The following is a 113,182-nucleotide window of genomic DNA, read 5'->3' as shown; positions in this document are numbered from 1 at the left end:
TGTGTGTGTGTGTGTGTGTGTGTGTGTGTGTGTGTGTGTGTGTGTGTGTGTGTGTGTGTGTGTGTGTGTGTGTGTGTGTGTGTGTGTGTGTGTGTAACTCTTATTTATTTGTCTCTAAGGTCTGCTCACCATGGTGTTTCTACGGTAACCAGAGGAGGAGACGATGTTTCCATGGAGATTCAGACCAAGATGCCCCCCCCCCCCCATGGCCATTCCTCAGACCAAGCTGATATGTTCTAGGGATCAACATGTTCTGGGGACCGACAGGGCTGATATGTTCTGGGGACCGACAGGGCTGATATGTTCTGGGGACCGACAGAGCTGATATGTTCTGGGGACCGACAGGGTTGACATGTTCTGGGGACCGACAGGGCTGATATGTTCTGGGGACCGACAGGGCTGATATGTTCTAGGGACCGACAGGGCTGATATGTTCTGGGGACCGACAGGGTTGACATGTTCTGGGGACCGACAGGGCTGATATGTTCTGGGGACCGACAGGGCTGATATGTTCTGGGGACCGACAGGGCTGATATGTTCTAGGGACCGACAGGGCTGATATGTTCTGGGGACCGACAGGGCTGATATGTTCTGGGGACCGACAGGGTTGACATGTTCTGGGGACCGACAGGGCTGATATGTTCTGGGGACCGACAGGGCTGATATGTTCTGGGGACCGACAGGGCTGATATGTTCTAGGGACCGACAGGGCTGATATGTTCTAGGGACCGACAGGGCTGATATGTTCTAGGGACCGACAGGGCTGATATGTTCTGGGGACCGACAGGGCTGATATGTTCTGGGGACCGACAGGGTTGACATGTTCTGGGGACCGACAGGGCTGATATGTTCTAGGGACCGACAGGGCTGATATGTTCTAGGGACCGACAGGGCTGATATGTTCTAGGGACCGACAGGGCTGATATGTTCTAGGGACCGACAGGGCTGATATGTTCTAGGGACCGACAGGGCTGATATGTTCTAGGGACCGACAGGGCTGATATGTTCTAGGGACCGACAGGGCTGATATGTTCTAGGGACCGACAGGGCTGATATGTTCTGGGGACCGACAGGGCTGATATGTTCTGGGGACCGACAGGGCTGATATGTTCTGGGGACCGACAGGGCTGATATGTTCTGGGGACCGACAGGGCTGATATGTTCTGGGGACCGACAGGGCTGATATGTTCTAGGGACCGACAGGGCTGATATGTTCTGGGGACCGACAGGGCTGATATGTTCTGGGGACCGACAGGGCTGATATGTTCTGGGGACCGACAGGGCTGATATGTTCTGGGGACCGACAGGGCTGATATGTTCTGGGGACCGACAGGGCTGATATGTTCTAGGGACCGACAGGGCTGATATGTGGAACTGTATGTATGGAAATATCACATTTACATAAGTTTTCAGACCCTTTACTCAGTACTTTGTTGGAGCACCTTTTTGCAGCGATTACAGCCTCAAGTCTTCTTGGGTTTGACGCTACAGCCTTGGCACATCTTTATTTGGGGAGTATCTCCCATTCTTCTCTGCAGATCCTCTCAAGCTCTGTCAGGTTGGATGGGGAGCGTTGCTGCACAGATATTTTCAGGTCTCTCCAGAGATGTTCGATCGGGTTCAAGTCCAGGCCTCTGGCGGGGCCACTCAAGGCCATTCAGAGACTTGTCCCGAAGCCACTCCTGCGTTGTCTTGGCTGTGTGCTTAGGGTTGTTGTCCTGTTGGAAGGTGAACCTTCGCCCCAGTCTGAGGTCCTGAGCGCTCTGGAGCAGGTTTTCATCAAGGATCTCTCTCTACTTTGCTCCGTTCATCTTTCCCTCGATCCTGACTAGGCTCCCAGTCCCTGCAGCTGAAAAACATCCCCACAGCATGATGCTGCCACCCCCATGCTTCACTGTAGGGATGCTGCCACCCCCATGCTTCACTGTAGGGATGCTGCCACCCCCATGCTTCACTGTAGGGATGCTGCCACCCCCATGCTTCACTGTAGGGATGCTGCCACCCCCATGCTTCACTGTAGGGAAGGTGCCTTGTTTCCTCCAGACGTGACGCTTGGCATTCAGGTCAAACAGTTCAATCTTGGTTTCATCAGACCAGAACATCTTGTTTCTCATGGTCTGTCCTTTAGGTGACTTTTGGCAAACTCCAAGCGGGCCATCATGTGCTTTTTACTGAGGAGTGGCTTCTGTCTGGCCACTCTACCATAAAGGCCTGATTGGTGGAGTGCTGCAGAGATGGTTGTCTTTCTGAAAGGTTCTCCCATCTCCACAGAGGAACTCTAGAGCTCTGTCAGAGTGAGCATCGGGTTCTTGGTTACCTCCCTGACCAAGGCCCTTCTCCTCCGATTGCTCAGTTTGGCCGGGCGGCCAGCTCTAGGAAGAGTCTTGGTGGTTCCAAACTTCCATTTAAGAATGATGGAGGCCACTGTGTTCTTGGGGACCTTCAATGCTGCAGAAATGTTTTCGTACCCTTCCCCAGATCTGTGCCTCGACACAATCCTCTCGGAGCTCTATGGACAATTCCTTCAACCTCATGGCTTGGTTTAAAATCTGACATGCACTGTCAACTGTGGGACCTTATAAATACAGGTGTGTGCCTTTCTAAATCATGTCCAATCAATTGAATTTACCACAGGTCGACTCAAATCAAGTTGTAGAAACATCAAGGATGATCAATGGAAACAGAATGCACCTGAGCTCAATTTCGAGTCTCATAGCAAAGGGTCTGAATACTTATGTAAATAAGGTACTTCTGTTTTTATTTTTTATAAAAATAAAAATGTTTTCACTTCGTCATTATGGGGTATTGTTTGTAGATTGCTGAGGATTGTTATTTATGTAATCCATTTTAGAATAAGGCTGTAACGTAACAAAATGTGGAAAAAGTCAAGGGGTCTGAATACTTTCCAAATGCACTGTATGTAGGTTAGAGTTATAGATATGTAGGGTTAGAGTTGACTGCATTCAAAACCATGTCTGAGGATTTCACAATTTTCCAAACAACACTTGACAAGCACTCATCCAAAGGAGACCGCCTCGAAAACCACTCGAGGTGCAATAACATTTTAATCGATGGACTTGAGGACGTAAAGACTGAAACTTGGTATGACACAGAACTCAAGGCCAAGAAACTCCTGGCAGAACAACTCAAACTAGACGCTAAACTCATCGAAATGTTAGAGGGCGCTTAGAAATGGGTTTTTCTTCCCCGACGGAAAGATTTAGTTCTCTCTTGTGATGTGTGTTTTGTCCTACATTTTTATTTAGAATCCCGGCCCCCGTCCCTGCGGAGGCCTTTTGGAAGGTCGTCATTGTAAATAAGAATTTGATCTTAACTGACTTGCCTCGTTAAATAAATAAAATAAAGATCTATAGTGATGAAACTCGTTCAAAGATGATTCTCAGGAGAGCCAAGTGCCTGAAGGGAACTCAAATCTCCATCAAAAAGAAAGGAACTGCTGCCATGACTAATTGGAGAAGTGTGTTTCTGTGTTTCACCTCATGACCATTACCACACATTGCTAACTGTCATAACCCTCTGAAGTCTTCAGTGGTGTTAGGTGGACTGTGTCAATGTGCAGTCCACAGGAAGTGCACCCCTACTGATGAAACTAACACCAATGTATGGTTGTATTGGACATGTGAGGCATACACAGTCTGAGAGTGGAACAGAAACAAGTGTATCTCTTTAAGTTGGGCAAGATATCAACCCTGATAACATGGTCTTTAACCCATTAGATATTAATGAAGCCAATTATAAATATAATGATTGTGTTGATCTAGATTTAAAAAATCTATGACTTGTGATTACTATAATGTGAAACAGATGAGCAGCCTGTACAGCAGTGTATCTAATTCCAAGACGAGCTTATTTTCTACCTTTCATTTGGATGTTCACAGTCTTCCTAAAAATCATGACCACCTTTAATATCTGTCTTCTCTCAGTTATGAATGTTCCATTGTTGCCCTTTCAGAAACCTGGTTGACTGAAGAGTCATGCTTTAACATGTCTCCTTATAATGCTGCTCACCACTGGAGAACATCAAGAGTGGGAGAACGAGGGTCCATTTTTGTTCATAAATGTTTTCAATTCTTTGTGAGAGAGGACCTCGCACTTACGCTTGATAACGTTGATGTTAAATCTTTTCATAGAAATTCCCTCCTGTTCATTTGTTGGTGGTAAAAAAATAGTGGTAATTGGATGCATCTATCGGCCACCCGATGCTGACATGGGTATTTTCATTGATATCCTTGCATTAACCTTGGATTTGATTAATAATGAAGATAAAATGTGTTTTATATTGGGTGATTACAGCATAAATGTATTTGAAAGTGAGAACATCTCACTGACATCTGATGTTTTAAATACTTTATCCCATCATCTATCTGTGTCCCCTGACCTATAATCCCACAAGACTGACCAGTTCACCTGCCACCCTTGTTGGTCATATTTTTACTAATTATATTAATAATGTGGCTAATACAGGTATACTTTATAGTGATCTCTTTCCAATTTCCCACTTCTCTTTGGCAGCTGGAAATGAATAGACGGGATGATTAGCAGCATTAAATAAGTAATTGTGAGCGCTGTAAAATGTCGATTGATATTTCATGGTGAATTGTTTATAATCAGGCCGATGTGGCGTCTGCTTACCAGAGTTTTCTCACATCTTTCAATTCTATATTTCACCACTGCTTTCCCCTTAGTTAAACCATGTAAGAGCAGCAGAAGGTTCTGGAAACCTCAAATTGTATAAAAAGTTTCTCACAAATCCCTCTCCCTTGAACTCTGCAAATTACCAAAAGTACAAGAACAATCCACAAAAGTATATTTTACAAACAAATTCCAAGAATCCTTAAATAATATAAAGTCAACTTGGAAAATCATCAATCAACTGTTGACTAAGAAAAAAGCATCTACAACTATAGATCTCAATGTCTTGTTGGAAATAAGACCTATAGTGATCCTGATGTTATTCCATCTCAATGTCTTGTTGGAAATAAGACCTATAGTGATCCTGATGTTATTCCATCTCAATGTCTTGTTGGAAATAAGACCTATAGTGATCCTGATGTTATTCCATCTCAATGTCTTGTTGGAAATAAGACCCATAGTGATCCTGATGTTATTCCATCTCAATGTCTTGTTGGAAATAAGACCTATAGTGATCCTGATGCTATTCCATCTCAATGTCTTGTTGGAAATAAGACCCATAGTGATCCTGATGCTATTCCATCTCAATGTCTTGTTGGAAATAAGACCCATAGTGATCCTGATGCTATTCCATCTCAATGTCTTGTTGGAAATAAGACCCATAGTGATCCTGATGTTATTCCATCTCAATGTCTTGTTGGAAATAAGACCTATAGTGATCCTGATGCTATTCCATCTCAATGTCTTGTTGGAAATAAGACCTATAGTGATCCTGATGTTATTCCATCTCAATGTCTTGTTGGAAATAAGACCCATAGTGATCCTGATGTTATTCCATCTCAATGTCTTGTTGGAAATAAGACCCATAGTGATCCTGATGTTATTCCATCTCAATGTCTTGTTGGAAATAAGACCCATAGTGATCCTGATGTTATTCCATCTCAATGTCTTGTTGGAAATAAGACCCATAGTGATCCTGATGTTATTCCATCTCAATGTCTTGTTGGAAATAAGACCTATAGTGATCCTGATGCTATTCCATCTCAATGTCTTGTTGGAAATAAGACCTATAGTGACACTGATGTTATTCCATCTCAATGTCTTGTTGGAAATAAGACCTATAGTGATCCTGATGCTATTCCATCTCAATGTTTTGTTGGAAATAAGACCCATAAGACCCAAATAAGACCCATAGTGATCCTGATGCTATTCCATCTCAATGTCTTGTTGGAAATAAGACCTATAGTGATCCTGATGCTATTCCATCTCAATGTCTTGTTGGAAATAAGACCTATAGTGATCCTGATGCTATTCCATCTCAATGTCTTGTTGGAAATAAGACCTATAGTGATCCTGATGTTATTCCATCTCAATGTCTTGTTGGAAATAAGACCCATAGTGATCCTGATGTTATTCCATCTCAATGTCTTGTTGGAAATAAGCCCTATAGTGACACTGATGCTATTCCATCTCAATGTCTTGTTGGAAATAAGACCTATAGTGACACTGATGCTATTCCATCTCAATGTCTTGTTGGAAATAAGACCCATAGTGATCCTGATGTTATTCCATCTCAATGTCTTGTTGGAAATAAGCCCTATAGTGACACTGATGCTATTTCATGTCAATTTAATACCCTTTTTGTAAATGTGGGTTTCCCTCTGTCAAAGAAATGAGAGAAAACTGACGGAAATCCCTTGGATTACATTAAAGGACATTTCCCTTCTCTGCTTCAGTTTGATCCTCCTGATGTGATGGAGGTGATGGAGGTAATGGAGGTGATGGAGGTAATTTAGAGATATCAGCAGCAGGTCATGGTGAGATTGGTGCCTCTGGTGAAATCAGTGTCTTCCTCGATCACTGAACCTCTAATTTATATCTTCACCAAATCTATGCAAACTGGTATTGTTCCTAAAGATTTGAAAATTGCCAAAGTTATCCCCCTCTGTAAATCTGGGGATCCAAGATCCTTTATAAACTATCGCCCAATATCTGTACTACCATGTTTTTCTAAAAGTTGGTGTGTAAGAGAATGTTAAAACATTTAAATCAACATGGTATTCTATATGAGCACCAATGTGGTTTTCATAAAAACTACTCCACAGATATGTCTCTTTTGCAACTTGTAGATAAAATCTTTACAGCCCTTAACAATTAATACGCTCTTGGCACCTTTTTAGATTTATCCAAAGCGTTTTAAACGGTTAATCATTAAATATTACTTTCTAAATTGCATTATTACGTTTTTCATGATTAAACAAATAATTGGTTATAGTTATGTTTATGAGAGAGAACAATTTGTTTATACAAATGGCTTGGCATCTACCAGGGCCAAGACAACTGGACCGTTGTTATTCCTAATCTATATCAATAACCTGACTGCTGGGTCTTCTACCATACTAATCTATATCAATAACCTGACTGCTGGGTCTTCTACCATACTAATCTATATCAATAACCTGACTGCTGGGTCTTCTACCATACTAATCTATATCAATAACCTGACTGCTGGGTCTTCTACCATACTAATCTATATCAATAACCTGACTGCTGGGTCTTCTACCATACTAATCTATATCAATAACCTTACTGCTGGGTCTTCTACCATACTAATCTATATCAATAACCTTACTGCTGGGTCTTCTACCATACTAATCTATATCAATAACCTGACTGCTGTGTCTTCTACCATACTAATCTATATCAATAACCTTACTGCTGGGTCTTCTACCATACTAATCTATATCATTAACCTGACTGCTGGGTCTTCTACCATACTAATCTATATCAATAACCTTACTGCTGGGTCTTCTACCATACTAATCTATATCAATAACCTTACTGCTGGGTCTTCTACCATACTAATCTATATCAATAACCTTACTGCTGGGTCTTCTACCATACTAATCTATATCAATAACCTTACTGCTGGGTCTTCTACCATACTAATCTATATCAATAACCTTACTGCTGGGTCTTCTACCATACTAATCTATATCAATAACCTGACTGCTGGGTCTTCTACCATACTAATCTATATCATTAACCTGACTGCTGGGTCTTCTACCATACTAATCTATATCAATAACCTTACTGCTGGGTCTTCTACCATACTAATCTATATCAATAACCTGACTGCTGTGTCTTCTACCATACTAATCTATATCAATAACCTGACTGCTGGGTCTACTACCATACTAATCTATATCAATAACCTTACTGCTGGGTCTTCTACCATACTAATCTATATCAATAACCTTACTGCTGGGTCTTCTACCATACTAATCTATATCAATAACCTTACTGCTGGGTCTTCTACCATACTAATCTATATCAATGACCTTACTGCTGGGTCTTCTACCATACTAATCTATATCAATAACCTGACTGCTGGGTCTTCTACCATACTAATCTATATCAATGACCTTACTGCTGGGTCTTCTACCATACTTTTTTTTTTTTTTTTTTTTTTTTTTTTTGGGGGGGTGGATCAGCTTAATATTGCGGAAAGAATGTTGCTTCCAATGTAATTGTCTGCATCATTTCCAATCCCCCATATTTTTTGGGGTAAATATATATATCCATTCACGTATGCATACATATACACATATATACATACACATACCTACATAGACATACATACTTTTTTAAAGAGTATACCTTTATTATTATTCCCCGCAAACCCTACCACCGATCCCCCAATTGGAGTAAACTGATAAACATTTCTGTTTTTACCTTCAATTTATACATCTTATACACATTTTACAGACACAGTCTACTTTATAATAGTTCTCTCTTGTTTGTTCTTAGTCCTTCCTCTATTTCTGTTGTCCATCCAGTTTGATTTCCACTTGTAACTGTGCTATTTCACAATAGCTCCGCACCTATACACATTTCACAGATCCCGTATGCCCTACATTGTTTATCTTGTTATTAGTCCCACCCTTCAGCTCCACTCAACCTTTCCCATCTATCTTCCAACATCATCCATTTCGGATTTTTATTTGCCATATATTTTTCAACTGTGCTGTGATGCTTCACAAAAGATTTGAATCTTCCTATTCTCATAGCTTCCACGGATTGTAAATTAAAAATAAACATTTTTGCTAAAATAATTATTATATTATTGATTGATTGACTATGGCTTTTCAAATCCCCCAGTATTGCTATCTGTAGCGTTAGTTCTACGCAAATGTTGCAATTCTTCAACCATTCCTGGACCTGTGACCAAAAACGAGCTACATGCGGACAATACCAAAATAAATGGTCTAATGACTCTGCCTCCTCACAGCAGAATCTACAGAGCTGGGAAGATTGTATCCCCCATATATATAACATTCTATTAGTTGCAAGAATTTTGTACAATAATTTAAATTGAAAAATTCGAAGTTTTGAATCCGGCGTTGTTTTGCGTATCAATTCATACACCATGTGCCATGGAATGGGTACATCGAAAATCTCTTCCCAACTATTTTGCAATTTATATGGCACAGCTGTAAGTTTTTTGGTCCTTAAATGAAATTGGTATATGTTTTTATTTATCACACTTTTCTTTAACCATTTATGTTCTTTAATATAAGGCCGACATACAAGTTACTACTACCATACTAATATATATCAATAACCTTACTGCTGGGTCTTCTACCATACTAATCTATATCAATAACCTTACTGCTGGGTCTTCTACCATACTAATCTATATCAATAACCTTACTGCTGGGTCTTCTACCATACTAATCTATATCAATAACCTGACTGCTGTGTCTTCTACTATACTAATCTATATCAATAACCTTACTGCTGGGTCTTCTACCATACTAATCTATATCAATAACCTGACTGCTGGGTCTTCTACCATACTAATCTATATCAATAACCTGACTGCTGGGTCTTCTACCATACTAATCTATATCATTAACCTGACTGCTGGGTCTTCTACCATACTAATCTATATCAATAACCTTACTGCTGGGTCTTCTACCATACTAATCTATATCAATAACCTTACTGCTGGGTCTTCTACCATACTAATCTATATCAATAACCTTTCTGCTGGGTCTTCTACCATACTAATATATATCAATAACCTTACTGCTGGGTCTTCTACCATACTAATCTATATCAATAACCTTACTGCTGGGTCTACTACCATACTAATATATATCAATAACCTTACTGCTGGGTCTTCTACCATACTAATCTATATCAATAACCTGACTGCTGGGTCTTCTACCATACTAATCTATATCAATAACCTTACTGCTGGGTCTACTACCATACTAATCTATATCAATAACCTTACTGCTGGGTCTTCTACCATACTAATCTATATCAATAACCTGACTGCTGGGTCTACTACCATACTAATCTATATCAATAACCTGACTGCTGGGTCTACTACCATACTAATCTATATCAATAACCTTACTACTGGGTCTTCTAATGCGCTTCCTTTTCTCTTTACTGATGATACCAATTCGATTTTTATCACGCAAAAATCTTGATTCACTAATTAATGAAACCAACTCAGGTATGGCCACAGTTTCTGAATGGTTACAGATAAACAAATGATCTTTAAATGTACAAAAATGCTACTTTATTATATTCACTAGTAAGAATAAAAAGAGAGCGAGAATCTCAATTGGTTTGAATGAAATGGAACAAATCACATCCACTAGATTCCCCATTGAGTTCTAATTGATGAAATGTTATCCTGGAAAGATTATATTAAATTTGTCTGCAGCAAAGTGATGAAATCTGTTGGTGTCATCAGACAGATTAGGGGTTTGGTTCATCAGGCTTCCTTCCTAACTCTATACTATAACTCAATATCTTGTCTTTTTACGACATTAATGTGCACCAATTATGCACTTTCATCTACATATACTCATACCTCCCAGACAGTTTACCTAAACCCTTCAATAGATTCTTCCAGGTCCCAGACAGTTTACCTAAACCCTTCAATGGATTTTTCCAGATCCCAGACCGTTTACCTAAACCCTTCAATGGATTCTTCCAGACCCCAGACCGTTTACCTAAACCCTTCAATGGATTCTTCCAGGTCCCAGACAGTTTACCTAAATCCTTCAATGGATTCTTCCAGATCCCAGATAGTTTACCTAAACCCTCCAATGGATTCTTCCAGGTCCCAGACAGTTTACCTAAACCCTCCAATGGATTCTTCCAGGTCCCAGACAGTTTACCTAAATCCTTCAATGGATTCTTCCAGGTCCCAGACAGTTTACCTAAACCCTTCAATGGATTCTTCCAGGTCCCAGACCGTTTACCTAAACCCTTCAATGGATTCTTCCAGACCCCAGACCGTTTACCTAAACCCTTCAATGGATTCTTCCAGGTCCCAGACAGTTTACCTAAATCCTTCAATGGATTCTTCCAGATCCCAGACAGTTTACCTAAACCCTCCAATGGATTCTTCCAGGTCCCAGACAGTTTACCTAAACCCTCCAATGGATTCTTCCAGGTCCCAGACAGTTTACCTAAATCCTTCAATGGATTCTTCCAGGTCCCAGACCGTTTACCTAAATCCTTCAATGGATTCTTCCAGATCCCAGACAGTTTACCTAAACCCTTCAATGGATTCTTCCAGGTTAATCCTGAAATCCATCTATATAACACAAGACACTGTGATAACCTTCACCCTCCCCACTGCCGCACCTCACATAGTCAATTCTTTCTACCATACTCTGGAATTCTTGTCTTCACATTGCAAAAAAACCTCATCATCCCTCAATAACTTCAAGCAAAGACGGGGTCAGCCTGAACCGAACTACCCGATAATCCCCCCCATGAAGACTGGGGGTCAGCCTGAACCGAACTACCCGATAATCCCCCCCATGAAGACTGGGGGTCAGCCTGAACCGAACTACCCGATAATCCCCCCCATGAAGACTGGGGGTCAGCCTGAACCGAACTACCCGATAATCCCCCCCCATGAAGACTGGGGGTCAGCCTGATGAATCAAACTACCCGATAATCCCCCCATGAAGACTGGGGGTCAGCCTGATGAACCAAACTACCCGATAATCCCCCCATGAAGACTGGGGGTCAGCCTGATGAATCAAACTACCCGATAATCCCCCCCATGAAGACTGGGGGTCAGCCTGATGAACCAAACTACCCAATAATCCCCTCATGTATCCTAGCACACACACACACACGTGCACACACACATGCACACACATGCACACAGAGACACACACACGCACACAGACACACACACGCACACACACACACAGACACACACACACAGACAGACACACACACACACACACACACACACACACACACACACACACACACACACACACAGACACACACACACAGACAGACAGACAGACAGACACACACACACAGACAGACACACACACAGACAGACACACACACACACAGACACACACACACACACACACACACACAGACAGACAGACAGACAGACAACTCATTGATGTTTTTCTGGTTTACTGAGTCAGGTACAGTCACAATGAACATACCTTGTTCAGGGCTTCCCACCTACACACCGTGTTTAACCGTTTCTACTGTTCTGTCTTTCACTTCTTTTCTTTGGAATAAATAAAACCTGAAAAATATATATGTAGGGTTAGAGTTATAGATATGTAGGGTTAGAGTTATAGAGAGGATAGAGTTATAGATATGTAGGGTTAGAGTTATAGATATGTAGGGTTAGAGTTATAGATATGTAGGGTTAGAGTTATAGATATGTAGGGTTAGAGTTATAGATATGTAGGGTTAGAGTTATAGATATGTAGGGTTAGAGTTATAGATATGTAGGGTTAGAGTTATAGATATGTAGGGTTAGAGTTATAGATATGTAGGGTTAGAGTTATAGATATGTAGGGTTAGAGTTATAGATATGTAGGGTTAGAGTTATAGATGTGTAGGGTTAGAGTTATAGATGTGTAGGGTTAGAGTTATAGATATGTAGGGTTAGAGTTATAGATATGTAGGGTTAGAGTTATAGATATGTAGGGTTAGAGTTATAGATATGTAGGGTTAGAGTTATAGATATGTAGGGTTAGAGTTATAGATATGTAGGGTTAGAGTTATAGATGTGTAGGGTTAGAGTTATAGATGTGTAGGGTTCGAGTTATAGATATGTAGGGTTCGAGTTATAGATATGTAGGGTTAGAGTTATAGATATGTAGGGTTCGAGTTATAGATATGTAGGGTTAGAGTTTTAGATATGTAGGGTTAGAGTTATAGATATGTAGGGTTAGAGTTATAGATATGTAGGGTTAGAGTTATAGATATGTAGGGTTAGAGTTATAGATATGTAGGGTTAGAGTTATAGATATGTAGGGTTAGAGTTATAGATATGTAGGGTTAGAGTTATAGATATGTAGGGTTCGAGTTATAGATATGTAGGGTTCGAGTTATAGATATGTAGGGTTAGAGTTATAGATATGTAGGGTTAGAGTTATAGATATGTAGGGTTAGAGTTATAGATATGTAGGGTTAGAGTTATAGATGTGTAGGGTTAGAGTTATAGATATGTAGGGTTCGAGTTATAGATATGTAGGGTTAGAGTTATAGAGAGGATAGAGTTATAGATATGTAGGGTTAGAGTTATAGATATGTAGGGTTAGAGTTATAGATATGTAGGGTTAGAGTTATAGATATGTAGGGTTAGAGTTATAGATATGTAGGGTTAGAGTTATAGATATGTAGGGTTCGAGTTATAGATATGTAGGGTTAGAGTTATAGAGAGGATAGAGTTATAGATATGTAGGGTTAGAGTTATAGATATGTAGGGTTAGAGTTATAGATATGTAGGGTTAGAGTTATAGATATGTAGGGTTAGAGTTATAGATATGTAGGGTTAGAGTTATAGAGAGGATAGAGTTATAGATATGTAGGGTTAGAGTTATAGATATGTAGGGTTAGAGTTATAGATATGTAGGGTTAGAGTTATAGAGAGGTTAGAGTTATAGATATGTAGGGTTAGAGTTATAGATATGTAGGGTTAGAGTTATAGATATGTAGGGTTAGAGTTATAGATGTGTAGGATTAGAGTTATAGATATGTAGGGTTAGAGTTATAGATATGTAGGGTTAGAGTTATAGATATGTAGGGTTAGAGTTATAGAGAGGATAGAGTTATAGATATGTAGGGTTAGAGTTATAGATATGTAGGGTTAGAGTTATAGAGAGGTTAGAGTTATATCAGGGTTGGAGGTACAGATTTGTCGGGTCAGGACTACAGTTCTGCAGCCATGCGCCATCCCATCTGGTTTGCGCTTTAATTTTTTTTCAACAGTACAATGTCCCAACACACCTCCAGGCTATGTTAGGGCTATTTGACCAAGAATGAGAGTGATTTAGTGCTGCATCAGATGACCTGGCCACAATCACACGACCTCAACCCAATTGTGATGGTTTGGGATGAGTTGTAGTGCAGAGTGAAGGAAAAGCAGCCAACCAGTGGGTTACAGATACAGCATGTACGTTTACGAGGACAGTGCACTTCTCTAGTCTATATGACAGTAGTGTTTGTATAGCTCCCTCCATAGATGGACTCTGTCTACACACACAGAGGTAGTCTGGTCCTCTACTGTCCTTTCTTCTTCTCTCCCCCTGAACAGACCATAAGTACAGAGCCTTGGCCACAGTCTGTGTGCCTTTGGGGGGGTGGAGGGTCTTGGAGGTGAGGTCCGGGGATAGTCTTTGTGGCAGACGGCTGCTGCTTCCTCTTCTATCTGCTCCTTTTGTCTCAGTGTTCACCCGACACCCTCCAGTGTGTCTTAAAGGGATGACCACAGTGTGTCTTAAAGGGATGACCACAGTGTGTATTAAAGGGATGAGCACAGTGTCTTAAAGGGATGAGCACAGTGTGTATTAAAGGGATGAGCACAGTGTGTATTAAAGGGATGACCACAGTGTGTATTAAAGGGATGACCACAGTGTGTATTAAAGGGATGACCACAGTGTGTATTAAAGGGATGACCACAGTGTGTATTAAAGGGATGAGCACAGTGTGTATTAAAGGGATGACCACAGTGTGTCTTAAAGGGATGAGCACAGTGTGTATTAAAGGGATGAGCACAGTGTGTATTAAAGGGATGAGCACAGTGTCTTAAAGGGATGAGCACAGTGTGTATTAAAGGGATGAGCACAGTGTGTCTTAAAGGGATGAGCACAGTGTGTCTTAAAGGGACGAGCACAGTGTGTATTAAAGGGACGAGCACAGTGTGTATTAAAGGGATGAGCACAGTGTGTATTAAAGGGATGACCACAGTGTGTATTAAAGGGATGAGCACAGTGTGTATTAAAGGGACGCGCACAGTGTGTATTAAAGGGATGACCACAGTGTGTATTAAAGGGATGAGCACAGTGTGTATTAAAGGGATGAGCACAGTGTCTTAAAGGGATGAGCACAGTGTGTATTAAAGGGATGAGCACAGTGTGTCTTAAAGGGATGAGCACAGTGTGTCTTAAAGGGATGAGCACAGTGTGTATTAAAGGGACGAGCACAGTGTGTATTAAAGGGATGAGCACAGTGTGTATTAAAGGGATGACCACAGTGTGTATTAAAGGGATGAGCACAGTGTGTATTAAAGGGACGCGCACAGTGTGTATTAAAGGGATGACCACAGTGTGTATTAAAGGGATGAGCACAGTGTCTTAAAGGGATGAGCACAGTGTGTCTTAAAGGGATGAGCACAGTGTGTATTAAAGGGATGAGCACAGTGTGTATTAAAGGGATGAGCACAGTGTCTTAACGGTGGTTTGCAGTAGAACAATACACTCTTAGAAATAAGGGTACGTATTGTTCCCTGGGGTAAAAAAATATCAGAATAGAGGTACACATATTGATCTCACATTTTGCTACCTTTTAAGGTACACGTGCAGATAAAGAGTATAATGGTACATTTTCAGGTACATGTGCAGATAAAGAGTATAATGGTACCGTTTAAGGTACACATGCAGATAAAGAGTATAATGGTACCTTTTAGGGTACACGTGCAGATAAAGAGTATAATGGTACCTTTTAAGGGTACAAGTGCAGATAAAGAGTATAATGGTACATTTTCAGGTACAAGTGCAGATAAAGACTATAATGGTACATTTTCAGGTACAAGTGCAGATAAAGACTATAATGGTACATTTTCAGGTACAAGTGCAGATAAAGACTATAATGGTACATTTTCAGGTACAAGTGCAGATAAAGACTATAATGGTACATTTTCAGGTACAAGTGCAGATAAAGACTATAATGGTACATTTTCAGGTACATGTGCAGATAAAGACTATAATGGTACATTTTCAGGTACAAGTGCAGATAAAGACTATAATGGTACATTTTCAGGTACATGTGCAGATAAAGACTATAATGGTACATTTTCAGGTACATGTGCAGATAAAGAGTATACTTGCACCTTTTAAGGGTATAAGTGCAGAAAAAATTCTAAAATCCTGTTTTCGCTTTGTCATAATGGGGTATTGTGATGTCATTATGGGGTATTGTGATGTCATTATGGGGTATTGTGTGTAGATTGATTAGGAAAACTTTAACTTAATCCATTTTAGAATAATGCTGCAATGTAACAAAATGTGGAACGAGTCAAGGGGTCTGAATACTTCCCGAATGCACTGTGCATTTCTGTTACCCAGGGTACGAACGTATTTTTGGTACCCTCAATAAGGTACAATGACACCCTAAAAGGAACTAAGGGATGTGTCACTGGGGTGCCACCCTAAAAGGGTCATTTGTACCATAATTATTTTCATCATCATATTTCCCAGCATGCTCTGCTGCAGGTTTATAGATTTAAAAAAATGTATCTGTGTTATACTACACAAAGATCAATAACATACATTTTTCTAAACTAATCCAATCAGTTAGTTCGATTTTTTTGCACCCGTTACTGAAATGGTTGTTCCAGTTGAAATGGTTTAGGTCGTGTCCTCACACTGTTCCTAACCTTGACAGTCAAGGCACACTGGGAAAGCATATTGGAGGCATGGTTTACTGGGGGCGTTGCTTTCAGATAGTTATTTTTGGCCACCCATGAGTGAAAGTGTTTTACCAGTTTTCGTGATCTATGCTAAAGGTAATGTTTTGCCACCTTTAACAAATGGCTTTGTCACTGTGGTAGTACTATTTAAAGGAAAAAAGCATGCATTTGTACCTGTGTAAAAAGGTACTCTCTGAGGTATGACCTGGGATACAATTATGTACCCCGAACCAAAAGTACAAAGGAGGACCCCAGTGACAACCAGTTGTACCCTTTTAGGAACACATCTAAACCTTTATTTCTGAGTGTACTTCACTTCAGATTCTCCTTCTACATAGTATTATCTGTTTGTTTGTCCTTCCTCTCCTCCTTTTCACTCCTCTGCTTTTCGTCTCCTTTTCCCCCATTCTCTCTCTCTCTCTTCATCTCTTGTTCCCTTTAGATTTCTCTCCATCTCTCTTCATGCGAGAGCCTCCTTCTTGGGTCGGGGTTTGTTTCCCAGGAGAGCGTCCATCTCTGCTACGGTCTGAGGGGAAAGCTGGGTGAGGACCTGAAGGAGACCAGGGTGGATGGGGGAACGGGGAAGAGAGAGCAGGGGGAAGGAGAGAGAGAGTGTGGATGAGGTGATCTTCATAAATAATAACATCAGATCAACTCTACTGGACTATACATCACATCTATACATCTATATATCTATACAGCACATCTATACATCACATCTATACATCTATATATCTATACATCACATCTATATATCTGTACAGCACGTCTATACATCACATCTATTCATCACATCTATTCATCACTTCTATACATCACATCTATACATCACATCTATACATCTATATATCTATACAGCACATCTATACATCACATCTATACATCTATATATCTATACAGCACATCTATACATCACATCTATACATCTATTCATCACATCTATTCATCACATCTATACAACACATCTATACATCTATATAGCACATCTATACATCTATTCATCACATCTATACATCACATCTATACATCACATCTATACATCTATATATCTATACAGCACATCTATACATCACATCTATACATCTATTCATCACATCTATACATCACATCTAGACATCACATCTATAAATACTGTATATACATCACATCTATACATATATACATCACATCTATACATCTATATATCTATACAGCACATCTATACATCACATCTATACATCTATTAATCACATCTATTCATCACTTCTATACATCACATCTATTAATCACATCTAGACATCCCATATATACATCACATCTATACATACTGTATATACATCACATCTATACATATATACATCACATCTATAGATATATACATCACATCTATACATATATACAGCACATCTATACATCTATTCATCACATCTATACATCACATCTAAACATATATTCATCACATATATACATCACATCTATACATCACATCTATACATCACATCTATACATTTATACATCACATATATACATCACATCTATACATTTATACATCACATCTATACATCACATCTATACATCTATTCATCACATCTATACATCACATCTATACATCTATTCATCACATCTATACATCACATCTAAACATATATTCATCACATCTATACATCTATACATCACATCTATACATCACATCTATACATCTATACATCACATCTATACATCACATCTATACAGCACATCTATACATATATACATCACATCTATACAGCACATCTATTCATCACATCTATACAGCACATCTATTCATCACATCTATACATATATACATCACATCTATACATCACATCTATACATCACATCTAAACATATATACATCACATCTATTCATCACATCTATACATCACATCCATACATCTATTCATCACATCTATACATCACATCTATACATATATACATCACATCTATACAGCACATCTATTCATCACATCTATACATATATACATCACATCTATACATCACATCTATACATCACATCTAAACATCTATACATCACATCTATACATCACATATATACATCACATATATACATCTATAAAGCACATCTATGCAGCACAGATATACATCACATCTATACATCACGTCTATATAACTATATATCTACACATCACATATATACATCACATCTATACATACTGTATATACATCACATCTATAGATATATACATCACATCTATACATATATACAGCACATCTATACATCTATTCATCACATCTATACATCACATCTAAACATATATTCATCACATATATACATATATACATCACATCTATACATCACATCTATACATTTATACATCACATCTATACATCTATTCATCACATCTATACATATATACATCACATCTATACATCACATCTATACATTTATACATCACATCTATACATCACATCTATACATCTATTCATCACATCTATACATATATACATCACATCTATACATCACATCCATACATCTATTCATCACATCTATACATCTATACATCACATTTAAACATATATTCATCACATCTACACATCACATATATTCATCACATCTACACATCACATATATACAGCACATCTATACCTCTATACATCACTTCTATACATCACATATACACATCACATCTACACATCACATCAATACATCACATCTGTACATCACATCTGCACAGCACATCTATACATCACATCTATACATCACATCTACACATCACATCTATACATCACATCTACACATCACATCTATACATCACATCTACACATCACATCAATACATCACATCTATACATCACATCTGCACAGCACATCTGCACAGCACATCTACACATCACATCTATACATCACATATATACATCACATATATACATCACATCTATACCTCTATACAGCAATACATCACATCTATACATCACATATACACATCACATCTACACATCACATATATACATACCAACTATACATCACATCTATACATCACATCTATACATCACATCTACACATCACATCTATACATCACATCAATACATCACATCTATATATCTATACATCACATATACACATCACATCTATACATCACATCAATACATCACATCTGTATATCTATACATCACATCTACACATCACATATATACATCACATCTACACATCACATCTATACATCACATCTATACATCACATCTATACAGTAAATATATGCATCACATATATACATAACAACTATACATCACATCTATACATCTAGACATCACATCTATACCTCCAGACATCACATCTATACATCACATCTATACAGATATACAAAACATCTATACATAACATCTATACATAACAACTATACAGATATACATCACATCTATACATAACAACTATACATCTATACATAAAATCTATACATAACATATATACATCACATCTATTCATCACATCTATACAGTAAATATATACATCACATCTATACATCACATCTATACATAACAACTATACAGATATACATCACATCTATACATCACATCTATACATCACATCTATACATCACATCTATACATCACATCTATACATAACAACTATACAGATATACATCACATCTATACATCACATCTATACATCACATCTATACATAACAACTATACAGATATACATCACATCTATACATCACATCTATACAGTAAATATATACATCACATCTATTCATCACATCTATACAGTAAATATATACATCACATCTATACATCACATCTATACATCACATCTATACATAACAACTATACAGATATACATCACATCTATACATCACATCTATACATCACATCTATACATCACATCTATTCATCACATCTATACAGTAAATATATACATCACATCTATACATCACATCTATACATAACAACTATACAGATATACATCACATCTATACATCACATCTATACATCACATCTATACATCACATCTAAACATCACATCTATAAATACTGTATATACATCTATCTCAGTGATACTGGACTATACATCACATCTATACATCACATCTATACATAACAACTATACAGATATACATCACATCTATACATCACATCTATATATCACATCTATCTCAGTGATACTGGACTTTACATCACATTATATCAGTAATACTGGACTATACATCACATCTATCTCAGTGATACTGGACTATACATCACATCTATCTCAGTGATACTGGACTATACATCACATTATATCAGTGATACTGGACTATACATCACATTATATCAGTAATACTGGACTATACATCACATTATATCAGTAATACTGGACTATACATCACATTATATCAGTAATACTGGACTATACATCACTTTATATCAGTAATACTGGACTATACATCACATTATATCAGTAATACTGGACTATACATCACATTATATCAGTAATACTGGACTATACATCACATTATATCAGTAATACTGGACAATACATAACATTATATCACATTATATCAGTGATACTGGACTATACATCACATTATATCAGTAATACTGGACTATACATCACATTATATCAGTAATACTGGACTATATATCACATTATATCAGTAATACTGGACTATACATCACATTATATCAGTAATACTGGACTATACATCACATTATATCAGTAATACTGGACTATACATCACATTATATCAGTGATACTGGACTATACATCACATTATATCAGTAATACTGGACTATACATCACATTATATCAGTAATACTGGACTATACATCACATTATATCAGTAATACTGGACTATACATCACATTATATCAGTAATACTGGAATATACATCACATTATATCAGTAATACTGGACTATACATCACATTATATCAGTAATACTGGACTATACATCACATTATATCAGTAATACTGGACTGTACATCACATTATATCAGTAATACTGGACTATACATCACATTATATCAGTAATACTGGACTATACATCACATTATATCAGTAATACTGGACTATACATCACATTATATCAGTAATACTGGACTATACATCACATTATATCAGTGATACTGGACTATACATCACATTATATCACATTATATCAGTAATACTGGACTATACATCACATTATATCAGTAATACTGGACTATACATCACATTATATCAGTAATACTGGACTATACATCACATTATATCAGTAATACTGGACTATACATCACATTATATCAGTAATACTGGACTATACATCACATTATATCAGTAATACTGGACTATACATCACATTATATCAGTAATACTGGACTATACATCACATTATATCAGTAATACTGGACTATACATCACATTATATCAGTAATACTGGACTATACATCACATTATATCAGTAATACTGGACTATACATCACATTATATCAGTAATACTGGACTATACATCACATTATATCAGTAATACTGGACTATACATCACATTATATCAGTAATACTGGACTATACATCACATTATATCAGTAATACTGGACTATACATCACATTATATCAGTAATACTGGACTATACATCACATTATATCACATTATATCAGTGATACTGGACTATACATCACATTATATCAGTAATACTGGACTATACATCACATTATATCACATTATATCAGTAATACTGGACTATACATCACATTATATCAGTGATACTGGACTATACATCACATTATATCAGTGATACTGGACTATACATCACATTATATCAGTAATACTGGACTATACATCACATTATATCAGTAATACTGGACTATACATCACATTATATCAGTAATACTGGACTATACATCACTTTATATCAGTAATACTGGACTATACATCACATTATATCAGTAATACTGGACTATACATCACATTATATCAGTAATACTGGACTATACATCACATTATATCAGTAATACTGGACTATACATCACATTATATCAGTAATACTGGACTATATATCACATTATATCAGTAATACTGGACTATACATCACATTATATCAGTAATACTGGACTATACATCACATTATATCAGTAATACTGGACTATACATCACATTATATCAGTGATACTGGACTATACATCACATTATATCAGTAATACTGGACTATACATCACATTATATCAGTAATACTGGACTATACATCACATTATATCAGTAATACTGGACTATACATCACATTATATCAGTAATACTGGACTGTACATCACATTATATCAGTAATACTGGACTATACATCACATTATATCAGTAATACTGGACTATACATCACATTATATCAGTAATACTGGACTATACATCACATTATATCAGTAATACTGGACTATACATCACATTATATCAGTAATACTGGACTATACATCACATTATATCAGTGATACTGGACTATACATCACATTATATCACATTATATCAGTAATACTGGACTATACATCACATTATATCAGTAATACTGGACTATACATCACATTATATCAGTAATACTGGACTATACATCACATTATATCAGTAATACTGGACTATACATCACATTATATCAGTAATACTGGACTATACATCACATTATATCAGTAATACTGGACTATACATCACATTATATCAGTAATACTGGACTATACATCACATTATATCAGTAATACTGGACTATACATCACATTATATCAGTAATACTGGACTATACATCACATTATATCAGTAATACTGGACTATACATCACATTATATCAGTAATACTGGACTATACATCACATTATATCAGTAATACTGGACTATACATCACATTATATCAGTAATACTGGACTATACATCACATTATATCAGTAATACTGGACTATACATCACATTATATCAGTAATACTGGACTATACATCACATTATATCAGTAATACTGGACTATACATCACATTATATCACATTATATCAGTGATACTGGACTATACATCACATTATATCAGTAATACTGGACTATACATCACATTATATCACATTATATCAGTAATACTGGACTATACATCACATTATATCAGTGATACTGGACTATACATCACATTATATCACATTATATCAGTAATACTGGACTATACATCACATTATATCAGTAATACTGGACTATACATCACATTATATCAGTAATACTGGACTATACATCACATTATATCAGTAATACTGGACTATACATCACATTATATCAGTAATACTGGACTATACATCACATTATATCAGTAATACTGGACTATACATCACATTATATCAGTAATACTGGACTATACATCACATTATATCAGTAATACTGGACTATACATCACATTATATCAGTAATACTGGACTATACATCACATTATATCAGTAATACTGGACTATACATCACATTATATCAGTAATACTGGACTATACATCACATTATATCAGTAATACTGGACTATACATCACATTATATCAGTAATACTGGACTATACATCACATTATATCAGTAATACTGGACTATACATCACATTATATCACATTATATCAGTGATACTGGACTATACATCACATTATATCAGTAATACTGGACTATACATCACATTATATCACATTATATCAGTAATACTGGACTATACATCACATTATATCAGTGATACTGGACTATACATCACATTATATCAGTGATACTGGACTATACATCACATTATATCAGTAATACTGGACTATACATCACATTATATCAGTAATACTGGACTATACATCACATTATATCAGTAATACTGGACTATACATCACATTATATCAGTAATACTGGACTATACATCACATTATATCAGTAATACTGGACTATACATCACATTATATCAGTAATACTGGACTATACATCACATTATATCAGTAATACTGGACAATACATCACATTATATCAGTGATACTGGACTATACATCACGTTATATCAGTGATATTGGACTATACATCACATTATATCAGTAATACACATCACATTATATCAGTAATACTGGACTATACATCACATTATATCAGTAATACTGGACTATACATCACATTATATCACATTATATCAGTAATACTGGACTATACATCACATTATATCAGTAATACTGGACTATACATCACATTATATCAGTAATACTGGACTATACATCACATTATATCAGTAATACTGGACTATACATCACATTATATCAGTAATACTGGACTATACATCACATTATATCAGTAGTACTGGACTATACATCACATTATATCAGTAATACTGGACTATACATCACATTATATCAGTAGTACTGGACTATACATACCGGAGCGCCAAGTCTAGGACCAAAAGGCTCCTTAACAGCTTCTACCCCCAAGCCATAAACCTGCTGAACAATCAATCAAATGGCCACCGGACTATATACATTGACACCCCCCCCCCTCCCTTTGTTTGTACACTGCTGCTGCTCGCTGTTTATTATCTATGCATAGTCTCTTTTTCCTCACTACATGTACAAATTACCTCGACTAATCTGTACCCCCGCACATTGACTAGGTACCGGTACCCCCTGTATATAGCCTCGTTATTGTTATTTGATTGTGTTACATTTAATTTATTTTGTATTTTTTAGGTTAGTTAGTTCTTGAACTGCAGTGTTGCTTAAGGGCTTGTGAGTAAGCATTTCACGGTACGGTCTACACCTTGAGTGGTGTGTGTTACCCTGATACAGCCGAGGTTCTCTTGCAGCTGGTCTGTGTTGGTGATCCCCAGGAGAACACAGCTGACCCTCTCACTACGCAGACACCAGGCTGGGGAGTGAGAGGGGGGGGAAGAGACAGACAGACAGACAGACAGACAGACAGACAGACAGACAGACAGACAGACAGACAGACAGACAGACAGACAGACAGACAGACACAGAGAGAGAGACAGATGAGACAGAGAGAAAGACAGGCAGAGACAGAGAGACAGAATACAAAGAGACAGACAGAGAGACAAACAGAGAGACAGACAGACAGACAGACAGAGAGAGAGATAGGCAAACAGGCAGACAGACAGAGAGACAAACAGAGAGACAGACAGACAGACAGACAGAGAGAGAGATAGGCAAACAGGCAGACAGACAGAGAGACAAACAGAGAGACAGGCAGAGAGAGAGACAGATGAGACAGAGAGAAAGACAGACAGAGACAGAGAGACAGACATACAAAGAGACAGACAGAGAGACAAACAGAGAGAAAGGAGAAGAGAGACAGACAGACAGACAGACAGACAGACAGACAGACAGACAGACAGACAGACAGACAGACAGACAGACAGACAGACAGACAGACAGACAGACAGACAGACAGACAGACAGACAGACAGACACAGAGAGACAGGCAGAGAGAGAGACAGAGAGAAAGACAGGCAGAGAGAGAGAGACAGAGAGAAAGACAGACAGAATGATGAATGTACAAACTGAATACAGTTTACACACACAGTTCACCCAGACACACATACACAAGTGCAGGGAGGAGGTCAGAGACCTGGCCGGGTGGTGCCAGAATAACAACCTATCCCTCAATGTAACCAAGACTAAGGAGATGATTGTGGACTACAGGAAAAGGAGGACTGAGCACGCCCCCATTCTCATCGACGGGGCTGTAGTGGAGCAGGTCGAGAGCTTCAAGTTCCTTGTGTCCACATCAACAACAAACTAGAATGGTCCAAACACACCAAGACAGTCATGAAGAGGGCACGACAAAGCCTATTCCCCCTCAGGAAACTAAAAAGGTTTGGCATGGGTCCTGAGATCCTCAAAAGGTTCTACAGCTGCAACATCGAGAGCATCCTGACTGGTTGCATCACTGCCTGGTACGGCAACTGCTCGGCCTCCGACCACAAGGCACTACAGAGGGTAGTGCGAACGGCCCAGTACATCACTGGGGCCAAGCTTCCTGCCATCCAGGACCTCTACACCAGGCGATGTCAGAGGTAGGCCTTAAAAATTGTCAAAGACCCCAGCCACCCCAGTCATAGACTGTTCTCTCTACTACCGCATGGCAAGCGGTACCGGAGTGCCAAGTCTAGGACAAAAAGGCTTCTCAACAGTTTTTACCCCAAAGCCATAAGACTCCTGAACAGGTAATCAAATGGCTACCAGGACTATTTGCATTGTGTGCCCCCGCCCAACCCCTCTTTTATGCTGCTGCTACTCTCTGTTTATCTTATATGCATAGTCACTTTAACTATACATTCATGTACATACTACCTAAATTGGCCCGACCAACCAGTGCTCCCGCACATTGGCTAACCGGGCTATCTGCATTGTGTCCCGCCACCCGCCAACCCCTCTTTTACGCTACTGCTAATCTCTGTTCATCATATATCACTTTAACGATACCTACATGTACATACTACCTCAATCAGCCTGACTAACAGGTGTCTGTATATAGCCCTGCTACTCTTTTTTCAAATGTCTTTGTACTGTTGTTTTATTTCTTTACTTACCCACACACACACACACACACACACACACACACACACACACACACACACACATACCTTATTTTTCTCTCGCACCATTGGTTAGAGCCTGTAAGTAAGCATTTCACTGTTGTACCTGTTGTATTCGGCGCACGTGACAAATAAACTTTGATTTGAGCGATTTGTACGATTGTAAAAAATATGTTAGGCTCAATAATGTTTCTTTTTTTACAACCTGTTGAGGATAGAGGGCGCTATTTACACTTTGGGGGAAAATCGTGCCCAATTTAAACGGCCTCGTACTCTATTCTTGCTCGTACAATATGCATATTATTATTACTACTGGATAGAAAACACTCTCTAGTTTCTAAAACCGTTTGAATTATATCTGTGAGTAAAACAGAACTCATTTTGCAGCAAACTTCCTGACAGGAAGTGGAAAATCTGAAATCGATGCTCTGTTCTAGGGCCTGCCTATAAATGTGCTTGATATTTATTAGTATACATGCACTTCATATGCCTTCCACTAGATGTCAACAGGCAGTGAGAGAAGAAATGGAGTGTATAACATGATCTGAGGTCGAATAAAAGCTCTTGGCGTGACCCCAATTTCCTGTTTTCTGGAACGCGCGAGAAGGGACCTGGTATTGCCTTCTGTAAAGCTGTCGTTATAGACAACTAATATCTCCGGCTTTGATTTTATTTGATACATGTGACAATATCATCGTAAAGTATGTTTTTTCAATATAGTTTTATTAGATTATTGAATTTTTTTCGGGACGTTAGGCGTGTTGCTTTGTCTGCGTTTGTTCAGGAAGGAGAGCTTCACGCCATTTTGCTAGCTTTCCGTGCTAATTGACTGGAGAAGAGGACATTCTAAATCCAAACAACGATTGTTCTGGACAAAGGACCCCTTGTACAACATTCTGATGGAAGATCATCAAAAGTAGGACCCATTTTATGATGCTATTTCATATATCTGTCGAACATGTGAACTAGTAGTTTGCGCCCAGATTTTGGGCACGCTCTCGCCATAACGTAAACTGCATGTCGTAATGAAGTTATTTTTAGAATTCTAACACGGCGATTGCATTAAGAACTAGTGTATCTATCATTTCCTATACAACATGTATTTTTTAGTAATGTTTATGAATAGTTATTTGGTCAGAATATGTGGGTGTCAGAAAAATATCTGAAGCTTATCAAGGTTAGTCAAAAATTATATGTCTTTTGCTGGTTTGTTACGATCGCTAACTTTTGCTGCTGGTAAATGACTTGTGTTTCTGGCTATTGTGGTAAGCTAATATAATGCTATATTGTGTTTTCGCTGTAAAACACTTAAGAAATCGGAAATATTGGCTGGATTCACAAGATGCCTGTCTTTCATTTGCTGTACACCATGTATTTTTCAGAAATGTTTTATGATGAGTATTTAGGTATTTCATGTTGGTGTCTGTAATTACTCTGGCTGCTTCGGTGCTATTTCTGACGGTAGCTGTGATGGTAGCTGCAATGTAAAACTGATTTATACCTCAAATATGCACATTTTTCAAACAAAACATAGATTTATTGTATAACATGTTATAAGACTGTCATCTGATGAAGTTGTTTCTTGGTTAGTTTGGTTGGTTCTTGGTTAGTTAGGTTGGCTTTGTGCATGCTACCTGTGCTGTGAAAAATGTCTGTCCTTTTTTGTATTTGGTGGTGAGCTAACATAAATATATGTGGTGTTTTCGCTGTAAAACATTTTAAAAATCGGACATGTTGACTGGATTCACAAGATGTGTATCTTTCATTTGCTGTATTGGACTTGTTAATGTGTGAAAGTTAAATATTTCTAAAAAATATATTTTGAATTTCGCGCTCTGCCTTTTCAGTGGAATGTGGGAGGAGTTCCGCTAGCGGAACGCTGGGGCTAGACAGGTTAAATGCACTATGCATTATGTGGGTTGAATGCTGTAACACAGAATAAAACAATGAACCCCCTAGAGTCTATTGACGCACTGCTGCATCAATCTAACATAATAAAATATTCCCAGTCTAAATCTGTCAGTTAAACGAGAGATATCTGTTGATTTGCATGGGCTGTGTCTCAATCCACAGCGTCCGCCTGTCGCACTTCTGGATCTCCTGTGAAAAGCGACAGAGCGACAGAACGGTTTGTCAGACCAGGAAACATCCCGAAAATACGAATGGTTTGGGCTTACGACCCCCACAAGTGTCACGGGACTCGTCTAAAGGTAACCCATACAAATTAATGGAAGTATGGAGGCTGTTTGGTGCCAACAAAAATAAGGGGTTAAAATGTGTTAAATATATATATATATATATTTCCTGTGCTTTCTTTGATCTCCTAGATACAGGACAGACACTTCAAAACCTTATTCCTTATGGTTTATTTTTTGACTGTCTTTTTTCCAATCATGAATTGTTATTCAATGCGTTCCCTGGGTACTTGGAGGGCAAGCTGGTTAGGATGATATCTATGAGGGTGCCCGTGATTACGGATTTGGGGTTGTACCTTGTGGGTTCATTGATAACTTGTGTGAGATTGAGGGCATCAAGCTGAGATTGTAGGATGGCCGGGGTGTTAAGCATGTCCCAGTTTAGGTCACCTAGCAGCACGAGCTCTGAAGATAGATGGGGGACAATCAGTTCACATATGGTGTCCAGGGCACAGCTGGGGGCAGAGGGTGGTCTATAGCAAGCGGCAACAGTGAGAGACTTGTTTCTGGAAAGGTGGATTTTTAAAAGTAGAAGCTTGAATTGTTTGGGTACAGACCTGGATAGTAAGACACAACTCTGCAGGCTATCTCTGCAGTAGATTGCAACTCCGCTCCCTTTGGCAGTTCTATCTTGTCGGAAGATGTTCATGTTAGGCATGGACATTTTAGGGTTTTTGGTGGCCTTCCTAAACCAGGTTTCAGACACGGCTAGGGCATCCGGGTTGGCAGAGTGTGCTAAAGCAGTGAATAAAACAAACTTAGGGAGGAGGCTTCTAATGTTAACATGCATGAAACCAATGCTTTTACGGTTACAGAAGTCAACAAATGAGAGCACCTGGGGAGTTGGATAACTACATCACCAGAGGAACAGAGGAGGAGTAGGATAAGGGTACGGCTAAAGGCTATAAGAACTGGTCGTCTAGTACGTTCGGAACAGAGAATAAAGGGGCAGATTTCTGGGCGCGATAGAATAGATTCAAGGCATAATGTACAGACAAAGGTATGGTAGGATGTGAGTACATTGGAGGTAAACCTAGGCATTGAGTAATGATGAGAGATATTGTCTCTAGAGACGTTTAAACCAGGTGATGTCACTGCATATGTGGGAGGTGGAACTAAATGGTTGGTTAAGGCATATTGAGCAGGGCTAGAGGCTCTACAGTGCAATAAGACAGTAATCACTAACCAGGACAGTAATGGACAAGGCATATTGATATTAGGGAGAGGCATGCGTAGCCGGGTGATCGTAGGGGTCCAGTGAGTGGTTGGGCTGGCTGGAGACCATGGCATGTGAGTAAGACGTTTAAGCGTGTTAACCCTCGCAAGGCTGTCAGCCCAGACGGCATCCCTAGCCGCGTCCTCAGAGTATGCACAGTCCAGCTGGCTGGTGTGGTTACGGACATATTCAATCTCTCCCTATCTCAGCCTGCTGTCCCCAAATGCTTCAAGATGGCCACCATTGTTCCTGTACACAAGAAAGCAAAGGTATCTGAACGAAATGACTGTCGCCCCATAGCACTCACTTCTGTCATCATGAAGTTCTTTGAGAGACTAGTCAAGGATCATATCACCTCTACCTTACCTGTCACCCTAGACCCACTTCAATTTGCTTACTGCCCCAATAGGTCCACTCCACACTGCCCTATCCCATCTAGACAAGAGGAATACATTTGTAAGAATGCCTTTTATTGACTATAGCTCAGCATTCAACACCATAGTGTTCAACACCACCTCCAAGCTCATCATTAAGCTCGAGGTCCTGGGACTGAACCCCGCCCTGTGCAACTGGGTCTTGGACTTCCTGACGTGCCGCCTCCAGGTGGTGAAGGTAGGAAACACCACTTCGCTGATCCTCAACAAGGGTGCTACAGCGCCTCAGGAGGCTGAAGAAATTTGACTTGTCACCTAAAACCCTCACAAACTTTTACAGATGCACAATCAAAAGCATCCTGTATCACTGCTTGGTACGGCAACTGCACCGCATACAACCGCATGGCTCTCCAGAGGGTGGTGCACATCACCGGGGGCACCTACAGCACCCGATGTCACAGGAAGGCCAAAAAGATCATCAAGGACATCAACCACCCGAGCCACTACCTGTTCACCCCTCTATCATCCAGAAGGCGAGGTCAGTACAGGTGCATCAAAGCTGGGACAGAGAGACTGAAAAACAGCTTCTATCTCAAGGCCATCAGACTGTTAAATAGCCATCACTAACACAGAGAGGCTGCTGCCTACAGACATAGACTTGAAATCATTGGACACTTTAATAAATGTAACACTTGTCACTTTAATAATGTCTACATATCTTGCATTACCCATCTCATATGTATATACTGTGTCCTATACTATTCCACTGTGTCTTAGTCTATGCCGCTCTGACAATCCTCATCCATATATTTTTATATTCTTAATTCCATTCCTTTACTAGATTTGTGTGTATTGGGTATATGTTGTGTGTATGTATATGTGTGTATTGGGGTATATGTTGTGTATATGTGTGTATTGGGTATATGTTGTGTGTATGTATATGTGTGTATTGGGGTATATGTTGTGTATATGTGTGTATTGGGTATATGTTGTGTATACGCAATACTGTACCTATAGCGAGTTGAGATAGGGTGCAGTTCATCCGATCAGCCAGAGGGTAGAGCTCTTTGATCTTGGCCAGCTGTTTCTGTCCCTCCTCACTGAATATTCGATCCTTCATCCACACATAGCCCTGCAAACAAACAAACAAACAAACAAACAAACAAACAAACAAACAAACAAACAAACAAACAAACAAACAAACAAACAAACAAACAAACAAACAAACAAACAAACAAACAAACAAACAAACAAACAAACAAACAAACAAACAAACAAACAAACAAACAAACACACACACACACACACACACACACACACACACACACACACACACACACACACACACACACACACACACACACACACACACACACACACACACACACACACACACACACACACACACACACACACACACACACACACACACACACACACACACACACACACACACACACACACACACACACACACACACACACACACACACACACACAGTTTGTATAACCGGGCTTATTGATGTGCGGTAATGGATAGCCTTATTGGTGTTGTCTCAGAGAGTGGATGAATTCTACTGCAGGTTTATTTATTTATATTCTAGCGGTAATAATACAGCCTCCAGCTATGACTCCTTGCTGTCCCCAGTCCACCTGGCCGTGCTGCTGCTCCAGTTTCAACTGTTCTGCCTGTGGCTATGGAACCCTGACCTTTTCAACTCTCTAGAGACAGCAGCAGCGGTAGAGATACTCTTAATGATCGGCTATGAAAAGCCAACTGACATTTACTCCTGAGGTGCTGCACCCTCGACAACTACTGTGATTATTATTATTTGACCCTGCTGGTCATTTATGAACATTTGAACATCTTGGCCATGTTCTGTTATAATCTCCACCCGGCACAGCCAGAAGAGGACTGGCCACCCCTCATAGCCTGGGTCCTCTCTAGGTTTCTTCCTAGGTTCTGGCCTTTCTAGGGAGTTTTTCCTAGCCACCGTGCTTCTACACCTGCTTGCTGTTTGGGGTCTTAGGCTGGGTTTCTGTACAGCACTTTGTGACATCAGCTGATGAAAGAATGGCTTTATAAATGCATTGGATTGATTGATCTGTTCCAGAAATCGTAATATAGCTTAAAAACATATTTGTAAAGATAAGAAAGTGTGTGTGTTGGTACGTGCACGGTTGTGTGTGTGTGTTGGTACGTGCACGGTTGTGTGTGTGTGTTGGTACGTGCACGGTTGTGTGTGTGTGTTGGTACGTGCACGGTTGTGTGTGTGTGTTGGTACGTGCACGGTTGTGTGTGTGTGTACCTTCATGGCAGCTCTAGAGTCTTCAGGAACTCCGTCGTTGTATTTCCCTGATATCAGACCTCCAGCTAGAGGGGACCACGTCATCACTCCTACACCTGGGAACAGATAGTTACTAAAGGCTCTATTGAATCTGTAACCCTGATATCAGACCTCCAGCTAGAGGGGACCACGTCATCACTCCTACACCTGGGAACAGATAGTTACTAAAGGCTCTATTGAATCTGTAACCCTGATATCAGACCTCCAGCTAGAGGGGACCACGTCATCACTCATACACCTGGGAACAGATAGTTACTAAAGGCTCTATTGAATCTGTAACCCTGATATCAGACCTCCAGCTAGAGGGGACCAGGTCATCACTCCTACACCTGGGAACAGATAGTTACTAAAGGCTCTATTGAATCTGTAACCCTGATATCAGACCTCCAGCTAGAGGGGACCAGGTCATCACTCCTACACCTGGGAACAGATAGTTACTAAAGGCTCTATTGAATCTGTAACCCTGATATCAGACCTCCAGCTAGAGGGGACCACGTCATCACTCCTACACCTGGGAACAGATAGTTACTAAAGGCTCTATTGAATCTGTAACCCTGATATCAGACCTCCAGCTAGAGGGGACCACGTCATCACTCCTACACCTGGGAACAGATAGTTACTAAAGGCTCTATTGAATCTGTAACCCTGATATCAGACCTCCAGCTAGAGGGGACCACGTCATCACTCCTACACCTGGGAACAGATAGTTACTAAAGGCTCTATTGAATCTGTAACCCTGATATCAGACCTCCAGCTAGAGGGGACCACGTCATCACTCCTACACCTGGGAACAGATAGTTACTAAAGGCTCTATTGAATCTGTAACCCTGATATCAGACCTCCAGCTAGAGGGGACCACGTCATCACTACTACACCTGGGAACAGATAGTTACTAAAGGCTCTATTGAATCTGTAACCCTGATATCAGACCTCCAGCTAGAGGGGACCACGTCATCACTCCTACACCTGGGAACAGATAGTTACTAAAGGCTCTATTGAATCTGTAACCCTGATATCAGACCTCCAGCTAGAGGGGACCACGTCATCACTCCTACACCTGGGAACAGATAGTTACTAAAGGCTCTATTGAATCTGTAACCCTGATATCAGACCTCCAGCTAGAGGGGACCACGTCATCACTCCTACACCTGGGAACAGATAGTTACTAAAGGCTCTATTGAATCTGTAACCCTGATATCAGACCTCCAGCTAGAGGGGACCACGTCATCACTCCTACACCTGGGAACAGATAGTTACTAAAGGCTCTATTGAATCTGTAACCCTGATATCAGACCTCCAGCTAGAGGGGACCAGGTCATCACTTCTACACCTGGGAACAGATAGTTACTAAAGGCTCTATTGAATCTGTAACCCTGATATCAGACCTCCAGCTAGAGGGGACCACGTCATCACTCCTACACCTGGGAACAGATAGTTACTAAAGGCTCTATTGAATCTGTAACCCTGATATCAGACCTCCAGCTAGAGGGGACCACGTCATCACTCCTACACCTGGGAACAGATAGTTACTAAAGGCTCTATTGAATCTGTAACCCTGATATCAGACCTCCAGCTAGAGGGGACCACGTCATCACTCCTACACCTGGGAACAGATAGTTACTAAAGGCTCTATTGAATCTGTAACCCTGATATCAGACCTCCAGCTAGAGGGGACCACGTCATCACTCCTACACCTGGGAACAGATAGTTACTAAAGGCTCTATTGAATCTGTAACCCTGATATCAGACCTCCAGCTAGAGGGGACCACGTCATCACTCCTACACCTGGGAACAGATAGTTACTAAAGGCTCTATTGAATCTGTAACCCTGATATCAGACCTCCAGCTAGAGGGGACCAGGTCATCACTCCTACACCTGGGAACAGATAGTTACTAAAGGCTCTATTGAATCTGTAACCCTGATATCAGACCTCCAGCTAGAGGGGACCACGTCATCACTCCTACACCTGGGAACAGATAGTTACTAAAGGCTCTATTGAATCTGTAACCCTGATATCAGACCTCCAGCTAGAGGGGACCACGTCATCACTCCTACACCTGGGAACAGATAGTTACTAAAGGCTCTATTGAATCTGTAACCCTGATATCAGACCTCCAGCTAGAGGGGACCACGTCATCACTCCTACACCTGGGAACAGATAGTTACTAAAGGCTCTATTGAATCTGTAACCCTGATATCAGACCTCCAGCTAGAGGGGACCACGTCATCACTCCTACACCTGGGAACAGATAGTTACTAAAGGCTCTATTGAATCTGTAACCCTGATATCAGACCTCCAGCTAGAGGGGACCACGTCATCACTCCTACACCTGGGATTAAGGCTGCAATGTGTAACTTTTTGGGTGACCGGCCAAATTCACATAGAAATGTGAGTTATAGATCTGTCATTCTCATTGAAAGGAAGTCTAAGAAGCGGTTGATATGTTCTATGTTTGCTATTTCTATGCTGAAATTTCAATTTTTGCCTCTTTGAATTTCGGTTTTGTAAACCAGCTTCAAACTGTTGAAAATACAATATTTTTGGATATTGAAAATATATTTCACAGCGGTTTAGATGGTACAATGATTCTCTACACCAGTTGTTCCCAAAATTTTTATAGTCCCGTACCCATTTCAACCTCCAGCTGCGTACCCCCTCTAGCACCAGGGTCAGCGCACTCTCAAATGTTGTTTTTTTGCTATCATTGTAAGCCTGCCACACACACACTATACAATACATTTATTAAACAGAAGAATGAGTGTGAGTTTGTCACAACCCGGCTCGCTGGAAGTGACAAAGAGCTCTTATAGGACCAGGGCACAAATAATAATATAATAATCAATAATTTTGCTCTTTGTCATTTTGCTCTTTGTCAAAACCTTATTTGTTCATCGAAAACTGTGAATAACTCACCACAGGTTAATGACAAGGGTGTGCTTGAAAGGATGCACGTAACTCTGCAACGTTGGGTTGTATTGGAGAGAGTCTCAGTCTTAAATCATTTCACACACACAGTCTGTGCCTGTATTTAGTTAGTGAGGGCCGAGAATCCACTCTCACATAGGTACGTGGTTGCAAAGTGCAAAGGGTATCTGTCTTAGCAGCAGGATTCGCCAAGGCAAGATACTCTGAGCGCAGAAATCCAGAAATCTGCCAGTGGCTTCTGATTAAATTACATTTTCACAGAACCGCTTGTTGCAATTTGTCTCTCTTGTTCAGATATCGGTAAGTGGACTGGAGGCAGGGCATGAAAGGGATAAAGAATCCAGTGGTTTGTGTTGTCCGTTTTGGGAAAGTACCTGCGTAATTGAGCACCCAACTCACTCAGGTGCTTCGCTATATCACATTTGACAGTTGTCCGTAAGCTTGAGTTGATTTGCACACAAAAAAAATCATACAATGATGGAAAGAAATGTGTGTTGTCCTTGTTAATGCAGACAGAGAAGAGCTCCAACTTCTTAATCACATTGAATATAGTTGCGGAGAGTCCCTGTAATCCTAGATTCAGATCATTCAGGTGAGAAAAAACATCACCCAGATAGGCCAGTCGTGTCAGAAACATGCAGAATCATGCAAGCGGTCAGACACGTGAAAATTATGGTCAGCAAAGAAAACTTTAAGCTTGTCTCTCAATTTAAAAAAACGTGTCAATACTTTGCCCCTTGATAACCAGCGCACTTCTGTATGCTGTAAAGCGTTACATGGTCGCTGCCCATATCATTGCATAATGCAGAAAATACATGAGAGTTCAGGGGCCTTGCTTTAACAAAGTTAACCATTTAAGTATCACGATGAGGATGACCCAATCAGGCCCCAGAGATCTGGAGTACCACGATGAGGATGACCCAATCAGGACCCAGAGGTATGTAGTACCACAATGAGGATGACCCAATCAGGCCCCAGAGATCTGGAGTACCACGATGAGGATGACCCAATCAGGCCCAGAGGTATGTAGTACCACGATGAGGATGACCCAATCAGGCCCCAGAGATCTGGAGTACCACGATGAGGATGACCCAATCAGGCCCCAGAGATCTAGAGTACCACGATGAGGATGACCCAATCAGGCCCCAGAGATCTGGAGTACCACGATGAGGATGACCCAATCAGGACCCGGAGATCTGGAGTACCACGATGAGGATGATCCAATCAGGACCCGGAGGTCTGGAGTACCACGATGAGGATGCTCCAATCAGGACCCAGAGGTCTGGAGTACCACGATGAGGATGACCAGAAGAAGATGGAATCCACAGACTTAACATCCAGTATGATCTGATTCAGGGCTCTCTTGGAGAGTTACGATCTTCTAGCTTTTCTCCAACCCTAATCTTGTGCACCTGATTCTATTAATCTCTACTCACAGTCAAAGCAGAGGTAACGATAAGCTACAGGATGGTAACTCTCCAGGAGATCTGAACCTCCACCTAGTCCCCCACCCTTTTCTCTTGTAACCTCCCTCCCTCTACTATAGCAGTCTGAACCTCCACCTAGTCCCCCACCCTTTTCTCTTGTAACCTCCCTCCCTCTACTATAGCAGTCTGAACCTCCACCTAGTCCCCCACCCTTTTCTCTTGTAACCTCTCTCCCTCTACTATAGCAGTCTGAACCTCCACCTAGTCCCCCACCCTTTTCTCTTGTAACCTCCCTCCCTCTACTATAGCAGTCTGAACCTCCACCTAGTCCCCCACCCTTTTCTCTTGTAACCTCTCTCCCTCTACTATAGCAGTCTGAACCTCCACCTAGTCCCCCACCCTTTTCTCTTGTAACCTCTCTCCCTCTACTATAGCAGTCTGTACCTCCACCTAGTCCCCCACCCTTTTCTCCTGTAACCTCTCTCCCTCTACTGTAGCCGTCTATGGTGGCTGGACTGAGAGGATGTGACCTCTCTCCCTCTACTATAGCCGTCTATGGTGGTTGGACTGAGAGGATGTGACCTCTCTCCCTCTACTATAGCCGTCTATGGTGGCTGGACTGAGAGGATGTGACCTCTCTCCCTCTACTATAGCCGTCTATGGTGGTTGGACTGAGAGGATGTGACCTCTCTCCCTCTACTATAGCCGTCTATGGTGGCTGGACTGAGAGGATGTGACCTCTCTCCCTCTACTATAGCCGTCTATGGTGGTTGGACTGAGAGGATGTAAACACAGACAGCTTGCAGGTGCAACATTTAACATGTGTGATTCATTCACCATCGTTAAAAATAAAGTGAATTATCTGTCTTTCATCTTACTTATTTGAGATCCACTGTTGTGTGTGTGTGTGTGTACAGTACCTATCTTGTGGTATAGTTCAGGTAGCTGGACCTCCACTTTATCTCTGTGGTAGTAGTGGTATTCTGCCTGCTCACACACTGGAGGGATGAGGTTGAACTGCCGCGCTACTGAGTATGCCTCCTACACACACACACACACACACACACACACACACACACACACACACACACACACACACACACACACACACACACACACACACACACACACACAGTGAGAAAGTGACACAGAAAAGTTAGAAAGGAATGCTACATAGATTTCTAAACTGAAAAGGAGAAGTATCACACGTCAAATCATGATGTCTGGTTTAAGTTTAGGGTTAGGTTCCGGGTTAGGTTCCGGGTTAGGTTTAGGGTTAGGTTTCGGGTTAGGTTTCGGGTTAGGTTTCGGGTTAGGTTTCGGGTTAGATTTCGGGTTAGGTTTAGGGTTAGGTTTAGGGTTAGGTTTTGGGTTAGGTTTTGGGTTAGGTTTAAGAGGGTTTATGTTTATATCAAACCTTGGATTGCACGGACCTATTGCAACTTTCTGCCCTGTTTCTATATTGTACATCAGACCAGTCTGGAGAGGGTGGGAGAACATGAGACAGAGCTCTGAGGGGTCACCCATAACAGTTCAATAACAGGAGGAAGACAATTATTGATAAAGTGCTGAGGGTAAAAAGGTTTAACTTTAAAGCAAATGTTATATCATAAAATCATAATAAAACATAAAAACTGGATCAATGAAATAAATAAATAATTACGTACATAATTGGAATCCCCCAAGGGATGAAGGTATTAAGGTTAGGGTTAAGGTTAGGGTTAAGGTTAGGGTTAAGGTTAGGGTTAAGGTTAGGGTTAGGGTTAGGGTTAAGGTTAGGGTTAAGGTTAAGGTTAGGGTTAACTTCTTGAGCCTATGGGGGCGCCATTTCGACTTTGTAAAAATGAGTTCCCAAATTAAACTGCCTCGTACTCAATTCTTGCTCGTACAATATGCATATTATTATTACTATTGGATAGAAAACACTCTCTAGTTTCTAAAACCGTTTGAATTATTTCTCTGAGTGAAACAGAACTCATTCTGCAGCACTTTTCCTGTCAGGGAGTGAGATTTCAGAAATCCAGGTCCCTGTTCTGAGGTCAGTTTATAAGTCCCCATGCAAGCTATGAGGGTACATGCACTGCATACGCCTTCCTCTAGATGTCAGTAAGCGGTGAGACTTTGAATGGAGTCGATTGCGCAATCTGGGACCCTATATAAGACCGTGGAACGGAAGTACCATCCTTTTCAACGGTGCGCCTGGCGCAAGAAGACATCACAATGGCGTCCTGCAAACGCTTTCGTTTTAGTAGTTCTATATCTCCGGTCATGTTTTTATTCGTTATAGGTGTTAAAGACATCATAAGGTAGTTAATTTAAACCGACTTATAGCAGTTTATAGCAGTTTATTGCGATTTTCTGGGATTTCTTTGTCATGCGCTTTCACGAGTTGGACACGTCTCCAGTGGGTGGCTATCGTTAGCTGCTATTTCGACAGGAGAAGAGGACATCTTTCAACCCAAAGACGATTGTTCTGGAGAAAGGACACCTTGCCCAAGATTCTGATGGAAGCTCAGCTAATAGTAAGCAGTCTTTATGCTGTTAATTCGTACTTATGTTGACAAATGTCAAATAATAATTCCGCCATGAATTTCGGTGCGTCTCGCTTTAGCGCACGCTGTATGCTTGAAGTAACGTTAATTTTAAAATTGTAACCCAGCGATTGCATTAAGAACTAATTTGTCTTTCAATTGCTGTCCAACCTGTATTTTTTAGTCAAGTTTTGGAATAGTTACTGATTAGAATAGGTGCCTCTTCAAAGATTTCTCCTGACATTTTCTGGGCAGCTTTGCTACTTTTCTCATTGTATAACCACGATTTGTGCCGCTAAATATGCACATTTTCGAACAAACTCTATATGCATTGTGTAATATGATGTTATAGGACTGTCATCTGAAGAATTCTGAGAAGGTTAGTGAAAAAATTAATATATTTTGGTGGTTTATACGTTATCGCTATTTTTGCCTTGAATCAATGCTGTTGTTATGTTTGCTATTGTGGTAAGCTAATATAACGCTATATTGTGTTTTCGCTGTAAAACACTTAGAAAATCTGAAATATTGGCTGGATTCACAAGATCTGTGTCTTTCATCTGCTGTACGCTGTGTATTTTTAAGAAATGTTTTATGATGAGTAATTAGCTAATTCACGTTGCTCTCTGTAGTTATTCTAGTCGCTTTGGTGAGAGTTGTGATGGTGGCTGCAATGGTAAACTATGATTTATACCTGAAATATGCACATTTTTCTAACAAAACATATGCTATACAATAAATATGTTATCAGACTGTCATCTGATGAAGTTGTTTCTTGGTTAGTGGCTATTTATATCTTTATTTGGTCGAATTTGTGATAGCTACTGATGGAGTAAAAAAATGGTGGAGTAAAAAAGTGGTGTCTTTTGCTAACGTGGTTAGCTAATAGATTTACATATTGTGTCTTCCCTGTAAAACATTTAAAAATCAGAAATGATGGCTGGATTCACAAGATGTGTATCTTTCATTTGGTGTCTTGGACTTGTGATTTCATGAACATTTTATTATATGATATCCCTGTGGCTTTAGGCTAGGCTATGCTAGTCAGCTTTTTTGATGGGGGGGATCCCGGATCCGGGTTTGGGAGGTGTTAGAGGTTAAGGTTAGGGTTAAGGTTAAGGTTAGGGTCAAGGTTAGGGTCAAGGTTAAGGTTAGGGTTAAGGTTAAGGTTAGGGTTAAGGTTAGGGTTAAGGTTAATGTTAAGGTTAGGGTCAAGGTTAGGGTCAAGGTTAAGGTTAGGGTTAAGGTTAGGGTTAAGGTTAAGGTTAGGGTTAAGGTTAAGGTTAGGGTTAGGGTTAAGGGTTAAGGGTTAGGGTTAAGGTTAAGGTTAAGGTTAGGGTTAAGGTTAAGGTTAAGGTTAGGGTTAAAGTTAGGGTTAAGGTTAAGGTTAGGGTTAAAGTTAGGGTTAAGGTTAAGGTTAGGGTTAAGGTTAAGGTTAGGGTTAAGGTTAGGGTTAAGGTTAGGGTCAAGGTTAAAATTAAGGTTAGGGTTAAGGTTAGGTTCAATAAATAACAGACTAATCTGATGTGCACTGGCACAGGCAACCCCTTTAGGATAGATGGTAATACTTATGTATAAAAATACTTTAACCTCTTGACGCTAGGGGTCAAGAGGTTAAAGAGGTTAAAGGTCAAGAGGTTAAAGGTCAAGAGTTTTTTTTTTTAATAACGTTCCCAAGGTAAACGGACTATTTCTCAGGTCCAGATCGTAGAATATGCATATAATTTACAGATTAGGATAGAAAACACTCCAAAGTTTCCAAAACTGTCAAAATATTGTCTGTGAGTATAACAAAACTGATTCTGCAGGCGAAAACCTGAGAAAATCTAAACCGGAAGTGATTTAACTTTTTGGGGAATCTGTGTTTCCTGGCCCGTCTTTCTTCCATTTAAAGGGGTATCAACCAGATTCCTTTTCCGATGGCTTCCTCGGGCTGTGACCAGGCTTTAGACATAGTTTCAGGATTTTATTTTGAAAAAAGAGCAAGATTTTTCAAAACTAGTCAGGTGTCTTCTGATTAGTTCCTGCGCACGAGAGGGTAGCTCTCCATTTTCTTTTTCTCTCTTATTGAATAGGTTACGGTCCGGTTGAAATATTATCGATTATGTTTGTTAAAAACAACCTGAGGATTGATTATAAAAAACATTTGACATGTTTCTACGAACATTACGGATACTTTTTGGAATTTTCGTCGAACGGAACGAGGCTTTGGTTTTCTGAACATAACGCGCAACCCAAATGGCGTTTTTTTGTTATAAAAGTAATATTTATCGAACAAAAATAACATTTATTGTGTAACTGGGAGTCTCGTGAGTGCAAACATCCGAAGATTATCAAAGGTAAGCAATTCATTTTATTGCTTTTCTGACTTTCGTGACCATGCTAATTTGGGGCTAGCTGTTCTAGCATTGATTGATACACTCACAAAAGCTTGGATTTCTTTCTCTGTAAAGCATATTTTCAAAATCTGACACGATAGGTGGATTAACAACAAGCTAAGCTGTGTTTTGGTATATTTCACTTGTGATTGCATGATTATAAATATTTTTTGTAACATTTTGCGCCCTGAAATTCAGCGGTTGTTTAGGAAAATGATCCCGTAAAAGGGATCCGTAGCGCAGAGAAGTTAATGACTAAAAAAGAATAGAAAATAAGACAAGAATTAGATTTTAAAATAAGGCTTGGGTTAAGAACCACGGATTCAGAACTAAGAATAGAGACCAGGAGCCAAGCTCAGAGCGGTGGTCTAGGAGGTAAGGTTAGGTACGCTCCAGGTGCATCATTACGTCTTTACTCATTGGACTGGCTAGGAGGTTCCCCACGCTCCAGGTCCCTCTTTATCTCTTTACTCATTGGACTGGCTAGGAGGTTCCCCACGCTCCAGGTCCCTCTTTATCTCTTTACTCATTGGACTGGCTAGGAGGTTCCCCACGCTCCAGGTCCCTCTTTATCTCTTTACTCATTGGACTGGCTAGGATGTTCCCCATGCTCCAGGTCCCTCTTTACTCATTGGACTGGCTAGGAGGTTCCCCATGCTCCAGGTCCCTCTTTACTCATTGGACTGGCTAGGATGTTCCCCATGCTCCAGGTCCCTCTTTACTCATTGGACTGGCTAGGAGGTTCCCCACGCTCCAGGTCCCTCTTTACTCATTGGACTGGCTAGGATGTTCCCCACGCTCCAGGTCCCTCTTTACTCATTGGACTGGCTAGGAGGTTCCCCTCGCTCCAGGTCCCTCTTTACCTCTTTACTCATTGGACTGGCTAGGAGGTTCCCCACGCTCCAGGTCCCTCTTTACTCATTGGACTGGCTAGGAGGTTCCCCATGCTCCAGGTCCCTCTTTACTCATTGGACTGGCTAGGAGGTTCCCCACGTTCCAGGTCCCTCTTTACTCATTGGACTGGCTAGGAGGTTCCCCACGTTCCAGGTCCCTCTTTACTCATTGGACTGGCTAGGAGGTTCCCCATGCTCCAGGTCCCTCTTTATTCATTGGACTGGCTAGGAGGTTCCCCACACTCCAGGTCCCTCTATACCTCTTTACTCATTGGACTGGCTAGGAGGTTCCCCACACTCCAGGTCCCTCTTTACTCATTGGACTGGCTAGGAGGTTCCCCACGCTCCAGGTCCCTCTTTACTCATTGGACTGGCTAGGAGGTTCTCCACACTCCAGGTCCCTCTTTACTCATTGGACTGGCTAGGAGGTTCCCCTCGCTCCAGGTCCCTCTTTACTCATTGGACTGGCTAGGAGGTTCCCCACGCTCCAGGTCCCTCTTTACTCATTGGACTGGCTAGGAGGTTCCCCACGCTCCAGGTCCCTCTTTACTCATTGGACTGGCTAGGAGGTTCCCCATGCTCCAGGTCCCTCTTTACCTCTTTACTCATTGGACTGGCTAGGAGGTTCCCCTCGCTCCAGGTCCCTCTTTACTCATTGGACTGGCCAGGAGGTTCCCCTCGCTCCAGGTCCCTCTTTACTCATTGGACTGGCTAGGAGGTTCCCCACGTTCCAGGTCCCTCTTTACTCATTGGACTGGCTAGGAGGTTCCCCACGTTCCAGGTCCCTCTTTACTCATTGGACTGGCTAGGAGGTTCCCCATGCTCCAGGTCCCTCTTTATTCATTGGACTGGCTAGGAGGTTCCCCACACTCCAGGTCCCTCTATACCTCTTTACTCATTGGACTGGCTAGGAGGTTCCCCACACTCCAGGTCCCTCTTTACTCATTGGACTGGCTAGGAGGTTCCCCACGCTCCAGGTCCCTCTTTACTCATTGGACTGGCTAGGAGGTTCCCCACGTTCCAGGTCCCTCTTTACTCATTGGACTGGCTAGGAGGTTCCCCATGCTCCAGGTCCCTCTTTACTCATTGGACTGGCTAGGAGGTTCCCCACGTTCCAGGTCCCTCTTTACTCATTGGACTGGCTAGGAGGTTCCCCACGCTCCAGGTCCATCGTTACCTCTGCTTTGACTGTGAGTAGAGATCTATGTCTGAGTGCTTTAAAGAGTATTTGTTTACCTTCATATTTGTACAAATTCTGTTAAAACCTGTTTTGGTGCATGAACCGCTAGCGGGACACCTACGACAACATTCGGTGAAATTACAGAGCACGAAATTCAAATTACAAAAATCGTAATATTAAACATTCATGAAAATACAAGTGTCATACATCATTTAAAAGCTTCACTTCTTGATAATCCAACCACGTTGTCAGATTTCAAAAAGGCCTGTGACCTCAAAAAAAAAAGAAATCCGGATGAATTTTCCTCGGGTTTTCTCCTGCCATATCAGTTCTGTTATACTCACAGACATTATTTTAACAGTTTTAGAAACTTCAGAGTGTTTTCTATCCAATGCAGGAGCAAACTTCTTCCCCATTGCAGTACCTGAGATTTGTAAGTAGTGTTTAGAATCAAATTCAAAGTCATTACGCATTAGTCCAAGTTTTAAGAGAGAAAGGATGGCCTCATCTGGTCTATTTGTATCCCCGTGTTTTTGGAAAATGTCCCTAACTGCCCTAAGTTCGAGCTGAGTGTCGATATTAGTGTATAGCGAGTCTACATCAATCGAGAATAACATTGCTCCAGAAGGTAACTCCATTTCTCTAAGTTTATTAACAAATGCATAGGTATCCTTTACATAACTTGGGTGCTTCTGAGATAAGGGGTTGAGAAAGGAGTCAATATACTCTGCCACATTACATGATTCACTCCCACAATCTGAAACAATGGGATGGGTTAGGGTTAAGGTTAGGACTAAGGTCAGGTTAGATGGTGAAGGGATTAGGGGTTAAAGGTCATCCTCACCATGATCTCCATTGCGCTCCATCGTGACGTGCCCCAGTACATGGCCATGCCATGGTTGATCACAAACGTCATCGCCCTCACCACCTCTACAACACACACACACACACACACACACACACACACACACACACACACACACACACACACACACACACACACACACACACACACACACACACACACACACACACACACACACACACACACACACACACACACAGGGTTAGACCCCACAACCTCTACAACCAAAACAGGGTTAGACCCCACATCATCTACAACACAGGGTTAGACCCCACATCCTCTACAACACAGGGTTAGACCCCACATCCTCTACAACACACACAGGGTTAGACCCCACATTGTCTACAACACAGGGTTAGACCTCACATCCTCTACAACACACAGGGTTAGACCCCACATCCTCTACAACACAGGGTTAGACCCCACATCCTCTACAACACAGGGTTAGACCCCACATCCTCTACAACACACACAGGGTTAGACCCCACATCCTCTACAACACAGGGTTAGACCCCACATCCTCTACAACACAGGGTTAGACCCCACATCCTCTACAACACACACAGGGTTAGACCCCACATCCTCTACAACACACAGGGTTAGACCTCACAACCTCTACAACACACACAGGGTTAGACCTCACAACCTCGACAACACACACAGGGTTAGACCTCACATCCTCTACAACACAGGGTTAGACCCCACATCCTCTACAACACACACAGGGTTAGACCCCACATCCTCTACAACACACAGGGTTAGACCTCACAACCTCTACAACACACACAGGGTTAGACCTCACATCCTCTACAACACAGGGTTAGACCCCACATCCTCTACAACACAGGGTTAGACCCCACATCCTCTACAACACAGGGTTAGACCCCACATCCTCTACAACACACACAGGGTTAGACCTCACATCCTCTACAACACACACAGGGTTAGACCTCACAACCTCTACAACACACACAGGGTTAGACCTCACATCCTCTACAACACACACAGGGTTAGACCTCACATCCTCTACAACACAGGGTTAGACCCCACAACCTCTACAACACAGGGTTAGACCTCACATCCTCTACAACACACACAGGGTTAGACCCCACATCCTCTACAACACACAGGGTTAGACCCCACATCCTCTACAACACACAGGGTTAGACCTCACAACCTCTACAACACAGGGTTAGACCCCACATCCTCTACAACACAGGGTTAGACCCCACATCCTCTACAACACACACAGGGTTAGACCTCACATCCTCTACAACACAGGGTTAGACCTCACATCCTCTACAACACACACAGGGTTAGACCCCACATCCTCTACAACACACAGGGTTAGACCCCACATCCTCTACAACACAGGGTTAGACCCCACATCCTCTACAACACACACAGGGTTAGACCTCACATCCTCTACAACACAGGGTTAGACCCCACATCCTCTACAACACATACAGGGTTAGACCCCACATCCTCTACAACACAGGGTTAGACCCCACATCCTCTACAACACACAGGGTTAGACCCCACATCCTCTACAACACAGGGTTAGACCCCACAACCTCTACAACACACACAGGGTTAGACCCCACATCCTCTACAACACACAGGGTTAGACCCCACATCCTCTACAACACAGGGTTAGACCCCACAACCTCTACAACACACACAGGGTTAGACCCCACATCCTCTACAACACAGGGTTAGACCTCACAACCTCTACAACACAGGGTTAGACCCCACATCCTCTACAACACAGGGTTAGACCCCACAACCTCTACAACACAGGGTTAGACCCCACAACCTCTACAACACAGGGTTAGACCCCACATCCTCTACAACACAGGGTTAGACCCCACATCCTCTACAACACAGGGTTAGACCCCACATCCTCTACAACACAGGGTTAGACCTCACATCCTCTACAACACAGGGTTAGACCTCACAACCTCTACAACACACACAGGGTTAGACCTCACATCCTCTACAACACAGGGTTAGACCCCACATCCTCTACAACACAGGGTTAGACCCCACATCCTCTACAACACACACAGGGTTAGACCCCACATCCTCTACAACACAGGGTTAGACCCCACATCCTCTACAACACAGGGTTAGACCTCACATCCTCTACAACACACAGGGTTAGACCCAACATCCTCTACAACACACACAGGGTTAGACCCAACATCCTCTACAACACACACAGGGTTAGACCCCACATCCTCTACAACACAGGGTTAGACCTCACATCCTCTACAACACACAGGGTTAGACCTCACATCCTCTACAACACACACAGGGTTAGACCCCACATCCTCTACAACACACAGGGTTAGACCTCACAACCTCTACAACACACACAGGGTTAGACCCCACATCCTCTACAACACACACAGGGTTAGACCCCACATCCTCTACAACACACACAGGGTTAGACCTCACAACCTCTACAACACAGGGTTAGACCCCACAACCTCTACAACACACACAGGGTTAGACCCCACATCCTCTACAACACACACAGGGTTAGACCCCACATCCTCTACAACACACACAGGGTTAGACCCCACAACCTCTACAACACACACAGGGTTAGACCCCACATCCTCTACAACACACAGGGTTAGACCCCACATCCTCTACAACACAGGGTTAGACCCCACATCCTCTACAACACACACAGGGTTAGACCCCACATCCTCTACAACACACACAGGGTTAGACCTCACAACCTCTACAACAAATGGTTAGACCTCACATCCTCTACAACACACAGGGTTAGACCCCACATCCTCTACAACACACAGGGCTAGACCCCACATCCTCTACAACACACAGGGTTAGACCTCACATCCTCTACAACACAGGGTTAGACCCCACATCCTCTACAACACACACAGGGTTAGACCTCACAACCTCTACAACCAAAACAGGGTTAGACCCCACATCCTCTACAACACAGGGTTAGACCCCACAACCTCTACAACACAGGGTTAGACCCCACATCCTCTACAACACAGGGTTAGACCCCACATCCTCTACAACACACACAGGGTTAGACCTCACATCCTCTACAACACACACAGGGTTAGACCTCACATCCTCTACAACACAGGGTTAGACCCCACATCCTCTACAACACAGGGTTAGACCTCACATCCTCTACAACACACACAGGGTTAGACCTCACATCCTCTACAACACAGGGTTAGACCCCACATCCTCTACAACACACAGGGTTAGACCCCACAACCTCTACAACACAGGGTTAGACCCCACATCCTCTACAACATAGGGTTAGACCCCACATCCTCTACAACACACACAGGGTTAGACCTCAAATCCTCTACAACCAAAACAGGGTTAGACCTCACATCCTCTACAACACACACATTGTTAGACCCCACATCCTCTACAACACAGGGTTAGACCCCACAACCTCTACAACACACACAGGGTTAGACCTCACATCCTCTACAACCAAAACAGGGTTAGACCTCACATCCTCTACAACACACACATTGTTAGACCCCACATCCTCTACAACACAGGGTTAGACCCCACAACCTCTACAACACACACAGGGTTAGACCCCACATCCTCTACAACACACAGGGTTAGACCCCACATCCTCTACAACACACACAGGGTTAGACCTCACAACCTCTACAACAAATGGTTAGACCTCACATCCTCTACAACACACAGGGTTAGACCCCACATCCTCTACAACACACAGGGTTAGACCCCACATCCTCTACAACACACAGGGTTAGACCCCACATCCTCTACAACACAGGGTTAGACCCCACATCCTCTACAACACACACAGGGTTAGACCTCACAACCTCTACAACACACACAGGGTTAGACCTCACAACCTCTACAACACACACAGGGTTAGACCCCACATCCTCTACAACACACACAGGGTTAGACCTCACAACCTCTACAACACAGGGTTAGACCCCACAACCTCTACAACACAGGGTTAGACCCCACATCCTCTACAACACAGGGTTAGACCTCACAACCTCTACAACACACACAGGGTTAGACCTCACATCCTCTACAACCAAAACAGGGTTAGACCTCACATCCTCTACAACACAGGGTTAGACCCCACATCCTCTACAACACAGGGTTAGACCCCACAACCTCTACAACACACACAGGGTTAGACCCCACATCCTCTACAACACAGGGTTAGACCCCACATCCTCTACAACACAGGGTTAGACCTCACATCCTCTACAACACACAGGGTTAGACCCCACATCCTCTACAACACAGGGTTAGACCTCACATCCTCTACAACACACACAGGGTTAGACCTCACATCCTCTACAACCAAAACAGGGTTAGACCCCACAACCTCTACAACACAGAGTTAGACCCCACAACCTCTACAACACACACAGGGTTAGACCCCACATCCTCTACAACACACAGGGTTAGAACCCACATCCTCTACAACACACACAGGGTTAGACCTCACAACCTCTACAACAAATGGTTAGACCTCACATCCTCTACAACACACAGGGTTAGACCCCACATCCTCTACAACACACAGGGTTAGACCCCACATCCTCTACAACACACACAGGGTTAGACCTCACAACCTCTACAACAAATGGTTAGACCTCACATCCTCTACAACACACAGGGTTAGACCCCACATCCTCTACAACACACAGGGTTAGACCCCACATCCTCTACAACACACAGGGTTAGACCCCACATCCTCTACAACACACACAGGGTTAGACCCCACATCCTCTACAACACACACAGGGTTAGACCCCACATCCTCTACAACACACACAGGGTTAGACCTCACAACCTCTACAACACAGGGTTAGACCTCACAACCTCTACAACACAGGGTTAGACCCCACATCCTCTACAACACACACAGGGTTAGACCCCTCATCCTCTACCACACAGGGTTAGACCCCACATCCTCTACAACACAGGGTTAGACCTCACATCCTCTACAACACACAGGGTTAGACCCCACATCCTCTACAACACAGGGTTAGACCTCACATCCTCTACAACACAGGGTCAGACCTCACATCCTCTACAACACACACAGGGTTAGACCTCACATCCTCTACAACCAAAACAGGGTTAGACCCCACAACCTCTACAACACAGGGTTAGACCCCACAACCTCTACAACACACACAGGGTTAGACCCCACATCCTCTACAACACAGGGTTAGACCCCACAACCTCTACAACACACACAGGGTTAGACCCCACATCCTCTACAACACACAGGGTTAGACCCCACATCCTCTACAACACAGGGTTAGACCTCACATCCTCTACAACACACAGGGTTAGACCCCACATCCTCTACAACACAGGGTTAGACCCCACATCCTCTACAACACACACAGGGTTAGACCTCACAACCTCTACAACAAATGGTTAGACCTCACATCCTCTACAACACACAGGGTTAGACCCCACATCCTCTACAACACACAGGGTTAGACCCCACATCCTCTACAACACACAGGGTTAGACCCCACATCCTCTACAACACACACAGGGTTAGACCCCACATCCTCTACAACACACACAGGGTTAGACCCCACATCCTCTACAACACAGGGTTAGACCCCACAACCTCTACAACACACACAGGGTTAGACCCCACAACCTCTACAACACAGGGTTAGACCCCACAACCTCTACAACACAGGGTTAGACCCCACATCCTCTACAACACAGGGTTAGACCCCACATCCTCTACAACACACAGGGTTAGACCCCACATCCTCTACAACACACACAGGGTTAGACCTCACAACCTCTACAACACACACAGGGTTAGACCTCACAACCTCTACAACCAAAACAGGGTTAGACCCCACAACCTCTACAACACACACAGGGTTAGACCCCACAACCTCTACAACACAGGGTTAGACCTCACAACCTCTACAACCAAAACAGGGTTAGACCCCACATCCTCTACAACACAGGGTTAGACCCCATATCCTCTACAACACACACAGGGTTAGACCTCACATCCTCTACAACACAGGGTTAGACCCCACATCCTCTACAACACACACAGGGTTAGACCTCACAACCTCTACAACCAAAACAGGGTTAGACCCCACAACCTCTACAACACAAACAGGGTTAGACCTCACAACCTCTACAACACAGGGTTAGACCTCACAACATCTACAACCAAAACAGGGTTAGACCCCACATCCTCTACAACACACAGGGTTAGACCCCACAACCTCTACAACACACAGGGTTAGACCTCACAACCTCTACAACACACACAGGGTTAGACCTCACAACCTCTACAACACACAGGGTTAGACCCCACATCCTCTACAACACAGGGTTAGACCCCACAACCTCTACAACCAAAACAGGGTTAGACCCCACATCCTCTACAACACAGGGTTAGACCCCACATCCTCTACAACACACAGGGTTAGACCCCACAACCTCTACAACACACACAGGGTTAGACCCCACATCCTCTACAACACAGGGTTAGACCTCACAACCTCTACAACACAGGGTTAGACCTCACATCCTCTACAACACAGGGTTAGACCCCACATCCTCTACAACACAGGGTTAGACCTCACAACCTCTACAACACAGGGTTAGACCCCACATCCTCTACAACACACACAGGGTTAGACCCCACATCCTCTACAACACAGGGTTAGACCTCACATCCTCTACAACACACAGGGTTAGACCCCACATCCTCTACAACACAGGGTTAGACCCCACATCCTCTACAACACAGGGTTAGACCCCACATCCTCTACAACACAGGGTTAGACCCCACAACCTCTACAACACAGGGTTAGACCCCACAACCTCTACAACACAGGGTTAGACCCCACATCCTCTACAACACAGGGTTAGACCCCACATCCTCTACAACACAGGGTTAGACCCCACAACCTCTACAACACAGGGTTAGACCCCACAACCTCTACAACACAGGGTTAGACCTCACATCCTCTACAACACACAGGGTTAGACCCCACATCCTCTACAACACAGGGTTAGACCCCACATCCTCTACAACACAGGGTTAGACCCCACATCCTCTACAACACACAGGGTTAGACCCCACATCCTCTACAACACAGGGTTAGACCTCACATCCTCTACAACACACAGGGAAGGGTTTAAACAAGATTTGATTGGATAGAGCAACCCAAACTAATCTCTACTGTCCTGACAGTCTCTACTGTCCTGTCAGTCTCGTCTCTACTGTCCTGTCAGTCTCGTCTCTACTGTCCTGTCAGTCTCGTCTCTACTGTCCTGTCAGTCTCGTCTCTACTGTCCTGCCAGTCTCATCTCTACTGTCCTGACAGTCTCTACTGTCCTGTCAGTCTCGTCTCTACTGTCCTGTCAGTCTCGTCTCTACTGTCCTGTCAGTCTCGTCTCTACTGTCCTGTCAGTCTCGTCTCTACTGTCCTGTCAGTCTCGTCTCTACTGTCCTGTCAGTCTCGTCTCTACTGTCCTGTCAGTCTCTACTGTCCTGCCAGTCTCGTCTCTACTGTCCTGTCAGTCTCGTCTCTACTGTCATGTCAGTCTCGTCTCTAATGTCCTGTCAGTCTCGTCTCTACTGTCCTGTCAGTCTCTACTGTCCTGCCAGTCTCGTCTCTACTGTCCTGACAGTCTCTACTGTCCTGTCAGTCTCGTCTCTACTGTCCTGTCAGTCTCTACTGTCCTGTCAGTCTCGTCTCTACTGTCCTGACAGTCTCTACTGTCCTGTCAGTCTCGTCTCTACTGTCCTGTCAGTCTCTACTGTCCTGTCAGTCACGTCTCTACTGTCCTGTCAGTCTCTACTGTCCTGTCAGTCTCGTCTCTACTGTCCTGTCAGTCTCATCTCTACTGTCCTGTCAGTCTCTACTGTCCTGCCAGTCTCGTCTCTACTGTCCTGCCAGTCTCGTCTCTACTGTCCTGTCAGTCTCGTCTCTACTGTCCTGTCAGTCTCGTCTCTACTGTCCTGTCAGTCTCGTCTCTACTGTCCTGTCAGTCTCGTCTCTACTGTCCTGTCAGTCTCGTCTCTACTGTCCTGTCAGTCTCTACTGTCCTGTCAGTCTCGTCTCTACTGTCCTGACAGTCTCTACTGTCCTGTCAGTCTCGTCTCTACTGTCCTGACAGTCTCTACTGTCCTGTCAGTCTCGTCTCTACTGTCCTGTCAGTCTCGTCTCTACTGTCCTGTCAGTCTCGTCTCTACTGTCCTATCAGTCTCGTCTCTACTGTCCTGTCAGTCTCGTCTCTACTGCCCTGCCAGTCTTGTCTCTACTGTCCAATCTGTTCAATAAAAACATGGTTATTACCCTCCATAGGTGAGTTGATGTCTGTGCGGTTAGCGAAGACGATGTCAACATACTCCAATTGCAGCCGAGACAGAGAATCCCTCAGACCTGGATTAAAGAGGTTACATCATCATCATCACTTCAATACGTCATTATTACATCATCACTCTAACATCACAATGAGACAGAGATCCCCTCAGACCTGGAACACAGTGATGATATCATAGCTATGACATCATCACTACGACATCATCACTGACAACATTGACATTTTCACTGCATCATCACTGTTAAATTATCACTACATCATCACTGTGACATTATCACTACATCATCACTGTGACATTATCACTACATCATCACTATGACATTATCACTACATCATCACTATGACATTATCAATACATCATCACTATGACATTATCACTACATCATCACTGTGACATTATCACTACATCATCACTATGACATTATCACTACATCATCACTATGACATTATCACTACATCATCGCTATGACATTATCACTACATCATCACTGTGACATTATCACTACATCATCACTGTGACATTATCACTACATCATCACTATGACATTATCACTGCATCATCACTGTTACATTATCACTACATCATCACTGTGACATTATCACTACATCATCACTATGACATCATCGCTATGACATTATCGCTATGCCATTTCCACTATGACGTAATCGCTACATCACAATAACATCATCACTATGACATCATCGCTATGACATCATCGCTATGACATCATCGCTATGACATCGTCGCTATGACATCGTCGCTATGACATCGTCGCTATGACATCATCGCTATGACATCATCACTATGACATCATCACTATGACAGTATCGCTATGCCATTTTTCACACTACATCATCGCTATGACATCATCACTATGACATTTCCACTATGATATTTATCACTCCTTTCTCCCTCAATCCCTCTGCTCTCCTTTCTCCCTCAATCCCTCTGCTCTCCTTTGACCCTCAATCCCTCTGCTCTCCTTTCTCCCTCAATCCCTCTGCTCTCCTTTCTCCCTCAATCCCTCTGCTCTCCTTTCTCCCTCAATCCCTCTGCTCTCCTTTCTCCCTCAATCCCTCTGCTCTCCTTTCTCCCTCAATCCCTCTGCTCTCCTTTCTCCCTCAATCCCTCTGCTCTCCTTTGACCCTCAATCCCTCTGCTCTCCTTTCTCCCTCAATCCCTCTGCTCTCCTTTCTCCCTCAATCCCTCTGCTCTCCTTTCCCCCTCAATCCCTCTGCTCTCCTTTCTCCCTCAATCCCTCTGCTCTCCTTTCTCCCTCAATCCCTCTGCTCTCCTTTGACCCTCAATCCCTCTGCTCTCCTTTGACCCTCAATCCCTCTGCTCTCCTTTCTCCCTCAATCCCTCTGCTCTCCTTTCTCCCTCAATCCCTCTGCTCTCCTTTCTCCCTCAATCCCTCTGCTCTCCTTTCTCCCTCAATCCCTCTGCTCTCCTTTCTCCCTCAATCCCTCTGCTCTCCTTTGACCCTCAATCCCTCTGCTCTCCTTTGACCATCAATCCCTCTGCTCTCCTTTCTCCCTCAATCCCTCTGCTCTCCTTTCTCCCTCAATCCCTCTGCTCTCCTTTGACCCTCAATCCCTCTGCTCTCCTTTGACCATCAATCCCTCTGCTCTCCTTTGACCATCAATCCCTCTGCTCTCCTTTCTCCCTCAATCCCTCTGCTCTCCTTTCTCCCTCAATCCCTCGGCTCTCCTTTGACCCTCAAACCCTCTGCTCTCCTTTGACCCTCAATCCCTCTGCTCTCCTTTCTCCCTCAATCCCTCTGCTCTCCTTTCTCCCTCAATCCCTCTGCTCTCCTTTCTCCCTCAATCCCTCTGCTCTCCTTTCTCCCTCAATCCCTCTGCTCTCCTTTGACCCTCAATCCCTCTGCTCTCCTTTCTCCCTCAATCCCTCTCTTTCTGCTTGGTCTCTCTTTCCTCTATGTTCTGAGCTGTCAGCTGATGATGTCACTGAGCTAGGGGACATAGCTCTGTGAGGAGGAAGTGATGTCATACCTTCAATGATGTGTTTCCGAGACAACCCTCTCTCCGTCTCCGCCCTTCACAGGAAGTAAGAGGAAGTTATGGCTTAGTGTTCAGGTAGACCTTATTGTCCAAACCTTATTGTCCAAACCTTATTGTCCAGACCTTATTGTCCAGACCTTATTGTCCAGACCTTATTGTCCAAACCTTATTGTCCAAACCTTATTGTCCAAACCTTATTGTCCAAACCTTATTGTCCAGACCTTATTGTCCAGACCTTATTGTCCAAACCTTATTGTCCAAACCTTATTGTCCAAACCTTATTGTCCAAACCTTATTGTCCAGACCTTATTGTCCAGACCTTATTGTCCAGACCTTATTGTCCAGACCTTATTGTCCAGACCTTATTGTCCAGACCTTATTGTCCAGACCTTATTGTCCAGACCTTACCCAAACAATTTGAGCTTCTACTTTTAAAAATCCACCTTTCCAGAAACAAGTCTCTCACCGTTGCCGCTTGCTATAGGCCACCCTCTGCCCCCAGCTGTGCCCTGGACACCATATATGAACTGATTGCCCCCCATCTGTCTTCAGAGCTCGTGCTGCTAGGTGACCTAAACTGGGACATGCTTAACACCCCGGCCATCCTACAATCTAAGCTTGATGCCCTCAATCTCACACAAATTATCAGTGAACCTACCAGGTACATTCCCAAATCTATAAATACGGGCACCCTCATAGATATCCTAACTAACTTTCCCTCCAAATACACCTCTGCTGTTTTCAACCAAGATCTCAGCGATCACTGCCTGCATCTGTAATGGGTCCGCGGTCAAACGACCACCCCTCATCACTGTCAAACGCTCCCTAAAACACTTCAGAGAGCAGGCCTTTCTAATCGACCTGGCCCGGGTATCCTGGAAGGATATTGACCTCATCCCGTCAGTAGAGGATGCCTGGTTATTCTTTAAAAGTGCTTTCCTCACCATCTTAAATAAGCATGCCCCATTCAAAAAAACTTGAACCAGGAAAAGATATAGCCTTTGGTTCTCTCCAGACCTGACTGCCCTTAACCAAGACAAAAACATCCTGTGGCGTTCTGCATTAGCATCGAATAGCCCCCGCGATATGCAACTTTTCAGGGAAGTTAGGAACCAACATACAAAGGCTGTTAGGACAGCTAAAGCTAGCTTTTTCAAACAGAAATTTGCATCCTGTAGCACAAACTACAAAAAGTTCTGGGACACTGTGAAGTCCATGGAGAATAAGAGCACCTCCTCCCAGCTGCCCACTGTACTGAGGCTTGGAAACACTGTCAACACCGATATATCCACTATAATTGAGAATTTCAATAAGCATTTTTCTACTGGCCATGCTTTCCACCTGGCTACCCCTACCCCGGGCAACAGTCTTGCACTCCCCACAGCAACTCGCCCAAGCCTCCCCCATTTCTCCTTCACCCAAATCCAGATAGCTGATGTTCTGAAAGAGCTGCAAAATCTGGACCCCTACAAATCAGCCGGGCTAGACAATCTGGACCCTCTTTCTAAAATTATCTGCCGAAACTGTTGCAACCCCTATTTACTAGCCTGTTCAACCTCTCGTGTCGTCTGAGATTCCCAAAGATTGGAATGCTGCCGTGGTCATCCCCCTCTTCAAAAGTGGGGACACTCTAGACCCAAACTGCTACAGACCTATATCTATCCTACCCTGCCTTTCTAAGGTCTTCGAAAGCCAAGTTAACAAACAGATTACTGACCATTTCGAATCCCACCGCACCTTCTCCGCTATGCAATCTGGTTTCCGAGCTGGTCATGGGTGCACCTCAGCCACGCTCAAGGTCCTAAACGACATCATAACCGCCATCGATAAGAGACATTACTGTGCAGCTGTATTCATCGACCTGGCCAAGGCTTTCGACTCTGTCAATCACAACATTCTTATTGGCAGACTCAACAGCCTTGGTTTCTCAAATGATTGCCTCGCCTGGTTTACCAACTACTTCTCTGATAGAGTTCAATATGTCAATTCGGAGGGCCTGTTGTCCGGCCCTCTGGCAGTCTCTATGGGGGTACCACAGGGTTCAATTCTCGGACCGACTCTTTTCTCTGTATACATCAATGATGTTGCTCTTGCTGCTGGTGATTCTCTGATCCACCTCTACGCAGACGACACCATTCTGTATATTTCTGGCCCTTCATTGGACACTGTATTAACTAACCTCCCGATGAGCTTCAATGCCATACAACTCTCCTTCCGTGGCCTCCAACGGCTCTTAAATGCAAGTAAAACTAAATACATGCTCTTCAACTGATCGCTGCCTGCATCTGCCCGCACTCTGACTTAGAATATATGGATAACTACAAATACCTAGGTGTCTGGTTAGACGGTAAACTCTCCTTCCAGACTCACATTAAGCATCTCCAATCCAAAATGATATCTAGAATCGGCTTCCTATTTCGCAACAAAGCATCCTTCACTCCTAATGCCAAACATACCCTCGTAAAACTGACCATCCTACCAATCCTTGACTTTGGCGATTTCATTTACAAAATTGCCTCCGACACTCTACTCAACAAATTGGATGCAGTCTATCACAGTGCCATCCGTTTTGTCACCAAAGGCCCATATACTACCCACCACTGCGATCTGTACGCTCTCGTTGGCTGGCCCTCGCTTCACTCTCGTCGCCAAACCCACTGGCTCCAGGTCATCTACAAGTCTTTGCTAGGTAAAGTCCCGCCTTATCTCAGCTCACCATAGCAGCACCCACTCATAGCACGCGCTCCAGTAGGTATATTTCACTGGTCAGCCCCAAAGCCAATTCTTCCTTTGGCCGACTTTCCTTCCAGTTCTCTGCTGCCAATGACTGGAACGAACTGCAAAAATTACTGAAGCTGGAGACTCATATCTCCCTCACTAACTCTAAGCATCAGCTGTCAGAGCAGCTCACAGATCACTGCACCTGTACATAGCCCATCTGTAAACAGCCCACCCAACTACCTCATCCCCATACTGTATTTATTTATTTATCTTGCTCCTTTGCACCCCAGTATCTCTACTTGCACATTCATCTTCTGCACATCTACCATTCCAGTGTTTTATTGTTATATTGTAATTACTTCGCCACCATGGCCTATTTATTGCCTTAACTCCCTTATCTTACCTCATTTACACTCATTGTACATAGACTTATTGTTTTCTTTTGTTCTACTGTATTATTGACTGTATGTTTTGTTTATTCCAAGTGTAACTCTGTGTTGTTGTATATGCCGAACTGCTATGCTTTATCTTGGCCAGGTCGCAGTTGTAAATGAGAACTTGTTCTCAACTAGCCTACCTGGTTAAATAAAGGTGAAATAAATAAACATAGTCCTCTTTTGGACATTCTCTCAGGGGATAGTTTTGGAATGAAGCCCTTTATCTTCTTCCCCAGAGTTAGATGAGCTCGTGGATGCTGCTCGCTGGTCCATTGTTGCTTCATTGTTTCGGGAAACTACATTTTAAAAAACACTTACGTGCATACATTTTTGTTATGGTTCCCCGTGGGAATTGAACCCACAACCCTGGCATTGCAAGTGCTCTACCAACTGAGCCACATGGAACAACCTCTAACTTCCTTTATACTGGACACAATGGTATCCACTGGTTCATCTGGGGAAGTAGATAAAGGACTTCATTGCCAAAATCCTGAACTATCCCTTTAAGGTTAAAAGACATTTCCAACAGAAACACAATAAGTGATTTAAGAGACAGAGTCAAACTATTAAACATCTGCTTTTAGAGACACTTACTGTCCTCCCCAGTAGATCTTAGTGGTCACCACATAACTAGACCTCCTGGTGGATAGAGAGAGAAAGAACAATTTGACAATGTAAGTAATAATGAACTTTTCCATGTCAATAAAGTCAATTGAATTGAAAGAGAGGGGGAGAGAGAAATAGAGGGATGATAGAGAGAGAGAGGGAGGAGAAAGAGAGGGGAGAGAGAGAGGTGGGAGAGGGGGAAGAGGGGGGAGAGAGAGAAAGGGGTGAGGGAGAGAGGGGAAGAGAAAGAGAGAAAGGAAGAGGGAGAGGGGAGAAAGAGTGGAGAAAGAGGGGGAGAGGGGGGAGAAGAGGGATGAATGATTAATAGAGGAAGGGGGATGAGATGGAGTTGAAGGAGGAGAGAGGGATAGACATTATTTCAGTATTATTGCTGAGCTGTCACCATCAGTGACTGAGACGGATAGAGAGAATGAGTGAAAGAGTGTAAGAGGATGGGCCTCACCTCCATTCCTTCTTCTTTAGGATTTTACCCAGAGTCGTCTCAGCCCTGAGAGAGACACACAAATCACTACATGTAGCCATCTATGAATTATTTGCTTGCCTACTGGGTGGAGAAGGGGAGAGAAAGATAGAAAGAGTGGCAGAGAGAGTAGCGTACCTTCCTGAAGCGTAAACCTCTGCTGTGTCAAACAGGTTCACTCCGTTGTCATAGGCTATGGTCATCAGGCTCTCTGCCATCTACACACAGACACACACAGACACACACACACACACACACAACCACACACACACACACACACACACACACACACACACACACACACACACACACACACACACACACACACACACACACACACACACACACACACACACACACACACACACACACACAACCACACACAACCACACACAACCACATACCGACAGAATGAATGATAACACACACATACAGTGGGTATAGAGAGTTTTCAAAATGTTCACCTTTTGTTACCTTACAGTCTGAAATGAAAACACATATATAAAATGTATTTACACACAGTAACCCACAATGTCCAAGTGAAAAATAAATTAAAACAACAATTAGAAATAAAACAAATACCCTATTTGTGTCACGTATACTCCCTCTCCGGTCTCTAGGTCATCGGGCTGCTGATTATCCCACACACCTGTCACCATCGTCTCGCGCACCTGCGCCTCATGACACTCACCTGGACTCCATCACCTCCTTGATTACCTTCCCTATATCTGTCCCTCCCCTTGGTTCTTTCCTCAGGTGTTATTGACTCTGTTTTCATGTCAGGGGGTTGTTTGTGTTTCGTGTTCATTGTTGTGTTTCTGTATTAAAACACCCACTCCCTGAACCTGCTTCCCGACTCTCAGCTTCCCGACTCTCAGCTTCCCGACTCTCAGCTTCCCGACTCTCAGCTTCCCGACTCTCAGCTTGGATAAGTAAACACCCTTAGAATGGCAACTTGCTGAGGTATAACCAACCACCTTCCAGATCCCAAATCAAGCTAGTTGGCTTCCATCTGTGATCAATTGTAGTGACTTTGATTAGTTCAGAATAAAAGCGGCTGTTCATAGAGGACTCCACTGCTCAGTAGTGCAATTCAAAGCAAAGAATCCACTATGGGCGGAAAGGTACTTTCAAAAGATCTAAACTCAGCAAAAAACGTCCTTTTTTCAGGCCCCGTCTGTCAGAGATAATTCGTAAAAATCCAAATAACTTCACAGATCTTCATTGTAAAGGGTTTTAAACACCGTTTCCCATGCTTGTTCAATGAACCATAAACAATTAATGAACATGCACCTGTGGAGCGGTCGTTAAGACACTAACAGCTAACAGACGGTGAGCAATTAAGGTCACAGTTATGAAAACTTAGGACACTAAAGAGGCCTTTCTACTGACTCTGAAAAACACCAAAAGACGCCCATGTCCGTACTGTGTGACGCCTAAGACAGCGCTACAGGGAGACAGGACAGACAGCTGATGGTCCTCGCAGTTGCAGACCACGTGTAACAACACCTGCACAGGATCGGTACATCCGAACATCACACCTGTGGGACAGGTACAGGATGGCAACAACAACTGCCCGAATTACACCAGGATCGCACAATCCCTCCATCGGTGGTCGTTGTCATTGCAGGCAATCACAACGCTGTGCGTTACAGGGAAGACATCCTCCTCCCTCATGTGGTACCCTTCCTGCAGGCTCATCCTGACATGACCCTCCAGCATAACAATGCCACCAGCCATACTGCTCGTTCTGTGCGTGATTTCCTGCAAGACAGGAATGTCAGTGTTCTGCCATGGTCAGTGAAGAGCCCGGATCTCAATCCCATTGAGCACCTCTGGGACCTGTTGGATCGGAGGGTGAGGGCTTGACATTCCCCCCTCAGAAATGTCCAGGAACTTGCAGGTGCCTTGGTGGAAGAGTGGGGTAACACCTCACAGCAAGAACTGACAAATCTGGGGCAGTCCTTCAGGAGGAGATGCACTGCAGTACTTAATGCAGCTGGTGGACATACCAGATATTGACTGTGATTCTTGATTTTGACCCCCCTTTGTTCAGGGACACATTATTCAATTTCTGTTAGTCACATGTCTGTGGAACTTGTTCAGTTTGTCTCAGTTGTTGAATCTTGTCATGTTCATACAAATATTTACACATTTTTTGCTGGGTTTATAAGATACAATTGTGTTAAGGGACAAGTCAGGGAGTGGATAGAAAAATATTTCAATGCTTTGTCTATCCCTCGGAGCACAGTTAAGACAATTATTAAGAAGTGGAAGGTGTATGGCACCACCCAGACCCTACATAGATCACGCCGTCCCTCCAAAGTGGATGACCGGGCAAGGAGAAGACTGATCAGAGAGGCTGCCAAGAAGCCAATGGCGACTTTGAAGGAGCTTCAGGCCTTTATGGCAAAGACTGGTCAATGTGTGCATGTGACCACAATATCACAAACGCTCCACAAATCTGGCCTCTCTGGGAGGGTGGCAAGAAAAAAAACACTCCTCAAAAATAGCCACATCAAGTCTCGTTTGAGCTTTGCCAAAAAGCACATTGTAGATTCCGAGGTCAAGTGGTAAAAGGTGCTGTGGTCAGATGAGACCAACAACACCTAACCCTAAACCAACATTGAACTGAACGCAACACGATACGTCTGGCGAAAACCCAAGACATCTTCCCACCCAAAGAACACCACGCCTACAGTAAAGAACACCACGCCTACAGTAAAGAACACCACGCCTACAGTAAAGAACACCACGCCTACAGTAAAGAACACCACGTCTACAGTAAAGAACACCACGCCTACAGTAAAGAACACCCTGCCTACAGTAAAGAACACCACGTCTACAGTAAAGAACACCCCGCCTACAGTAAAGAACACCATGCCTACAGTAAAGAACACCACGCCTACAGTAAAGAACACCACGTCTACAGTAAAGAACACCCCGCCTACAGTAAAGAACACCACGTCTACAGTAAAGAACACCACGCCTACGGTAAAGAACACCACGTCTACAGTAAAGAACACCACGCCTACAGTAAAGAACACCACGTCTACAGTAAAGAACACCCCACCTACAGTAAAGAACACCACGTCTACAGTAAAGAACACCACGTCTACAGTAAAGAACACCACGTCTACAGTAAAGAACACCCCGCCTACAGTAAAGAACACCACGTCTACAGTAAAGAACACCATGCCTACAGTAAAGACCACCACGCCTACAGTAAAGAACACCCCGCCTACAGTAAAGAACACCACGTCTACAGTAAAGAACACCACGCCTACGGTAAAGAACACCACGTCTACAGTAAAGAACACCACGCCTAAAGTAAAGAACACCACGTCTACAGTAAAGAACACCCCACCTACAGTAAAGAACACCACGTCTACAGTAAAGAACACCACGTCTACAGTAAAGAACACCACGTCTACAGTAAAGAACACCCCGCCTACAGTAAAGAACACCACGTCTACAGTAAAGAACACCATGCCTACAGTAAAGACCACCACGTCTACAGTAAAGAACACCACGTCTACAGTAAAGAACACCACGCCTACAGTAAAGAACACCACGCCTACAGTAAAGAACACCACGCCTACAGTAAAGAACACCACGCCTACAGTAAAGAACACCACGCCTACAGTAAAGAACACCACGCCTACAGTAAAGAACACCACGCCTACAGTAAAGAACACCACGTCTACAGTAAAGAACACCCCGTCTACAGTAAAGAACACCACGCCTACAGTAAAGAACACCACGCCTACAGTAAAGAACACCACGCCTACAGTAAAGAACACCACGCCTACAGTAAAGAACACCACGTCTACAGTAAAGAACACCACGTCTACAGTAAAGAACACCACGTCTACAGTAAAGAACACCACGCCTACAGTAAAGAACACCACGCCTACAGTAAAGAACACCACGTCTACAGTAAAGAACACCACGTCTACAGTAAAGAACACCACGCCTACAGTAAAGAACACCACGCCTACAGTAAAGAACACCACGTCTACAGTAAAGAACACCCCGCCTACAGTAAAGAACACCCTGCCTACAGTAAAGACCACCACGCCTACAGTAAAGAACACCACGCCTACAGTAAAGAACACCACGCCTACAGTAAAGAACACCCCGCCTACAGTAAAGAACACCACGCCTACAGTAAAGAACACCATGCCTACAGTAAAGAACACCACGCCTACAGTAAAGACCACCCCGCCTACAGTAAAGAACACCACGCCTACAGTAAAGAACACCCCGCCTACAGTAAAGAACACCACGCCTACAGTAAAGAACACCACGCCTACAGTAAAGAACACCACGCCTACAGTAAAGAACACCACGCCTACAGTAAAGAACACCACGTCTACAGTAAAGAACACCCCGCCTACAGTAAAGAACACCACGTCTACAGTAAAGAACACCACGCCTACAGTAAAGAACACCACGTCTACAGTAAAGAACACCCTGCCTACAGTAAAGAACACCATGCCTACAGTAAAGAACACCACGTCTACAGTAAAGAACACCCTGCCTACAGTAAAGAACACCCTGCCTACAGTAAAGAACACCATGCCTACAGTAAAGAACACCACGTCTACAGTAAAGAACACCACGTCTACAGTAAAGAACACCATGCCTACAGTAAAGAACACCCCGCCTACAGTAAAGAACACCCTGCCTACAGTAAAGAACACCACGTCTACAGTAAAGAACACCCCGCCTACAGTAAAGAACACCACGTCTACAGTAAAGAACACCACGCCTACAGTAAAGAACACCACGCCTACAGTAAAGAACACCCCGCCTACAGTAAAGAATACCACGCCTACAGTAAAGAACACCACGCCTACAGTAAAGACCACCACGCCTACAGTAAAGAATACCACGCCTACAGTAAAGAACACCACGCCTACAGTAAAGAACACCACGCCTACAGTAAAGAACACCCCGCCTACAGTAAAGAACACCCCGCCTACAGTAAAGAAAACCACGCCTACAGTAAAGAACACCACGCCTACAATAAAGAACACCACGTCTACAGTAAAGAACACCACGCCTACGGTAAAGAACACCACGCCTACAATAAAGAACACCACGCCTACAGTAAAGAACACCACGTCTACAGTAAAGAACACCACGCCTACGGTAAAGAACACCAAGCCTACGGTAAAGAACACCACGCCTACAGTAAAGAACACCCTGCCTACAGTAAAGAACACCACGTCTACAGTAAAGAACACCACGCCTACAGTAAAGAACACCACGTCTACAGTAAAGAACACCACGTCTACAGTAAAGAACACCACGCCTACAGTAAAGAACACCACGTCTACAGTAAAGAACACCACGTCTACAGTAAAGAACACCACGCCTACAGTAAAGAACACCACGCCTACGGTAAAGAACACCCCACCTACGGTAAAGAACACCACGTCTACGGTAAAGAACACCACGTCTACGGTAAAGAACACCACGTCTACAGTAAAGAACACCACGCCTACAGTAAAGAACACCACGCCTACAGTAAAGAACACCACGTCTACAGTAAAGAACACCACGTCTACAGTAAAGAACACCACGCCTACAGTAAAGAACACCACGTCTACAGTAAAGAACACCACGTCTACAGTAAAGAACACCACGTCTACAGTAAAGAACACCCCGCCTACAGTAAAGAACACCACGCCTACAGTAAAGAACACCCCGCCTACAGTAAAGAACACCCCGCCTACAGTAAAGAACACCACGCCTACAGTAAAGAACACCCCGCCTACAGTAAAGAACACCCCACCTACAGTAAAGAACACCAAGCCTACAGTAAAGAACACCAAGCCTACAGTAAAGAACACCACGGCTACAGTAAAGAACACCACGCCTACAGTAAAGAACACCAAGCCTACAGTAAAGAACACCAAGCCTACAGTAAAGAACACCAAGCCTACAGTAAAGAACACCACGTCTACAGTAAAGAACACCACGTCTACAGTAAAGAACACCACGCCTACAGTAAAGAACACCACGTCTACAGTAAAGAACACCACGTCTACAGTAAAGAACACCACGTCTACAGTAAAGAACACCACGTCTACAGTAAAGAACACCACGTCTACAGTAAAGAACACCCCGTCTACAGTAAAGAACACCACGCCTACAGTAAAGAACACCACGCCTACAGTAAAGAACACCACGCCTACAGTAAAGAACACCACGTCTACAGTAAAGAACACCCCGCCTACAGTAAAGAACACCACGCCTACAATAAAGAACACCACGTCTACAGTAAAGACCACCACGTCTACAGTAAAGAACACCCCGCCTACAGTAAAGAACACCACGTCTACAGTAAAGAACACCACGCCTACAGTAAAGAACACCACGCCTACAGTAAAGAACACCACGTCTACAGTAAAGACCACCACGTCTACAGTAAAGAACACCCCGCCTACAGTAAAGAACACCACGGCTACAGTAAAGAACACAACGTCTACAGTAAAGAACACCACGCCTACAGTAAAGAACACCCCGCCTACAGTAAAGAACACCACGCCTACAGTAAAGAACACCCCGCCTACAGTAAAGAACACCACGCCTACAGTAAAGAACACCACGTCTACAGTAAAGAACACCACGTCTACAGTAAAGAACACCACGTCTACAGTAAAGAACACCACGCCTACAGTAAAGAACACCCCGCCTACAGTAAAGAACACCACGCCTACAGTAAAGAACACCACGCCTACAGTAAAGAACACCACGCCTACAGTAAAGAACACCACGTCTACAGTAAAGAACACCACGGCTACAGTAAAGAACACCCCGCCTACAGTAAAGAACACCCCGCCTACAGTAAAGAACACCACGCCTACAATAAAGAACACCACGTCTACAGTAAAGACCACCACGTCTACAGTAAAGAACACCCCGCCTACAGTAAAGAACACCACGTCTACAGTAAAGAACACCACGCCTACAGTAAAGAACACCCCGCCTACAGTAAAGAACACCACGTCTACAGTAAAGAACACCCCGCCTACAGTAAAGAACACCACGGCTACAGTAAAGAACACAACGTCTACAGTAAAGAACACCACGCCTACAGTAAAGAACACCCCGCCTACAGTAAAGAACACCACGCCTACAGTAAAGAACACCACGCCTACAGTAAAGAACACCACGCCTACAGTAAAGAACACCCCGCCTACAGTAAAGAACACCACGCCTACAGTAAAGAACACCCCGCCTACAGTAAAGAACACCCCGCCTACAGTAAAGAACACCACGCCTACAGTAAAGAACACCACGTCTACAGTAAAGAACACCACGTCTACAGTAAAGAACACCACGTCTACAGTAAAGAACACCACGCCTACAGTAAAGAACACCACGCCTACAGTAAAGAACACCCCGCCTACAGTAAAGAACACCACGCCTACAGTAAAGAACACCACGTCTACAGTAAAGAACACCACGCCTACAGTAAAGAACACCCCGCCTACAGTAAAGAACACCACGCCTACAGTAAAGAACACAACGTCTACAGTAAAGAACACCACGCCTACAGTAAAGAACACCCCGCCTACAGTAAAGAACACCACGCCTACAGTAAAGAACACCACGCCTACAGTAAACACCCCGCCTACAGTAAAGAACACCACGCCTACAGTAAAGAACAACACGTCTACAGTAAAGAACACCACGCCTACAGTAAAGAACACCACGTCTACAGTAAAGAACACCACGCCTACAATAAAGAACACCCCGCCTACAGTAAAGAACACCACGTCTACAGTAAAGAACACCCCGCCTACAGTAAAGAACACCACGTCTACAGTAAAGAACACCCCGCCTACAGTAAAGAACACCACGTCTACAGTAAAGAACACCACGCCTACAGTAAAGAACACCACGTCTACAGTAAAGAACACCACGCCTACAGTAAAGAACACCCCGCCTACAGTAAAGAACACCACGTCTACAGTAAAGAACACCACGTCTACAGTAAAGAACACCCCGCCTACAGTAAAGAACACCCTGCCTACAGTAAAGAACACCACGTCTACAGTAAAGAACACCACGTCTACAGTAAAGAACACCCTGTCTACAGTAAAGAACACCACGCCTACAGTAAAGAACACCCCGTCTACAGTAAAGAACACCACGTCTACAGTAAAGAACACCACGCCTACAGTAAAGAACACCACGTCTACAGTAAAGAACACCACGCCTACAGTAAAGAACACCCCGCCTACAGTAAAGAACACCACGCCTACAGTAAAGAACACCACGTCTACAGTAAAGAACACCACGCCTACAGTAAAGAACACCACGCCTACAGTAAAGAACACCACGTCTACAGTAAAGAACACCACGTCTACAGTAAAGCATGGCGGTGGCAGCATCCTGTTGTGGGGATGTTTCTCTTCAGCAGGGACTGGAGCGCTTGTCAGGACTGAAGGGAAAATGGACAGTGGAAAACCTGCAGCCCTCTGACAGGAAGTTGAAACACCCACATGCCAACATAATTAATGATAACACACACACACAACCACATCATTAATGATAACACACACACACACACACACACACACACACACACACAACCACATCATTAATGATAACACACACACACAACCACATCATTAATGATAACACACACACACACACAACCACATAATTAATGACAACACACACACACACACACAACCACATAATTAATGACAACACACACACACACACACAACCACATAATTAATGACAACACACACACACACACACACACAACCACATAATTAATGACAACACACACACACACACACAACCACATAATTAATGATAACACACACACACACACACACACACACACAACCACATAATTAATGACAACACACACACACACACACACACACAACCACATAATTAATGACAACACACACACACAACACACACACAACCACATAATTAATGACAACACACACACACAACACACACACAACCACATAATTAATGACAACACACACACACACACACACACAACCACATAATTAATGACAACACACACACACAACACACACACAGCCACATAATTAATGACAACACACACACACACACACACACACAACCACATCATTAATGATAACACACACACACAACCACATCATTAATGATAACACACACACAACACACACACAGCCACATAATTAATGATAACACACACATGCACACACAACCACATAATTAATGATAACACACACAACACACACACAACCACATAATTAATGATAACACACACACACACACACAACCACATAATTAATGATAACACACACATGCATATATAAAGACACAAACACACATTATATATATATATTTATATAGACACACACATATATATATACACAACCAGACACCAACAGAATTAATGATAACACACATACACACATATAAAAAAAGAAACGTCCTCTCACTGTCAACTGCGTTTATTTTCAACAAACTTAACATGTGTAAATATTTGTATGAACATAACAAGATTCAACAACTGAGACATAAACTGAACAAGTTCCACAGACATGTGACTAACAGAAATGGAATGTGTCCCTGAACAAAGGGGGGGGAGGGGGGGGGGGAGTCAAGGCCCACCTGCAAGTTCCCAGACATTTCTGGGGGGAATGGCCCTAGCCCTCACCCTCCGATCCAACAGGTCCCAGATGTGCTCAATGGGATTGAGATCCGGGCTCTTCGCTGGCCATGGCAAAACACTGACATTCCTGTCTTGCAGGAAATCACGCACAGAACGAGCAGTATGGCTGGTGGCATTGTCATGCTGGAGGGTCATGTCAGGATGAGACTGCAGGAATGGTACCACATGAGGTAGGAGGATGTCTTCCCTGTAACGCACAGCGTTGAGATGGCCTGCAATGACAACAAGCTCAGTCCGATGATGCTGTGACACACCGCCCCAGACCATGACGGACCCTCCACCTCCAAATCGATCCCGCTCCAGAGTACAGGCCTCAGTGTAACGTTCATTCCTTCGACGGTAAACGCGAATCCGACCATCACCCCTGGTGAGACAAAACCGAGACTTGTCGGTGAAGAGCACTTTTTGCCAGTCCTGTCTGGTCCAGCGACAGTGGGTTTGTGCCCATAGGCGACGGTGATGTCTGGTGAGGACCTGCCTTACAACAGGCCTACAAGCCCTCAGTCCAGCCTCTCTCAGCCTATTGCGGACCGTCTGAGCACTGATGGAGGGATTGTGCGTTGCTGGTGTAACTCGGGCAGTTGTTGTTGCCATCCTGTACCTGTCCTGCAGCTGTGATGTTCTTAGGCGTCTCACAGTACGGACATTGTAATTTATTGCCCTGGCCACATCTGCAGTCTTCATGCCTCTTTGCAGCATGCCTAAGGCACGTTCACGCAGATGAGCAGGGACCCTGGGCATCTTTCTTTGGTGTTTTTTAGAGTCAGTAGAAAGGCCTCTTTAGTGTCCTAAGTTTTCACAACTGTGACCTTAATTGTCTACCATCTGTAAGCTGTTAGTGTCTTAATTATGGCTTGGGGGCAGTATTTCGACGTCTGGATGAGAAGCGTGCCCAAAGTAAACTGCCTGTTACTCAGGCCCAGAAGCTAGGTTATAAATGTAATTGGTAGTATTGGACAGAAAACACTCTAAAGTTTCCAAAACTGTTAAAATAATGTCTGTGAGTATAACAGAACTGATATGGCAGGCGGAAACCTGAGGAGAATCCATCCAGGAAGTGGGATTTTGTTGATGTGGGTATTTTCAATTGAATGCCTATAGAGTATCTAATGGGTTAGGACCCAGATTGCAGTTCCTATGGCTTCCACTAGATGTCAACAGTCTTTAGACTGTTACCGGTACTATGAGGATGTATTAGTCTGCATGTTTTGACTGCCTTGGAGCCAGTGGATTACTGAACAAAACGCGCCAACAAAACAGAGTTTTTGTGTAGCTGGGACTCTTGTGAGTGCAACCATATGAAGGTCTTCAAAGGTAAGTGATTAATTTTAATGCTATTTCTGACTTTAGTAATTCCTTTACTTGGTTGTAAAATGTTTGTATGCTTTTGTAAGAGGGGCGCTGTCCTCAGATAATCGCATGGTATGCTTTCGCCGTAAAGCCTTTTTGAAATCTGACAAAGCGGCTGGAATAACAACAAGTTAATCTTTAAGCCGATGTATAACACTTGTATTTTTATGAATGTTTATTATGACTATTTCTGTATTTTGAATTTGGAGCTCTGCAATTTCACCGGATGTTGTCGAGGTGAAAGATTAACGACCGTTCCACAGGTGCATGATCTTTAATTATTTATGGTTCATTGAACAACCATGGGAAACAGTGTTTAAACCCTTTACAATGAAGATCTGTGAAGTTATTTGGCTTTTTACGAATTATCTTTGACAGACAGGGTCCTGAAAAAGGGACATTTATTTTTTGCCTTAGTTTATATAGACACACACATATATAGACACACAACCACATACCGACAGAATTAATGATAACACACACATACCTCATCTGTGATCTGTGAACCAAACGTCACCCATGTTCCTGTGGACAGAGAAAACTGTCAAACACACACGTAGTATAAGGGGGGGGTGTGTGTGTGTGTGTGTGTGTGTGTGTGTGTGTGTGTGTGTGTGTGTGTGTGTGTGTGTGTGTGTGTGTGTGCGTGTGTGTGTGTGTGTTCTACTCACCTAACCCTAAACACGAAACTCTGAGACCAGATTTTCCCAGATTCCTGAAACAGATCAATCAATCATTTAACATCCTCACTGTGTGTGAGATTGGTTAGCTGAACTGAATCACATGATCAATCAGCCAATCCCCCATCATGCTCCACTCTGTGCTCTTTGACATTGCATGCTCAGATAACAAATGTGTTGTTCACTTTAAATAATGTCACTTAATGTTTACATCCAACGTTACTCATCTCATATGTATATACTGTATTCTATACTATCTACTGTATCTCAGTCTAGGTATTACTCATCTCATATGTATATACTGTATTCTATACTATCTACTGTATCTCAGTCTATGTATTACTCATCTCATATGTATATACTGTATTCTATACTATCTACTGTATCTCAGTCTAGGTATTACTCATCTCATATGTATATACTGTATTCTATACTATCTACTGTATATCAGTCTAGGTATTACTCATCTCATATGTATATACTGTATTCTATACTATCTACTGTATCTCAGTCTATGTATTACTCATCTCATATGTATATACTGTATTCTATACTATCTACTGTATCTCAGTCTATGTATTACTCATCTCATATGTATATACTGTATTCTATACTATCTACTGTATCTCAGTCTATGTATTACTCATCTCATATGTATATACTGTATTCTATACTATCTACTGTATCTCAGTCTTTGTATTACTCATCTCATATGTATATACTGTATTCTATACTATCTACTGTATCTCAGTCTATGTATTACTCATCTCATATGTATATACTGTATTCTATACTATCTACTGTATCTCAGTCTATGCCGCTCTGACATTGCCCGTCATATAGCATAACTACAAAGATTACATCATCACACAAAACGCTAATTGTTTTGCACATTATGCTCTCATAGTCTCACTGCAGAATCAGACGTTTAGCCATGTTCTCCAACGTCACGTTGAGAAGAGTTTTAGTTGCTCCTGATGCTCTGGATCGTTACATTTCTCCAAACATCACTTTAAGAGAGTTAAGTTTAGGCCCTCATTCTGAATGTTTAAAGGTAAGGGTTAGGGTTAGGGTTAAAGTTAAGGGTTAGGGTTAAGGTTTGGGATAGGGCTAGGGTTAAGGGTTAGGGTTAGGGTTAGGGCTAGGGTTAAGGTTTAAAGTTAAGGGTTAAGGTTTGGGATAGGGCTAGGGTTAAGGGTTAGGGTTAGGGTTAAGGTTTAAAGTTAAGGGTTAAGGTTTGGGATAGGGTTAGGGTTAAGGGTTAGGGTTAGGGTTAAGGTTTAAAGTTAAGGGTTAAGGTTTGGGATAGGGCTAGGGCTAGGGTTAATGGTTAGGGTTAGGGTTAGGGTTATGTTTAGAGTTAAGGGTTAAAGTTAAGGGTTAGAGTTAAGGTTTGGGATAGGGCTAGGGTTAAGGGTTAGGGTTAAGGTTTAAAGTTAAGGGTTAGGGTTAGGGTTAGGGTTTAAAGTTAAGGGTTAAGGTTTGGGATACGGTTAGGGTTAAGGGTTAGGGTTAGGGTTAAGGTTTAAAGTTAAGGGTTAAGGTTTGGGATAGGGCTAGGGTTAAGGGTTAGGGTTAGGGTTAGGGTTAAGGTTTAAAGTTAAGGGTTAAGGTTTGGGATAGGGTTAGGGTTATGTTTAGAGTTAAGGGTTAGGGTTAAAGTTAAGGGTTAGGGTTAAGGTTTGGGATAGGGCTAGAGTTAAGGGTTAGGGTTAGGTTTAAAGTTAAGGGTTAAGGTTTGGGAGAGGGATAGGGTTAAGGGATAGGGTTAGGTTTAAAGTTAAGGGTTAGGGTAAACTGTTAGGGTTAGGGTTAACTGTTAGGGTTGGGGTAAGGGTTAAGGTGTGGTATAGGGTTAGTGTTAAGGGTTAGGGTTTGGGATAGGGTTCAAACCAATATCGACTGAGTTCCAACACACAACCTTCTGAGCCATCGTCATGGGAACCCAAGCCTCCTTGATGGTAATAGCGCTCATCAACGATCAGGAAACAACAGGCCCAACAATCAGGAAACAACAGGCCCAACAATCAGGAAACAACAGGCCCAACAATCAGGAAACAACAGGCCCAACAATCAGGAAACAACCGGCCCAACAATCAGGAAACAACAGGCCCAACAATCAGGAAACAACAGGCCCAACAATCAGGAAACAACAGGCCCAACAATCAGGAAACAACAGGCCCAACAATCAGGAAACAACAGGCCCAACAATCAGGAAACAACAGGCCCAACAATCAGGAAACAACCGGCCCAACAATCAGGAAACAACAGGCCCAACAATCAGGAAACAACCGGCCCAACAATCAGGAAACAACAGGCCCAACAATCAGGAAACAACAGGCCCAACAATCAGGAAACAACCGGCCCAACAATCAGGAAACAACCGGCCCAACAATCAGGAAACAACAGGCCCAACAATCAGGAAACAACAGGCCCACAGGCCCAAATCAGGAAACAACAGGCCCAACAATCAGGAAACAAACAGGCCCAACAATCAGGAAACAACCGGCCCAACAATCAGGAAACAACAGGCCCAACAATCAGGAAACAACCGGCCCCCCAACAATCAGGAAACAACAGGCCCAACAATCAGGAAAACAACAGGCCCAACAATCAGGAAACAACAGGCCCAACAATCAGGAAACAACAGGCCCAACAATCAGGAAACAACAGGCCCAACAATCAGGAAACAACCGGCCCAACAATCAGGAAACAACAGGCCCAACAATCAGGAAACAACAGGCCCAACAATCAGGAAACAACAGGCCCAACAATCAGGAAACAACCGACCCAACAATCAGGAAACAACAGGCCCAACAATCAGGAAACAACCGACCCAACAATCAGGAAACAACAGGCCCAACAATCAGGAAACAACAGGCCCAACAATCAGGAAACAACAGGCCCAACAATCAGGAAACAACAGGCCCAACAATCAGGAAACAACAGGCCCAACAATCAGGAAACAACAGGCCCAACAATCAGGAAACAACAGGCCCAACAATCAGGAAACAACAGGCCCAACAATCAGGAAACAACAGGCCCAACAATCAGGAAACAACCGACCCAACAATCAGGAAACAACCGGCCCAACAATCAGGAAACAACAGACCCAACAATCAGGAACCAACAGGCCCAACAATCAGGAACCAACCGGCCCAACAATCAGGAAACAACAGGCCCAACAATCAGGAAACAACCGGCCCAACAATCAGGAAACAACCGGCCCAACAATCAGGAAACAACCGGCCCAACAATCAGGAAACAACCGGCCCAACAATCAGGAAACAACAGGCCAAACAATCAGGAAACAACAGGCCCAACAATCAGGAAACAACAGGCCCAACAATCAGGAAACAACAGGCCCAACAATCAGGAAACAACAGGCCCAACAATCAGGAAACAACAGGCCCAACAATCAGGAAACAACCGGCTCAACAATCAGGAAACAACAGACCCAACGATCAGGAAACAACAGACCCAACAATCAGGAACCAACAGGCCCCACGATCAGGAAACAACAGGCCCAACGATCAGGAAACAACAGACCCAACAATCAGGAAACAACAGACCCAACAATCAGGAAACAACCGGCCCAACAATCAGGAAACAACAGGCCCAACAATCAGGAAACAACAGGCCCAACAATCAGGAAACAACAGACCCAACAATCAGGAAACAACCGACCCAACAATCAGGAAACAACCGACCCAACAATCAGGAAACAACAGACCCAACAATCAGGAAACAACAGGCCCAACAATCAGGAAACAACAGGCCCAACAATCAGGAAACAACAGGCCCAACAATCAGGAAACAACCGGCCCAACAATCAGGAAACAACCGACCCAACAATCAGGAAACAACAGGTCCAACAATCAGGAAACAACCGGCCCAACAATCAGGAAACAACCGGCCCAACAATCAGGAAACAACAGACCCAACAATCAGGAAACAACAGACCCAAACAATCAGGAAACAACCGGCCCAACAATCAGGAAACAACAGGCCCAACAATCAGGAAACAACAGGGCCCAACGAATCAGGAAACAACCGGCCCAACAGATCAGGAAACAACCGGCCCAACGAATCAGGAAACAACAGGCTCAACAATCAGGAAACAACAGCGCCCAACAATCAGGAATACAACAGGCCCAACAATCAGGAAACAACAGACCCAAACGATCAGGAAACAACAGACCCAACAATCAGGAAACAAACCGACCCAACAATCAGGAACACAACCGACCCAACAATCAGGAAACCAACCGGCCCAACAATCAGGAAACAACAGGCCCAACGAATCAGAAACAAACGGACCCAACAATCAGGAACAACAGGCCCAACAATCAGGAAACAACCAGGCCCAAACAATCCGGAAACAACCGACCCAACAATCAGGAAACAACGGCCCAAACGAATTTTTTTTTTTCAGGAAACAACCGGCCCAACAATTAGGAAACAACAGGCACAAACATATCAGGAAACAACAGGCCCAACAATCAGGAACAACCGGCCCAACAGATCAGGAAACAACCCAGGGCCCAACGAATCAGGAAACAACAGGGCCCCAACGAATCAGGAAACACCAGGCCCAACAATCAGGAACAACAGTCCAATCAACAACCCAACGATCAGGAACAACAGACCCAACAAACAGGAACAACCAACAATCAGGAAACAACAGACCCAACAATCAGCGAATACAACAGACCCAACAATCAGGAAACAACCATGGCCCAACAATCAGGAAACAACAGGCCCAACAATCAGGAAACAACCGACCCAACGAATCAGGCAACAAACAGACCCAACGAATCAAGGAAACAACCGGCCCCAACGAATCAGGAAACCACAGGGCCCACAACGAATCAGGAAACAACAGGCCCAACGAATCTAGGAACCAACCGACCCAACGAATCAGGAAACAACAGGCCCAACGAATCAGGAAACAACAGGGCCCAACAAGTCAGGAAACAACCGGCCCCTAACAATCAGGAAACAACAGGCCAAACAATCAGGAAACAACAGCCCAACGATCATCAGGAAACAACCGGCCCAACAATCAGGAAACAACCGGCCCAACAATCAGGAAACAACCGGCCCAACAATCAGGAAACAACCGGCCCAACAATCAGGAAACAACCGGCCCAACAATCAGGAAACAACCGGCCCAACAATCAGGAAACAACCGGCCCAACAATCAGGAAACAACCGGCCCAACAATCAGGAAACAACCGGCCCAACAATCAGGAAACAACCGGCCCAACAATCAGGAAACAACCGGCCCAACAATCAGGAAACAACCGGCCCAACAATCAGGAAACAACCGACCCAACAATCAGGAAACAACCGGCCCAACAATCAGGAAACAACCGGCCCAACAATCAGGAAACAACCGGCCCAACAATCAGGAAACAACCGGCCCAACAATCAGGAAACAACCGGCTCAACAATCAGGAAACAACAGGCCCAACAATCAGGAAACAACAGGCCCAACAATCAGGAAACAACAGGCCCAACAATCAGGAAACAACAGGCCCAACAATCAGGAAACAACAGGCCCAACAATCAGGAAACAACCGGCCCAACAATCAGGAAACAACCGGCCCAACAATCAGGAAACAACAGGCCCAACAATCAGGAAACAACAGGCCCCACGATCAGGAAACAACCGGCCCAACAATCAGGAAACAACAGGCCCAACAATCAGGAAACAACAGGCCCAACAATCAGGAAACAACAGGCCCCACGATCAGGAAACAACCGGCCCAACAATCAGGAACCAACAGGCCCAACAATCAGGAAACAACAGGCCCAACAATCAGGAAACAACAGACCCAACAATCAGGAAACAACCGACCCAACAATCAGGAAACAACAGGCCCAACAGTCAGGAAACAACAGGCCCAACAGTCAGGAAACAACAGGCCCAACAATCAGGAAACACACCATCACCATGACCATCCATCTCTCTCTCTTTCTTGTACACTGAGGATGTTTTTGCAGCAATCTGAGCTGTACACTGAGTCTCAATTTGGGTTTCGTCCCATTTTATGAATTTTTGGTTGGTGAGCGGACCCCAGACCTCACAACCATGAAGGGCAATGGGTTATATAACCGATCCAAAATATTACACACACACACACACACACACACACACACACACACACACACACACACACACACACACACACACACACACACACACACACACGGAGAGACAAAAACACACACACACACAGGTACAAACACACACACACAGGGAGAGATATACACACACACACGGACAGACGGAGAGAAAAAGACGCCAGTGCTGTTTTAAAGCACTTTTCCTGGATTATAGACAGATGGCTAGTAACAAGACATAATACCCTTTCCCTCCACCAAATATGTTCTGTTTGTTTGCACTGAAACAGAGAATACACCTGCTCTCTCTCTCTCTCTCTCACTCACACACACACACACACACACACACACAGAGAGAGGTGTGTACAGGTGGATAAGATATCTCTTAAATGTCAGGTATCAAGTCTAAGATGTATAACTTTCAAAATACAGAAAAACAGCCGGTATGAGGCTAAACACGCAGTAGCATCATAAGAGGCTAAACATACAGTAGCATCATAAGAGGCTAAACACACAGTAGCATCATATGAGGCTAAACATACAGTAGCATCATAAGAGGCTAAACATACAGTAGCACCATAAGAGGCTAAACATACAGTAGCATCATAAGAGGCTAAACACACAGTAGCATCATAAGAGGCTAAACACACAGTAGCATCATAAGAGGCTAAACATACAGTAGCATCATAAGAGGCTAAACATACAGTAGCACCATAAGAGGCTAAACACACAGTAGCATCATATGAGGCTAAACATGCAGTAGCATCATAAGAGGCTAAACATACAGTAGCATCATAAGAGGCTAAACACACAGTAGCATCATATGAGGCTAAACACACAGTAGCATCATATGAGGCTAAACATGCAGTAGCATCATAAGAGGCTAAACACACAGTAGCATCATATGAGGCTAAACACACAGTAGCATCATAAGAGGCTAAACATACAGTAGCATCATAAGAGGCTAAACACACAGTAGCATCATATGAGGCTAAACACACAGTAGCATCATAAGAGGCTAAACACACAGTAGCATCATATGAGGCTAAACACACAGTAGCACCATAAGAGGCTAAACACACAGTTGCATCATAAGAGGCTAAACACACAGTAGCATCATAAGAGGCTAAACACACAGTAGCATCATAAGAGGCTAAACACACAGTAGCATCATAAGAGGCTAAACACACAGTAGCATCATAAGAGGCTAAACACACAGTAGCATCATAAGAGGCTAAACATACAGTAGCATCATAAGAGGCTAAACATACAGTAGCATCATAAGAGGCTAAACATACAGTAGCATCATAAGAGGCTAAACATACAGTAGCACCATAAGAGGCTAAACATACAGTAGCACCATAAGAGGCTAAACATACAGTAGCATCATAAGAGGCTAAACATACAGTAGCATCATAAGAGGCTAAACACACAGTAGCATCATAAGAGGCTAAACATACAGTAGCATCATAAGAGGCTAAACATACAGTAGCATCATATGAGGCTAAACATTCAGTAGCATCATAAGAGGCTAAACACACAGTAGCATCATAAGAGGCTAAACACACAGTAGCATGATATAAGGCTAAACATACAGTAGCATCATAAGAGGCTAAACACACAGTAGCATCATAAGAGGCTAAACACACAGTAGTATGATATAAGGCTAAACATACAGTAGCATCTTAAGAGGCTAAACATACAATAGCATCATAAGAGGCTAAACATTCAGTAGCATCATAAGAGGCTAAACATACAGTAGCATCATAAGAGGCTAAACATTCAGTAGCACCATAAGAGGCTAAACACACAGTAGCATCATAAGAGGCTAAACACACAGTAGCATCATAAGAGGCTAAACATACAGTAGCATCATATGAGGCTAAACATACAGTAGCATCATATGAGGCTAAACATTCAGTAGCATCATAAGAGGCTAAACACACAGTAGCATCATAAGAGGCTAAACACACAGTAGCATGATATAAGGCTAAACATACAGTAGCATCATAAGAGGCTAAACACACAGTAGCATCATATGAGGCTAAACACACAGTAGCATCATAAGAGGCTAAACACACAGTAGCATGATATAAGGCTAAACATACAGTAGCATCATAAGAGGCTAAACATACAGTAGCATCATAAGAGGCTAAACATTCAGTAGCATCATAAGAGGCTAAACCCACAGTAGCATCATAAGAGGCTAAACATACAGTAGCATCATAAGAGGCTAAACACACAGTAGCATCATATGAGGCTAAACACACAGTAGCATCATAAGAGGCTAAACATACAGTAGCATCATATGAGGCTAAACACACAGTAGCATCCTAAGAGGCTAAACATACAGTAGCATTATAAGAGGCTAAACACACAGTAGCATCTTATGAGGCTAAACACACAGTAGCATCATAAGAGGCTAAACACAAGGTAGCATGATATAAGGCTAAACACACAGTACCATCATGAGAGGCTAAACATACAGTAGCATCATAAGAGGCTAAACACACAGTAGCATCATTAGAGGCTAAACACACAGTAGCATCATAAGAGGCTAAACATACAGTAGCATCATATGAGGCTAAACACACAGTAGCATCATAAGAGGCTAAACACACAGTAGCATCATAAGAGGCTAAACATACAGTAGCATCATAAGAGGCTAAACACAAGGTAGCATGATATAAGGCTAAACATACAGTAGCATCATGAGAGGCTAAACATATAGTAGCATCATAAGAAGCTAAACATACAGTAGCATCATAAGAGGCTAAACTTACAGTAGCATCATAAGAGGCTAAACACACAGTAGCATCAAATGAGGCTAAACATACAGTAGCATCATAAGAGGCTAAACACACAGTAGCATCATAAGAGGCTAAACACACAGTAGCATCATAAGAGGCTAAACATACAGTAGCATCATATGAGGCTAAACACACAGTAGCACCATAAGAGGCTAAACACACAGTAGCATCATAAGGGGCTAAACACAAGGTAGCATGATATAAGGCTAAACACACAGTAGCACCATAAGAGGCTAAACACACAGTAGCATCATAAGAGGCTAAACATACAGTAGCATCATAAGAGGCTAAACATACAGTAGCATCATGAGAGGCTAAACATACAGTAGCATCATGAGAGGCTAAACATACAGTAGCATCATAAGAGGCTAAACACACAGTAGCATCATAAGAGGCTAAACATACAGTAGCATCATAAGAGGCTAAACACAAGGTAGCATGATATAAGGCTAAACATACAGTAGCATCATGAGAGGCTAAACATATAGTAGCATCATAAGAAGCTAAACATACAGTAGCATCATAAGAGGCTAAACTTACAGTAGCATCATAAGAGGCTAAACACACAGTAGCATCAAATGAGGCTAAACATACAGTAGCATCATAAGAGGCTAAACACACAGTAGCATCATAAGAGGCTAAACACACAGTAGCATCATAAGAGGCTAAACATACAGTAGCATCATATGAGGCTAAACACACAGTAGCACCATAAGAGGCTAAACACACAGTAGCATCATAAGAGGCTAAACACAAGGTAGCAAGATATAAGGCTAAACACACAGTAGCACCATAAGAGGCTAAACACACAGTAGCATCATAAGAGGCTAAACATACAGTAGCATCATAAGAGGCTAAACATACAGTAGCATCATGAGAGGCTAAACATACAGTAGCATCATGAGAGGCTAAACATACAGTAGCATCATAAGAGGCTAAACATTCAGTAGCATCATAAGAGGCTAAACATACAGTAGCATCATAAGAGGCTAAACAAACAGTAGCATCATAAGAGGCTAAACACACAGTAGCATCATAAGAGGCTAAACACACAGTAGCACCATAAGAGGCTAAACATACAGTAGCACCGTAAGAGGCTAAACCCACAGTAGCATCATAAGAGGCTAAACACACAGTAGCATCATATGAGGCTAAACACACAGTAGCACCATAAGAGGCTAAACACACAGTAGCATCATAAGAGGCTAAACATACAGTAGCATCATGAGAGGCTAAACATACAGTAGCATCATGAGAGGCTAAACATACAGTAGCATCATAAGAGGCTAAACATTCAGTAGCATCATAAGAGGCTAAACATACAGTAGCATCATAAGAGGCTAAACAAACAGTAGCATCATAAGAGGCTAAACACACAGTAGCATCATAAGAGGCTAAACACACAGTAGCACCATAAGAGGCTAAACATACAGTAGCACCGTAAGAGGCTAAACCCACAGTAGCATCATAAGAGGCTAAACACACAGTAGCATCATATGAGGCTAAACACACAGTAGCACCATAAGAGGCTAAACACACAGTAGCATCATAAGAGGCTAAACATACAGTAGCATCATATGAGGCTAAACACACAGTAGCATCATATGAGGCTAAACATACAGTAGCACCATAAGAGGCTAAACCCACAGTAGCATCCTAAGAGGCTAAACATACAGTAGCATTATAAGAGGCTAAACACACAGTAGCATCTTATGAGGCTAAACACACAGTAGCATCATAAGAGGCTAAACACAAGGTAGCATGATATAAGGCTAAACACACAGTAGCATCATGAGAGGCTAAACATACAGTAGCATCATAAGAGGCTAAACACACAGTAGCATCATTAGAGGCTAAACACACAGTAGAATCATAAGAGGCTAAACACACAGTAGCATCATATGAGGCTAAACACACAGTAGCATCATAAGAGGCTAAACACACAGTAGCATCATAAGAGGCTAAACATACAGTAGCATCATAAGAGGCTAAACACACAGTAGCATCATATGAGGCTAAACACACAGTAGCATCATAAGAGGCTAAACACACAGTAGCATCATATGAGGCTAAACATACAGTAGCATCATAAGAGGCTAAACATTCAGTAGCACCATAAGAGGCTAAACACACAGTAGCATCATAAGAGGCTAAACATACAGTAGCATCCTAAGAGGCTAAACACACAGTAGCATCATATGAGGCTAAACATACAGTAGCATCATATGAGGCTAAACATACAGTAGCATCATATGAGGCTAAACATACAGTAGCATCATATGAGGCTAAACATACAGTAGCATCATAAGAGGCTAAACACACAGTAGCATCATATGAGGCTAAACATACAGTAGCATCATAAGAGGCTAAACACACAGTAGCATCATAAGAGGCTAACTGCTTCATACTGGCTGTATTTCTGTATTTTGACTACATCAACAATGGACTAATGAAACAAATATGTTAGAGTGTGTTAGAGTGACAGCCTCTCAACTCACTCAGCAGACCACCATTAACCAATCAGCACGTGTGTTAGAGTGACAGCCTCTCAACTAACCAATCAGCACGTGTGTTAGAGTGACAGCCTCTCAACTCACTCAGCAGACGACCATTAACCAATCAGCACGTGTGTTAGAGTGACAGCCTCTCAACTAACCAATCAGCACCTGTGTTAGAGTGAGCTTCCTTCATGACCTCTAGAATTCTTTCCCTCACACCTGGGGGTCACAGGTCAGAATTCACAGGTCACAGAGAGGTCACAGAGAGGTAGCTGGACATAAGCAATAAGGCACGAGGGGGTGTAGTATATGGCCAATATACCACAGCTAAGGACTGTTTTTAAGCACGATGCACCCTTAGCCATGGTATATTGGCCATATACCACAAACCCCTATTATAAACTGGTTACCAACATAAATAGATAGGTATATAATAAATAGGTATACCACGGCTGTCAACCAATCAACATTCAGAACTCGAACCACCCAGTTTATGCTGTACTATACTGTATGTACTATACTATACTAAAATAGCACATTGTAGGTAGGTAGGACTGGGGTCTGAACGGATAGTGCAGAGCTTCTGTTCTTTTCTATACCCTGTGGAGAACACAATTCACCCCCATTCATATCGATGGGGCTGTAGTGGAGCAGGTCGAGAGCTTCAAGTTCATCGGTGTCCACATCACAAAGGAATTAACATGGTCCACACATCAACACAGTCGTTAAGTAGATACGCCTCTTGCGCCTCAGGAGGCTGAAAAGATTTGGCATGGGCCCTCAGATCTTCAAAAAGTTCTACAGCTGCACCATTGAGAACATCTTGACTGGCTGCATCACCGCTTGACAATTGCTTGTCATCCAACCGTAAGGCGTTACAGAGGGTAGTGTGCACGGCCCAGTACATTTGTTAACCTCTCTTGGGTAGGGGGCAGTGTTTTCACCCCCGGATGAAAAGCGTGCCCAAAGTAAACTGCCTGTTACTCAGGCCCAGAAGCTAGGATATGCATATAATTGGTAGATTTGGATAGAAAACACTCTAAAGTTTCCAAGACTGTTACAAAAATGTATGTGAGTATAACAGAACTGATATGGCAGGCGAAAACCTGAGAAAAATCCATCCAGGAAGTGGAATTATTTTCATGTGGCTGTTTTTCAACTCAATGCCTATAGAGAATCCAATGGGTTAGGAATCAGATTGCAGTTCCTATGGCTTCCACTAGATGTCAACAGTCTTTAGACATGGTTTCAGGCTTTTATTTTGAAAAACGACGAGTAAAAAGCTATTTTGGTCAGAGGACAGGGGAAGAATGCAGACCTGATTTGGCCGTTGAAAACGGTATTGTCCGGTTGAAATATTGATTATAAAGACAATAAACAACCTGAGGATTAATTATAAACATCGTTTGACATGTTTTGACGAGCTTTACCAGTACTTTTAGTATGTACTCGTCTGCCTGTTGTGACCGCCTTGGAGCCATTGGATTACTGAACAAAACAGAGTTTTTGGGACATAAAGAGGGACTTTATCGAACAAAACAAACATTTACTGTGTAACTGGGAGTCTTGTGAGTGCAACCATATGAAGATCAAAGGTAAGTGATTAATTTTATCGCTATTTCTGACTTTAGTGACTCCTCTACTTGGCTGGTAAATGTTTGTATGCTTTTTTACATGGGGCGACACATCGGAACCCAAGAGTAGACTCAGATGAGGAAACTGTCACGCCTGACCTTAGAGAGCCTTTTTACGTCTTTATTTGGTTTCGTCAGAGTGTGATTTGGGTGGGCATTCTATGTTCATTATTTCTTTGTTTCTGGTCGAGTGTGGTTCCCAATCAGAGGCAGCTGTCTATCGTTGTCTCTGATTAGGGATCATACTTAGGCAGCCCTTTTTCCCACCTGTGATTGTGGGTAGTTGTCTATTTGTAGTGGCCTGTGAGCACTACGTAGCTTTATGTTCGTTTGTTATTTTCTTGTTTTGTTGGCGACATTAAATAAACTAAAATGTACGCTCACAACGCTGCACCTTGGTCCATTCCTTTCGACGAGCCATAAGACGAGCGTGACATAACTACCCACCACAAAAGGAACAAGCAGCGTGGAGAAAGGGACTCATGGACTTGGGAGGAAATCCTGGACGGTAAAGGACCCTGGAGGCAGGCTGGGGAATATCGCCGTCCAAAGGAGGAATTAAAGGCAGCGAAGGAGGAGCGGCAACGGTATGAGGAGGCAAGTCATCGAAGCAGGCACGAGAGGCAGCCCCCAAATTGTTTTTGGGGGGCACACGGGGAGAATGGCGGAGTCAGGTTATAGACCTGAGCCAACTCCCCGTGCTTACCGCAAGGAGCGTGGTACTGGTCAGGCACCGTGTTATGCGGTAAAGCGCACAGTGTCTCCAGTGCGCGTGCACAGCCCGGTGCGTTCGGAGCCAGCTCTCCGCAAGTGCCACGCTAGAGTGGGCATCCAGCCAGGGCGGATTGTGCCAGCTCAGCGCTCTTGGTCTCCGGTGCGCCGTTTCGGCCCAGCGTATCCTGCGCCGGCTCTGCGCACAGTGACTGCTCAGTGCGTCCTATGCCTGCGCTCCGCCCGTTCCGGGCTAAAGTGGGCATTCAGCCAAGAGGAGCGGTGCAAGTTCTGAGCACCAGATCTCCAGTGCTCCCCCAGAGCCCGGTTCAACCTGTGCCTGCGCTCTGGAGGTGCCGTGCTGAAGTGGGCATTCAGCCTGGAAGAGTGGTGCCAGGGATAAGCACCAGATCTCCAGTGCACCCCCACAGCCCGGTTCATCCTGTGCCTGCTCCCAGAACCAGGCGTCCTGTATGTCTCCCCAGCCTGGTAAGCCCTGTGGCAGCCCCACGCACCAGGCTGCCTATACGTCTCCTCCCACCAGTGATGATCCATGGCAAGAAGCCTCCAGTGATGATCCCTGGCACGAAGCCTCCAGTGATGATCCATGGCACGAAGCCTCCAGTGACGATCCATGGCAAGAAGCCTCCAGGGACGATCCATGGCACGAAGCCTCCAACGACGGCCTCCAGTCCGGAGCCTCCAGCGACGGTCTCCAGTCCGGAGCCTCCAGCGACGGTCCCCAGTCCCGGAGCCTCCAGCGACGGTCCCCAGTCCCGGAGCCTCCAGCGACGGTCCCCAGTCCCGGAGCCTCCAGCGACGGTCCCCAGTCCCGGAGCCTCCAGCGACGGTCCCCAGTCCCGGAGCCTCCAGCGACGGTCCCCAGTCCGGAGCATCCAGCGACGGTCCCCAGTCCGGAGCCTCCAGCGACATTCTCCAGTCCGGAGCCTCCAGCGACGGTCCCCAGTCCGGAGCCTCCAGCGACGTTCTCCAGTCCGGAGCCTCCAGCGACGTTCTCCAGTCCGGAGCCTCCAGCGACGGTCTCCAGTCCGGAGCCTCCAGCGACGGTCTCCAGTGCCCAGTCCGATGCCCGCAACGAGGGTGCCCAGTCCGGGGCCCGCAACGAGGGTGCCTAGTCCGGGGCCCGCAACGAGGGTCCCCAGTCCGGGGTCGGCGACGAGGGTCCCCGCACCAGAGGTTCCACCAAAGTGGGGTGAGCCAGTGGTGGAGCAGGGTCTGCGTCCCGCACCTGAGCCGCCACCGCGGATAGATGCCCACCCAGACCCTCCCCTATAGGTTCAGGTTTTGCGGCCGGAGTCCGCACCTTAAGGGGGGGGGGGGGGGGGTACTGTCACGCCCTGACCTTAGAGAGCCTTTATGTCTCTATTTGGTTTGGTCAGGGTGTGATTGTGGGTGGGCATTCTATGTTCTTTAGTTCTATTATTTGTATTTCTATGTTTTGGCCGGGTTCTCAATCAGGGACAGACGATTTTTACACGCTTCATCACTCGGCCCGTTCTGTGAGCTTGTGTGGCCTACCACTGAGCCGTTGTTGCTCCTAGACGTTTCCACTTCACAATAACAGCACTTACAGCTGACCGGGGGCAGCTCTAGCAGGGCAGAAACTTGACAAACTGACTTGCTGGAAAGGTGGCATCTCATGACGGTGCCACTTTGAAAGTCACTGATCTCTTCAGTAAGGCCATTCTACTGCCAATGTTTGTCTATAGAGATTGCATGGTCGTGTGCTTGAATTTATACACCTGTCAGCAATGGGTGTGGCTGAAATAGCGGAATCCACCAATTTGAAGGTGTGTCCACATACTTTTGTATATATTGTGTAGTTAAAAAAGCGGATTGTAGTGTTTTTGCGGACATTACTGTATTATTATTTACTGTAGTAGTGTTTTTGCGGACATTACTGTATTATTATTTACTGTAGTAGTGTTTTTGCGGACATTACTGTATTATTATTTACTGTAGTAGTGTTTTTGCGGACATTACTGTATTATTATTTACTGTAGTAGTGTTTTTTCGGACATTACTGTATTATTATTTACTGTAGTAGTGTTTTTGCGGACATTACTGTATTATTATTTACTGTAGTAGTGTTTTTGCGGACATTACTGTATTATTATTTACTGTAGTAGTGTTTTTTCGGACATTACTGTATTATTATTTACTGTAGTAGTGTTTTTTCGGACATTACTGTATTATTATTTACTGTAGTAGTGTTTTTGCGGACATTACTGTATTATTATTTACTGTAGTAGTGTTTTTGCGGACATTACTGTATTATTATTTACTGTAGTAGTGTTTTTGCGGACATTACTGTATTATTATTTACTGTAGTAGTGTTTTTGCAGATAATACTGTTTACTGTGGTATACTACAACATTCTACAGTAAGATCAACACATGATCGAGGGATACTAAAATGTGTAGTATGATATTCTAAAGTATACTACATTTTACTCTAGAATTAGTAAGTAGTGTAGTATTCTGGTTTTACTGGTTTTGTTTGGGGGCCATGATGCCTTCAGTTTTAGGGTTTGAACCTTTAGTTTAAGCATGCCTGTTTGCACTTTCCTTTTTGGGATACTTAGCTATTTATTTTAGTCTGAACAAATAATAACCAGCTTGGACTGGCCGACCAAAAGGAATCAAGACAGCGCTGGCCCTGGACCAAGGTAATGTGCTGTCGCCCTGGACCAAGGTAAGATAGCTGTCCCTGGACCAAGGTGAGGTGCTGTTGCCCTGGACCAAGATAAGATAGCTGTCGCCCTGGACCAAGGTAAGATAGCTGTTGCCCTGGACCAAGGTAAGATAGCTGGCCCTGGACCAAGGTAAGGTGTTGTCGCACTAGACCAAGGTAAGGTGCTGTCGCCCTGGACCAAGGACAGGTTGCTGTCGCCCTGGACCAAGGCAAGGTGCTGTTGCCCTGGACCAAAGCAAGGTGCTGTCGCCCTGGACCAAGGTAAGACAGCTGTCGCCCTGGACCAAGGTAAGGTGCTGTCGCCCTGGACCAAGGACAGGTTGCTGTCGCCCTGGACCAAGGCAAGGTGCTGTCGCCCTGGACCAAGGTAAGGTGCTGTCGCCCTGGACCAAGGACAGGTTGCTGTCGCCCTGGACCAAGGTAAGGTGCTGTTGCCCTGGACCAAGGTAATGTAATGTCGCCCTGCACCAAGGACAGGTTGCTGTTGCCCTGGACCAAAGCAAGGTGCTGTCGCCCTGGACCAAGGTAAGATAGCTGTCGCCCTGGACCAAGGTAAGGTGCTGTCGCCCTGGACCAAGGACAGGTTGCTGTCGTCCTGGAACAAGGACAGGTTGCTGTTGCCCTGGACCAAGGTAAGGTAATGTCGAACCTGCACCAAGGACAGGTTGCTGTTGCCCTGGACCAAAGCAAGGTGCTGTCGCCCTGGACCAAGGTAAGGTTGCAGTCACCCAGGACCAAGGACAGGTTGCTGTCACCTTGGTCCAAGGTAAAGCTGCTATCTCCCTGGACCAAGGTAAGGTTGCTGTACATCCAACACCTGGTTGCATACCCTTACTGTCACATTAAAGCATACTTTCAGTCAGGTTACAGAACCATTCTGTGTGTGTGTCTACTGTCTACCCACCTGTATGGCATAGCGGTCTGTTCTGCGGTACACTCCGTCACCGTGAGGTCACACTCTCTGAGATAGAGTTCCAGCCTCCGTCGCTCCATCAGTGTCCTGGCAGCCTGTAGTATCTGTCCTGCTAGAACCGACTCCTCCTTCCCTCCTCCCCCTCTCTTACCCGACCCACTCTTAGCGGTGGCGGATGTTTTGGGTTTCTTACTGAACCCATACAGTGCCTCCACACTGAACTTTCCCCCTTTACCGGCTGATGAGCCACAGCCTGCACCCGACGGTCGCCCTGCGGACATGATGAATCACAGACTGTTACCCCTGGCAGCGAACCCTACCTCTGACCCTTGACCCAAAACCCCTGACCCCTCCACTCAGCAGAGTCCTAGGCCTTCAGTGTGTTCAGCTTGTCCTGTTCCAGGTGATTCTAGATCCAAGAAGCAGCAGACTCTCTGGTTGAGTGTTCTAGAAACTCTTTGGTAAATGTTTCTTAACATCCCGGTATCTTACCCTCCATGGGTTAAGGATAGACCAACAGGTCACAGTTCTGCCCTCCAACAAGTCAGGGCAGGTTTGGGGGTTGTTCCTACAGGTTCGGAGGGGAGATCAGGTTCTTCCCAAAATGGCGTCTGGCCGGAGAGTTGAGGGTCCAGAAACACCACTCTATCCTCTCTCTCTCCTGCCGTCCATCTGTCCTCCTCACCTCTCTCTCTTTTTGTGCCTCTCTTTCCGTCTTTCTATCCGTTTCTCTTTCACACACTCTCTTTGTTTCTTTCTTTGTCTCTCATTCACTCTCTCCGTCTCTCTATCCGTCCGGATCTCTCTCTCGATACGTTTATTATCCCTCTATCTCCATCCTTCTATAATATCTATTCCTCTAACACCTCCGTCCTTCTCTGTCTCCTCTCTCTCTACCTCCCTCTCTTCTCTCTCCCTCCTCTCTTTTTCGCTTTCCCTCTGCTTGATTGACAACAGGATTTTGTCAAAAACATTTAATGCCTCCCATTACCGTGTGTGTCCAGATTAAGTGAGAGAAACTGGGCAAACCGCCATACCTGACATCTGCACCCAGATTAACATAGTAACACAAACACACACTAGGGATGTCATGATACCAGTATTGCCATACTCAGAGGTATCATGCAAGGAAACAAAACATGAAGCCAACAACATTACCTGAGGAAACAAGCTTATATTGTCCCGCAGAATCCTGTTTGTTTTCCAAGCTACAGTACAGTTGAAGTCGGAAGTTTACATATACTTAGGTTGGAGTCATTAAAACTCGTTTTTCAACCACTCCACAAATTTCTTGTTAACAAACTATAGTTTTGGCCAGTCGGTTAGGACATCTACTTTGTGCATGACACAAGTCATTTTTCCAACAATTGTTTGCAGACATATTATTTCACTTATAATTCACTGTATCACAATTCCAGTGGGTCAGAAGTTTACATACACTAAGTTGACTGTGCCTTTAAACAGGTGGGAAAATTCCAGAAAACGATGTCATGGCTTAAGAAGCTTCTGATAGGCTAATTGACATCATTTGAGTCAATTGGAGGTGTACCTGTGGATGTATTTCAAGGCCTACCTCCAAAGGCCTCTTTGCTTGACAATATGGGAAATCAAAAGACATCAGCCAAGACCTCAGAAAAATAAATTGTAGACCTCCACAAGTCTGGTTCATCCTTGGGAGCAATTACCAAACGCCTGAAGGTACCACGTTCATCTGTACAAAGAACAGTACGCAAGTATAAACACCGTGGGACCATGCAGCCGTCATACCGCTCAGGAAGGAGCTGTCTCCTAGAGATGAACGTACTTTGGTGCAAAAAGTGAAAATCAATCCCAGAACAACAGCAAAGGACCTTGTGAAGATGCTGGAGGAAACAGGTGCAAAAGTATCTATATCCACAGTAAAACCAGTCCTATATCGACATAACCTGAAAGGCTGCTCAGCAAGGAAGAAGCCACTGCTCCAAAACCGCCACAAAAAAAGCCAAACTACGGTTTGCAACTGCAGATGGGGACAAAAATCTTTTTTAAATTATTTTTTTAAATGTCCTCTGGTCTGATGAAACAAAAATAGAACTGTTTGGCCATAATTACCATCGTTACGTTTGGAGGAAAAGGGGGAGGCTTGCAAGCCGAAGAACACCATCCCAACAGTGAAGCACGGGGGTGGCAGCATCGTGTTGTGGGGATTCTTTGCTGCAGGAGGGACTGGTGCACTTCACAAAATAGATGGCATCATGAGGAAGGAAAAGCATGTGGATATATTGAAGCAACATCTCAAGACATCAGTCAGGAAGTTAAAGCTTGGTCGCAAATGGGTCTTCCAAATGGACAATGACCCCAAGCAACCTGTGCTACCAGGAACTAGTTCTCCATCTGTCCCTATCAGAATGGCCTGTGTTACCAGGAACTAGTTCTCCATCTGTCCCTATCAGAATGGCCTGTGTTACCAGGAACTAGTTCTCCATCTGTCCCTATCAGAATGGCCTGTGTTACCAGGAACTAGTTCCCCATCTGTCCCTATCAGAATGGCCTGTGTTACCAGGAACTAGTTCCCCATCTGTCCCTATCAGAATGGCCTGTGTTACCAGGAACTAGTTCTCCATCTGTCCCTATCAGAATGGCCTGTGTTACCAGGAACTAGTTCCCCATCTGTCCCTATCAGAATGGCCTGTGCTACCTGGAACTAGTTCCCCATCTGTCCCTATCAGAATGGCCTGTGCTACCTGGAACTTGCATGCCAAGGAAGTCGTCTCCATCTGCTCCTCCTCGATCCTGTGATGAAGTAGACGGAGAACAGCAAGAGGATTGTTCCAATCAGTGCTGGTCACATGACACAAGTCGTGGAAACTGAAGGCAACGGTTGCTCAGTGGACTGAAGTGACTGAGAGGTTCGGAGCAGATTGACATAAGGAATAGCTTCTCTGCACTCGTACCTGATCTCCCGGTGCCTTCATTGCTGGGATTGCCATTGTCCAGTTCAGACCCTTTCCCTCTCTCTGGATATGAAGGGGCACTTCCTGCTGTGGGAGTGTGGACCTATCGCCGGGAGCAGCGGGCATACACTATCCTGCTTTCGTGGACCCGTGAAAGGCTCATTGAATTGTGGGAGTGGGTGGATTTCTTAATTCCCTTCTCTGGCCGTTTGTATTGGGCAGTTCAATGGTGAGAAATGTCTCAGTCCCTGGTGCTATCCCGGTGAACGAGGGTTTGGGTGACTACTTGACACCAAAAAACACCCCATAATATCTGGCCCTCTACCCTCCCTAAATGGTGGCATTGAACATTTCAGCAGACATCTAGCCCTCCATAACTGGCTACGAGACTATTGCAGCTCTGTCGGTGTAATATTTATTGACAATTTTGATACCTTCTGGAAACAAAATACATTTTATAAGGAGGATGGGATCCACCCAAATCATGTGGGATCCTGGATCCTTTCACAGCATTATAAGGCTGCGTTGAGACAATGACTTATCAGTGACCCAAGCCCAGCTCAGTTAATCAATTCAAATGTTATTAGTCACATGCGCTGAATACAACAGGTGTAGACCTTACAGTGAAATGCTTACTTACAAGCCCTTAACCAACAACAAAGTTTTAAGAAAAATACCCCCCCAAAAATAAATAAAAGTAATAAATAATGAAAGAGCAGCAGTAAAATAACAATATCGAGGCTATATACAGGGTGTTACGGTACAGAGTCAATGTGGAGGCTATATACAGGGTGTTACGGTACAGAGTCAATGTGGAGGCTATATACAGGGTGTTACGGTACAGAGTCAATGTGGAGGCTATATACAGGGTATTACGGTACAGAGTCAATGTGGAGGCTATATACAGGGTATTACGGTACAGAGTCAATGTGGAGGCTATATACAGGGTGTTACGGTACAGAGTCAATGTGGAGGCTATATACAGGGGGTACCGGTACAGAGTCAATGTGGAGGCTATATACAGGGTATTACGGTACAGAGTCAATGTGGAGGCTATATACAGGGTATTACGGTACAGAGTCAATGTGGAGGCTATATACAGGGGGTACCGGTACAGAGTCAATGTGGAGGTTATATACAGGGTATTACGGTACAGAGTCAATGTGGAGGCTATATACAGGGTATTACGGTACAGAGTCAATGTGGAGGCTATATACAGGGTATTACGGTACAGAGTCAATGTGGAGGCTATATACAGGGTATTACGGTACAGAGTCAATGTGGAGGCTATATACAGGGTATTACGGTACAGAGTCAATGTGGAGGCTATATACAGGGGGTACCGGTACAGAGTCAATGTGGAGGCTATATACAGGGTATTACGGTACAGAGTCAATGTGGAGGCTATATACAGGGGGTACCGGTACAGAGTCAATGTGGAGGCTATATACAGGGTATTACGGTACAGAGTCAATGTGGAGGCTATATACAGGGGGTACTGGTACAGAGTCAATGTGGAGGCTATATACAGGGTATTACGGTACAGAGTCAATGTGGAGGCTATATACAGGGGGTACTGGTACAGAGTCAATGTGGAGGCTATATACAGGGTATTACGGTACAGAGTCAATGTGGAGGCTATATACAGGGTATTACAGTACAGAGTCAATGTGGAGACTATATACAGGGTGTTACGGTACAGAGTCAATGTGGAGGCTATATACAGGGTATTACAGTACAGAGTCAATGTGGAGACTATATACAGGGGGTACCGGTACAGAGTCAATGTGGAGGCTATATACAGGGGGTTACAGTACAGAGTCAATGTGGAGGCTATATACAGGGTATTACAGTACAGAGTCAATGTGGAGGCTATATACAGGGTGTTACGGTACAGAGTCAATGTGGAGGCTATATACAGGGGGTTACAGTACAGAGTCAATGTGGAGGCTATATACAGGGTATTACAGTACAGAGTCAATGTGGAGGCTATATACAGGGTGTTACGGTACAGAGTCAATGTGGAGGCTATATACAGGGGGTACCGGTACAGAGTCAATGTGGAGGCTATATACAGGGTGTTACGGTACTGAGTCAATGTGGAGGCTATATACAGGGTATTACAGTACAGAGTCAATGTGGAGACTATATACAGGGTGTTACGGTACAGAGTCAATGTGGAGGCTATATACAGGGTATTACAGTACAGAGTCAATGTGGAGACTATATACAGGGGGTACCGGTACAGAGTCAATGTGGAGGCTATATACAGGGGGTTACAGTACAGAGTCAATGTGGAGGCTATATACAGGGTATTACAGTACAGAGTCAATGTGGAGGCTATATACAGGGTGTTACGGTACAGAGTCAATGTGGAGGCTATATACAGGGGGTTACAGTACAGAGTCAATGTGGAGGCTATATACAGGGTATTACAGTACAGAGTCAATGTGGAGGCTATATACAGGGGGTTACAGTACAGAGTCAATGTGGAGGCTATATACAGGGGGTTACAGTACAGAGTCAATGTGGAGGCTATATACAGGGGGTACCGGTACAGAGTCAATGTGGAGGCTATATACAGGGTGTTACGGTACAGAGTCAATGTGGAGGCTATATACAGGGGGTACCGGTACAGAGTCAATGTGGAGGCTATATACAGGGTGTTACGGTACAGAGTCAATGTGGAGGCTATATACAGGGGGTACCGGTACAGAGTCAATGTGGAGGCTATATACAGGGTATTACGGTACAGTGTCAATGTGGAGGCTATATACAGGGGGGTACCGGTACAGAGTCAACGTGGAGGCTATATACAGGGTGTTACGGTACAGAGTCAATGTGGAGACTATATACAGGGGGTACCGGTACAGAGTCAATGTGGAGGCTATATACAGGGTGTTACGGTACAGAGTCAATGTGGAGGCTATATACAGGGGGTACCGGTACAGAGTCAATGTGGAGGCTATATACTGGGGGTACCGGTACAGAGTCAATGTGGAGGCTATATACAGGGGGTACTGGTACAGAGTCAATGTGGAGGCTATATACAGGGGGTACCGGTATAGAGTCAATGTGGAGGCTATATACAGGGTGTTACGGTACAGAGTCAATGTGGAGGCTATATACAGGGGGTACTGGTACAGAGTCAATGTGGAGACTATATACAGGGGGTACCGGTACAGAGTCAATGTGGAGACTATATACAGGGTGTTACGGTACAGAGTCAATGTGGAGGCTATATACAGGGGGGTACCGGTACAGAGTCAACGTGGAGGCTATATACAGGGTGTTACGGTACAGAGTCAATGTGGAGACTATATACAGGGGGTACCGGTACAGAGTCAATGTGGAGGCTATATACTGGGGGTACCGGTACAGAGTCAATGTGGAGGCTATATACAGGGGGTACTGGTACAGAGTCAACGTGGAGGCTATATACAGGGTGTTACGGTACAGAGTCAATGTGGAGGCTATATACAGGGTGTTACGGTACAGAGTCAATGTGGAGGCTATATACAGGGGGTACCGGTACAGAGTCAATGTGGAGGCTATATACTGGGGGTACCGGTACAGAGTCAATGTGGAGGCTATATACAGGGGGTACTGGTACAGAGTCAATGTGGAGGCTATATACAGGGTGTTACGGTACAGAGTCAATGTGGAGGCTATATACAGGGTGTTACGGTACAGAGTCAATGTGGAGGCTATATACAGGGGGTACCGGTACAGAGTCAATGTGGAGGCTATATACAGGGGGTACTGGTACAGAGTCAATGTGGAGGCTATATACAGGGTGTTACGGTACAGAGTCAATGTGGAGGCTATATACAGGGTGTTACGGTACAGAGTCAATGTGGAGGCTATATACAGGGTGTTACGGTACAGAGTCAATGTGGAGGCTATATACAGGGTGTTACGGTACAGTGTCAATGTGGAGGCTATATACAGGGGGTACCGGTACAGAGTCAATGTGGAGGCTATATACAGGGTGTTACGGTACAGAGTCAATGTGGAGGCTATATACAGGGTGTTACGGTACAGTGTCAATGTGGAGGCTATATACAGGGTGTTACGGTACAGAGTCAATGTGGAGGCTATATACAGGGTGTTACGGTACAGTGTCAATGTGGAGGCTATATACAGGGTGTTACGGTACAGTGTCAATGTGGAGGCTATATACAGGGTATTACGGTACAGAGTCAATGTGGAGGCTATATACAGGGGGTACCGGTACAGAGTCAATGTGGAGACTATATACAGGGTATTACGGTACAGAGTCAATGTGGAGGCTATATACTGGGGGTACCGGTACAGAGTCAATGCGGAGGCTATATACAGGGTGTTACGGTACAGAGTCAATGTGGAGACTATATACAGGGTATTACGGTACAGAGTCAATGTGGAGGCTATATACAGGGGGTACCGGTACAGAGTCAATGTGGAGACTATATACAGGGTATTACGGTACAGAGTCAATGTGGAGACTATATACAGGGGGTACCGGTACAGAGTCAATGTGGAGGCTATATACAGGGGATACTGGTACAGAGTCAATGTGGAGACTATATACAGGGTATTACGGTACAGAGTCAATGTGGAGGCTATATACAGGGTATTACGGTACAGAGTCAATGTGGAGGCTATATACAGGGGGTACCGGTACAGAGTCAATGTGGAGGCTGTATACAGGGGATACCGGTACAGAGTCAATGTGGAGGCTATATACAGGGTATTACGGTACAGAGTCAATGTGGAGGCTATATACAGGGGGTACCGGTACAGAGTCAATGTGGAGACTATATACAGGGTATTACGGTACAGAGTCAATGTGGAGGCTATATACTGGGGGTACCGGTACAGAGTCAATGTGGAGGCTATATACTGGGGGTACCGGTACGGAGTCAATGTGGAGGCTATATACAGGGGATACCGGTACAGAGTCAATGTGGAGACTATATACAGGGTATTACGGTACAGAGTCAATGTGGAGGCTATATACTGGGGGTACCGGTACAGAGTCAATGTGGAGACTATATACAGGGTATTACGGTACAGAGTCAATGTGGAGGCTATATACAGGGGGTACCGGTACAGAGTCAATATGGAGGCTATATACAGGGGGTACCGGTACAGAGTCAATGTGGAGGCTATATACAGGGGATACCGGTACAGTGTCAATGTGCGAAGGCACCGGTTAGTCGAGGTAATATGTACATGTAGAGTTATTAAAGTTACTATGCATAGATAAACAGAGAGTAGCAGTAGTGTAAAGAGGGGAGGGGGGGTGGCAATGCAAATAGTCTAGGTAGCCATTTGATCAGATGTTCAAGGAGTCTTATGGCTTGGGGGTAAAAGCTGTTTAGAAGCCTCTTGGACCTAGACTTGTTGCTCCTGTACCGCTTGCCGTGTGGTAGCAGAGAGAACAGTCTATGACTAGGGTGGCTGGAGTCTTTGACCGTTTTTATGGCCTTCCTCTGACACCGCCTGTAACAGAGGTCCTGGATGGCAGGAAGCTTGGCCCCAGTGATGTACTGGGCCGCATGCACTACCCTCTGTAGTGCCTTGCGGTCGGAGGCCGAGCAGTTGCCATACCAGGCAGTGATGCAACCAGTCAGGATGCTCTCGATGGTGCAGCTGTAGAACCAAATCCCTACCATTGTGACGCTGAGTTGTCATAATGCTTCAGCAAATGTACATTATCCCAGGGGTGTTGGTAGACACAATGTAAGTAACCTAATTTATGTCCCTCTAACTGTCCTGAATACCTCTGCTGATCCTACAGCTATTGTATGTAGTAATCATGTGCCTATGAACCAGATTTATACTGTCAGCCCTGAGGCAGTTTTCCCTAACAGGAAGTCCACTGTGTGCAGCTCACCCTGCACTAAGGTCAATCAGACTTGTGAACATGGTCCCTAGCTGTGTGTTGCCGCTTTCCATGTCTGTTGTCTGTAACTTGTGAGGTGTGGAAACACTTTGTTGCTTTTATGAATTATGTCTTGCTGCTTTTTGTTCTATGTTGCTCTGTCTGTATGCTACGTCTTGCTTGTCCTATGTTGCTATGTCTGTATGCTATGTCTTGTTCTATGTTGCTATTGTCTATATTGTAATTGTTTTTAATAACCTGCCCAGGGACTGCGGTTGAAAATTAGCCGGCTGGCTAAAACCGGCACTTTTACTGAAACGTTGATTAATGTGCACTGTCCCTGTAAAAATAAACTCAAACTCAAACTCAAACATAAATAACATGAGCATGTCTACTTCTGCTAAACTTCCCAGTAAAGCAAAGAAAACAACCAAGCATGCCAGAAAAGTGCTAAAAATAGCCTACGTTAACATACGGTGGCAAGAAAAAGTATGTGAACCCTTTGGAAATACCTCAATTTCTGCATAAATTGGTCATAAAATTTTATCTGATCTTCATCTAGGTCACAACAATAGACAAACGGTTTGCTTTAACTAATAACACACACAATTATACGTTATCATGTCTTTATTGAACACACCGTGTAAACATTCACAGTGCAGGGTGGAAAAAGTATGAGAATAACTGGTTGACCGCCCTTTGGCAGCAATAACCTCAACCAAACGTTTTCTGTAGTTGTGGATCAGACCCGCACAACGGTCAGGAGGAATTTTGGACCGTTCCTCTTTGCAAAACTGTTTCAGTTCCACAATATTCTTGGGATGCCTGGTGTGAACTGCTCTCTTGAGGTCATGCCACAGCATCTCAATCAGGTTGAGGTCAGGACTCTGACTGGGCCACTCCAGAAGGCGTATCTTCTTCTGTTGAATTCATTCTGTTGTTGATTTACTTCTGTGTTTTGGGTCGTTGTCCTGTTGCATCACCCATCTTCTGTTGAGCTTCAATTGGCGGACAGATAGACTAACATTCTCCTGCAAAATGTCTCGATAAACTTGGGAATTCATTTTTCCGTTGATGATAGCAAGCTGTCCTGGCCCTGAGGCAGCAAAGCAGCCCCAAACCACGATGCTCCCTCCACCATATTTTACAGTTGGGATGAGGTTTTGATGTTGGTGTGCTGTGCCTTTTTTTATCCACACATAGTGTTGTGTTCCTTCCAAACAACTCAACTGTAGTTTCATCTGTTAACAGAATATTTTGCCAGTAACACTGTGGAACATCCAGGTGCACTTTTGCAAACTTCAGACATGCAGCAATGTTTTTTGTTGACAGCAGTGGCTCTTTCTGTGGTGTCCTCCCATGAACACCATTCTTGTTTAGTGCTTTACTAATCGTAGACTCGTCAACAGAGATGTTAGCATGTTCCAGAGATGTCTGTAAGTCTTTAGCTGACACTCTAGGATTCTTCTTAACCTCATTGAGCATTCTGCGCTGTGCTCTTGCAGTCGTCTTTGCAGGACAGCCACTCCCAGGGAGAGTAGCAACAGTACTGAACTTTCTCCATTTATAGACAATTTGTCTTACCGTGGACAGATGAACATCAAGGCTTTTAGAGATACTTTTGTAACACTTTCCAGTTTTGCGCAAGTCAACAATTCTTAATCTTAGGTCTTCTGAGATCTCTTTTGTTTGAGGCATGGTTCCCATCAGGCAATGCTTCTTGTGAATAGAAAACTCACATTTTGTGAGTGTTTTTTATAAGGCAAAGCAGCTCTAACCAACATCTCCAATCTCGTCTCATTGATTGGACTCCAGGTTAGCTGACTCCTGACTCCAGTTAGCTTTTGGAGAAGTCATTAGCCTAGAGGTTCACATACTTTTTTCAACCTACACTGTGAATGTTTACATGATATATTCAATATAGACAAAGAAAATACAATGATATGTGTGTTATTAGTTTAAGCAGAATATGTTTGTCTGTTGTTGTGACTTAGATGAAGATCAGATCAAATTTGATGACCAATTTATGCAGAAATCCAGATAATTCCAACGGGTTCACATACTTTTTCTTGCCACTCTATGTAGCTTAAGAAACAAGGGTCATGAAATCAATAATTTTAATAAGAGATGACTGTCATATTCTGACAATCTCTGAAACTCACTTGAACAATACCTTTGATGGTACAGTGGTAGAAATATATGGTTATAAGATCTACAGAAAACAGACAGGAATGCCAAAGGTGGAGGTGTTGCTGTTTATATTCAGAACCACCTTCCTGTAAAGCTTAGAGAGGATCTCATGTTAAATACTGTTGAAGTAATATGGCTACAGGTTCATCTGCCTCACCTAAGATTAGAGAGGATCTCATGTTAAATACTGTTGAAGTAATATGGCTACAGGTTCATCTGCCTCACCTTCCTTGAGTGGCGCAGCAGTCTAAGGCACTGCATCGCAGTGATAGAGGAGTCACTACAGACCGGTTCGATCCCGGGCTAAATCACAACCGGCTGTGATTGGGGGTCCCACAGGGCGGCGCACAATTGGCCCAGTGTTGTCCGGGTAAGGGGAGGGTTTGGCCGGGGTAGGTCATCATTGTAAATAAGAATTTGTTCTTAAATGACTTGCCTAGTTAAATAAAATTAAAAATTAAACCTAAAGCCCATTCTGCTGGGTAGCTGCTATAGACCACCAAGTGCTATAACAGTCAGTATCTAGATAACATGTGTGAGAGTTTTCTGGACGATTTAAATATTGACTGGCTTTCATCAGGCTGCCCACTCAAGAGAAGGCTTCAAACTGTAACTAGTGCTTGCAACCTGGTTCAGGTTATCAGTCAACCTACCAGGGTATTTACAAACAGCACAGGAATTAAATCATCAACATGTATTGATCACATCTTTACTAATGCTGCAGAAATTTGCTTTAAAGCTGTATCCAAATCCATAGGATATAGTGATCACAATATAGTAGCCATATCTAGGAAAACCAAAGTTCCAAAGGCTGGACCTAATATAGTGTATAAGAGGTCATACAATACGTTTTTTAACCTATGTTGTTGATATAAATATGTGTTGGTCCGTGGTGTGTAATGAGCCGCAAATAGACACTTCACACATTTGTGAAATTGCTTATTCCAGTTACTTGTAACTGTCTCAGAACAGGTGTTGACATGTTGAATGCACCGAGCTGTCTGTTTGAACTACTGGCACACAGCTCGGACACCCATGCATACCCCACAAGACACGCCACCAGAGGTCTGTCTAAACTACTGGCCCACAGCTCAGACACCCATGCATAGCCCACAAGACACGCCACCAGAGGTCTCTTCACAGTCCCCAAGTCCAGAACAGACCATGACTACTGGCACACAGCTCGGACACCCATGCCTACCCCACAAGACACGCCACCAGAGGTCTCTTCACAGTCCCCAAGTCCAGAACAGACCATGACTACTGGCACACAGCTCGGACACCCATGCCTACCCCACAAGACACGCCACCAGAGGTCTCTTCACAGTCCCCAAGTCCAGAACAGACCATGACTACTGGCACACAGCTCGGACACCCATGCATACCCCACAAGACACGCCACCAGAGGTCTGTCTAAACTACTGGCCCACAGCTCAGACACCCATGCATACCCCACAAGACACGCCACCAGAGGTCTCTTCACAGTCCCCAAGTCCAGAACAGACTATGGGAGGCACACAGCTCGGACACCCATGCATACCCCACAAGACACGCCACCAGAGGTCTCTTCACAGTCCCCAAGTCCAGAACAGACTATGGGAGGCACACAGCTCGGACACCCATCATACCCCACAAGACATGCCACCAGAGGTCTGTTTGAACTACTGGCACACAGCTCGGACACCCATGCATACAGCACAAGACACGCCACCAGAGGTCTCTTCACAGTCCCTAAGTCCAGAACAGACCATGACTACATGGCACTTTATTCCACATCAAGCAGTACAATTAGATCCATAATAAATACAAACAGTCTCAATTAATGTTACTGATTGGCTGGTGAGACTGTTGATGAGGAAGTAGAGAACTGATTGGCTGGTGAGACTGTTGATGAGAAGCCAACATTCTTACCATCATCATCTCTCTCCCCTCTGTTCCGGAGGTAATCCAGAAACCACTTCCTCTTCTCATCTGTCCATTCTGAAATATTTTCAGATGAAGGTCAACTGAACATCTGGGAGGCTAGCAGAGAGAGAGAGAGAGAGAGAGAGAGAGAGAGAGAGAGAGAGAGAGAGAGAGAGAGAGAGAGAGAGAGAGCTTACTGTAAATGCATTAATTCCGGGGGATTAAAGTGATATCCCATAATACGTCCCCTGATCACCACGGTAACACATCCTGTAATCCAGAACCCCCAAGGTCAGAGGTCAACAGTGATGATGTAATCAATCAGCTAATCAATAACCTGATTAAGAGCTGAGCAATCAAAAGGCTAATACAATGTTGACAGTGTAATGTTTGTGTTGAATGTGTGTGTTCAGTGTAACGTGTGTGTGTGTATGTGTGTTCTGCAGCGGAGAGCCTCCAGGTTTAAGGGACGGTATTTATCTCTGTAGTGGAGAGCCTCCAGGTTTAAGGGACGGTATTTATCTCTGTAGTAGAGAGCCTCCAGGTTTAAGGGACCATATTAATCTCCTGCAGCGGAGAGCCTCCAGGTTTAAGGGACGGTATTTATCTCTGTAGTGGAGAGCCTCCAGGTTTAAGGGACGGTATTTATCTCTGTAGTGGAGAGCCTCCAGGTTTAAGGGACGGTATTTATCTCTGTAGTGGAGAGCCTCCAGGTTTAAGGGACGGTATTTATCTCTGTAGTGGAGAGCCTCCAGGTTTAAGGGACGGTATTTATCTCTGTAGTAGAGAGCCTCCAGGTTTAAGGGACCATATTAATCTCCTGCAGCGGAGAGCCTCCAGGTTTAAGGGACGGTATTTATCTCTGTAGTGGAGAGCCTCCAGGTTTAAGGGACGGTATTTATCTCTGTAGTGGAGAGCCTCCAGGTTTAAGGGACGGTATTTATCTCTGTAGTGGAGAGCCTCCAGGTTTAAGGGACGGTATTTATCTCTGTAGTGGAGAGCCTCCAGGTTTAAGGGACGGTATTTATCTCTGTAGTGGAGAGCCTCCAGGTTTAAGGGACCATATTAATCTCCTGCAGCGGAGAGCCTCCAGGTTTAAGGGACGGTATTTATCTCTGTAGTGGAGAGCCTCCAGGTTTAAGGGACGGTATTTATCTCCTGCAGCGGAGAGCCTCCAGGTTTAAGGGACGGTATTTATCTCTGTAGTGGAGAGCCTCCAGGTTTAAGGGACGGTATTTATCTCTGTAGTGGAGAGCCTCCAGGTTTAAGGGACGGTATTTATCTCTGTAGTGGAGAGCCTCCAGGTTTAGGGGAAGGTATTTATCTCCTGCAGCGGAGAGCCTCCAGGTTTAGGGGAAGGTATTTATCTCTGTAGTGGAGAGCCTCCAGGTTTAGGGGAAGGTATTTATCTCTGTAGTGGAGAGCCTCCAGGTTTAGGGGAAGGTATTTATCTCTGTAGTGGAGAGCCTCCAGGTTTAGGGGAAGGTATTTATCTCTGCAGTGGAGAGCCTCCAGGTTTAGGGGAAGGTATTTATCTTCGATGGGCCTAGAAATCCAGGGCTTAAAAACAAAGGTGTCATTGTACGCTGATGATTCCTGTTTTCTTTTAAATCAACAACTTGGATCCCTCCACAGCCTCATGGAGGATCTAGGTAATTTACATAACCTCTCTCGATTAATACCTAATTATGAGAAGTGTACTATATTACGTATTGGATCATTAAAAAATATTACTTTTACATTACTGTGTAGTTTACCAATAAAATGGTCTGACGTTGATGTGGACATACCCAGTATACATATCCCAAAACAAAAGATCTCACTACAATACATTTTAATAGAAATGATAAAAAATAGATAAGATCTTGCTACCATGGAAAGGAAAATACCTGTCTATTTGTGGAAAAATCACCGTGATTAACGCTTTAGTCATATCACAGTTTACCTATTCGCAACAAGAGTTTGTTGAAACCCCCTCGGACAGTTACGTCGGCAAACCAGTCGTGATGGATCAGCAGGGCTCCATGTAAACAAATCCAACGTCAGGAAGCGCGTTCACTAAAAGCGAAATGTCCAAAAGTTCCGTAACAGTCCGTAGAAACATGTCAAACGATGTATTGAATCAATCTTTAGAATGTTTTTAACATAAATCTTGAATAACGTTCCAACCGGAGAATTACATGGCCATAATAAATAGACAAAAGTGGACAACCTTGTTTTACTCCGACAGAGTAAAACCTTCTGAGAAGTAGCCATTTTTTTTACCATTTTATACCAATTACCAGTTACCAATATTCCTATTCACATGAAAGCGCAATTTGGGACAGGCACTACAAAGCCAGCCCGATTGCCGTAGCTTGGGTCCTTATTCCAGCATACCTGGAAGCTGCAGAGACAGAAAGGAACAGAAACTGTCAGAGCGCTCATCTAAAATATTGATAAGTACAATAAACATCACTTAAATTAAACATGAAAGCTTGTCTGCACATTCCTTATACCAAACTGTTACTGAAGGGAGGTAAGAATAATGTTTGTAATGTATGAACTGAGATCGCTAAGTTAACTTGTGTGTAGACCCACATTGCTAACGTAGCTGAAAATGAGGCAGGGAGGGGAGACGAGTGTGTGTATGGGTGTATTAGCTTACCAAATGCTGCCCGCGGCCAGTGACGGACTTCTCCGTCACAACCTCAGTTGGTAGAAAAGCACTATAAAAATCTGCTCAATTATTTCATCTTGATAAGATAAGTATTCAACGCCCTGAGTTAATACATGTTAGAATCACTGGGTCAATACTTTGTACAAGCACCTTTGGCAGCGATTACACCTGTGTCTTTCTGGGTAAGTCTCTAAAAGCTTTGCACACCTGGATTGTACAATATTTGCAAATAATTTTTTTAATCTTCAAGTTCTGTCAATTCGGTTGTAGATCATTGCTAGACAGGCATTAAGTCTTGCAATAGATTGTCAAGCTGTAGCTAGGCCACTCAAAAACATTCAATGCAATGTCATCTTGGTAAGCAACTGAAATGTATATTTGGCATTGTTTTAGATTATTGTCCTGCTGAAATGTGGATTTGTCTCCCAGTGTCTGTTGGAAAGCAGACTGAACCAGGGTTTCCTCTAGGATGTTGCCTGGGCTTCATGTCCCAGTGTCTGGTGGAAAGCAGACTGAACCAGGTTTTCCTCTAGGATGTTGCCTGTCCTTCACCTCCCAGTGTCTGGTGGAAAGCAGACTGAACCAGGTTTTCCTCTAGGATGTTGCCTGTGTTCATGTCCCAGTGTCTGGTGGAAAGCAGACTGAACCAGGTTTTCCTCTAGGATGTTGCCTGTCCTTCACCTCCCAGTGTCTGGTGGAAAGCAGACTGAACCAGGGTTTCCTCTAGGATGTTGCCTGTGCTTCACCTCCCAGTGTCTGGTGGAGTGCAGACTGAACCAGGGTTTCCTCTAGGATGTTGCCTGTGCTTCACCTCCCAGTGTCTGGTGGAAAGCAGACTGAACCAGGTTTTCCTCTAGGATGTTGCCTGAGCTTCATGTCCCAGTGTCTGGTGGAAAGCAGACTGAACCAGGTTTTCCTCTAGGATGTTGCCTGAGCTTCATGTCCCAGTGTCTGGTGGAAAGCAGACTGAACCAGGTTTTCCTCTAGGATGTTGCCTGGGCTTCATGTCCCAGTGTCTGGTGGAAAGCAGACTGAACCAGGTTTTCCTCTAGGATGTTGCCTGGGCTTCATGTCCCAGTGTCTGGTGGAAAGCAGACTGAACCAGGTTTTCCTCTAGGATGTTGCCTGTGCTTCACCTCCCAGTGTCTGGTGGAGTGCAGACTGAACCAGGGTTTCCTCTAGGATGTTGCCTGTGCTTCACCTCCCAGTGTCTGGTGGAGTGCAGACTGAACCAGGGTTTCCTCTAGGATGTTGCCTGTGCTTCACCTCCCAGTGTCTGGTGGAAAGCAGACTGAACCAGGGTTTCCTCTAGGATGTTGCCTGTGCTTCACCTCCCAGTGTCTGGTGGAAAGCAGACTGAACCAGGTTTTCCTCTAGGATGTTGCCTGTGCTTCACCTCCCAGTGTCTGGTGGAAAGCAGACTGAACCAGGGTTTCCTCTAGGATGTTGCCTGTGCTTCATCTCCCAGTGTCTGGTGGAATGCAGACTGAACCAGGTTTTCCTCTAGGATGTTGCCTGGGCTTAGCACCGTTCCATTTATTTTTATCGTAGAAACCTCCTCAAGCCTTGCAGATGACAAGCATACCCATAACATGATTGAATATATGAAGTGTGGTACTCAGTGTTGTGTTGGATTTGCCCCCAAACATTGTATTCAGGACATAAAGTTGATTTCTTTGCCACATTTTTTGCAGGTTTACGTTAGTGCCTTGTTACAAACCGTATGCATGTTTTGCTATATTTTTTTATTCTGTCCAGGCTTCCATTTCACTCTGTCAATTAGATTAGTATTATGGAGTAACTACAATGTTGTTGATCCATCCTCAGTTTTCTCCTGTCACATCCATTAAACTCTGTAACTGTTGTAAAGTCACCATTGGTCTCATGGTGAAATCCTTGAGCAGTTTCCTTCCTCTCCAGCAACTGAGTTTGGAATGATGCTTTTAACATTTTAGTGACTGGGTGTATTGATACACCATCCAAAGTGTAACTAACAAATAAACCATGCTCAAAGGGATATTCAACGTCTGTTTTTGTATCTTTACCTGTTTACAGTTGAGCATTGGAAAACCTCCCTGGTCTTTGTGGTTGAATCTGTTTGAAATTCACTGCTCGACTGAGGGACCTTACAGATAATTTTATTTGTGGGGTACAGAGATGAGGTAGTCATTCAAAAATGATGTTAAACACTATTATTGCACACACAGAGAATGGCGCCGGAGGAGATGGCTGCCGTTTATGATCTCCTAACCAATTGTGCGTGTTTTTTCACGTTATTTGTTATTTAGCTTATTTTGCACATAATGTTTCTGCTACGATCTCTTAAAAGAGCTTCTAGATATCAGGACAGCGATTACTCACCTCGTACTGGATGTATTTTTTCACGAGTCGGACGTGTGATTCGCATGAGGATGTAGGTTGGGCGCCTTGTAAGGATTAGACGGCGAGTGGGTAATCTGCCTCTACCATCAGTTCTATTAGCCAATGTAACGGATGTGAAATGGCTAGCTAGTTAGCGGGTACGCGCTAGTAGCGTTTCAATCAGTTACGTCACTTGCTCTGAAACCTAGAAGTAGTGTTGCCCCTTGCTCTGCAAGGGCTGCGGCTTTTGTGGAGCGATGGGTAACGACGCTTCGTGGGTGACCGTTGTTGATGTGTGCAGAGGGTCCCTGGTTCGCGCCCGTGTCGGGGCGAGGGGACGACGTAAAGTTATACTGTTACACCAACATACAGTTATTGGATAACAAAATAGACAAGCTATGATCACGAATATCCTACCAACGGGACATTAAAACTGTAATATCTTATGTTTCACCGAGTCGTGGCTGAACGACGACATGGATAACATACAGCTGGCGGGGTTTACGCTGCATCGGCAAGACAAGGGGTGGCGGTCTGTGTATATTTGTAAACAACAGCTGGTGCACAACATCTAATATTAAGGAAATCTCTAGGTTTTGCTCGCCTGAGTTAGAGTATATCATGATAAGCTGTAGACCACACTCTTTACCAAGAGAGTTTTCATCTATATTTTTTGTAGCTGTCTATTTACCACCACAAACTGGATGCTGGCACCAAGACCGCACTCAATGAGCTGTATAAGGCCATAAGCAAACAGGGGCCGGGGACTTTAACGCTGGGAAAATTAAATCCGTTTTACCTTACTTTTACCTAATTTCTACTAGCATGTTAAATGTGCAACCAGAGGGAAAAAAACTCCACACATAGAGACACGTACAAAGCTCTCCCTCACCCTCCATTTGAGAAATCTGACCATAATTCTATCCTCCTGATTCCTGCTTACAAGCAAAAACTAAAGCAGGAAGCATCAGTAACTCAGTCAATGAAGAAGTGGTCAGATGAATTGTACTACACCGGCTCCGACGTTCGTCGGATGTGGCAGACAATAACAGCCGAGAGCTGCCCAGTGACACGAGCCTACCAGACGAGTTAAATTACTTCTATGCTCGCTTCAAGGCAAGTAACACTGAAACATGCATGAGAGCATGAGCTGTTCCGGATGACTGTGTGATTCCACAGCCGATATGAGTAACACCTTTAAACAGGTCAACATTCCACAAGGCCGCAGGGCCAGACGGATTACCAGGACGTGTACTGTGAGCATGTGCCCAAGAACACTAAGCTAACCTGCCTAAATGACTACAGACCCGTAGCACTCACGTCTGTAGCCATGAAGTGCTTTGAAAGGCTGTGCATGGCTCACATCAACACCATTATCCCAGAAACACTAGACCCACTCCAATTTGCATACCGCACTAAAGAGATCCACAGATGATGCAATCTCTATTGCACTCCACACTGCCCTTTCCCACCTGGACAAAAGGAACACCTACGTGAGAATGCTGTTCATTGAATACAGCTCAGCGTTCAACACCATAGTGCCCACAAAGCTCATCACTAAGCTAAGGACCCTGGGACTAAACACCTCCCTCTGCAGCTGGATCCTGGACTTCCTGGCGGGCCGCATCCAGGTGGTAAGGGCAGGTAACAACACATCTGCCACGTTAATACTCAACACAGGGGCCCCTCAGGGGACAAAATTCAAGATGGCGTAGCAGTGGGGATGTCTGTTTTGATTGTCTTGTCCCGTCCCTTGTATATATAGATTTTCTTCGTAAATATTTGTATTATTTTTTAAATCTCATTTTCCATCTACGGACTGAACATATTCTCCTGCAAACCGCCTCACCCAATCTGTTATGGATCTGCTATTTTTATACTTTTGAACCGGAACCCCCTTCTGAAGCTAACTAGCTACTAGCTAGGATTTAGCCTGGAGCTAGCCTCGAACTAGGCCCATCTCCCGGTTAGCTGAAGAGATTCCATCAAGCAATCCCTGGGCTTCAATTACCTCTTTTGCCAATTGGCAAAATTTTGCCTTTTGCTGCCGACATGGAGCCCCGCTGATCCATCATGACTGGTCTGCTGACGTAACCGTCCGAGGGGGTTTCAACAAACTCTTGTTGCGACATCCCCCTAGGCCCATCTGCTAGACCCGACCTGTTAGCTGTCTGAATCGCCGTGCCTCCAGCTTGCCTAGCTACTCACTGGACCCTATGATCACTCGGTTACACATGCCTCTCTTTAATGTCAATATGCCTTGTCTATTGCTGTTTTGGTTAGTCATTTTTTCCTTATTTCACCGTAGAGCCTCCAGCCCTGCTCAATATGCCTTAGCCCTTATGTTCCACCCCCCACACATGCGGTGACCTCACCTGGCTTAAATGGTGCCTGCAGCACCCAGCATCACTACCATTCCCCAGGTGCTCTCATTTGTTGACTTCTGTAACCGTAAAAGCCTTGGTTTCATGCATGTTAACATTATAAGCCTCCTCCCTAAGTTTGTTTTATTCACTGCTTTAGCACATCCGCCAACCCGGATGTCCTAGCCATGTCTGAATCCTGGCATAGGAAGGCCACCAAAAATCATGAAATTTCCATCCCTAACTATAATATTTTCCTGACAAGATAGAACTGCAATCTACTGCAGAGTTGTGTACTATCCAGGTCTGTGCCCAAACAATTCGAGCTTCTACCTTTCCAGAAACAAGCCTCTCACCATTGCCGCTTGTTAACTGCCCTTGACCAGCACAAAAACACCCTGTGGCTTTCTGCATTAGCATCGAATAGTCAGGAACCAATATAAATCAGGAAGTTAGGAAAGCAAAGGCTAGCTTTTTCAAACAGAAATTTGCATCCTGTAGCACAAACTACAAAACGTTTTGGGACACTGTAAAGTCCATGGAGAACAAGAGCACCTCTTCCCAGCTGCCCACTGCACTGAGGCTAGGAAACACTGTCACCACCGACAAATCTACGATAATCGAGAATTTCAATAAGCATTTTTCTACGGCTGGCCATGCTTTCCACCTGGCTACCCCTACCCCGGTCAACAGCTCTGCACCCCCCACAGCAACTTGCCAAGCCTCCCCCATTTCTCCTTGACCCAAATCCATACAGCTGATGTTCTGAAAGAGCTGCAAAATCTGGACACTTACAAATCAGCCGGGCTAGACAATCTGGACCCTCTCTTTCTAAAATTATCCGCCAAAATTGTTGCAACCCCTATTACTAGCCTGTTCAACCTGTCTTTCGTATCGTCTGAAATCCCCAAAGATTGGAAAGCTGCTGCGGTCATCCCCCTCTTCAAAGGAGAGACACTCTAGATCCAAAAGGTTAAAGACCTATATCTTTCCTACCCTGTCTTTCTAAGGTCTTCGAAATCGAAGTTAACAAACAGATCACCAAACATTTCGAATCCCATCGTACCTTCTCCGCTATGCAATCTGGTTTCCGAGCTGGTCATGGGTGCACCTCAGCCACGCTCAAGGTCCTAAATGATATCATAACCGCCATCGACAAAAGACAATACTGTGCAGCCAGCTTCATCAACCTGACCAAGGCTTTCGACTCTGTCAATCACTGCATTCTTATCGGCAGACTCAACAGCCTTGATTTCACAAATGACTGCCTCGTCTGGTTCACCAACTACTTCTCAGATAGAGTTCAGTGTGTCAAATCGGAGGGCCTGTTGTCTGGACCTATGGCAGTCTCTATGGGGGTGCCACAGGGTTCAATTCTCGGGCTGACTCTTTTCTCTGTATATATCAATGATGTCGCTCTTGTGGCTGGTGATTCTCTGATCCACCTCTACGCAGACGACACCATTCTGTATACTTCTGGCCCTTCTTGGGACACTCTGTTAACTAACCTCCAGACGAGCTTCAATGCCATACAACACTCCTTCCGTGGCCTCCAACTGCTCTTAAATGCAACTAAAACTAAATGCATGCTCTTCAACCAATCGCTGCCCGCACCTGCCCGCCCGTATACTACAGCAGGTATACTTCACTGGTCAGCCCCAAAGCCAATTCCTCCTTTGGCCGCCTTTCCTTCCAGTTCTCTGCTGACAATGACTGGAATGAATTGCAAAAATCACTGAAGCTGGAGACTCATATCTCCCTCACTAACTTTAAGCATCAGCTGTCAGAGCAGCTTACAGATCATTGCACCTGTACATAGTCCATCTGTAAACAGCCCATCCACCTACCACATCCCCATATTGTTATTATTATTATAATTTTTGGCTCCTTTGCACCCCAGTATCTCTACTTGCACATTCATCTTCTGCACATCTATCACTCCAGTGTTAATGGTAAATTGTAATTATTTCGCCACCATGGCCAATTTATTGCCTTACCTCCCTAATCTGACTACATTTGCACACTGTATATCAACTTTTCTATTGTGTTATTGACTGTGCATTTGTTTATTCCATGTGTAACTCTGTGTTGTTGTTTGTGTCGCACTGCTTTGCTTTATCTTTGCCAGGTCTCAGTTGTAAATGAAAACTTGTTCTCAACTAGTCTACCTGGTTAATTAAATAAAGGTAAATACAGGACAATGACCCAAAACACACCTCCAGGTTGTGTAAGGGCCATTTGACCAAGGATGGTGATGGAGTGCGGCATCAGAAACACACCTCCAGAGAACACACTCCACAGAACACACTCCACAGAACACACTCCACAGAACACACTCCACAGAACACACTCCACAGAACACACTCCACAGAACACACACCGCAGAACACACTCCACAGAACACACACCACAGAACACACTCCACAGAACACACTACACACACACACTCCACAGAACACACACCGCAGAACACACTCCACAGAACACACACCACAGAACACACTCCACAGAACACACTACACACACACACTCCACAGAACACACACCGCAGAACACACTCCACAGAACACACTACACAGAACACACACCACAGAACACACTCCACAGAACACACTCCACAGAACACACACCACAGAACACACTCCACAGAACACACACCACAGAACACACTCCACAGAACACACTCCACAGAACACACACCACAGAACACACTCCACAGAACACACTCCGCAGAACACACACCACAGAACACACTCCACAGAACACACACCACAGAACACACACCACAGAACACACTCCACAGAACACACTCCACAGAACACACCACAGAACACACCACAGAACACACCACAGAACACACCACAGAACACACTTACACCACAGAACACACCACAGAACACACTTACACCACAGAACACACCACAGAACACACTTACACCACAGAACACACCACAGAACACACCACAGAACACACCACAGAACACACTCCACAGAACACACACCACAGAACACACTCCACAGAACACACACCGCAGAACACACTCCACAGAACACACACCACAGAACACACTCCACAGAACACACTCCACAGAACACACTCCACAGAACACACACATGTTCCAGTTCTGTTAGGAAGACCAGGCTCAGTGATGCAGCATGTCTTTGTAAAGCTCTTCAGATTTCTCATAAGAACATTTCATTCAAGTTGTTTTGGAAATAAGTTTTGCTTCTGTGTGTTCGCTGAAGAGGAACAGCCTGTGTCAATGTTAATTAGGGAGGAAGAGAGAGGGAGAGAACTTTCTTTCTTTGTCCCTCTTTTCCTTTGTTCGAGATGTTCTGTAAATATATATATATATATAGGTCTTGAACAAGTTTTTGTGACATAGATGTTTATTATTTACATAAAGCATAACAGGTTGTGTTAACATATTTAAACCAAACACTATTTAAGAATATAGAGTGGTTACATGCCAACAGGTCCCAGGTCATTGATAAAGGCCGAGATTCAAACCTGGCGCCAAAGATTTGTGCTATAGCGAGATTGAAATTTAAAGCCAAGGTAAAGGTCACTCTACACTGGGACAGAGCTGACAGGAAGGTAAAGGTCACTCTACACTGGGACAGCCATGTC

General features: G+C 43.7%; 1 protein-coding gene across 1 annotated transcript; it reads right to left on the bottom strand.

The window, feature by feature from the left end:
- Positions 1-17,105: 17,105 nt before the first annotated feature.
- On the bottom strand, positions 17,106-89,552 carry LOC120041784 (voltage-gated potassium channel subunit beta-2-like). The gene is made up of 14 exons (XM_038986647.1): positions 89,263-89,552; positions 71,853-71,896; positions 71,669-71,706; positions 60,261-60,340; positions 60,105-60,149; positions 59,630-59,674; positions 55,869-55,912; positions 53,828-53,914; positions 45,432-45,517; positions 38,526-38,646; positions 33,213-33,307; positions 31,916-32,036; positions 25,341-25,429; positions 17,106-17,195 (listed from the first exon to the last, which is right to left on the bottom strand). Exons 1-14 carry the CDS (start codon positions 89,550-89,552, stop codon positions 17,106-17,108), a joined length of 1,275 nt encoding a protein of 424 aa, XP_038842575.1.
- Between the last annotated feature and the right edge of the window lie 23,630 nt (positions 89,553-113,182).

The sequence above is a fragment of the Salvelinus namaycush genome, unplaced genomic scaffold (genome assembly GCF_016432855.1).
Source record: "Salvelinus namaycush isolate Seneca unplaced genomic scaffold, SaNama_1.0 Scaffold540, whole genome shotgun sequence".
NCBI lineage: Eukaryota > Metazoa > Chordata > Actinopteri > Salmoniformes > Salmonidae > Salvelinus > Salvelinus namaycush.
The sequence above is the reverse complement of the archived record's forward strand: the minus strand, read 5'-3'. Positions and strand labels throughout refer to the sequence as shown.

What these genes read in the sequence shown, in the direction of transcription:
- LOC120041784 (XM_038986647.1), bottom strand. Translation starts at nt 89,552, where the DNA reads ATGTCCGCAGGGCGACCGTCGGGTGCAGGCTGTGGCTCATCAGCCGGT. An exon ending in CATCAACTCACCTATGGAGG is followed by an intron (nt 45,518 to 53,827) that starts GTAATAACCATG and finishes TGTGTGTTGTAG; the next exon opens with AGGTGGTGAGGGCGATGACG. An exon ending in TGAACTATACCACAAGATAG is followed by an intron (nt 33,308 to 38,525) that starts GTACTGTACACA and finishes ATCTGTTCCCAG; the next exon opens with GTGTAGGAGTGATGACGTGG.